Here is a 121,896-nt window from a genome sequence, read left to right as displayed (position 1 = left end):
CTGGCTCTTGTGAACTTCCCAGGACCCAACACCATTTAAAAGTCTGTTCTGGGAGGGGTTGTAGCCTCCCAGCGCCACCGCAGTGTGACCCGCTGCATGATGGCCAACGGCTCAGTCCTGCAAATCCTCCAGCACGGGCTTTTCTGCGCCGTGCGATGTGTTAGTGGGTCACTATGAAATCTGCTCGTGTTTTCCTCTCCTTTGGCTACAGGTAGATGGGGGGGGAAAAAGGTCAAACCACAATTCTGTAACACTTGCTTTATCCAGAGCAAAGATTTATTCACTGAAAAGATTCCTACATATCCAGAATTTCATTAGCATAGAGTGCACTCTTTTTTTTTTTTTTTTTTTTTTTTTCTGGTTGCATAAACTAATACAGAAACTGTTGTTAATACTAACAATTTTTAATTAATTTAATAGCAATTCTGGAAGACACTCAGTTGATAGAAAATATAAAAAAAAATTTTTTTACTGTACAAAGTTTACATCACATTTGAAAAGAAAACATGTCCATTTTCACCATATTACAGACTCCATTTACATTCACTACTGACGCGTGGCTTTTGTAGCAGCATTTACAGCCAGCTTCACATTTACAACCCGACATGGCACAGGCTCGCCTGCCCCGCGCCCTCCCGCCAGCACAGGAGGGGACGGGACGCGTGACACACAACAACGCAACCAAGCGACTCCCGCTTGGTTTGCGACACGCAGAGGGGTACGAGCTCTGCTCCCCTCACCGCTTCGTCGAGTGCTGTGTGTCTCACACCAGCTGATTAAAACAGAAATTATCCCAGAGCCAGTCATCGGCCTCTCCTCTCCGATACACTGGCTCCAGGAGGCTGGGTTTGCTTTTGAGAGCAATTTATGGGTGTTAAACGCAAAAGCAAGGTCAGGTTGAATTGGAATCCCAAATCTCGTGTCTAACGGCCGGTTTTGGAGCGTGGAGCAGCAGGGCCGTGTTCCCAGCGGGGCACTGGGGCAGTGCTCAGCTGGGACGTTCCCATTAGCGTTCGGCGCACGTTGAAGTGCAGCTCAAGGATGTGAGGTCCCAGGCCCTGCCGAAAGCAGGGGACACACAGCCCAGGGCGCGGGAGTCCGCACAGGCTGTGTGGGAACTGGACCTGAGGGCAGCCACAGGAAGGACAAAAGGTGATAGATTTTTTTGTTTGTTTTGTTGTTTTTTTTTTAAATTGTTTTAATCTGGCTGGTCATCCAGCACTGGCTGTCCTCCTCCTAGCCAGTCATCTTATCAGAAAAAAAATTGAGAATATATTGCTTGTTCAGTGTAGCTCACACTTGCAGAGCAGCGTTACTGCTGGTGCACGAGGAAACACTGTCTATGTGCGAGCTGGGCGACTGGTTCCCACACTGGGGCGTTCCGGGTGTCCCGGGTCTCGGGACCCATTCTGTGCACGGAGATGCAGGAACACCCTGTGAGGAGCCGCTGCTGCCCTCAAACACAGGGCGAGCTGAAGGGCGGCTCGGAACCCCAGGTCGCAGAGCAACGCGCCGCAGCCGGCAGCAGCCGCCGTGGGGCTGTAGGGCCAGACGCAGAGCGCCGCCGGGGGCTCGGCGTGTTGCTGGTGCAGAGCAGCACCTCCCTCCCCGCTCTGGGTCGGTGGTGCGCGGCTGTTATTTAAGCAGGGAGAACAACTTCTGCTTAAAACTGCTGACACACAAAACTATCGTGAGAGAACAGAGGCAGGTCGTCAAGACCCCCCAGTGGTGCAGGTTAAATACTCAGTAGAGCTGGAGGGGGTTTATTTGCTTTATAAAGGTGGGGAGAGGAAGGTCAGGAGAGCACCGCAATGCCACGCTTGGCTACCACCCACCCATTTTACAGCTGAGACACACTTCGAAAGTCACTCTGTCCAAATATTTATAGGAGAATATAACTGACTTGCATGTAGCTGGAGTGAAGCTCTCTGCTCAACGGAACTCAGGAAATACTTTTGCCACTTGATTTTCTACAACAGTCAGCCCCCCGTAAGTAGCCAAAGGGGGCACCTGCCCCTTTGCCAGCCCCACAGAGGACTTCAGAGCCCCTCTCCCCGTCAGCCTCATGCCAAAGCCTTGTGGTGGCAGTGAAAGGGAGGGGGGGGCGTCTGCGTGTGCGTGGGTGAATGGGAGGGATGAGGGAGCCTCTGCCAACGCTGCTGCAATTGTGGGATAATGCCTCTGTCACCTTAAATGTGCTCATCGGCCGTCTCCTTTACAACCTGCATATTACATGGATAGGGTGTGCTTTGGGTTTTTGGTCTTAAAGTTAACCTTTGAAAGGCGTCTGAGCTGTTGGGTTGGGTCGGGGCCTCTAGAGCAAGATATGACTGTCCTGGCTACAAGATTTCTGTCGTTCTTAGTTTTCCCCAAAACCACTGTTTAGTCCTAAATTTTTTCAAACAAGTAGCTTGCAAAGGGCAATGTGTCAGGCTGCAGGAGCCAGCAACGCTGCGTGTGTATGTGGGGGGGGGCATTGCCTTTGAATGTCGTGCCAAGCCCTGGGCGTCAGCCCCTATTTAATGCATTATTTAGGGATGGCTTTTTCCCTTCTCTCGTCCCTCTCGCCGTTCCCTGCCACTCTGGAAAATGTCTTTTCTTCTACAAATGAAACGGTTGAGTCGGGTTGGTCAGAGTTATATTTCCAGAAATGCTGCTCGTTTAGGGGACTAGGACTTGTGCCTAAAACTTCAAAAGAGGAATTTGGCCCCTGTGCACAGAGTTGTATCAAGTCGTGCTTTTATTTTTTTAAAGGCCAGCAAGTCTTAAGCTTCCTCCAGGATTGTATGAGGACAAGGAGCTTTCAGTGTGAGTTCTGTGTAGGAGAGCGCTCGAGTCTTTAACTGAGACCCAGCCTACGTGACTGGAAACTCTCCCAGCAGGAGCAGATTTGTACTGGTGTAACTCCAGAGCTTGGGCCAACCCCGCTGAAATAGACCTCAGCGCTCAATGGCTGGTTTGGGCAATAGATTGATTTTTACCTTAAGGAAAGAAAATTGCCCTCTGGAACTCCCCCCCCCTTGCACTGGGTGCGCTGCCGTTCTGAAACAAGCTGGTCCCACCGCTCTCGGGGAAACAACTGCTTTGCAGGCAGACGGTCGGTCTCTTTACCACAGACATGAACAGGAACTAGAAATAGTTCTTTCTTTCAGTGCTATTTGAGAATGGCTGTAGTTCAACTTGATTCACTGTTTATTATGTTTAAAAAATATAGTTCACACAAAAGTATCATGTAAACATTCTTTAAATAACTGCTGGTGCTCAGGCAGAATTCAGACTTTACAAACACCACGGGACTGGGAAGTGATGGTCATGCGGCTTTCGGCGGCGGCTGCCCCAGTTTCAGAGCTCGGAGGATTGAGTGAAGGCTTGTGATGTTTGTGTAAGGAGGCAGACAACATTCTCACAGACAATCACACACCACGCTATAGCTTTTGATTACTTGGTTCCAGGATTCCCAAGCCAAATCTTTCAAAACGCAGGACAACTTTGCTACTGTTAATGCTGAAAAGAGCAGGGAGGGAGAGGAGAAGGGAGGGGGAAAGGGTTACTTATTTTTCATTTTTCTTACAAAGCTACAGTTCTAGAAAAGGAACTACAGTGGGTTAGATTCTGATCTCATGCAACTTCAGATCACCCAGAAAAGCAGCTTAAGTAATTAAGCAGCAAACGCATGAACCTATTCATGCAAACCCCATCAGCAGAACCATACAGCACAAATCTGCTTTGTCTCACGCTGGAGAAACAGGAGCTTTTTGGAGGTCCCTAAGGTGGGCAGGAGCCCAGCGCTTGTTATCAACGGGCACTCGGTTTCCTTGAAGTAGAAGGGGAGGAAAAAATGACTTACAGAAATTCATTTTTAAGAGAAAGGGATGTTTTGATGAGCTACAGCAGATGGGTAAAAAAAACCCAACAGAACAAACGTAAACCCATTTGCTCCTCTTTATAGACTGTAGCAAGTGCATAAAGATGTCTTTTCCTTCACCCTTAAACTGTTAGCGTAGCTAGAAACATTCTCACTTCCAAGCGCATCCAACACAGACGCGCTCAGGTGCCAGCAAAGCAGCCAGCCTGCATCTGGGAGGTTCTTGGTGTGTATTCTTCTCTGTCCCTGTCCTCTCCCCTCCAAAACAAGATATTTTTTCAAAATCACGAATTGGTAAAGAATGAAAAAAGACCTTTTCTAAAAAGGCACGTGTTTGCTGTGTTACCTACAATCCTGGAAAGCCCCTAACGTTGCTGGACACTTTGCTGAACAGGGGCCGTAAACAGAAGCAAACCGTCAAATTCAAAGCACTAGCTTTGCAAGGGCGGGAGCTGAAGGCAGCTCTTGCTTCCCTGCTCTTCTACACAGCCTTGTGGCTGATCCCAGCTGGGCCACCCCGTCCGGTTCTGGATACTCCTGGCGTGATCCCGGTAGGGCGAGGGACTGCAACCTGCTCCAGGCAGGGTGAGGCCCAGCCTTTTTTCCACTCAAGAATTGCAGCAGCTTCATCCAGCCCCTGGCAAAATTGTCCCTGGCTTCAACGCTGGCTCTGGTCCCGAGGGAGAATCGGCACAATCTTGTGGGTTTGCAGAGCAAGGGGAGCATCCAGCCATCGGCCGTGCCTGTGAGAATGTACCTGTCACCTTCAGTCACAAAGCCACCGTCCAGACTAAGGATGCCAGGCATGACCTCAGACTGACGTGAGGATGCTGCACCCCTCTGCCTCCCAGGACATGCACAAGTCACACCAGTTTTGGAAAAACCCCCACCCTGCCGGGCCGGACACAGAGGGCCCGCTGGCACTTGCACTGGTTAGTTAGAGAGCAGATGACCAGAGCCTTTCCAGGGGGAGTTACAGCCTGCTGAAACGCTTCCCAAGTGAGAGATGGCCACGTTGTTAGACAGGAACTTCTCGCGGACAGGAGTTGTTATTCAAGCTAACAGCCCACACCAAGCGGAAAAAGGCAGAAAAGGAGAATTCGGATATAGTGTTGATTACGTCCATGGGTTAATTTCGTGGTTTGTTTTTGCTTTTTTAAATGGAAGGTGATTGTCCAAGTTGCTGGTTAGGATACAACACATGGAAGCATGCAAGGTGGAGCCCGTTATTGCACCAGTAGCTACAACCTACAAAGAAATATGGGAGGGAAGGGAAAAAGACACCGTGAGAGTTAGTTTTCAGTTATTTAAAGCAAGCCCTTGAGAACTACATATTATAAAGCTTAGACCAGAATAAAGCATGGGGTTAGTGCAGTGTGTCTCACAGGGTGTGAATGCCTGTGTCTGCAGTGGGGTTTGACTGGGAGCAGGTCTGTGGCCGGCCTGGCTACAGAGAGCCTCCCAGTTTGCAGGGGCTGGACAACAACTGAGCTGCCTGTGCTTTCCTTGCAGGGAGCACTGATTCAGCTGTCATGCTGATAACTAATACTGACACTTAAAGTACTTCTCCCCTATTAAATGCTTTGAGCAGAGAAGCAGTAGTAATGTATGCAAATTGACGTGAACCACTTGTGGGGGCGGAGGGGGGTGTCAGTCCGTCTACCCAGGGAAAAATAATCAGGGTAGCGACTACACCCGACATCGTTCTGCAGTTCCACAAGCTGTTCAAAAGTAACTCCCTATGGAAACACTAATCCAAAATAATCACTTGGCAAATTGCTCTGGAATTGAGCACTCTCCTGAACCGGCTGCCCAAATGGGAAGCGTTACTTCAAGTTCATGTCCAAGGAGATGTTGGAGGACAATGGAGAGCGTGACTGTCTGCCTGGGAATGCGCAGCCAGCCCGGGCTCGCTGTCTGCTCTGGGATCTCTGGGCAGGGAGCTGAAAAGATTGAATCAGCCACCAGAGTTAATGATCCGACACCAGTGGATGTTACTGTACAGAGAAACGAGGGCACGAAAGTGTTGACACACAGAACCATAGTGCTGGAGTACAGTGTGTCTCTGTAGAAAGGAAAAAATATCACCAAAGGGCACTGCTGTTTCATGCTCATTACTGGCAAAAGAACTGCTGTAACATAACACAACTTAAATACAAGGCAAGGGAGGCATTAGCTTCAAAAAAAATAGGAAGCAATGTCCCAAGTGAAGCTGGATGTCTTGAAGGAATGGGTAACGGAGAAGCACGTCCTCAAGGCAGCGGGGTACAGACCTGCCCAACACAGGCTGCGCCTGGAAACAGCCCTTGGTAGGCTTTGGCCAGACAAGGAAAAAAAATTGTTTCTCTTAAATTAGGACTGAGGGACAGATAAGCAGCAGCAATTACACGCAGGTCCATTTTTTAGCTCAGATTTTGTAGGTTTTTCTTTAAATTTTTATTTTAAAAAATCTAGACAATTGAAATCAGAAGGACCGAAGCGTAGCTGTGACAGCGCTGCTGGGGCAGTGGGTGTTCGGGGAGCAGAAAGACACCCTCCCTCCCAACGCTGGGCCACAGCCCAGAGGCGGTAATGATAATGCAAAGAACAACTGCCAAATGTAAGGCAGTTGTTGTACGCTTGTACAGTGAGTGCTGTGCAAATGTACCCGTCTAGCGCAAGGAAAAAATACCAGGCGGTTCTACTTCTCAGGGAGAAGTGAGCAGTGAGCCTTCAGTCTTTGCTGATAATAGTGTCCTTTTGTATAAAGATGAGGCCACAGTCTTGGAGCAGCATTCCGCACGTTAAAGTCGTTAGACATCGTAATGTATCAGGGATCCAGTACAAGTGTTAGGGAAATTGCACAAGAGACAAATGGTGAAATTTTCAACCAAACCCCCAAAGAAACTGCACCCACCAAAGCACAGAGTGCCGCGACAGTCACCAGAGAAGCAAACAAGCATTTGGTTAGTTGTGGTGAGGTATTGCAGGAAGATTGTGAAGGGTTATGGGAAAGAAAGGGGTAGATTAAACATCAAAAAAGGAGAAAAAAAGAGAAAATACTAGAGGTTCAGTAAATGAAAATAAACACTAAGCAAAGTACGTAGTAAGTGGGCACTGGTCGCAAATGTGTCTGATCTTCCCCCAGACTTTGAGAAAAACCACTGAGGTCACCAAAATGTACCCTTGTGCCTAGGAGAACCCTAAGTGTGTCCCTGAACCCAGGCTGGCTGTCCCCTCTGGAGCCGGCAGGGCCAGCCTGCTCGCTCAAGTCCATCGGAGCTACTGGGATAACAGCAGGCAGCGAGGGAGCTGAGATAACTGACGTGGAACTGGTCTGGGGTGGGGGTTCAGTCTTGCGGCTCCAGCAATCGTATCTGCTTTGCTTCCACTTGATCTTAATAGAAGTGGAACTGGGAACCACCCTTCCCTGAGAGCGACGGGTTACTCGTGAGAAGGGAGGCTGGAAGTTTTAGTCCTTGTGGCTTTATGCTCATCCAGTCTGAGCTGGAATGAGTTCTATATTCTGGTCTGACCTGTCATAACTGCTGACGTGGGACGTACAATCGGGTGTTTTGAGGGACCTCTTCCAGTTTTGACAGTTTACAGATGCTGGATCTTATGAGACCTTTCTTCCCCTTATGAGACCTTGCGACACAGAAGCTGACTTTGAAAGCATCACGCTCTGACAGGGATTTACAGTAACTTCTCATGATTTATCTTTCCTTGGTCCAGATCTTGACATAATTCCAACTTAGAGATTCAGCCCAAACACTGCCACTCATTGCTAGCTGTCAGTTTACTGCATCATCAGGATTTCAAAATCACTTGACACACGATTACCGCCTATTTTGGTAATTTTCCCCAGAAGTCAATTATTCTGAGTCAGGACTAGCGCTGCTGCATTTCGTTATCTGCCTGTGCAAATTGAGTGCTCTCCCGTAAAGAGGAGGAGGGGGTTGGATTTTTTCCCCCACATACTCCTTGAGGAACTTAGGACTCTATCAGAATTTGACAGTTCAGTTTCAAAGGGAAGTGGCGGCACATTCTTTGCTCCTTCCCTTCCTCAGTCAGCACCGGCCATTATAGGGGAAATTCTAACCACTTTGGGGTCAGTGTGGGCCCTTTCCAATACTGTTGGTAGATACTCTGCGAAACCAAACATAAAGCTGTATAAGTAATCTACTGAAGGAGGGAGGTGAATATGTTAAAGTAGGAAATTAACTGTCTGAAGCACACAAGCTTAATTGCATAATTTCCTAGTAACTAGAAAAGCAGAACACCGTTACTCTCCCATCAGAGGTTTGACAGCCCCCAGGAAGGCAAAATAAAGGACAGAAATGATCAGTGAGCAAATTCTGAGCAGCATAAATGTTCTGAACAGCAGCAAATACTCACTCAGCAGACTTCCAGAAATGCCCTGGGTGGGAGAGCCGACGATTCAATTTTGGCAGTTTTTCAAGCATATCCATGAGGACAGTGAAGCTAGGTCTCTCACCGAGATCGAACGACCAGCACGCTGAGAGAATTTCCTGCAAAGGGTATTTGTGGCTCATTATCTCCACTTAGTTCCCAGGTCAACTGTGCAGACCAAGCAACTGATTGAGCACCGTGATTTGTGCGAGCCCAGCCAGAGACAGTGTTTAATAGAGGTCTTGGACATTCTTATAATCAAACAGGATCCTGCAGACCAGCGGACATCCACTTCTGTAGGACAGTTATGGGCAGAGGCTTAGTATCTAACCTGGTGTCCCATTCTAATCTCTTCTCTCTCCTGCCCTTTTACTTGTATTATAACTCTAAAGGTAAATAAATCTCCTCTTTAAGCAGCTCCCTCTCTTCCTGATAAATAGCTATATGGAAGGATTCCTGCAACTGAGGTACTTACGTTGACTTCTTTCCCCAAACTAACAGTTGCAAGGACTTGTTTCACTCCTTCGCCACTTCCAATCTGCCAGATGAGTGCTTCTGCAGGCTGGTTCTTGAAAGGCCATTCTCTCGCTTGGAGCTCATACCACACAGTCCTGCAACATCAACGGACAAATCAAGCCTTTGCCTGCTCTTAAGAGAAAGATACAAAACCCTGACTCCGTTCCCATTTCTTCAGATAAGCTCTGGAAGGCGTACAAGGCTGTGCAGCAAATCCCTCCCACCACACACACCTCCTGCCCATGACTTGTGTAGTAGCTGAGAAAAAGCGTCCTAGCTAGAATCCTGAGCCTGTGAGAAGAGGCCCAGCGACTGTAACAAATCTCATTTAGTAAGCTCCCATGGTACTCTCAGGTGTTCCTCTCTTACCCAAAGGCATAGATATCTGCAGCTTTGGAGAAAGGCAGCTTGTCTTCATCTTTCCCAGGGGCCATCTCGCGAACAATTTCAGGGGCCAGGTAGCATAACCAGTCATGAGGCAGCTTCAATTCATTCTCCCTCCTGAGTTCAAAAGAAAGAAGTGGTACTGGAACACTACTGGTTCAACCAAGCAGCAGCGTATGGACCGTATCTGTGCTTCATCTGACTTGATTTACTCGCATGTTTTTGCTGACATTTGCTTTCTAATTTTCTACTCTATTAAAAACTACACATGAGCTAGCCTGACTCTCCAGCTCATTCTTGGGCTCAAAGTGTTCTTTTTTCTGCGTTCTGAGTCTTACTCTATACGTAACTTCCTAGCAATGTGCTACGGGAACAGCAGAAAGAACTCTGTTAAAAAAACAACGAAAAATAGCATACTCCAAAAACGTGTGTATGTACTAAAGCAAGCAACACTCCTCACTTGTACTGCGTAACACATCAAAATGTGTCCCTTTGTGATCATTATTTATCATTCTAGAAGTGGACCAAGCACTGAAACCTCCACTTACCTTCCTTCCTGCACCACACCCGAAATTCCAAATAATCCAAAGTCAGTGATCACAACTTTCCCATTGTCATAGAAAACATTCTTGGATTTCAGATCCTTATGTACAATCCCCTTTGCGTGAAGATAGCCCATGCCCTGGGAAATATACGTAGAGAGGTAAACTTTTTTTTATGATTTACGAGCCTCTAACTCTGGGCATGCTTTGCTTTTTAATACACATTTACTCTCATTACTCCAGCATAAATGATTAATTGTAACTGGAGAGACAGCAGCTGCCGGACTTAGGCAGGAAGGGTGCAAGGAAAGTCAGCAAGGCAGCAGATCTCGCTTAGCGCTCAGCCTCTGAATTGCTTGTCATCCTCTGCACAGGGCTGCTGGAAGGGTACTCTTAGCTGAAGCATTAAGTGGCTTTGGACTTCACAATCCTGAACAAGTCTCTATGTGGAAGAACAACTGACACGAGTTTGCTCACTAAATTCACAGGATATTTCTGCCAGAAAAGAAAACAGCAGCTTTAGAAATGCTTCTTCAGTTGAGAACTATTGAAAGCGAGCACAGAAAACGCTGTGCAAATCTGGGAGAAAATGCCACCTACTTCAGAATGCATTAACTCAGCTGCAGCTGCTAATAAAGAGAAGAGACAGGGAAGGAAACCTATCCTGCATACCTCTCTTCATTGTTCCCTTTATCTAAATTCTCCCTCCCCAGCCCCTCACTGACAAGCAAAAGCTCGGTTTCTGTCCGGATGGGCCCTTAGCTTACTGCTCGCTAAATTAGCACTTTTTTTCAGCCAACTTTGAGTATCTCCTGCTGCAACACCCTGTTGGGCTATTGAGACTCACAGAACCTCTCCAGCTGTGCCGCCTCTAAGCTCTTGCTGAGGCACTGCCCAGAAAGCACACGTCTCCGTTGGCATAACGCAGCCTTACCTTAATGATCTCCTGTGCTATCTGCCTGGTTTTGTTAATATCCAGGGATATCTTGGGGTCCCTTACAAACGAGTGAAGCGTCCTTCCTTTGCAGAAGCTACAGGAAAAGAGGAACAACAATCCTTAAAAAGATCTTTTAAAATATTGGAGGGAAATAAGAGTGTAATACTGGATGTTCAGTTGGTTTTCTTATCATTTTGGCAGAATCCCAGCCCTCTTCCACTGCTGAGAAACGCCATTTTGAAGAACTTTAAGGATGAGATTGATTTACATCTGTGTGGGTGTACGCATGTACCTATTGTTAAAGCACGCTCAAGAATATGCACCAAATGCTTATTTCTTCAGAGGCCCAGTTGTTGTTGTACTGCTCTGACATCTGAAGTCCAGGTTTGAAAACCTGAGCGCCAGCTTCTGCTGCTGGTGCTACTGGTCACTTCAGCAGGAGACTCCTTTTGGAACTGCGATTAGCAATGACTGAGCGCCCCCGTGCCGGAGCGTGAGAATGGCATGCCCTTGGCCGTACTTCAATTCAGCCTGTGTATGAACATCCCAAACAGCTGTTATTTAAGGGGCTAAATGATCCTCATCTCAACTAAATACTGAAAACAGAAGAGAGAAGAACAATAGTAATATTTTTGCCTCATCAGCAAGTGTCCCTAAAAGGAACTGAAAGGAAGAGGTAACTGTTGCATTATCAGCCTCACACATTGCTTTACTGTCACTTTGCTGAACTGGAATCCTCTGGAAGTAGATGACAGAGGAACAGCCTGTTCCAAATTTTTTTTTCCTCCTGCTTTTTGATTTTTACTATTTAAGAATTCAAAAATAAAAACTGCCAAAAATATTATATGTTCACTAAAAGGAAATATCACTAATATCCAAAACTCTGAGCAACACAGACTACATTCATGTCTGCCACCTCCTCATGCAGCGGTAGGCTTCTTTTTATATATAAAAAATATTGTCTATCTATAAATATGTGTATCTTAAAAATAATACTAAGATGCTATATCCTTACCTGGTAATGATTGCTAAATGAGGAGGGTTCATGCATGCTCCCATGAAAAGTACCACGTTCTCATGCCGCGTCTGTCTGTAGTTCATCACCTCCTTCTTAAAGAGCTTGAGATGATCCTGATTGTTCCCGTCTATCTCCAGCAGCCTGATGGCCACTTCCCCATGCCATTTTCCCTTGTAAACCTTCCCCCATCGTCCTTGGCCAATAGGATCCCCCAGTTCAATCTGTTCAAAGGGAATGTCCCATTCTTGCAGGTAGACGCTGGTCTGGCTAGGTTTGCGATAAATCATCCCTTGCAAGTGTGGCCGTCTGTTTGGCAAATCTTCCACCTCATCCTCATCATCTTCAGGTTCTGATTTATTAGTCTCTCGTTCTTCCACCTGTTCACAAAAAGAGATGGGAAACGTGCTGAGAGTCTTGTGTGAGGGGCAGAAGCAGCCTAACAAAGCAGCAAAGGCTGCTCGGAGAGAACTTTAGGGGACGTGTGCCTTTGCCTACAGCTCTAGAAATATCCCTCACAGGACAAAATAATCTCAGAAGGCTACAAAAAGGCATACTTCCGTATGTCAGTGCATGCAGGTGAAAACAGGAAAGGCTTTATCCCATATACAGTTAAATTTGTAAAACCAGCACTAACATCTAGGCATTCAGCATCTCTCAGGATCTGGCCTTCAGTGTGGGGCAAAATGCTAGAGGCCATTCTAAAAGAAAGGGTCAAGAACCTCTTTGTGCTTCAAATAAATGTGGGCGCAGGTTTTTTTTTGAGATTACTAAAATTGTCCTGTTAGAGAGAAGTGCTCCAAAAATCAAGAAATTTGATTCAAAATCCAGTAGTTTCTGCTGAAACATTGATTCTGTCTCTATTGGCTTACTCGTCCCTACAGAAACCCACTTCAGTGTTCATCCTACAAGCTGAACTACCAAAATCACAGACTCTTGTGAGCAGGTATGGAAAGGCTTTCCTCTGCAAAACATAAGGCCATGCTTACCTTTGCGGCACCTACCATGAGCTAATCTGACCTCTGGTAGTACCTACACGTACATTACTTGCGGATTTGAGGTCTGCAGAGCATTTAGACCTCATAACTCCAGCTCTTGTAATGTAAAACGGGCTGTGCCAAACAGTGTCAGACGGAAGTTTGAAAAATACAGTCTTAGCCTGATTAGAAAGAGTTAAGTGTTGTTGCAACTACGTAATTGTTTCGGCCTAGCTACAGAAACCAGGAGTTTCAGTTGAGATCTCTGCAGTACAAACAGTTCAGTGGAGCTGAGGTAAGGCGCAGCTAGCCTACACCCAGTGCCAGGGCCAAAACTTTTTCATGGCACTTTCAACATGGCATTTCTGATTGTACAAAAGGGCAAACCAGAAAACCTACCTCTGCTTCACATTCAACTCCATCTGCCTCTGGCTGTTGATGAGCACTAACAAGAGAAGACAGGTTTGCAGTGAAAACAATGTTTGCGTATCCAGCTGAGTTAGAAAAGCAGGCTGCTACATATGCCATTAGGGGAGCGGAAAGAAGCAAATAGAGAACAGATCTTGATAGCATTATAGTAGGTCAGAGAAAAATACAATTACTGCTCCACTTAACAGATAAGGACTTTCTAACCTTACTTTAGCAAATGAGGGACAAAAACTTTGAAGTGATTTTCAATGACTAAGTGGTAGGAATTGATTTGGCAGTGGCAGGGCTACATCGTTACAACGTGTTCCAGTAATGGCTACTCCCGCTCCTACCACTGCAATACGGACTGCGAGAAGTAATCCTGAGTGCTGGCGATGCAGGCTAGAATCTTTCGCGCGCCCTACTGTTCAGATCCTTAAAAAGATGTTTGCTTGCAGCTAAGCGTGCCATGCTCTTTTAATTGTAAAATTCCGTAACTTCTATTTCATTGGACCTTTCTGCTCTCGGAATGCACACATAGCCATAACAGATATTAAAGGCATGGGCTTCTTACTGTCCCATCTAAAGGAAATATCATATTCAGCTTTATAATACTGGGAATACCAGTTTCATCCTTGCTGACTAAAATTCTCCTGTGAGTTCTTAGATGATAACGTTCAGTTTTGGTCATAACAGAGCACTTTCAGACTGATCTGAAGATTATCAGGTAAACACTAGGCAAATAAAAGAATTTAAAGCGATACTTACTTAGTGTCTGCCGCTGTTTCTGGAGGCTGTGCTATTTGTGCAGGACTGGGAATTTCTGGGAAAGTAGAAACATTTATGAAACATATTTTACACTTCGATCTCTTAAAGATTGCCAGTTTTAACACTGCAATAGTGATTATTTGCTTCTTATTCAGGAATTATAAACTAAACTCAACCACAGACAATATGATTTATACTTCTATTCACTTAAAACTATGCTCATCTTTCCTAGTACTTACATGCCCGTATATTGACCGAGCCCATTCACCTACTTATCTGTAATGTCTTTCAAGGTCAGTCCTTGCCTGTGAACTGCTCACATGCCTTCGGGTTGCCTGGGGCAATCAGAAATCCTTAACTCCTCACAGATCTAGGACGTTTGAATTCATCTATACTGCAGGTCATCCGTTCCAAATGCACACAGTCTGTTCAGTGTCCACAGGAAATTTAGCTTGTGTTGCAAATCCTTCCAAAATTCAGAATAAATACCTGGCATCCTACATCATCCATTCTCGCTTTGGAAAAAACCAAGCTGTTTCTAAGGGTTCATTGAACAGTTGACTGAGAAAAGTTTGTATAGGCAAATCCACCTAAGAATAGTGTTACACCATGGTTAAATCCCACAGGCCAGAGCCTCAGTTCATAAGGGTGAGCTCAGCATTCCTGAACCGACAGTGGCCATTTATACCAGCTCGGTATATAAACCTAAACCAGCCTTTTTAAAGAGAGAACATGGCTGTGTAGTGAATCCCACAGCAGAAAGCTATTTTACAACCGAATATTCAAAGTTTCACCTTAGTACGTAGATCACATCACTACCTCATATTAGGAGAGAGAGGCCTGAATTATATACTGAGACAGGAGAAAGTTTGAATTGTTTTAGATACTTTTTTTTTAAAAAAAGCAGAATTATTGTTCTTGGGCAGCATGCAGAAGTTTACAAACGAGTTACTTTTTGGCAGCAGAAGCTGGTTAGTAGATTTAAAACAATCAACTCACCTGGGAAGATAAATTGTTGTCTATGCTGAATGTAGTAGGCAGCTTTTTTTTTTAATTTTTTTTTTTTAAAAAAAAAAAGAACAGCAAAAAAAATTACCAGGAGAAAAAAAAAACACAAACAAGTTAGAGGATCATCAGTAAGTGCCCCATACGCATTCAATGAATTAGTCCCAGCTCACTGCTGGGAAACAGATTAGTAGATTATCAGCCTGCTGGAGGGGGTGAATTTCAGCACATGCATGTCTGGAAGACTATGAGAGATGATACTTCTCAAATGAAAGCTAAGTTACCACTAAGCAAACAGTCTGGTGGGAAAACAACACGTTCAGACTTCAAGTGACATGAGCAAATTTAGAGAACCCAGGAATGCTAGAAGGCAGGCCCACGTAAAGGCTCGTGCTTCAATGTTCTCTCATGTCTTCAGCTTTTCAGAGATATACCCAGAGAAACTGAAGCTCATGAGTAAACTGCAAGCATATTTTTTAAATTTCAGTGAATTTGAGCAGTGTGTCCTAATACAAAGTAGTTGCAGTACTTGTACTAAACTGGCTCTGCTTCTGCTCCTTTGAGTAGGCTAAAAGAGCAACTTCCACTCACAGATCAAAAGCTTAATGCAAAATACAGCCAAGTTGAAGGCGAGATGTAGGAGCTATTGAGCAGCACGTGACTTCATTTCCAGATCAAAGGAATTAAGTTTATTCTCACTATGTAAATCTTTGCCCTTGTCAGAGATTCTTGCCTCTATCGACTGACCATTTGGGTTCTTAATCTGTATGTAGGGTAAATTCTTCTCTACCATAGGTGTATATCAATGGTTTAAAAATGAGTGTTGATCATTCTTATCTTTTGGGAGGGACTGGTGAAGTAATTCATTCCAGCTCTCATTTTCATGTTTTGCTCTGGCAATCAACTTACTCTTGATTTAAAGCCACTGGTGACCAAACACAGAAGGCAGCATGCATTTTATGATACAATGGAAAAAGGCAGAGGAAAGAATATAATATTATTTTTAGTCCTTTTCAAAATAGAGAAAATAGAAAGATCAAATCATTTAAGAAAGGTGTCAGCATTCCTTAATAATCTGTCTCTTGCAAAGGTATCTTGATACCACCTTAAAAATTTTAAGAACAGACCAGTTTCTTCTATCTGGTAACAAGATACACCTTCACGCCTTGTTTAAGACACAACCAAGTATTCAGAAACCCGCAACTACCTATGAAGTCTTGGTCAGCCTCTGCTCACATAGAGGCCCTTCTGATCTGGGCAGAGGTCTCCTGAAAGAGAGAAGTTTACCTGGGAAATTAAATCGTCCGTCCCTCTGGCCCATAGGAGATGGGTTTGGGGGAGGTGTTGCACTAGGAGGGTTGGAAGACTGGAAAGGTGCTGGAGAAGATGGTGTGGATGAGGTTGTAGAAGAAGGATTGCTGCTAGAGTCCAGATGATTTATTGCTGGTGGATGCTCCTGCAAAGCAAGGAAAAGTCACTCGTGAGCAAACAATAAAAAGAAAGAAAGAATTTCCCTCAGTGTTCACTACTAGCTTCCTATCACAGTATAGTTTTTCTAAGTGAGCAGGCCACTGGAACTGTGCACAACCTACGTTTTACAAGGAGAAAATGTCACACATCAAAGTCTCCTTGCAAAGCGAAAGCTGAAGGTGCCATTCTTGCTCCAGCCAGCAAGGTACTGCTACCACCTCTCCTTACTGTAGCTCCTCAGTGACTTACAGACACAGGACTCTCTTCAGTCACCATCTACCTTTTTAGTTAGTGCTTTGGGAAGAGTTCCAAACTGTGGTTCTGTTGGTCTGTCTACTGGATTATTGATATCAGAAGGGACAGACTCCGTTCTTCTTATTTTTGTTACTGAAAAACAGGTTGGAGAAGGGAGAAAAAAGCTTTATTCAGACTTTTTATTCTTGTGATACCATCAGTTACATTGAAATGCTAAGAACTGGTAGAAAATTACTTACTGGGAAGGAAGGATATTCTACAAGCAGGTGCCTCTTTAGTACATTTGTTGTGACATTTTAATCTGAAAGAGAAACATTACATGTTAAATAGCAACTTGTTCTTTCCCCAAGAGAGGAAGCCTACCCTTAATTTGTAATTCTTATGCTAATCTCAGAGAGAGTTCTGGAAGGCTCCAGGCCCCAGAGCAGCATGCATTCATATGAAGAATCCTATTATGTGTGTCATTAGGCTAATGAAAGCCATATACATATCTTAGCATCTGATTTATTTTTAATATAGTTACCTTCACTGACTCTCATCCTGTGACAGAGGAGCACTAAAATCTCAGCACTCTCGACTAACAACCCAGACAAAGAAGCAAAACCTAAAATCATTGCTGTTATTTAGGTATCCAGCTCCCACTACAAGATTTGCCCGTGATCAGGCAGGAAGCCTGTGGCAGGGAAATAAATTCAGTTCATCTATGTGTCAAGGCTGCCAACCTAAGTATAAATTGTGCCAAAGCCACTGGCCCTTTCCCAGTTCAGAAGCTGACTGAAAAAATGATGCCGCTGTTAAGAGTGCCTCACATCAAGAGATGCTTGTCACTGGCAAACTTTAATGAATCAAAGGCAAAGTTCTGAAAAAGATCATCCCTGTGTGCTCACCTGCAGTACTTACACTTCACCCCGAACATCATGCTTTTCTGACAGACTTGGCAAATCTGAGATAACCAAGACTTTGTAGAGAACCTAAGCGGAGACAAGAGGGGAAAAATGATGTTAACTGGTGCCTAAAGGGAAATTAACATTTGTAGGTAGTTACAGGCAGGCTATACTCCTTTAGCCCTTTCTGAAAAGGGCAAGAGGTGTTGTGGAAAAGACTTCTCACTTTTCTGATCAAAAGCAACTGAAAGAAGGCTGGCGCCATCTCTGCTGGCCTGTTGCTAGTTCTCCACTCTTAGAACAGGGCTGAGAGGTACTCAGAGGTGTCTCTGAGAAGGGGACAGAGTGTATGCGCACACATATCTCTAGAAGGTCCTCAAAGCTGCAGCTCAGCAAGTACAGATGGGTGGTGGTGGGAGTCTTACCCCTTTTACCAGAAAATTAAACAGATAGGTTGGTTTGGCATTAGAACTGGCCAGCCCAGTTTTGGTTTGGATTTGGTAAGGGGGGATGCAGGAAGGTACAAGGGAACTAAAAGGAAATATATGCTCTTTCCACCTAGGGAGGAAGGAGGAGCTTCTCTCATTGTAGCAGTGGAAGCATTTTAGAAAAGGCATTGTTACACATTTGGCATGCTTGCTCCTACCACCCCATCCACAACATTGCTGCTGCTGGTACGCTAGTCATTATGGAATCGTGAGTCAATTGGCTTTGTAAAAAAGGATTTCAAGTGCTGGACAGATCAGTGACGTATTAAAGAGAAATTTGGCTGAAATACATAGTTAAGGCTGAACTTGGCAAATGAGGCACCTGACCCAACTTGAAACCGATCTTAGAGTCATCACTGCTACAAATGCACCGAACAGGACGCTGTCCTGGTCTGACCCCTCAGCTCGTTTCCTTTGTGGCTTTCTGTTGCTTACCTGTGTGTTACGGCTAAGCCAAAATCTCTTCGTACCGTTTGAGGGGATCCTTGAGAGAGTTCTGATGGAGAATAAAAGGATGTTTTAAGGAAGCATTAGTCACAAGCGGTGCTTACCGGTCTAGACAGAAACAAAGCAATCACTGTCATAGATAAGGACTAGTAGCCACGGCACTGTCAGCGGCACAGCTGAGATTGGTTTGCCTTCTGCTGTAAGGCTACCAGAGACTACTCTTTTATTTGTTTTAATACGGAGGCAACGTAAGTTAAGATTGGGTGGTCGAATCATAATACTTCCTTTTTTTTGTTAAATCATTATGTTTTACGTTTAGGGATCACAGAAGTCCATCTGATTAGGTCTAGGCCATTCTTAAAGTGCAAAAGTCAGACTTTACTCTCAATTGGTTTATCACAAATACCATCACCCAGTTCTCATGCAGTGTCAGTAGACTTCAGAATACTCTTTTACACTGAAAATTATTATATCCATTTTATAGACAAGGCCAGTGTCCCAGAAGAATGGAAAGATTTATGTGAGATCACTTAGCTAGCTGATAAATACAGAAAGGGAGACCTAGACTTCAAAATGCCAGTCCACCACTCCCATGGTTGTATCACATAACTTCCTAAAAACTCTCAAATACTGGCATATTTCCCGAATTAAATCTATAGCCATATTGCAAACCTGGAGAAAACTCAAATCTGCAGGCATCAACACAGCTTCAAGGCTGGACACTGTCAATGCTTACAAAAAGCCAGTCTCTTTCTTTGACCCTAGATGGCACCAGATTCTTTTTTATCATTATTCCAGTGAATTTTTAAAGGCATCTGTGGTCTTCAGCGCTGGAACTACAATTCCTTGCTTTTCCAAGGAATATCTCTCATCTAGTGTGGCCATCCAAATGCACAGTCACCTCAATTAATCATAACACAACAGTTAAGATGGCTGTTAACATCAGTTAAGATGGCTAAATCTTAACTGAAGAGTCCTAATGAATATAACAAATTCTGGAATTGAACGGCACTTAGAAGAGCCTATGATATAGATTTTAAAAGAGACAATATGACTATACGCATAGAAGCATCAGAGATACTTGGCAATGAATATTCAAAGATACTAAATGGTTAGATACAAAGTTATTTCCAGTACCAAGAGGCACCAGTAACACCTGTCCAAAGTCACAGACAAGCAACTCCAACCCCCTTGCTTTAATCTTTTAAACACCAGTATTCATTTTCCTTGCTTTTGTCATCTGAAGAAATGCCAGGTACAAAAATGACCATGTAAACATCCTGCAGTTCTCCAGTAGGCCACGTTTCTGTTAAAGTTAACAGAAACTCTGGGATAGAAGGCCCTAGTGAGGATCTCTCTCCAGAGGCTGCACAGGGATGATCAACAGACAGTTGACAAGGAAAGGCTCTCTCTCAGCAATGAAACGAAGACAGCCCTGTAAAAATCTCTTACCGAACCTAGAGAGAGAAAAAAAATAAAAACATCGTGTTTAGACATTCACATTCATGTGACAGGATACACACTTTAATAGAGCAGAAACTCTTTCCTGCAGTGTTTGATGTCAGGTTTACAAACATCTCTGGTTTTGCACAGGCTCCTGAAGTCACTGCACAGCCAGTCTTTTCCTTCCTACAAATGGTAGTCTTTGCTGGGTAGAGCTCCAGCTCCAGTCTGTGAGTGAGGTGTACAAGAGTGCACCTGAATTTTCGCTTGCAGATGAGAAGTGTTAATTAACGGGGCCGTGCAACCCAGTCAGCTGGTGGGCGCCATGGAGGTGCCCGAGTCACACAAGGGCCACATTCTGCACTTCTGGCAGACTTCATCAAGAGGACTCGAATCACAGGAGAACCAGGTTCTTACCACTGAATTTCAAAACAAAGCTGTGCAATGCCCACAGATGCTTACTTGCTGCATTTAGAGGTTTGGCAATTTGCAGGTTTTAGTCTATATTTCATATGCACTCACAGGGTGGAAGAAGAATGTACTGCTTACCAGGCCACGCATTTATAACGAACTGTTTCATGTCAGCCAGCAATACAGTACTGCAGGATCAAAAGCACAACCCTTTGCTGTTAATGCTCACACCCCAAAATCTTAACCCCATTCTGAGCTGGACTAGTTTCCCTTATGTAAAAATGGAATTTTGGCAAAGAGGTGCTAAGTAGAACAGGCTTTTTGAACTCTTCCAGGTTAGGTACTTCGGGTAAGTAGTAATGAGCTCCCAGATAGTTAGGGGAAGTTGTAAAGATCCAGAGCCTGCTACAGAATTTGGATGTTGACCTAAGTCTCTGTAATGTTTAGGGGCTAGCCAGAGTCTTTGGAAACACATTTTTTTCTCAGTTTCAACTATTAGTCTAACATTAGATTAATACCTACCATCCTACCTACACAAAAAAAAGCATATCTCAAAGCCTGGATCAGTCCAAAAAAAGGTGTAGCCTAAGACCATTTGTCTTGTTTATGGAGCTATAGCTGTCTATACTGTAATACATATGTTTTAAAGCTCACGCTAGCAGCTAAAATACATCTTAAGATAAAAACACAAAAGAATACCAGCCACCTGAACAGCGAGGAACATTTAAGGACAGAAGAGAATTCTAGTACATGGAATTGGCTACTAGATGCTTGAGAAAAACTGGCTGGGGCCCTTTAACAGCAGCAGCCATCCCAACCTCCCCAGCAGGTGCAAGTTCAAATAAATTTCAAGTAAAGTACACTATTAACAGGCAGGTTTTGTGGTTATCTTAGAATATCCCACTGATACAGATTCTCAGACTACAGTGAAACCATGACGAGGCAACTGGACAGCAGGTCGTTCACAGTGGCAGAACTGGAGCACTGAATGCCCTTTGGTCTGAACACAGCCACCAGTGCCCATAGGGAAGGAGGAAGTGTCATGCTTACTTTATTGGAGGAACTTCATCTATCCTGTTTCCCAACTGTGATTCATGAGACTTGCTTCTTGTGAGGGTTGGAAAGTTAGGCAGCAGCTGAAAAACCTTCCGGCAAGGGGGAGGAGGAGTCCGTGGTGGCTTAAACTTATGCCGACGCTTGGCTTGAGGAGTGGTTGGTGGTGTGATGGTGATGCTGTGAGGAGTCCTTGGCGTTAACCTTCCACTGTGTGTGGGGAATGAAAAGGGGTCCAGGAGGTTTTCTGCATAGATAGAAGGTCCGTGACTCGAGGCAAGAGAATCTGAAGATGGGATTGTAGATACTGAGACAGAACGAGCCTGCTGGCTGTTGCCCTTGGGAAGGTGCAGTGCAGAGGCAGAGGGAGTCCATGTGGGTGCGGAAGAGCAGGGCGATTCGGTCGTGTTTGTAGAGCTGTTCTCTCGGCGTGCCTCAGAAAGATTCATCAGCACATCATCTTTTATCTCCCCACCTGTTCACCAACCACAGCAATGTTAGTGATGGATTAAAAAGAAAAGCCAATGCATATACACATAGTGCATCATGCTGCTTTAGACTGTAAAGTGTTTTTTTTTTCCCTGCTTTGCACCTAGCCAAGGTGCAAGCCTAGTTTCTCCTCCCCTGACACCCATCTAAGACATCAGCTAAAGGAACCTTCAAAATGAGAAAAGCAGTAACTACCCTTCTTTCCTACCTGTAGCTCTGTCTATCAAAAGCTGAAATCAGGTCCTATGTTCTAAGATGAGCTGAGTTTTAACAGATTGGGGCCCTGTTGAAGAATGTGGGTGATACATACCTACATAAAACAGGCACCCACATCCCACTGGATAGCCTATGCGGATTTAGTGCCAATCTCTTTAGACAAGTCTGTACCTCCAACCTGTCTGCTTTTAGACTGGTCTTTGGTAAAAAGAGGACAGTATTTTGTATTAGCCAACAGAACTGGTAAATACCACTTAAATTGAGAATGACCGTTAAACTGGAAATAAGGGGGATCTAGGAGCTCCTGATACTCACTTGGCCACTTTTCTCTCTCCAGCATGTAACCAGTGCTTAGAACTCACCTGACACCTGGAGTACTGGGGACTGCTGTGCAATTACAACTCAGCACAGAGTTGCCGTGTTTGTTCAGACTGTATTAGACATAGCTGCACCAGGGACAGACAGCTGGACACAAAGGAAAAACCACATCCCACTAGATCGCTGGTGGAGCCCAGCGCTGCCTGCTACAATGCCTAGTGCTGTAGTTCAGAACGAGCCGGTACAGCTTGTACACCAGTTCTGGGTATAAATGGGAAAAAAAAGGTACAAAGGCCTGCAGGCAGCAAAGCAGGAAGGCACAGATTATTGGGATAATTTCAGAGGCTTAATTCATCAGGATAACTCTGTCTTAATTTTAAGTATGTCCTTAATGACTTGAATCGAGGTGAAAAGTAAAAGCTTCAGGCCCTGATGTCCTATTGACCAGTCAGTGGCTGAAGAGAGACGATATATCTGCGTTTTAGAAGTGTCATTTCTTTATAGTAAGTGAATGCCTTGACTTCCAAACGATGGCTGGTTTTGCCACAGTATGTATGGGAAATACTTGACAGCCCAGGACGAGAAAGATTAGAAAAAAGGAAATATGAAACTGAGCTGTTCGCTGACTTTTCCATTAACTAATCTTTATGATTTGCGAATGGTATGAACTGTCATAATACCAACAGGAAACATCACCTTCCAGTGACAGATTGAAAATTGCTACAAAGAAAGATCTGATGCACGTTAGTACTAGTACGCTGTGAGAAACACTCTCCTACAAACAGATTTTATGATGCCTTTGAAAGCAGCCTGGGGAAGGCGACAGGGGAAGATAGTGAAACAGCGCTCTGGGAATCTTGAGTTTGACTCATCTTAAATAACTTGGTCAGATCCATTTGCATGCTGAAAACATGCATTTCTAATCACACAGTACCTTTCTTTCCATAATTTCAAGGTAAATCAGGGTTCTTTCTAGCTCTTGAATGTGCTATTGGAATTTGGCTAATCATTCTACCAATTCTAGCAGTCAAAGAAAGATAGCAGAACAGACAGGTTTTAGAGAGAAGTGAATCAACTGGCAAACTACAAGCTACGCAGTGATGAAGGGGTGTCTACACAGTGTCAGAGCAATGTCGTTCTCTTCCAAAGCATTGAGCTGAACGGTACTCAGGGTTCTGAACAAAGTAATGCCAATCAGAATTACACTTTCTCTCTGAGCTAGCAATATTTGGGGAGGGGATTACCTACAAGAAATCTGGTTGTATTCGTTAGGTCAAGGATACGTGTACTGAATGATGAGGATGAATTGTACATTAGACACAACTCTGAACAGAGATGGAATAAGGATATAATCGATTGCGTAGGAGAGGATATTTCTACATACATTTATTTCCATTTATTTATTTATTTGACATGCTGTCAAAACCAAATCCAATCCACAGCTCTAGATGCTGTTTGATCACCGCAACTTCATGTACATCCAAGAGCCATAACCTGATACCGATTACAGAATATACCCAAAGAAATTCTCTAGAGGTTTTTGCAGAATATCTCATATGAAAGGAAGCAGGACGGGGGCTGGATTGCCAGGAAACTACTTCCATAGAACAAGAAGGCAGTCTGTACCTGATTCAGTCACCTTCCGTAAGCAGCTCAGTGCCCCATTGAGCCTGGAGCACTCCTCATCTCTGGCACCACATCTCTTCATTGTTTCTTTCACCTTTGACTCATTCATTTCTAGTAAGGCATCTAAGGTTAGCTCCTCGGGTATTCTCTGCAGAAAAACAAGATGATACATTTTTTTTTTTAAATATACATACATAAATAAGTTTGTCACTTGTTATTCTGACGTACTTTAAATAGTGCCACTGTCTCACTGTCTGACTCATGATTTACGCATTTTGGTAGTGCATCTCTCTTAAGGGTCACCGAGTCAGTAATGCCCATGTGGCAGATCTCAGCGGGGCTCAACAGCTGCTCTCTCCTCCCTGACCATGAGAGACCAGGTGGATGCTCAAGTGTGCTCTGTATCATTAGGATGTTATGGTTGTTCTCTGGTATTTAAGTTAGGATTAGAGGTGATTGAAATAGTCTTCTCCCCTTGTGGAAAGTTTTCACTCAGTATATTTGGAAAGCTACTAAAGAAAATGTAATTTTTTCATTACAAATAGCAGTCAGAAACAAAGCAGGCCTAAAACCTAAAAAAATGTCAGATAAAGATGTTTGGCTTTTCAGTAGGGAAGTGAAAAGTAAAAACAGTGAGGAAAATGACTTCTTTTGTTAAACAAAAATAAATGTTTTGACAAAGAGATAGCAACCTCCTCCTCAAGCAATTTTTCCTTCATTAGAGAACCAGCCTTACCCATATCTTGCTTGGAAGGATATTTGTGCAGAATTCCTTGTACGTCTTAATACACCAAAGCCCCCAAAGTAATAAGGTTTAGATCAGGCAAACACAAAAGATACAAGAGACTGGAAAGCATGAAATGATCTGGTATTTCCTGACACAGAATTGAGCTGTGCTGCCTCTCTCCTCCCCCATTCAAATGTTTCCAGTGTAAGTCTGCAGCAATTGTGGTTAATAAACAAAACCAGGATATTTAGCCCAGATACCCAGGAATTTCCCTGAAAGTTTTGCCTAAACAAACCTCACTGCTGCCTACTCTCACAATGAGATCACGAATTTCACAATTTGGCCTTTTTCCTAAAGTTCCTACTCCTGGAATCAAACTATATAAAAGGGTATCAACTTTTATTTGAAGGAAAACTCAAAAGTGTGTCTCACTGTTTGGAGAAACAAAAAGCTTGAAATCCTCTAGATTCTTAAACCCCACTTCCAACTATAAATCAAATCTGAATGTTGTTGAATGTCCTTTAACAATCACATCTTTCTTACTCCAGACTCATGCCTTTGAGATCTGACGCATGACTTTTAACTGTGACAGTGCTAGAAACAGCCCCAACCTTTGGAGCTTTGTACGTGGTAACACAGAGTAATCACATAGTTTCCATTTTTAGTAACCGTTGCACAGAGCAAATAAAAAAAATAAATTAAGAAAGGGCAGAAGTCTAAGAAATGCATACTGCATCTTGTGTCACATGCCCTGAACCGGATGAACACAAAACACAGCTGACTCAAGGAGAGGCCAAGAATTTAAATGAGCAGTAAGCACAAAGCAGGTCCACAGTAGAGCCAGAGTTTAATAAAGTTTGGTTAAGTTTCTTGTTCTTCTATAATTAATATTACCAGAATAACAAAAGCACAGATATCCCACGTGACACTGGGTATTACTATTCATTTTTCTGCACACCTGCACCACCAAAATGCAGGAAGCACAAAGACTCCAGCAAAAAGGCGGTGCAAAATCTGCTCTCCTGGGATTCCTAACCTGATATTACACTCCAAAGGACAAAATACCCCTGGGGTTCCAATCACCTGAGATGAAATTGGAACGGGTTTCCACAACTCACAATATTCCAGCACGAAGCCAGTACAGGTTTGCTCACACAGTTTCCCAGCCCAGCTGGGCCAATACCAACAGAATGAAACCAAGTCTTTCTTGCAGTTAGTTATTTCCCCAGCACCCCCTGAATTCCTCTCCCCGCACTCAAGACAGGCGGTCCACAGAAGCATCTTTGTTCAGCGGCATCACAAGGGTGGTTCTGCGATGCAGGACGTCAGCTCGCAGCGACACAAGCATCTCTAAAAGGGATAGTGACCGAGGGCAAAGAGCCACGAAGCAAGTTACAGCATAGTACGGGAGAAAGTTTTTTGTGGCAGCGCGGGTGCCCCAGTGCTCTGCAGCAGGGACAGTAATGCTTCCCCACAAAGCATAAGGGAAAGCCAGTATCTCTTACAAAAGCATTTACCCTGTTTCATGCTTTTACACAGTCTTAGAGTAAGTGGGATTACAGCGATGTCATCCTTGAATTATCTTGAAACATTTCCTCACCCCCACCACTCCCCACTAAAACAACAACCCAGGTTACGCAGCCACAGCTTTCAGCAACAGTGTCATTCCCGATTCCAGTATAAACTACCAAGTCACATTACCCAGTATCACCTCACTTCTCTAGCCTTCCCAGGACAAAAATGTAACCAGTGACTTATTAGAGCTATTAGTAAGTCAATCAGTAAAGTGAAAGAGACTAAGATTTCTTCAGGAAAGCAAAGCTTTTCCACCATAGCCAGCTCCAGAGCCCAGGCTTTAAATGGCCAGCACAAGCAGCTGAGATGCAGGGCCCGCTGGGACAGGACTGGTCAGAGATCAGGTTAGGGATCACAGGAAAGTCAGTAAAGCAAATCCCAATAAAATAATTAAAAAAAACCCCAAAACCCAGAGGCTAGAAAAAAGAGCTTTCATTTTGTTAAAGATCAAACCCCTGTAACCAGGAATCCCCAGCTTTCACTTTTAATTTTCAAGCCTTCCTGGTTGCAGAGAAAAGCCTTGAAAATAATTTTTTTAAAATTACAAACCATTCCGAACTATTGAGCTTTTTAGAAGTGTTAGGGCATTTTTTCCTTAGTCTCATTCATTAGCAGGACACAATCACTATGCAGGGCTTGATCAGCCCTAAGCTGACTGCTTTCACTTCCTTACGCAAGTCTGTGCTCTACAACTCAACGCGTGGCCTGCCATGAGACGCTGTCATGGTTGACACAAGGCACGACTGAGCAGCAAAGGGCAGCCCCAGCTCTTCACTGAGAGCTTTGCTCTGCATCCCGAGCAGGATCCCATGCAGACGCAGGCCCTGAGCTTGCCCCCTTCCTGGGGCTGCACATAAGGCCAATCTACTCTTTTGCTCAATAGTTTAATTTTAGAAAGAATGGCAAGTTGTACAAAAGTATAAGTACAGAAAAGGAGATTATATTTAAACAATCCCAGTGACCTTGAGCTGGGAGAGCTCAGACTTTCTGAACCTGCTGCCAGCCCCCATGACACGCGACAAAAGAAATAAGCCTTAAAAGGGGGGGAGGGAGGGGAAGTAAGAGGCTTTCTTTAAACAGACACTCATGTGCTGCACATATGTGGTGGCTTAATATAAAACCGGTCAACCTGATCCCTGTAAGATTGGCCTGATATGATTTAGCTCTGTGTTAGCCCCCCAGACAATGTGACAATGATGAAGGTCACGAGTTCAAGATGGCTCTTAAAACAGGTTCAGTTGCTGCAGATGCTCTGGCTCAGCTGTTGGGTTGGGGGGAAGAATGTCCCCGGCGAAGCGCGCTGACAGTGTCCATCTCAGCAGAGCACGTGGGGAGCTCCCGCCCCCTCGGTGCAAGTGCAGTTCTGGGCCCTCGCAAAGAGGTTACTCCCAATCTTCAGCACTGACGGTGAAAATGTGGGTCCAACAGTCCTCTCTCTATCTGCTTACTCATGTGTGCTGTGGCTTCTAAAAAAATACAGCTTTAAAAAAATGCAGCTTAAAGGTTCACATTAGGGCCAAGCTAAGCATCATCTCCCTGGGCAGACCTTACCTGGACTATAGAATGACAAGAGAAGCTGTAAGATATTCAGATACTACTCTAATAATAAGGTCAGATTAAAAAAAAAAAAAAAAAAAAAGAGCGGGCAGGAGGAGAGAGAAGCTGCCTTCAACCTTTCAGCACCTCAAAACTGACAGTAAAATCTAAAGCTTTACTCACCACACACATTGCTCAGCAGAAGTCCTGCTAAAAAGCCCAAACCAGGAAATTACTCCTCTCTACAACAGGTAAGAAGACTTTTCAAGAAAGCCCTCCTGTTTACAAGACATACAAACTGTGCACTTCATGGTACGCATGTTTAAAAGAGAGAAAACTAAACCACAGTGTATGCAAGGAGCCATTCAAATGTTAGTCTCAATTAGTCAGGGTGAAGAGTTCACAGTAGTGTAGGACGGTCTTTAATCTTGTCTGGTGTCCAATTTAAATCCCTGAAACATGGCAAAAATGCTGGTATCTAACACAGTAGATGGGTTATTTTTGGTAAAGATTCCTCCCTCCAGATAAGCCTACGGAGCTAATGCTGCTGCTAGGGCTGCAAAATCAGTCTGACCTGCTCCTCAACCTAGTAGACATGGCTCTTCCTATAAAGCTGGACAGTTATCAAGGCCGCAGATGACTCCTCTTAAATCAATACATTCCCTCACCAATCACCCTCCCGAACAGCAGCAGATGCTAGAAGAGAAAGCCCATTACATAAGGTGCTTAAATTCCCACTGATAGCCCTAAGGAAAGCATGTAAGGATGCTCTTAAGAACATCTTGTGCCTGCTAGTTGTTATTTTGCTCTGGTTTTCTGGTGTCCAGTGAAGAAGGTACTGAAAAGTTGTTCTATTATTAAATTTCTGGAGATTTTATGGGCGTTCTGGAAAGCCCCTCACATGAAATTCCTAGCTTGCATTAAGCTGTGAGTATACAGCTTAATGTTCACATAACATCTCCCTCCTCACTGTTTCACCTCACACAACAGGCGGGTTAGAGAGGCGCTGCAGTCTCAGGGCATTCCGATTCAGTTTGCTCTTTGTGGACATGATAGCTGCTCTCACTTACTGCTTTCCTGTGGGAAGACAGAGGTAGCGGTTGCAGCGTTTCACTGCAGATCCTGAGGGGTAGTGTGACCCTCATGCCGACCTCGTGCCATGAACCATTCCCAGAGAACAAGGCTGCAAGGGGCTCCTGGACCCCCTGGCAGGGGAAGGGAAGCCTGGCAGTAGCAGAGAATATTTTCCAAGAGCTGTTTACACTGGGGAGGGGCCTTCAGCTGGAATATGGGATGGAGTTTTAGATCCAGGAAGCCTGCAGGACAGAGTTAATTTGCATACACACAATTAGCACATTGAGGATCTCTGCTATCTAGCAGTCCAGTCACAGCTTCTGCTGCCAGACTCATGGAAATGCCTAGCACACGGCCAAAGTCCTCATAGTCTGTTCATGCAGATATGGTGACAGAAAAAGATGAGAGGATACAGCTGTGGAAACCTGATAGGCTTAGGCAGGTCTGCTTCTTCTGGTTCCCCAACCAAAGTAAGGATGCACACACATAAACCCCACACTTCTCCAACAGCTGATCAGCACGATCTGCTCCAAGTTGGATCACAGTCCCTGCAAGTACAACCATCTGCCATGGTCTCATAGGATCAACCCCATGTCAGTGCCTCATCCTCTACAGACTTTCACAGGGGCAGCAGGAGACTCTGAACAGACAATTCCTACTCGAGGCACGAGCCTGTCCTGCTCTGCTCCCCAGTGTGCAAGTGCTGCCCCTGGCTCGCTCAGGAACCAGTCCCCACTGCTTACAAGACATCAGGTCTTTGGCATAAATGCTAAATGGGGAATGAGACAAGTTTCACAAGCAAACAGGAGCTACTACGAAAAACATACACACTGGGGGTCAAATACATTCCCCAAGTGGAACGGCCGTAAACTAGACCCAAGCACAGTACTGTGCCATCTGCTCCCACACAGTCTCCCTGGTGGCCAAGTCCTGCCTATAGCCAGCAACCATCAGGGCAGGATTTGCTCCTCCCTGTGCACAACAGTTACCTACTCTAAAAACAGCTTTCCAAACTTGATTGACTGGAACCCCTGCTACACGGTGAGCAAGGCCAGTTCAGACATGTTTCAGAAGATGATAAGGAGATGACTATGTTCTTAAGTTACTTTTTAAGATGGTGACAAGTTACGTGTGGGAACAAATATAATAGTGACGTTTCTGGGAAGAACAATGGTAAAGACTGGATTTGTTTCTGTGCTAAAGAAAATAAGCCAACAGAGGTTTTTCAATCTCTTTTTTTTGGTAGACATGCCCTAAGCCCAGAACCTAGTGAGTCGGAGAGAGACTTCTTCCATCAGCCTAAGAGTAGGGACAGCACTGTGTTCACATCCTCCTTCACTCCTGCTCCCCTGCCACTTCTTGACTCCAACTTTCAAGGGAAGCAGAACAGTCCAGACCAGTGTATTTTTCTAGGTCCATTTTCAGAGCAACTTTTACCCACTGGAGACCACTACATAGCTTACATGTATCTTCTATCTGTATGGTTCCTTGTCCTGCCTTTTCTAGTTTTCAGTTTAAGTATCTCTTTTCCCAGTTTCAATCCACCATATAACCATTTCCACACCGTTTTCGATATTAAACTACATGTACACAGTGTTAATCAATCTCTAGGACTCTTAGCCAAAAGCAAGCACTCCAGCATTTCCTAGAAAAATACTTAAAAAAAGAGTAACAGAACAGTATTAGCCTAGCTCCAAAGCAGAGGCTGCTCCACACTCGCCACCGTTTTCTACGATAAAAATCTGTCTGGCAACTGATTAGAGGAACAATAACAAAGAAACAGAAATAGCACAAGTTGGGGTGGGGGTTCAAAGTTTCAGTTTCCTTACCCCTCAGAATTGTGTATTCACAGAGAGCAAACAGGATCGCAAACTCAAAGCCTGTATTCACCACCTACCTCCAGGTCTGCGAGGTCCACACAGAACAGCCCCTTCACTCTACGCAGCACGACCGGCTGACTCTTATCCATGTTCACAGGAGTTTTAGCTGTTGCCCAACGCCATAAACAGTGCATTGTTATTACTATAATCTCTTCCAGAACTAAAGGATTTTACAAGCAGTCATTATTCTTGTTTTAAATATAGGTTTTCAAAGAACGAAAGGAGCCCGACAAGAAGACAGCAATTATAACAGCAAGAGCTTTCAAGCTTCACAATGTCTAGACCAAGTCACTGAGCAAAAATAGTCTTTGCTCTGGACTAGAGGAGTCAGCAGATATTCTAAATTAGAGACGGTGCTCTATTTCTGACAGGAGAGCCTGGGAGCTTCTGTGCTTCCCTGCATGGCAGCTTTATTTGGGAGAGGACTGGAGGGGAGAGAGGGGAGGGGAGGAGAGAGAGAAAAAAAGAGCGTTGTTTCTCCAGCCACTGAGCTTAAAACTGCTTGCAATTAGGCTGTTTTTCAAAGGTGTTATGTCACAGATTAGCACAATCTTGAAATACTCCCTCCAGCAACACTAGAAATGCAAAGGGAATCAGAACCATTTAAAAAAACAAAAACCAATGACCTCAGGGCTTTCTCCTGGTTTGTCCCTGAGAGGCAGTGGGTGACAGGAGAGCCTTCCTTCACCTGCACCCCCGGCGCTGGCACTGTACCTGCCGTTTCTCGGAGGCGGACAGGGAAGGGCTCTGTTGGAGCCGTCCTCCGAGACTCTACACCTTCTCCAACTCATTTCAGGGCCTAAAAGTCTCATGAAGAAAGGGCTATGTCCCTAATGTGAATACACTATTACAACATTTGTGGGGTTTTCCTTCTCTCTGTAGCACCTCTTGGAATATTAAGAAGGAAAGCCAGTATGACTATTTCAGTTTTACAGATGAGCTAACAGTATCTTAGAGATGGGAAGTCATTCCCAGCGTATCTTGTACATCAGCCGCAGAACCAGGGATGGGACTCAAGTGTTCCCATTTTCACTGTCTGACCTACTCATCCGTCTCTTTAAAGGCTCCCGAACCACTTCTCTCCCCAGTCATGTCACAGGCAGCGTGCAGAAAGCTAAGGGAAACCATTATATATTTCTTAATAACTAACCTATTAAAGCTCCTTCTGTCAGTGATTTCCATTTTGAAAGCATTCAGCCAAAATGTGGTTCATATGCTGTACGAAATCTAAGCAACAGCAGGAATGATCCCATGACACCTGTAATGTTTCTGAAAGACAGCTCATCGCAGACAAACATCTCCCCTGCACTGGCTGCTGATGGCCATGCCACAAACGCCGCCAGTGGCTGCACTGCTATTTTCTAACCGGTGAAATAACAGGGCAAAAAAACCCAACACTGCAAGAACAGAGCAACTGGTTTATTAGCCCAACTATTTCCATTTCCCCCAGATTACAGCCTGTTCCAGCATGCCTACTCAAAAGTAATTTTAATGACCCAATGGGTGTTGCAGTTCTCCTGTCCAGCTAATACACATGCTATAGAAGCTGTCTGCCGCTGCATGAAAATGGATGCAGAACTTTTAAAAAATAACCACACGTTTGGGATCACAAAGGAATTTAAATGCTTTGTACACCTCTTATATTTTAGTCCCAGAGAACAGAAGGAACATAGTTCATTACAGTGGTCATTGCTTGGGAGGGGGTAGCAAGAGAGCAGGAATAAAAATAATAAAACACCTGGAAAACGTTCTCTTCCTGCCTTAGACCAAACCCGAATTTGTTCACCCTTTTTAGTGACCACGCATATGGAAGGGCAGTCCCAACCCTGTTTGCTCCCTGAATTAGCAGGATGTGGCAGATTCGAACTGTCCGCCTCTCTCCCCCATCCTCCCCGCCTTCTCTTCAACTCTTCCCTTCCCCCAGTTCTGCAGGCATCACAAAGGATTTAAAAAAGAGCTACAAAGACATTCTTTTAGGCTCAGGCAATTCCAGTAACCTTAGAAACCAACAATAGTTGGGAGCCTGGCAGTTTGGCCACAGCAACACGCCGCTTTTCTGTTCTCCCGTTGTCGGTGCTGCACCTTTAGCTTTGCTACCCAAGACCTTGCTGGGCTGGAAGGCAATATCCAGCATCACATTCAAAATAAACAGTAGTAAATAAAAGGAACAACTCGGTCTTGAACTCATTCTATTTCACCAGAGTCTGCTCAGTTACATTAGGACCAAGCTGGAATAACTTCCATGAAAATTTGCTGAATTTTTCACTCAGGCAGATTCCTGCTGAAGTCAAAGAAAATTTTTGCTTGTGTAAGGATCAGTGGAAACTGAATGAGAACGCTGTGATCTGCCTGTAGAGCCAAAAATGGGAAAAAGAATGGAAAAAGCTTTTTCTCTTCTGTTTAGCCATCAGTGGACTGAGTTCTACGTATATTGCCATCAACGTTACACTGAACTGAACTGTCCCCGGTACAGAACAGCACGGGGAAGCTGTGCACAGTCCAGGCCCAAGGGAACAATCTGATGCCAGTGCCCTGCAGTCCTGGAGTTCCCAGCAACCACCCAAAAGCAGATGGGATTTCAGGCTCCTCTTCAAAAAAAAAAAAAAAAAAAAAGTGTCAGAGAGAGGAGCTGGGGACCTTGGTTTACCCGGCCATGTCTCATTCCAGCAGAAATGTCAGACTATTCTGTGCAGTAAAGAGGGTTCCAGTGATTTGCATGTTAAGAATTAAACTGTAAAGATCAGAAGGAGTCATGGTCTGCGAGCATGAACAGCTGATGCTGGCCACCACACTGACCACCACAGCAGTTATTCATTCCATTCTTTTACACTGATGCAATGCTCTTTGGCAGCAGTTCGAATCAGAGACTTTACTCATGAGGGGGTGTGGGTGGGTGGGTGTGTGTGTGTGTGGCAGGAGGGTGAAGCGTGTGTATAAAATGATAAAACCCTCTCCTGTTTCTGAGCAAAGACTCTCGCCCAGTCAAAAGGCACATCCAAATCCACCTGCCCATTACTGGGTTAGAGTCCACCTGATTTTGTAGTCCAAGTGCTGTGTGAGGCTACAGAGTTTCAAAACCATCAGTCTGGGATAAACTTGCAAACTCTGACCCCTTTTGCTAGTCTAAGTTTAGAGCGACGCAGAGCTATGGGCTATTTTTGGGTCTTCTCTAATTTAACATGCTTTTAGAAATAAATAGGCTGTAACAACTCGATATTTTTGTCCATTTGTGGGATATGTCAGTGCACAAAATTGTAACTCTTGGTCCTTTTTTTGGCTAGTACTGGACACAGAATATGGTATGATACAGTATGATCATCTAAAAGCTAGTAAGTGATTAAGGTATGGCATCATTCTCAGACTTAGCAAGCAGAAGGAGAGGAGGTCTTGGTGATGGAGGACCTTTGTCTCATACTGAGCAACAGATGTGAGGTGTTGCTTCAAATGCTATTATGAGAAGATCCCCACTAACTCCAGGAGGAGGACAAATGGAAGGCAGTATTTCAGCACTCCCAGTGGGTGATCACTGTTTCTGGGAGAGAGGACGCACTGTTTCCACCAAAGGCCCCTCCATGTACCCACACACTCCCACCTTGCCTCAAAGTAAGTTCAGGAAACTAAGTTAAACCCAGCAAGCAGCTGGGAACGCCTCAACAGGGTGGGAAGGTTCTGTGCTGAGGGTTGTCTTCCCCTTACCTGTACAACTTCTTTCCTCACATTGACAATGTCTAACCAGTCATGGAATCTTGGGTAGCTGTTGAGCTCTGCTGTCCTGTCATTCAGGGGCACACTCAGCTTACACTGCCGTTGTCTGTGGATGTAGTCAATCAGTTTCACCTGTTGGGATCCAGAAAGTAAAGAGTTAAGTTCCTTGGGATATTGTTGCCATCTTCCTGGGCAATGTTCGTACAGTACCTAGCCAAAGGGGACGCTGGTTTGTGAGTGGGGCTCTTTCATGATATAAAAATGACATACTCTTACAAGCTCTCAAGGAAACGCATACAGGGAAGCATTTCCCTCACACTGAGCATCTTTATTCTTCAACATTTCAGCACAAAGTACGACCCTTGCAGGACCCATCCCTGCAGGACTCTTCTCTAAACCCATATCAGCAAAAGTTTTGTGCGGAGGCTAGGTGTCGGGACAACATATGAAAGGGGGTCCAAACCATTTGAAACAATTAATTAAATTCAGTTTAAAGGCACTGCACGTGTACACGCAACTTCATTCTGGATGCTGTGTGTATTGCTCGTCTAACCTGCAAGACTATCTGCCCACTAATCCATTGCTCCCGTATGTTTGTTATGTTCTCTTACATCTGGCCTTCATTTGGGCTAAAAGATTGGTAAGGCAGGAACAGCCAAAGCACCCAGAGACTCAGGCCCATTACCTGATGGGCATTTCTATTACAAAATATCAACAATAAAACCCAACGATCTTAAAAGAACAAAAATTCAGGCAGTTGGACTAGATGACCATTGTATGTCTTCTATTCTATTCTATTCTTTCTATTCTATTCTATAGTTTTATTCCAAAGCTTTTATCACCTAGCCATCTCATGCCATATGCACTACACAGAAACCTTCACTTCAGACACAGAAAAATAAAATGGCAAGAAGGAATATTATTTGTGCCTTATGTTTGCTTATCAAAAAGAAAATATTCTCAAAAGATTTCTCAGTATGTCACACATTCCCATGGGGCAGCCTTAAGCTTCAAAACCTTCCTAACAAAACAGTGCCTCAAAGCAAGTTAGCTGATCCATGATTTATAAACTAAAACATGTTCTTAGTCAACAAATTTTTGCATTTGGGATAAGATCAGACTACAAATGAAAAAGGGAAAAACAAACATAGGTTCTTTGACCACTTATAATATCTCTCCTTTTACGTTTCTGATCAAAATATTTTTGATCTATGTATCTGAAAGATGCTATACATCACTTGTATGCACAATCTCAGTTATACATGGGAAAGAGAACTCAATCATCTCCTCCTTCCCCAAATAAAGGCATTGTCAGCTATTACAGTGAAAATAGATACCGCATTTGATCTTAACTGAATGACCCCCATATGGAGCATAATGCTTTTGGCCTGCTCATCAGCTTGGGAGAGCTACTACTAACAAATGCAAATTCTTCCTTGGCAGTATATGGGAATGACTTGATTTAGTGAAAGGGGGAAATCCTTTCTCCCTCCATCTTGTTTACTGTGTCCCAGTCCTGCAAATGTATAATTGAGGTTGATCCACATTCTCTTACACACAATGCTGTTAAATAAGCAAGGCTCTGCAGGGGATAATAACAGAACATGCACAGAAACACAGCTAACTATAAACAAGCACTGAGCAGGAGGACCTGTACTTGCACAGGGGAACTACACTCTGCTAAGTTATTACATTGTTAATACTATTCTTTAAAAATGGCTGATGAGACCACATTTCTAGCTACAGTCACAATTTCTTGGGCCTCAGGCCATCGTGGGCCTCAGTTTTTGCATATGGCGAAAGACTGGCAGTCCAAAGTAGGAAAAGCCCTGAAAGCCATCCTTGGGATGGCAACAGATTGCACCAAGATTGGACTGAAGTGACCCCACCTCCATGGGGGAGACCAGCACATCCAGCTGGATGTTTGTGGCTGCAACTGCAAAACTAAGCTACTTACAGGGAATGGCAGGGGCATACAGATCGCTTGCACTGTAGCTGCAGCTGAACTCAGTGGAAGCCAAGTGGCGGCGGCAGCCCCCAGCCAAAACTCTACACTGGATGTTTCTTGGAGGTCGGTTGCATTCTAGCAGCAGAACCACCAGTTCTGTGTAATGAAGAAAGCCAGCAGCTGTTGATAAGGCATTTCTAGCTCATGCCTTCCTGTAAGTTAGCTAAAGGTTTTGCTTTGTGAGCAATCTGACTCCTCACAACTATCAGGTGTAACAACAAGGTTTGTCTCTGCCCACATACTTCTGAATTCAGACAGCAGTGTCATGAAGTTCGAGATTTATCAAAAAGCGGGTTAATACAAACAAAAGTGATTCAAACTCTTTGTGCAATAAATACAGAAATGCAAAGCACTGCCACTGGGAGGAGAGGCAGTTGTGCAATGAAAGGACTGCCATGTCCCAGAAGACTCAGCCATCCCTTTGCATTTACACTCTGACCGCCCAGCTGACACCAGAGGAACCCTTTAACCATAACTTCCTAACGTGGCTTTGGAGCATAAGACCTAAAAGAAATTACCTTGGAAATCCCACTCAATTGTTCTCAGTCTCAGAACCTCTTTTTATAAAAAGGGGATGACAGCACTTCCTTTTTTCCACCCTTTGTCCGCTCTCTAGTCAGACCCCGTGCTGCAGAGCAGGGCAGGCCCCCACGGTCCTGCTGAGGCCAGCTGGGCCCTGAGGGGCTGGCGATGGGCTCAGCAGGGGTCTGGGCACCACCACAGCCACGTTCCTCTGCGCCAATTGGAGACAAGTCAGCTTGCTCCCTCAGCATCGTGCCATATGCTAGTGTGACTATGTGACTTTTAAACACTGCTGCAGCTTGGTCTGCCTGTACCCAGACTCTGAAACTGGCTGTCAGCTGTACTCTCCTACACAGTTGCACCTTCAGTTGTACACACACCTAAATTAAGATGTCTCCGGAGTACGCATGCTCTGTTTCTTCAGAGTTAACTCACTGCAGGCAAGGGACACGTATGATGCCATTGGCTGGCTTTGTCATGACCTTCTGCTTTCTTGCTCTCATACGTATTTTCCCATAACAGCCTAGCCAGCGAGCTCTCCCATTCACAGTCAGGTCAGAAATGAGCTTGGAGATGCTGTTCCAAGTATTCTCCTGCTAAGTGCTTGGTTTAAATTTTTTCTGCTTCTCACTGTACTTTTTCCCCACCTCATGGCTTGGCTTTATATCCTATCCATTCTGACCCAGGACAGCCAGATGGCCCACGTTAGATGCAGGGCAACTCTGCAGATGTAATTAAGTCTGTGCCCAGCTTGGGGGTAATTCCTGTATTAGGGAGAGGAGCTGGAAATACCGTCTCCTACAGTTAAAGCTATTGTTCCACAGTTTAAACTGAATGCTACCGTGGATCTTGTCTGTGACTTTTGCCTATTTGACCCAGAACTCCTTTTTTAACAGGAAAGACCTACATTCTCATCATTAGGGTCTCACTCCACTCAAGATACTTGGTTCTTATTGCCCCCAAATGTATCATGTTTGCATCCTGGCTTCTTCCCTCAAAAGACATTAGGGAGGAAGAGATTAGAATGAGAAAGAGCTGACTTTGTTGCAGATAAAGATGGGAAAAGGATAGTCAAAGCCCTGACAGGATACGCGAGGGGAGCACATTTGCCCTTCTTCTCAAAGAGGGGATCTTGGCAGTCCATGGGCTAGAAGTGAGGTTAACGAAGAACAGAGTGGGATGGAGGCCATAGGAGCAATGAAGAACTGGTATGAATAGACGGGGAATGTCCCCTAATAAGAGGTAGAAAGAAGAGGTTGCTGGAAATTTGAGGACTACTCAATAGCCCCCAATATGCCAGAAGTCAGCCTACATAAATCAAAAACAGCTTCCCAGCTGTACAACAGATATGTCATGGAAAGGGGAAGAAAGGCAGAAATCACCCAAGCCTTCTCTTTTCTGGGGGCCATTCCAAGCAAGGTTCAGTGATGATATGCACTTTGATATACAAACTGCAACCACAAAATCCAGCCAAAGGCAAACATGTTAGCTGCGCATTTGTAAGCCGCGGTATGTAGAATTCCCAGGGTACTGCGGTATGTTACTGCCTCTTCCCCCGGGTCACCTCACCCCTTCCCCATTCCTGGGCATACCTCAAGGTTGCTGAGCACCTAGGGGAAGAAGCAAGATTGTTTGCAAAGTGGTTTTGAAACTGGTACAGCCAGCTGTGACAGGCCTATGTGTAAAAGTAGCAGCTCTGCTCCTCAGCCTGATTGTAATCTCTGATGTTAGTGTAGGACCTCCTATCAGGCAAGATTTATTTTCCTGAGAGAAGGACGAGATACTAGCACACTCTCTAAAGCCAGAGCTCCATGCTTAGTTATATGTAACACTAATTATATGCAAGTGCCTTAAAAGTAGCACATGACCCCATATTAGAGCAGAGAACTGAAAGCACTGACAGTGGCAAGAAAAAGTGTGGGAATCTGTTGCAAAAACCACTGTGGAAGGCAAGATGGATTTATATTTATAAATTTATAAACTAAAAATCACAAATTAGGTAAAAGAAATTATACAAAAAATGCATGGCCCCACATTATCCTGTTACAATCTGCAGTATCATGAGGACAGCATGCTGCTTTGAGGAAGAATGTTCTTGAGGTACAGTCACTATTTTTGCATTCCCCACAAAAGTTCTCCTCACCAATTTCAATATAACACCAGAAGCATCACATTTAATGAGAATGGACCTTGGCTCCAGGGAGCTGGACTCCACTCCTAGCTCTGCCACTGACCTGCTGTCTGACCATCAGCAAATTAAATAATCTGTCTCCTCTTCCATCCTGCTTGTGGCTCTTCTGCCTGCTTGTACTGCATCAGCTCCCTGGAGCAGGTGCTGTCTTCAACTGTTCTCCTACTGCTTAAAAAAATACAGGTTCAAATATTTTCACTTGACAAGTCTCATCCATAGCATAAACTAAAAGGGTACTGCTGGAAGGTACTCTATGCAGCACAGATTTCAACGTCAATCTTTTCTTCTTCATTGGGATATAACAAAAATATAATTCTCAAAAATGGAAAAGTAGTCTGACAGCACGGATCTGAGTATCTTAGATCACCAAGTCTGGTTTTCCCATGATAACTCCTTCGCGTTTTCTCTTCAAGTCCAAATTTGTTTTGCCTAGTCCTATAAATAGTATATTTGCATTCTCTTCCCACCCTACATGCACCACGGTTCTCCCCTAGGATGAATTTCATTTTGTTATTTCCTGCCCAGACCTCTAACTAAACTACATGGTTTGGCTTTAATAGCTAAGCTGTTGCAAAACCCTTTTCTGAGAATATAATAAAACTTCTGGGTTCAGTGACGCACATAAAAACCCACAAACAACATGCAGGTCTCCAACCACAAACTAGACAGAGAGATAAAGCCAATAGTAAGTTATTCACTGCCTGCTTGCCAAACGGCACATCCTACTCATCGCAAATGGCAAACCCCCGACCAGAAGCAGCAATACTCCAACTGCCTTAAACCCACAGAGATGGGAAAGAACAAGAACAGAGACAGGATATGGAGCAGCTGGAGTAAATCGCTGTTTACAGGGTGTTAGAGCCCTCCTTCTCTCTGGCTGGTGCAGCTGATGGCCAGGACACCCAGTTCTCATTTGGCTCCAAGAGCTGCACATGTTGCAAGGTATGGTCCTGGATGCACGTTTATCTGCACCTTAGAGCACTTTTAAAATGAATATCCCTTTACAGAATATGTGAGGATCAGTCCCAAGATGCTTAAGAAAAACTGCCAACCTTGTACTTTTTTATTTATTTATACCAAATAAACAGCAAGTCTCTTGAGACAGAAGTTTGCCCATATCCATGACCTCAAGTCAACAGTTGTGAGTTTAAACAGCTATGAACAAAAAAGAAACACACGCAAGCTCTTCAGCTGCACTTCTGCAGACAAGGTGGCATCTCTAAAAGTAGTTCACTGACATCAGGGGGCAAAATTCGGGAGTCCTTGGCAAGAAAGGAGATATTACAAACATGAGTTGGAAGAATTCAGTATCCAAACTGCAGCCCAAATATTTCTGACCTCTGGGTAACTGATCAGAAATCACATTCTAACTTAATTTGTCAAAGAATGTTACTAGTTGTGGTCCCTAATCAGAGAAAATAAGTTTCATGCACTGGGGGGTCAACTGTGTCTCAGCTTCTTGTCAATTATGTTTTATTCATGTTTAGAAAAGTGTTACCTTATCCCAGAAGTCATTAAAAGGCAAACACATTAAACCTATTGCAGCTTTTTCACTTGGCCAAAACCCAATCAGTCTGAATTCAATGCAATTGATCCAAATAAACAGGAGAAAGGGGCAGAGGCTAGAAGAGTTTGTATTTTTCTTAAGTTTTCCCTAGCTTATCCTCATGCTTATATTCCACCTATCTTAGAATACCCTATAAATGCAGCAAGAATAACTATTTTCAGTTCACAAAAAATGGAAATTGAGGCACAGAATGGAAGTTATACACTAAACAACTCGGGGACAGCCAGAGGGACTCTGCTATACCAAAGTGCCAGCCAATATTCTTTCAGAATATCAACAGTTTGAGACCAAGTTTGATTCAGTTATACATTTCATAACCAAATTACATGTTTTCACATTTTCACAAAACTTATAATGTTCTGCTCGCTGATCCCTACAACTTTTCCTGATGACTTGAAACATATGCGAAGTTTAGAGGAAGGGTTTTTGCAATACCCAAGACAAACAATTGTCATTATTTAATCAACAAATCAAGCACATGTTCAAAAACAAATCATATTTCTCCTGTCCCAGGAGATGAAATCTCATGGAGTCTGGCAGCACTTAAAAAGATGATCAATATGAGCTTACACTGATACTTCCAAGCCTACAACCACTTACTGCCTTGCAACTTAACAAGCCAGTGGCTGAAGATCAAAAAGGATCAGATCAATGTATGACCCAGCTCTTACATGTGGCTAAGAGAAATGCAAATCATCTATCTTCCTTCAGACAGGAATTAATCAGGAAGGAACTCCTCTATTAACCTCCTGCCAAGAACAGGACCCAGAGGGCAAGGGTGCGCGCTCCGAAGTGCCGGAGACCAGCGGCTGCTGTGGAGACTCTGCACTGGTTGGAGCAGAACCTCACACAGTGAGGGAGGTTCTGCATTTCTGCCTCCTGAAACAGAAGACAGAACTTCTGATCTCAGAGTTTATCTGGATGGGACACTGGGGAAAGTAAGATGAGTCATTTTAAGGCATGCAGTGAAAGTGGATTCACTTCACACCTTTAGCTGACTCTTATCTATTTTCCCCAGTGCCATTACATAGACAAACCCTAAGTCAGACCAAAAATCTCTTGAGCAACCTGAGCATTGAAGAGAACATAAAAAGGTCAGAATCTAACTTGCCAAATTTGTCTCTGAAGTCACGCTGGGCAATCATGTGAGAAACTGATAAAGATCTCCACAACCATTCAGAGACCAGCAGCAATGCGAGTGCACTTCAGGACACTTTTTTCAAAGTCATCTGAGTAAAAAAAGAAAATAGGTGTAACTGAGTTGATCCATGCAAAGGAAAGACTAGTATTTCAGTTTTATAGAGCAATATGTTCTGTATGCAAGGCTGCTTTGAGGTATGAAAGCTGAGAGCTGGGGAAGAAGCTGTGATCTGATGGAGAGCTCAGAAGGCCCCTGTGCAGATGGTGGCACAATGGAACACCTCCCTAACCTTGGGGGTGCGAGGCACGCACAGCTGCTTGCCTGCAGGACAGCCCAGCAGTCAGGGGAACTGCCACATCACTTGGATCCCGGAGGAACAGGGAGGGAATACCCAGTTGCTGGAAAGTAGCAAACGCCAAAGTAGTAGAAATGCTGGTTGGTCTCTCCAGTTAGGACTGAAATGCAGCAATGCTAAGCGTGTCCAGAGCAGAACCCTCCCGGGTATGCAGTAATCACAGCAATCACGGTTTGTGATCAGAGTGCTGTTGATCCTGAACGCTTACCTGGGGCCAGAGGAGACCCAAAGAAATATAGCAGGATGAAGTACCTGACAAAAGAAGACAATAAGGCCAAAGAATCATTACATAGGAATAGTGCTGAGGTTTTCCTGTCCTGTCCCGCAGGCCGTGCACGGAGCCAGGAGCAGAGGGATGGAGGAGCACAAGACAGGGCTTCTAGTCTCAGCTCTGCCAGGGATCAGCAGACACAGGGCAAGCCACTTCATGCCTGCCTGCAAGCCCAGCTGTTCAGTCAGCCATCCTAAACAGTTCTGATTAAACTAACGGTCTGCAATACCCTTCAACCAACAACAAATCAACTGTCCCTCTCCTGTACACCATACAACCCAACACGGAGCTGCTCCTTCTGTGAACTTGCTTTAAGCAGCTGACTCATTTGAATGCCCCCTGGCTATCTGAAATGTTATCAGCATCTGATCAGAGCATCACCAAGCAGCAACTGAAGTCTCAGAAATTCTCATTTCCCCTCTCTGTTCAGAGGACTAGCTTTTTGCACATATAGGCATAAAGATACCTTAAAACAATGTGGACTGTTCCCTTTCCAGTATAAGGACAACTAAACCAATGCCTGGTTTTAACTGAGTTAAAACCAGATCTCCCTGGTGAAATGGAAAGAGTGGGTCTGTACCCTTTTAACATGACATATGCTCATTTTGGAGTGAAAACTCATCCAAACCTGTTCATAGAACATTTCGTTCAACCACATGGAAAACCATCCTTCCCATCTGTGCTTTCATTAGGAACACTCAGATGATGCAGGATTCAGCTGGAGTGTCTTATAATCTCACAAACTTCAAAGCTACCTTGGAAGCATGGAACTCAAACAGCTATCTTCATGGCAAGCACAAAAGCTGCACAGGAGGAAAATGCACAACCCAAAATAAAAAGAAAAGATGCAAAAAACATTTCAAGGAATTATTTGTATCCTAAAACATGAGGTCACTCAATTTCTCACCCACACGGTTTTGCCCTCAAAAACAACAGAACTGAATCCACTATAGGATGATATTTTGACATTATCTTCACCAGCCATATATGAGTAAGGCCAAGCCAGCAGATAAAACATTACAAAGAAATATCTGGTAGCAAATTCATTTGTTTATATGAGATGATATCTGAGAAAAGGAGCTCACATACATGTCAGACACTGACCTGCAGTCTGTGGAATTAACATTCACTTGAACGCGGCTGGCTCATTCAGCAAGGAAGCGTGCCAGAGTGAGCAGGACTCCTGTCCGAGATGTGGGGTCTGGCTTCTAGTTCTGGCTCTGCTCAAAGGGTAGCCAGAGCCCTCACTTCCTGGATCTGTGTCCTATCTGCGTCTCCATGGATTATACAAGTGCAATCAAAGGTACCAGGTATGCAGGTTACTGCTATGCTGGACCACAGCTCCCTTTGAAAAAGACAGCTTGTAGAACAGTGCCACTGCTTTGAATGCCAAAAGCAGCTTACAAACATTAACATACTGACAAGACCCCATGCAGTAGCACCTTATTAAAAATAAGAAAGTGGAAGAAGGATTAAAAATAATTTGCACAAAGTCAAGGAGCCATTCTAAAAACAGGTCACAAAAGACCTAACTTTCAGTCCTTTGATCTAACCACTAGATCGCGGCAGCACTGACTGCGATGGAGCTTCTAAAAAGCAGAGGAAACGAGAACGATGACCGGGATGGGAACAAGCACTGGGGGTACCACTGCAGGCTACACCGTGCCGCAAGGAGGGACCTGTGCCAGCTCACTTCAGCTGAGGGTCTGCGTGGAGGGCCCATGCCAGCCTTGCTTCAGCGCCTTCCACACAGAAACAACCGACAGCCCGCTGCTTCTGCAGAACCCGGGTGTCTGAGCTGACTTAGAGACTTTTAGTTTTGCTTATAAAAGAGAAGGAAATAGTTTCTCAATGCATTGCTAAACAAACCCTGCAAAATAGGACCCCCAGCACAAGCCAGCAGAAAAATATACAGGCAAGGCATGCTCTGGGGGAGGGAAAAAATGCTCCTGAAGAGAAATTAGTAAATAAAAGTATAGAGAGGTAGAGGGATAGGGAGAGATGGAACACCAGATGGATGGATTTTCCTTTGAACCTTCAGTCATGCCTGAGGCTGACACAATAGCCACTGACCAAACACTACAGTATGTTATTTCTGCTTTGTCAGATGATGCAGACAGCATCATTTCTGGGTCACTTGGAGGCCACATACCACCCCCTTTTCTCTCCCCTCCTTTCTTTTTCACAATCCCAGTGACTGAGAGCTGTAAACACTCAGTTGAGGCCTCCCCAGCTAAGAGTGGGAGGATGAAACTGCACAATCAAGTGGTTCCCTGTGCCTGATAACATGATTCCCTTCAAAGATTTCATCCTAGGGAGGCATCTGAGCCTAATGCAGCTGCAGGAATACTCCTCTGCTTAAATATCAAAGATTTCACACCCACTGCACACTGAAAATGAAAGCCCTCCCCCTTCCTTTTTAACCTGAGGACATGCAACGGCAACAGAATGACTGCGAGTGCCTTGCAGGACTGAGAACTGTACTTACCATTTGCTGAGCACAACCCTGTTGCTGCCACATCAGATCTGCAGCTCAACCTCCTCTCAGCTCAGCCCTCTCTCCAGCACCTGTCTAGCTTCTTTAACTCAGCCACGCTTCATTAGGCTTAACTGTATTTCCATATGGAGCACAGGAAGACTACTACTACTTCCTCCTGCACAGAGCAGATACTGAAGGATATCATTACTCCAAACTGGCCTACAGACCTGTTAAGGTTTCCCATCCACTCATGAAATTAATGCATGTGCCATTTTAGCAGGCTTATGGATTTACCCTGCTACAAAGAATACTTCTGCCCAAGCACAGCACAACTCCTGCTCTCACTCGTTCAATTCCTTCCCCAGGGTCCCCAGATCCTGTACCTCTTCACAGGCAGCCAAATCTCAACCAGCTCAAACAAACTGGGTGACCATCTGGAAGAGCACCACCATCGGTCTGGAACCTGGTCCTCAACAGCTAAGGCTTCACAAAGCCTAGTTCAACAGAGTCTTGGCCCTCAACCAAGGTCTTTAACAGTGAGTTAACAAGCATCTGTCAGAAATGGACGAGGCAGAGCTACTCATGCCTTTGGCAAGACAGCAAAAAGGATCTCCTGAGATCCCTGCCAGGGATTCTACATTGGCTGAGACACTGACCTGTATCGTAACAGCACTGAAAGAAATCTGGAGAGCCCCAAGAAATCAAAGACTTCCATTTCCCTGACCCAAGCAAAAGTCCTTCTTGACAGCTGGGGAAACCTAGGCTCAGATCCTTCCTCTCCCTCCTATTTCTTGCACGTCCTAAGCATCCTCCACTACAGGCCAGATGCCCCACAGACCTCAACAGCGAGTTAGGAGCTTACACACTTCGATGGTTCTGCATCTTACAGTCTTCAAGGCTCGGTTCTTGGTTTGTTAAAGCGTACACAGTGCTACCCCACTTCATGAGCTGGCGAAAAGGGAGGAGTTCATGAAGTCCTCAGATCCTAATACAACACGGGCTTCTTAAAGTATTGCAGGTAAACAATTACTTGTCCAACTTATCTGCTGTAGCCCGTAAAGTTCTACAGAGGTGAATGCAGCCCAAAGATAATACTAATACTATGCTTCTCCCTATAATTACAATCATTCAGTGTCTTGCCAAACCCATTGTATCTCTCCTCCCATAAAGAAAACAACTACCCCAAATCCCCTGCCGGTTTTACAATGACTGCAGCCAGAAAGCAGCAAGTGACAGATTACAAAAGGTTCATAATGTGGAGAGGAAACACCAGGTCATATCTTGGGGATAGGAGTTGTGTTACACAACCCATGGATCTCTCTGTAAAATTCAAAACTTAAAATGCCTTTAAAGGCAATATCCTCCATCATTTTTATGATGGCACTAATCATTCTCACACATCTCTAAAAGAACTCACAAGTATATTTGACTGTATGGTGGGGGAGGCAGGAATAAAGAAACCAACCTGTGCATGTGTAAACTTGCAGCACAAATAAAGAAGCACAGTTTACAGCAAAAAATATAAAGTCAGACATTTCCTTCAGCAAGGTCAGGAAGGGAATGACTAATTCTAGGTCCCCGTCATATTCTTGCACTTCCCTTTCCTCTTCATTGCAAGCCTCATCCTGCCAGGTACTGAGCACCCCCAGCTCCCACCAGAGATAGCGAGGGACTAAGGGGCGAGCACCTTGTGTGCTGAGCCTGGAAGTCCCCGGTGCTCTGGCTGAAGGAGCTCTGAGCTCCTTTAACGAAGCAGTTACTGCCTGGGACGCTGTCCCTAATCCCAAAGGTTTTTTTCACGTTTCTCTTCCCCTTGCGCTCCCAACCATCTCCCTTTCATCTTACACATTTCTATAATAATATAATTAATATTTCTATATATAATAAAATACATTCCCTCAGGTACTGGCTGGGGAATGAGACAGATTAGCAGCTTGTTCTCTGCAGCACTTGAACTTATTAGCAGACCAAGGGAAGGAAACAAAACACAACAAAATCAAATCCTCTGCTTGCTTGCCTCAATTATTTGAGAACTTTAAGAGTTCCACCTTCCCCTCCTCTCTCCGGCACAAACACACTTCCCCAAACTGCTGCTGGGCTGGACTTTGGGGGAGAGGTTTATGCAGAAAAAGTTTAAGTCTGTGTAGGAGCAGGTTGCAGGTCTTGGAGCTGAAGACATTTTGTCTCTGCACCCTGGGAAATCTTAGCTAAGAAATCTTATTCTGTGAAATGCTCCAAATTATTAGCTTTCCGCTAGAAAGAATGGAGCTATTTTGGCAAGGACTGGGGTCACATTTCTCTTTTCACAGACACTGCGTGAGAAAGCTGCCATGGCTCACTGCTCACATTTTGTTTTTCCAAAAATCTCTTTGGGGCTCTGTTCTACTGATTAACATTTGCCTACAGCAACCACATGGGGTTTCAACCATTATCTTAAGTACAAATATAGTATTTAGAGTGGAGATACCTGAATCCAGATTCCCACCCCACAAAAGAACATTTTTTTTCTTTGTGACTCTGAGACTTTCATCTAAACCATGTTGAGCCCGCTTAGAAAGTGAAGGAAAATATAGTTGCTGGCCTAGTAAGAGTTGTATAAGGAAAAATACACAGGAGACTGATAAGCAACAATTGGCCATACAACAGACAGTAACTGCAACAACTATTTGGCATCATACAACAGCCTGGAAAGATTTTAATCAACACTTGAAAAATGATCACACACACATACACGTACAAAGGCAACAAGCTCCGAGTTTAGCATCTTTAAACCAGATACGATAACCATTACTTTTGTGACTTTCCACAGAAACGCCACTCAGCACATCTGTCTCTGTGCCTAGAGAAAAGCAGGTGGAATTTTTTCAGTTGGAAAGTGTATTTTCACAAACAGTTTGTTAAACCCAAGACTTTTCCATGAAAGTGATTTAGGTAAATTTCTCATTGTCAAAGTGTTCTTATAGAAACAAACCAGAGTTCTCAACACATCTTTTTCTAATTAAAAAATGCATTTAAAAAGACTTCACTTCTGCATTAAATGTATAATGAAAGACAATGTGCCAGTTCAGCATCAGAATTTAAGAATTTTGCGTGTGTGTCCAAAAATTATTTTATGCAGAATTTGTGGAAAATCTGAGCCTGACTTTGGGCTCCAACTGGGGATTGGAATAAGGCCTTTGGAGCAGGAAAGTTCTCACATTTGCCATCACTTCTACCCAGACTGCCCGATCACTCCAAGATTCAGAAAACAATCCCAGAGCATCAGCCTGTAGCAACATTCTTACACAGTAATTTATACACTTGTTCCCCTTCAACCCACTCATCTAGTGAGCTTTGCAATTTTTTACATCTTCCACTTTTCATGCTATACAGTCTCCTTAGGAATCATTCTTCAAAATACTTCGTCATCACCCCTTTCACATTACATGTGCTTAGCTATATGGCTTTTGTCTTACTGCATCTCCTTGATTAGCCACTGGGGAATAAGTTCAGCAGCCTCTGGAGTTCAGGATTCGTGCTCAGTCTCTCGTTCAGATGACTGTGTCAGAGCAGGGACTCCACTGAGTGACAGCGACCAGAAACGAGAAAAAAACATGACTGCTTATGAGAAAATAAAAAGCCATTGTAACAAGCCTTTATGCTATTTTGTAATGGAAATACTCCCCTCCTAAGGAGCAGGGGAAGGACAAAGGGATTCTATGTTGTATTTTTCTGCCTGCGAACTGACAGTTCTGAGTGCTAGATACAAATTCATTCCTTAAGCTTTCAGATTTTTTTTACTGCAGCCAGCCAACTTTTCATCATTATACAAAGATCATTCCTGCTTTTTCCAGACCCCTTTCATTAACAGTATTTCATCTTGATCTTTCCAAAAGGGACAGAAATAATACTAACTTCCCTAGGATGCTTTTGAAAACTGAAATGCCACACCTGTACACTGTAAGACTCTAAATGCCACTGGTACTCTACCACACCTCCTGCTAGGTGTGACCTAAAACACTTCCTACAGCACTGCTCCAGAGTAAGTGTGCCAGAAATCCAGTAAAGGCCTACAACTGCTTGAGGGATCCAGCAGTGACGCAGATTGCTTCTTGCCTATCCCATCGGCACAAGTCGGTGCCCATGTACAGCTTTCCTAATGTTTGCTCCAGACGGTGGTTTGAAACTAGAGCACATCAGCTCTCCTTCCAAAGCTCAGCTGTTCCGTGGATCTCCACAGATACAAAACTTAGATCTGCTCGGCCATCACATGATGAGTAAACAAAATAGCAGGATTCCCTAAGCATCAGCAGCCTTTCTTTAGTATCCAGCTCCTGAATCCAAAACATCTTAAAATGAAAAGCTTTCTACCTCCATCCTTTCTTCATAGTCTTATTTATCATTTGTAAACACAAATGGAAAAGGGACTTCATAATTTCAAATAGATTGTTTACAGTATAATCTTGAAAATGCAAATAACGAGCAGCAGACTATTATTAGCTTTCCAGCTGTAACCCAATTCAAAGAATTCTGAAGTGATCTGAAACCGATTTCCCAGATTCACTGATTTCCCAGAATGCTGGATTAGGTCCTGTTTGTGTTGTCTGTTACCCTAACAGTACCATTGATATTAGAGCCTTGTGCTTGGCATTTGGTAGCTCAATAAAAGCAGTTTGGTTGCCCAAGCTGGTCCTGAGCCTACTGGTTTGTGTTCTGGAGTCCATTGCCATAGCCTGCCTGCAAAGAACCCTGCATGTTGAATCTTGTCTCTACAACATTGACACTGCCAATCGTTTTCTTCAATTGGCAAGAGAAAGGGAGAGAGGACTGTGCACAGTCACACAAAAATAGGAAGCTACTGCATTACTCACTAGCTTGAGGACTTGCCTGCTTTTCTGCCTTTTCGGTTACTCAGCAGAAGTTCTTAAAATCAGTTACTCAGTTTTTAAATGTATCTGCCAAAACCTGTTTTTGCAGGACACGCATCCACCCACTGAACTCAGCATGGCAGTTACTGCTACCCCCTTGCTTCATAGAGAAAGCGCATGGCGTTTTAAGGGAGCCTCACGCTTTACAGCGTACCACAGCAGCAGATACAGCAGTGCTGTTTTATATGGTTGAACAACTGCCTGGTCATTCCCCTATTACAAGCTGAAATCTGTAAGGGCAGGATTCCCAAAAATTCCATTACTGAGTCGCTTTTGAGGTCTGCTGTGGTAAAAAAAAAAAAAAAAAAAAGGGGGCAAATCTACCCCCACAAAGGAAGATACTATTTCCAAAAAATCCACAGTTCTTAAAAATTCAAGTTTGCCATGTATGTTAGTCACCAGTGACAAGGCTCCATGTTCTGTTCTCACGATGAGAGGAGAGTTTGCTCTGAACTACTGCTACCAGCACTATTTCCACTGAAACTTCTCAGCAAAAAGCAGTAGATTCTGTGAATGCATCTGAATATCCTTGGAGGAGAACAGGTGAGGAGCCATATAAGAGAGGGAAAGAGACAAAAACCTATTTATATAAAAGCTTTTATTTCTTTACGTAAAGATGTTTGTACCGCCAACAGTTATAAGTCCGAGAATAATTTAGCATCACACAGCTGGACAGACTTCAGTTCCTGGGAGTAGACTCTCTACTGCTGTATGCCTCTCTCATCCATCATGTACTTTTTTATACTAGCATGTATACAGCAGTAACGTGTTTCTCCACAGCAACTAAGAGGTATGCAGACATAAAAACCTTGGGCTCCACACTATAAATGGATGCTAAGTATGCAACCCATCCAGAAGCAAAAAAGTGTTGAAACAAAGTATTTTTTTTATTGACACCATACTAGATATCAAAATTCCCCACCACTCTATATTAACATTTGTTTCTAAGAGATCAGATGTTTATACAATCAGAAGATCTTTACGCTATACAATGAATGAAAACACACAAGCACATGACTGATAGACATTGGCCTTCCATGGTTTCCCAAAGAATGCTCACTTCAAGCGTATAAGCATTAATGCAGAGGTGCAGGCTTCTGTGTTGTGGATTTTTGGTATGGGTTTGGTTTGTTGGGGTTTTTTGTGTGTGTGGTTTTTTTTTCTTCTTGCAGTAAAAATGGAGGAGGGAGATGGCTGAGAAAACCACACTTTATAAAAAAAAAAATAAAATATGTCAACTATAGGAAATTGCTTAACTGGAATGTGGCAACTTGCCACATTCTCTAAAGTGTATTTTAAAACAGCTTTATTTTAACAAGCTGCTATGAGATTGCATTTTGGGATTACCAAAAAGAACAAAATACACTAAAACCCACTCTATTCAAAATGCTTTGAATCTATAAAGCAAGCTTCCTTATTTCAGATTTTAAGAGGAAAAAAGAAACATTTTGGTATGCTCTGCCATGCAATGGGGATCAGAGATTTTCAGTTTGCTCATCAATTTTAGAGAATGCTTCCGGAGCGCTATGTACAATGCACTGAGGCACAAAATATAGGAATGAAAAAAACTGTGCAAGCAAAACTGAGATTCAGCTGCCAAGTAGAAAGCAGGTCACCCACAGCTGAGTTCTAGAAAAGCCTCCTAAAACAATTCAAAAATAAAATGGAGTCAATGGATTGTATGAGTTTTCTTTATCTTTCCTCTAGGGCTGGGTATGTCATTAGCAAGTGGGAATCATACTGACTTTGCTCCCCTGGTCACCTCTCTTTCCTTCTCAGAAAACACACATGTAAACCCACACAGCTTATCTTTCCAATTCCCTTTCTTTCTGCAGTTCCACGTGTCCTCAGGCAAGCCCCTCTGCCATCTCAAAATCAGGAACATCACAGTCTCAGGCAAACTTCCATGAAGCGCACTTGACTTACAAGTGGGAAGACAACGCAAGGGAACAGAGCGCTTAGCCCATGAGGTCCCAGACATGCCTCCCATCAGGCAAGTATCTAAACCAACTCTCATGCAACATGGGGAGTAAGCGCATCTCACAGTTAGGCTACACTACAATGAACACAGAAATTCCAATTATGCCTGAGATATCCTCAGCTGAAGGATCACTTCGTCTCCAAAACACTCCTGATTTCCCAGTGTAGAAGTACTCACACCCCTAGTGTACTCACTTTACTGTTTGCAGAAGGCTAGAGATTAGTGAGATTTAACAGTCTGAGAAGTTTATTTCTATGCAATTAGGAAAGGGAGAAGAGCACTGTGGGCAGCCAATCACCCAAAAACACAGAAGGGACTTTCCTGCAGTGGATTACATGTAGAAAATCCTCTTTGAAACCCCAGGACCATCCCCCTGAAGGAGTCAGTGTTGTTGTAGTGAGAATGAAGAACTAGTTCAAGTGTGGGTTTAACATGAGATGTGGGGAAATGCTACGAAGCAGAAGAATGGTGTTGCAGAAAGGCTTTATTTATTGCCTTTTTCCTGATTTTGTTTTGAAGTTATTGAGGTGAGCTATGTGCATAAGCTGTACTGTTTCACTCTGCTACAAAATTGCTGCTCAGTTGCTGGGTTTCTTTGACTGTGTGTTGAATGAGGTTTTGTACTGGACTAGTTCTCCTTCCTTCCTACTCCCCCTGCTATTCTGCAGGGACACGACGAAGTGAGGCAACAGGAAGAGCAGGAGTCGCCTCTACAGAGACAAAGCAGGATGTGACCTCTGTTCCCTAAATAGGGCAGAAATGGTTGGATCATGATGTCCAAGCTGGTGTCTCTCTAAAGGAAAGACTATAGGACCAAAGTGAAGCTGTTAATCTTGGGTTAGAAGCTGTGACTGTAATGACATCAGTGGTGTTCTGTAAGAAGAATTTAATTAATTGTAAAGAACTTAAATTAGTGACTATTCTGATGGGACTCCTGCTAAACAAAGCTTAAACAATCTAGTACTTGATGAAGCCTCAACTCTGCTAAAATTTGGTTTTACAAAGTATTGATGCAGCTCCTACCGCCCTGGTGCTCTGCTTGCATGGGACAGTGTCTGGAAACCTGTGTGACCTGTTTGTCCAGCTCAGAGGCAACCCTTCCCCACTCGGGCTGCACTGCCCTATTAAACTTTGCCTTTGAATTTAACAACCTATGACACTGGTTTCTTTCCATGAGCTGCCTGACCCTCTGTTTCCCAGGGCAGCATACAGATTACTAGCTGGAACAAGGCAATGAGAATCAATTACCATAAAGCAGTCTCATCTCCAAGTACAGATACTGAGCTGTACAGTGTCTTTTCAGCCTCAAATTTAAAAAACTGCTGTATTAGCATGCAGCAAAGTACAGTTGAGGGAGGCTTTATTGCTAGTAGCCAAGCACCCTTACTAACTCAGTGCTCCGCTCCTGGCTATGGCTGCAATCGGATTACTGCTGTTGGGACTCTACAAACACCAAAGATGCTACTCCAATGCTAGAAGTTCATACTTTGAGGGTGGCGATTGACCTAGTTCAGCCTCTTTAATCTCCAGTCTAGGAGGCCACAGCAACAACTTCTGAACTTGCCTGCCTTCAAAGCCACGGCCTTGGGTGATCTTCTAGATAATAAGAAAAAAAACCAACACCGCAGTTAAGATTATTAGCTTGGTTAGTGGTAGCCAGGATGACTGAACTCCAGAGTAGCTACACCCACATACCATAACAGGGTTGTGACAGCAGGTGTAATTGCTCAGGCCACTAAAGTCACAATAGCCACATCTGCTAGGGGCACTGAAGTCTGACCCCCAGCCTAAGCAAGATAATCCTGCGTATGTTTTATCCAGCTATGGCCTTGCTCAGGAGTTCAAACACATACCAAGGCCAAGCTAAGAACTGTACTCAACACATCTCTAGAGACTAAAAAGGGAAGCTTTCACTGCCATTCTAGAGCTTAGTGCTCCTTGTATACCTCTTCTACTGGAAGGGTCCTTACTTGTTTTAGTATAGATGACTGTTGAACCAGCTTCTTGCAGTGCTTCAACTCTAGCTTGCTCTTCCTGTTTAGCTGAAACACTTGTGTATGAAGCTAAGTAAAACTGACCTAGAGTTTGTTTATGTTTTCAAAGGGTATATGCTCTGTGCTGGAAATGAGTACCTCTAACCAGACTGACTCTGTACTACAATAATAACTGGAAATGAACTCTGGACCATCAGCTCCCAGCCACTCTGGGTTAGATCATGTTGCATAAATAATAGCCAAGTCTGGGGGAGGGGAACACTTTCAGTGACACGGAGCAACCTGCCTTCTGCTGCAAAGACAAATACTCTTCTAGCAGCTGCACAAAGCTTCACACCAGTGATGATACATATGAAACCAAAACCACAGCAATTGGAGAAAGAGACGGGAAAAAGCTTTTGGGTTACACAGCAGCGGAAAGGAAGGGACCAGGCTATAAAGCCAGCTACTATATCGTTTCACTTGAGCTTGAACCTTGAAACTAGCAGATAACCTGTTGGGAGTTTGCTTCAGATATCCGATCCAGAGAAGCAGATAAGGCTCCATTTGTCTCATAACCATGCCATCTGTAATAGCATTCCAACGTGAAAATCTCAACTGCACTTTTATTGCACTAAATTCCTTCTTATCCCAACTTCCACATTGTCCAGTCTCCCAAATACTAAGTAACATCAGGACTACAAGCACTTTCTCTGAAATGTGTCTGCCCTAGCTACTTGCCAAGTGAGGATAGAAAAACTGTGGCTAGTAGCAATGCTCTCATGAATAGGTGGACTGCTTTCAGTTCCTTTCAACTGAGACTGCAGCATGCTCAGCTTTCACTCACAAACATTAAAAAACTCCCTCCTTAGCTTTGGTCAGTCTGGGGAACGAGGAGGGATATAAAAGCATGCTTGAGTGTAGGCAGTCCTCCCTCTTATTGCAGGGGGGAACTGTCGAGTACACAACTTCTCACCCCAATTGTTCATTCTGAGGAGCCTTTCAAAACATGCTGACACATCTAGTATATCTACACAATAAGATTGTAAATTAGTCTTTTCCTTCACAAAAGACTCATGACAAATGATGATCTCCAATGAGATACAATGACCTGCTAAATTGTCTATTGGTCTCTTGAGGGTTTCCAGGACCTCCCTAAACATCATTTCCTAGAGTCAAACATCTGCACTTACCCACTGAAAAAATGCATGGCTTGGGTAAGGGTAGAGTCACTTTCCTACATGCTTGATTCCTAAGTATACTAATAGTTCATTATCAGCCTCAGAAAAGAGTTCAAGCTCTTAAAAATGCAGAGAAAGGCCTTAAGAGTAATTGGGCTTTAAAGCATTCCTTTAATCATTTCAGTGGCAGAGATTTTAAAGATCAGTGTGATCAAATGAAATCTTTATATAAACAGTGAATATTATTTAGGTCATGGGTAGCAGTAGTTGCATGTTATGGGGGCAGGGACAAGACCATCATGCAAGAAATATATGGCCCAAAAGGAAGAAACACAAATAAGTGTTGGTTCTGGATGCTACAGAGGGGCTGAAAGAGCTGGAGCAGCAAAGCTGATATACAGAGAGGAACAAGGAATAAGACAACAGAGGAGGGTCAAGAGCAAGACACAGGCTTTGAAAGGTGAAACAGCTCTGATGGTATGCTATCATTGTCAAGGTATTATGCCAATTTACTGTGGTATTGACCCATATGTGACGAGAGAAGAGTAAGTTAGAAGCCCTTGTCACATGGCCTTGTAATCTTGGTAACAGCTCTTTGTCCTTGTGCAGCAGTGTGGAGAAACAGTAAGTTGCAACTTTTGATCCAGAAACATTGGCCTTTTAAGTGCAGGACACTATTTTTATAAATTATTAAATTTTTTTATAGGCTGGAAAGCAGCAATGGCAGAATAGCTGGAAACAGGACTCTGACAATCATTATATTCCCCTTTAAGCCCAGTTTTACATATTGTGCAAGATAGCTACATCAAATTTTGTACTTGGTTGTGCAACTACGAAGTCTGGACAATTTCTGCATCAACTTTTATAGATCAGCTGCCCAGGGTAAGTCAAGCCAGGATTTCTTTCTTTACCATGTGTATGGGAAAAATAAAATCAGGGTAAAGTCATTGGTGTGATGTCAGGTATGGCCTTCCATTCTGTATCAAATATCCTTTCTTGTTACACTCAATTGAGATTTCTGCTCCAAAATGAAGGCCCATTACTGTCCTCTGTTCTGGATCAGATCACAAAGCTTCAACGGAGCTGTACGTCTCTACCTCAGCACTATGAATCCATTAAGTGAAGCAAGATACCACCAAGAACCTGCAAAATTATTCCTTTAAATCATACACTGGAAGGAACATGACAGAAGCAGAAAGACAAACTCATCTTCAAAAGCACTTAGCAATTTTCCGACAATGAATGGAGCTTCAGTTGCATCTACAGCCTGCACACTAAGTGCTAAAAACACACCCAGGCTTACGCTCATTGTAAATAAGAAATAAGCATAATAAATACCTGGAATAAGATTCCCATAGGCGACAGTTCTGTAACACTGATTATATATCTTCAAATTGCATTTTACTTCAGAGGCTATGTAAACAACAAATGAAAGATGGTTGTTGCTGCAAACTTACAGGTATGCTTGGGTGGAGGCAGGCTGCTGTCCTCCCATGCTGAGGCTTTCTCACAAAGAATGTGAGCTGAACTGGAAAAAAAGTAACGTTGCTGAAACAAGCATCAAACATGATGAAAGAAGAAAGGATATCTTACAGCTGCTAAATTTTCACCACCTTAAGGGACAGGTGAAATAAGGCAGAGAAAGAATCCTTCCATATTCTAAAAATATCTGCTTTCTCGGTTTATTATGCTTTACTACTTAAGTGTTGGGTTTTTTTACTACCTTACCCATTCAAAAAACACTCACTATACATCAGACCAAGTGTGAAGATAGTACAACAGCACTTCTGTTTAAATAGCTGGAGCTTCAAGTGAGGGTCAAGGCCACACTGTTTAAGGTATTCAACCTTGAAAGGCACTTATAAGAGAACTGAGCCAGCAGAGACTAGAGCTAAATTCAGCTCTTACCCTAGTTTTAAACTGCTTCAACTCCTTTGTTTTCAGCACAGTCACATTCACTTTCTACCATTGTAAAGGAAAGCGGGCTCGCATAACCCGACATTCGTCTAATGTCCACTGGATAACCTCAGGGAATACAAGCGGGGTCCTAAGTTAAAGCCAGCTGTACTCTTTGCTACAGATATGTCACTTACGTGATACCTTTAGCAGACCAAGTGTTCCATCAACTGATACGGCTGTAAATAATTTACCAGCAACCCCATAACACTTGATTAAAACCTACTGAAAGAAGATCTAATTAAATTGCCTCTGAAAGAAAAACAGATAACAATATGACAACTGTGTAAAGGGCAGATGGCAAGCAGAAGCTCATCAGAACATGAGAAAATAATTTAGAAAAAGGTACCTTTATCTGTATTGAGTTGTGGTGATCTCCACCTGTCTGATGCTGGCTGTTCTGAAGGCCATTCCTGCATTCCGCCTTTGGGCATCTGAAGTGACAGCAAGAGTACTGGCTGTCTTCATCAGTGGCATTTGGGTACCCTTGGCCTAAATACCTAATCTCTTAGGCAACCAAGTTAGAAAGTGTTTACTGCATCTTTTAGGGATGAGCAGCAGACAGCAGGTGAAGTTAGGAGCTGCATAAGTCATAGAAATGGCAGTCTTTTTTATAAAGGCTCTACAGAAGACTGTTGGTAGCAATCAAGCCATTAATGAGTACAGTACTTGGTGGCCAATACTATAAAACTTTGCAAGGCCATTCGTTTTAAAGCTGTGTATCTGCTGTACTGTGAAAAATATGCTTTATGGATTAAAGAATAGTCGGAAAATACATTACAGGAACATAATAAACACCTTGCTGCAAATCATAAGTGCTTTAAAATACAGGAATGCAGCTGACAGCCTATGTTCTCCATGCCTTTCAGCCTTTGAGGAAGAAAAGAGTTCTATTTCTTACTCCACACCTAAGAGCAGACATGTATATAAATTCATCATCAGGGAGTTAAGTTTAAATCTACAGTAGCCCCAAACTTCAAACGTGTATCACTCAGTTTAAGGTTTTGCTTGGAAATACAGGCTTTTGTACTCTGTTGAATGAAGTACATGAATGAACGTGCATGCTGCTTTAACACTACTGTTTCCAGTAATGTAGACCCAAAAAATAAGGCATTTCTTTTCTATCAGCTGAATGGCAGCCCAGGGTAGAATCAAGGCTCATCTCTTAAAGATCTCCTTTTCGTGTCTGAACAAGTTTCACTGCTTAGGTCTCTCAGCTGACATTAAAAAGGAGTGGTGTTATAATCTCAATCAATACAGACTGTGGCACGTTACAGGCTATTGCAGACTGCACTACTGGTATGTCACAATACAGGGCCTAAATCCTATTCTACAGATAGGTCAAACTTGGGCAGCCAGGCAGCAGCAGACATGCTGTGGAGTTTCAGAAGAGATAAATACCCTGACCTGGAAGCCATGCTAATTTCTGGCTGGGATAAATCGACACACACCTCCAGTTTGGGTGCCTATCACTGGGAACAGTAAAACTGAGCTGACTTTTTTGAGTGACAGAACAAAGTTATGGTGAACGTAGGGATTGGGCTGAGTGCAGGAAGTTGAGTGGGAACTGCTCCAACATAATCCTCAGTACTTTTTAAAAACTTAACAGTGCAGACACCCAGAAGAATAGTTCTTGCCCATATAAGCCCACATTAAAGGATGCAATACCCAAAATAAACCATCCCTTCCTCATACAGAATTCATGCCAACCCTTGGCCACAAATGCATATTTATAGCCCAAATTGCCAGCACCTGGAAACAAGTTTATTTTGAGGATATATTGCTAACTACCTTCCCCATTCCCCAACAGCAAAGGCATAAACAACAATGGAAATGAAAACAACATTAGAAGATATTTAAAAAATAAAATAAAATTAAAAAATCAAAATTTGATAGCTATCCAACCACACCATTTCTACACAGATTTGGAAGACAGCCCTTCAAGTGGACAATAGTCATTAAGGAAAGAGATTGTTCCACTCATTCACTTGGGAGCTAGGTGCTGCACATGCAAGTGCAATGGCTGGGGCACTGTGATCCCCAAATTATCAGAGATCAAACAGGAAACACTTCCTGCTTTGGGGTCAGATCCTTAGCTAAAGCAAATAGCTCCTATTTCACATGAATCTACATGAAATCCTTACATGAAAAGGATTTGAACCCTCTTGAGTGAAAGTGTGTGTTGTGTGACAGGCATGATGGATCAACAAGGGGTGCTTTAAGTTTTAAATGCCATTGTTCTCGTTTTACAAAAAAAAAAAAAAAAAAAAGTCTTCCTGTACCCCAGCAATTGCCCGAGTGACTTGGAAAGCTCATGAGAATGGAACCATCCCTGCTGAGCCGAAGCACTACCCACTGGATCAACCTGCCTCTTTCTGCCCATCTCTCACAGCCTCAGATTTTAAGCTGCAAAGCAAAGCCGTTGCTTTGCAACCTCAGAAGACAGACAACGGTAACTCTTCCACTATTTGCAGAAATGAAGGTTCAACTTAGTCTCTGAGCTTGTCTATCAGTTGGGGTAAGAGAATCTATTGCTCAGAGACAGGCTTTCAAAGTAATTAAACGTGATTCTGGTGCAGCTACATGAGATCAAAGCAAAGCTATGCCATGTTATCCACACTGACCTCACAGGCGCTACAATCTACTTGCAGTCAGTTACATCGGGATTGGGTGCATGCCGGTTTTTGTTAAGGCGGAAATTGTTAGACCATCTCACACTTAGAAAATAAACAGGGCAAAACTCAACTCTCGGTTGTTCTCACAACTGCTGCTGTGCAGGTTAACTTGTAAAGTACCTTTCCCAGAATGCCTGTCATTTAAGGAGAGGAAGGTCATCACTTCAGAAAGTCTTATCCTCAGACAACTTGGCAACCACCTGCACAGCAGCATGGAACCCATGCTACACCCTCCCATGAACAGAAGGTGCTTTGGACTACTTAATATGCCAGTACTGCAAAAAGAGGTGGTACTAGGACTTCTTAGAGAAAAAACTCTCAAAATATTTTTTCCCAAAGAAAGCAACCTTTCTTAACTGATAAACTTCAAAATCCCTCACCCATCAGGGTGGCTCGCCAATTGTCCCTGTGTCCTCTGCCCCAAAGTTTGAGGCCAGTTAAATCCCAGAGCCACAGCTACTTGCATTAAGGGGCTGAAGGCTCAGCATTTAGAAGAACTCTTAAGAATTCCAGCAATGCAGAGACTTGCAGTGCTTGCTGATACAGTTCCCACACCACAGAGGCTTTGTCAGGAAAGCTGACAAAGACCACGCTGCTAACCCACCCTGCAAAATACAGTTTGAATGTGGCGACTTTATTCTTTGCAGTATAAAGGGGCCATGCGTGGTATGGAAGAGACCTCACACCAGGCTCCTCTTGTCAGGAATACAGGAAGGCAGAAAGGGCTGAGCCAGCCTATTTATGTAGAGGATCCATGAGGACTGATGGGGAGGGGTATGGACCAGACCATGCTTTTTCTCATGTGTTTCCCCTTTCCCACTGCACCTTGGTTTTACAGCTGCAGGAAAGATCAAGCCAGAACTGTGCAAAATTGCTGAGTCAGGCTATTGCTGTGGGGCCTCAGAGGGGCTGAACACCGCGCGTCAGCCAGAGGACAAAGCCCTGTGGTTGGCATGTTTCAGAGCTATTACTGCTCAGTTCCTGCAGGACCGGGAATGCCACCACAGAGACATCTGAGCCACCAGCACTGGTTGATGCTTCCTCTCCTCAGTCTTCCTCACCACCTGGTTCCAAACAGCTCCTAGTCGCTCCACCACATCACAAAGTTGACTATCACAGCAACAATCAAAGTAATTTCTGCATGCAACTTTCAGAAGAAATATCTTGTAGTTGTCAGCTCTGCATTCTCTTCCCTGTGCTGCCGCAAAAAACTGGGCGCATTGAAACCAGATAAGTCTCTCAACTCATGCTTCTTGGCACAAGAGTTCAAAAGGATGCTGAAAAATCTGTTAGTAAAATGCTACCGGCAGGATCTGCCCCTTCATTAAGGAACACAGCAAAGGCAGTTCAACTTGACTACAGCAAGGAGCTGCAAGGAGCACTCCAACACCATTGCGGACTTCAGTTAAGAGCAGTGCTGCATCACCACTGCATTGCTGCTGCCAGAGCACTCATTTCTCACTCAGATGAAGGGATAGATGCTACTACCTTCAGTTTGAAATCTTATGTTGTGAGGTAACCATTAACTTCAAAGCTCTTTGCCTCGGACCACAAACTAGTTATTCTTGGCAACTGATGCAATTTGAATAACACAGTAGAAAAAAAATAAGGAAAGAACACATCAGCGGAACTGGAGCATGCCTTGGCAGCAGAATAGTGTTGTAGATTTAGTTTCCATAAGAATCAAAAACTAAGTATTAGTGTCACCCTAGTAGAAGTATTCAGCTAGCTCTTCCTGTTAGCTATGCCTCCAGTTAAAGATTGGCAGATGATAACTGATAAGGCCCATTTAGTTAGATGCAAATAGGTAATTACTGCTACAGAGGTGTGTTCAACATCATTATAAAAAACTTCTTTCCCAAAAGTAGGACTGTATTTCCTACAAATGCGGTCTCAGCACAAATCCAAACAGTGTTCTGGTGCAGTAGCTAAAGACCTGGGCTTACAGCAGCTCTCCTTTCTCCCTCCAAACTTTAGTTTCCACAGACCCCACTCAACTCACTGGCCACAACTGCAAATGGCCCAGGAATTTAGGGTGCACTGAGAGATGCCCCACAGAAAGTCCATCTCATTATACCCATACGAAATGCCACCAATACAACAGCACTGAAATCAGGCCTCTAGCAGCCAGCCAGTGGTTCTACAAACACCACGCTTGACCCACAAAGCAAGACCAAACCAGTTTTAACACACATAATATCCTGGCTTAATACAAATGGGGTTGACAAGCCCTTTGATATCTACTCTGGGGTTTCTCCCAGCTTAGTTGCGTGAGCAAATGCTAAGAGTCTTTGATGTTTGTGCTCACCTTGGCGTACTTCAACAGTATGACCTCCTTCCTCTTCAAGAGTGCTTACAGACACCCTTGTGTTTCAAAGGAAAAAGGAAAAAAAAAGAAACCTTTCTTTTTCCAAAGGGAGCAGGTTGAAGGCCTATGCAAATCTCCACAAATGGATCAGTCTCCTGATAACAATACTTGTGTATTTTAGTCAGATGTTTCCTTAAAACAAGCGAGAACAGACAAGGGCATAGCTTCCAGAATTCACTAAAATGAGGAGGAAAAAACCCAAACAACTGCATCTGATCTGCACCTGCACTATGAGAGTCTGACGCTACCAGCTGGTGCTGGTCTGAGGCTCTCGGAACTGTCTGTATAGAAATTGTGGGAAAGTTAAAGTTAAAAGTCTTCGGGTTTTACTTTGTGGAAAGTTTCAAGTTTGGTCAGAAAGACAAAAGGCCCGTAAACTGAAATGTTTTTCTTGGCAGATGAAGAACAGTTTTTAAGAGGCAGACATCTAAAAAAGTCAGGAAGCTTTAAGCAACAAAACCCTACTACTTCTGCTTATTTCAGTGGAGCTATGCAACTGTATCCTAAAGCAGGATTTAGTCCTCTAACTTACTCTAAAGGTAAAAAGAAGAAAACAGTGCTCTGGAAGATGAAAATTGTTGCTAGAAGATTCTCCATGCTTTAAGGATGGGTAGGGAAACAGGAGTGCAGAAGGTCTCCTGGAGCACTGTAAGGCCGCCTAAGGGGCACTGACACACATCTTCCAGTAAGTGTACTTACCAACAGACCCATTTACCTCCCCTATCTAATATCTTTTAGTGGTGATGCCTGGCTGAAGTCCTCAATCTATAAAACATACTAATTATTTCTTCTTTCCAGTTTACTCAGCATCATTAATAACTAAAAATAAAGCCTCGCACTGGAATCTGCAAGCCTCAACAATAGCCCACACACACAGCAGCAATGAGAAGCTCAAGACTTCCTTTCTAAATTTAGATTGCTTCAAACAGAAGTGAAAGTTCTTTGATAAATCAACAAACCCATGCAGGAAAGTGCTTGCCTGCACTGTTAAACTTACTTGCAAAAGGCTTCTGAAGATTTTCAGGGACCCAGACCCAAGGCTCTTGGCTGCATTATGAAAACTGTGGCCAGTGACCTGTTTGGCAGCATCAGGTCAGACCAGATCAGAGCCTGGATCTGCTGTACCCCAGCAAGATTCCCCAGTGTCATGTTAATCGCTGCTCTGAAGTGGATCTCACACCTTCTGCTATTAGACCTCTTCCATTTGGGATAACTAATAATCATCATATCACAGGCACTCTGTAGTCCCTGATCAAAGCACAATTCCTTATTCTACTCATTAAGTGCCCTGTGATTCTTCTCTGCTTCCCCAAGATGCACACAGTACAAATTAGATTTTCTTTCTAGGCAGAAAAGGAAATGGCAGAGACCTGCCCTGTGTTCACATTAGAACACATTCCTGAAAGAAAAGACAGCTATATTTCAACTTTAAATCCAAATTTAAAAGTTCCAAAAGCAAGATGGAGGCAGTGGGTCCAATTCTGCCTGCAGAACCCTGAAAGCAGACAGGGAATGGCTAATAGGCATGAAGCAGCTTCATTGCAACCGTTCCCTGAGTTATACCAGCAAATATCCAGGAAGGTTCTGCAGAGGATATTTGTAATTCCATTTACACTGACATTAAAACCACCACCCCAAGGATAACCAGAAGAAACATGAAACTCCTTGTTTTTTCCTTTTAGAAAAATCACTGCTAAAAAAACCCCACAACAGGAAGCTGTCTCTTCCCCCTCCCCCCCATTCATTAAAGCATGGAAAGTGTATTTGAGTCACAGCCATCTAAGCACACTTTCTGCATGCACCGTCTGTTCCACCCCCTTCCCCGAATCACTTTTGGCTGACCAAAAGTGTTGCTAGTCAAGCTACAAAATTTGCAGCCCATATTTAGGTGGGGAGAGTTCTATTAAAAAGCTGGCTGCTTTTACCTGCCATTGTGGCTTGACTTTGTAGGAAACAAGTAATTTTAGGTATTTTGAACTATATCCTGAATAACACCTGTAATGGCTCAAACAGAGCTGAAGCAAATAAATATTCTGGCTTTGAGTTCTGTTTTATTTTTTTCCACACTAACACTAATATCTTTCTGCTATCATGTGCTTTGCCCACTATGCCGAACATCACAATTGCTCTGCTAGGCTAAACTTGTACACTTCTGCAGCCAGCTGCATGCTATTTCCATCTAGTACCTCTTCCCCTCCACCAATTTTTTTTTTTTTTTTTTTTGTTAAAAAAGAACCACAAAAAAGCACAAACCACGCCACTCACTTGGAAGCAAAACCACTAGCCAGCTCCTCATCTCCTGTGCACTTGCATAACCGCATTGATTTCAACAGCAATTTAAAGCATCACTGTATAGGTCATGTTGCTAGTTGAACAGTCCATAGCTCAGGTCCAATGAGAGTTGCATCTTCCGTCTACCTAAAGCCTCAAGAGCTCAGACTGAAGATACATGTGCTGCACTTAGAGAAAGATGAACAAAAGACATCTATTATCAGACTGGGCTGCAATACACACATGCCCGAAGAGATCAGGGCCTAAACGGAGGTTTGAGTTTCCACCTCAGGAACGCTCCAGAGTTCAGTTTAAACAGCTCGTTACAAAAAGCAGGTTTACAAGTAGACAGTGAGCTCAGACACAGAACCAGTGATTGTAAACGAGCCCAGGTTCAAGTGAACATTATAGCTGCACCAATGATTACTTCACAGTCCTTAGAGCGCGTACAGTGGGAGTGCAGCTGGGCTGAGACGTGCCTCTCAGATCTGCAGGTGGCACAGGAGCTCTATGCAGCTCTGGCTTAAGGCAAAGTACATATCTGACCACTTGTATACTTTGGTGGTTCTCAGTTGTCCTCCCATCTTACCAGCAATACAGAGTTTATCTAGTTTAACTTGGGACTGATCCTGCCCTACATTCTGGGGGCATGGACTACAAACCACCACCTGCCCTCACCCGAGCTATGCCAATAGGCAATAGCTGCAGTCAAAGCCAAGCCAGATTACCAAACTGTTTCTTAATCATGTCAAGCTAGTCTTTCACTAGGTTTAGACTCCCACCAAGGAGCCCACGACACTTATATGTACAACTGCTCACAAATAGGAAGAACTACCCATTTCTTTTGGAACAGGTGTGTTTCCAGACTCAAAGAGCCGCTGTTCCTCCGATTTGCTAGCCAGGGCAACGCTGTGCTGCTGGTAGTGTTGACTGTGTGGGATTATTCCACAAGAGCCAGAAACGAGCAGGGAGGGAAGTCTCTAAGAGATGTCTGAGTCAGTATCTCTGGGTAGTGTCATCTATACATCATTCTGTGCCTTTCACCACAGCAGTAATCTAGCCAATACATTCTCGAACCCCCAAAACAGTGAGAGCGCGCCAGGGTTGCTTTCATCACAATTTTCATTTTAGTAAATGAAAAAATCCCCATGGCCTGAAAACAAGGATAAAAAATTTTAGCCTTAAAGGAAAGGTGAGTGTTTATCCCTCAAGCATCTGAGAGGCTACATGGTCTATACTGCAAATATAATTTTAAGCATAACTATTCCCTAAATAATTTGGTGTGTCACATGACTTCTTTTGTTAAGTGTTCCTATTTATTAAAAAAAAAAAAAGGTGATAAATTTGTGTACCACCACGCTGACTCATAGCTGTAAATTTGTCACTCGTATGCAGCTGTAACACCAATCGGGGTTTTCCTTGTGTAAAATGCAGTTAATAGCTGCATTTGAACTTGAGTAGCACAACAAGTTCTGATCAGGTGGTATCTGCAAGCTTGGTTACATCCATGAGTTCAGCTAGATGCAGCTGAGGTTCAAGTCAGGCTACTCCACTGATTAGATCTGAACATGCAATGAACATCAGAAATCATATGCGGAGACCGAGGCTTGTCTGGCGTGACAGACTGTGGGTTCCTGTTAGTGTGTGTAGGCACGTACATACAGAGGACTCAAATCCAGGCTCTGATTAACTTCTTTATTGGAGTTCAGTTGCTGAAAAGGGTCTACAAGCTGACTCTGCATGAAGATGAGCAGGAATAATTCTGTTTTAACATGATTCAGTGACCACACAAGCAGTCTTAGAGAAACAAAGGTAGCACAAAGCCTTACTCTGATACTTCCTTTCTTGCTTCCTAATCAATGCATCATGGAATCCAACCCAAGGCAAGAAGTACAAACAGACCTTGTCAGAAAAGTGAAGAGAAGCCCTTGTTGTATCTTCATCTTGATGACAATCTACTCCTCAGAACTTGTTCTGGAAAATCCAAGTAAGTTATTTTTGTGTCAAACTTATACAGTATCAATGGTAGGAGATGAGCTAAATTCCACTATGATGTGCAAATTCTAATCATATACAGAGACGCATTGTCACAAAGAAAAGATTATGTCAACAGACTTGATAATAATATACGGTTCTCCCTCCTTCCAAGTCAAACAGAATCTCTGTTGAAGCCTATCTTATACAAACAAGCACACAAATTTAGGAAAAAAGAGAGAGTCCTACAAGAAAGAAGACACCTTCAAGAGAAGCAAATGTGTTGCACGTATGCAAACAGTAAGATGAAGTAATAGACTTTCTTCTTGTCTTACATAAGACCTGCTGGAAAAGGAAGTCTTTTCAGCTGAACAAGGCTCATAAACGTGTGGCTACAGGTTGCAGTTTGGCCTGAAAAATTCACTACTCCCACTACTTCCAATTTACCAACACACAGCCTTCCGTATTCATACCACATGCCCAACTTCCAGTCTGCAAGTTTGGATGATTACAATTCCTCTTCCTCTCCTCTTATGCCTCCCCCCATTTTCAAAGCATTTGTTTCTCCTTAGAGATTGCTTGGTAAGAGATAAGCCTTTTCTAGACAAATTGCCAAATGAATCGAGATAATGCCAAAGCAAGTTCAAACATATTTAATTCACAGATATCATTCAGCCAATATGAAAGACTGATTTGTGGAGTAGTAGTGACGCAGCACAGCTGGAGACAGGCTTTCCGATCCAGTGTTACATCTTGTGGAGGTGCTGAACAGAAGACATTCCTGACGAAGAGGTCAAAGTGATCTCTATCACAGACATAGTCCAGCCAAAAAGCAACGAGGACAGTTTTTCTTAAAGAGCAGGCAGATCTCAGCAAAGCGTGCTACCGCCCCACCCTGACACTCTCACCATAACCAGTTTGGAGGCAGCTTCCATGCCAGAAACGCTGTAGTTAGCTCTTACGATGTAAGAGCCAAGGTATAAAGAAAATACATCTGCAATCTAAATATAGTCTAGGTTTTAGTTCAGCCTGGACCTGCCTCATCTTTGCTGCAGTTAAAAGAGTGGGGGAAGGTGTCCCAGTTTATCAAACCAGCTATGCTGTTTACAGCAGAAGAGATTGAGAAACCATAGGAACCTTCCCTGCAGTAGCACATAGGACTGTATTCTCCTTCTCACCTCCAACAGACTGGCTTGAGCTGCAGTGTTAGAAGTTTCACGTGCTTCACTACAGATGTCACATCTAGTCCCGTTATCAGCTTCCTAGCCAGAGAAATGAATCCAGAAAGATACCACTTTTACAAAGAAATACAGCTAAAAATAATACATTTCTAACTTTTCAAAACCAATTTAAGAGTCATGCAAGGGATTAGCATAGGGACAGAGTTAAGGACTGTCAGAGTTGTTCCTTTCCAAGGATGCTTGGAGCAACATTGGATGCTCACCACATGGCAAGACATTTTTAGCTCTCTTAGGTATGGGTTAAAGTTACAGGTTTTTTCCATTTCAGTTTTGTACTCAACTTGAGAAGTGAGTAAACCTGCTAGGACAGAACTGAAAGCAAGCTATATACCGAAGTGTTGGTTAAAAAGAAAAACCCTCAAGTACTTATTTGACAGAACATATAAAAAATTTAAAAAAATACAAGACCTTGTGGCATCAGAGAACCTACTCTGCTAATAACCAAACTAACATAATATACTTTCCACTACAGGGAAACTCCCAGCCCTTCTAAGAAATGGCCTTCCTATATGTGAAACAGGGTCAGCTCAGGTAACACATCTACACTCAACACATTATTTGCAAGCAATTCCCATAGCCCTTTCTCCCTAGCCCCCTTTCTTTCTGTATTACAGAAAGTTCTCCCTGCACTCATTTGAGCCACCATGAGTGCTTATCTTTACCTGTCAAGGTCCCAGTTTGAAATCCTTATCTACCGTGTGCTTTTTTTTTTTTTTTGAGAAGACCTTATAAACAAGAGGAATGAGGAAGGACTTAAAGCATCTCGGTAAATTGGGAGGGACATAAGCATGCACTCAAATACCTTTAGTTAGGTTGATGTTCTTGACTTTGAAACACACACACATTACGAATCATGTGGTACACTGACAGCTATCTAAGCTGTGAACAGGCACAGAGGGAAGTGGTGCCAAAAGGACTAGGCTAGAATGTATAGCGTAAAAAATTAAATAACACAAGCATTTAGTTGAATTTGCACTGGTGTTTTAGGCTATTGATTCCATTCACATTACAACCAGTTTCAGAACTTCAGGGCTGTGCTAACCTTGGGATTAGAAATGGCAATGAGCGTGCACTACTGTCTGACCTCCACTGGTATAGAGTTCAGACAGCCACATCCACCTGACAGCATTCACCCCCATGCATGGGTGGTCTGAATGCCTGCGGTTCACTGATACAGAAGATTGTGTTCAAGGAGGTATCCCTTCACCTCCTAAGTTCACTGTTTTGACATCACAACTAGACACTACAGTACTTTCAAAGGTGTATGAGGTATATAAAAATCGTATTATGGAAGATTCTCTACCTTTTCATCCCTTTGCATACAAAAATAAATGAAATCAATAAACTGATTTTTATACTTAGTGTACTGGACTGTCTTCAAATCACACCAGTACAGTCTCACATTTGGCCTCAGGAGCTACTTCTTCAACTTCCAGAGTCAAGTTGCCACCCTTCCCAAACCAGTACGTCCTGCTTCCAGTTGGCTGCTTTTATCTATCTCATGTTTTATCATTTCCTTGCGGCTTTGCTACACAGTTTACCAGTTATACAGATGCAGCTAAGTTTTCATAATTTTTTTTTTTTCCACAAAAAAGTTTCTGTACAAGAACAGAAGACACATGTAGATTCAAATCCAAAGTACAGATGAGGCTTGCAGGCCCACCAACTATACCACTAGTAGCCAGTAATCACGACCCACACAGCCATTTGGCAACTCGTCAAAGCCACCCACAGAACCACAGCAGGCATGGGAGATCTCCAAGCTCCTAGCTTCTGGTAAAACTACTGACTCTTGAAGAGTTGCCTACAGTCTGCAGAGCTGTGCGCCACAGTCAAACCATCAGTAACACTGGCTCTCTGCAGTATCAGAACACCTGTCTCTGCTGATGCGATCTGATAGGCAAGTGCATATGACCACACATGCATTTCTGACACATTAACCAAGGCATAATAATTACACCGTGTGATGCCACAGGCAGGCCACCTGGTACTTGAGACAACACAGCAGCCCACCACCCTCTGGTACACCATGGGAAATTACAGCTTAGGGAAGTAAACACAGACCCTCATCTCCTACAGGCTGGTTCTCTGCTCTGCATCTGTAGACAAACCCACTGCAGACTGGCGCAGAGTTAAGCGCAATACTCGGGCTACGGTTGACAACATGTATTTTGGTACAGGCAACTGAACAGAGCAAAGGGCATGGAGTCTATATCCATGCCCATAGCTTCACATGTTGGCAGAGATCCAGCACTTGGTTGAATTCCCAGAGAAATCATATATTGGACCATGCATCAAAGACAATTTCTTCAGCTAAGATTTTTTCTGATCATAAATTTTATGATCATCAGTGAATGTGGCACCCATTTGTTTCAGCAGATAAATGTTTAAGAGGAATGCATGCACATGCTCGACAACGATCACTAGAAGCAGCTTTTGTTGCTTTAAGAAGAACTTGAAGATGATAGCAGGCCTTTATCCTTTGTGAATAAAGGTCTCCTGTTAGAACAGGCGCACCACCAAAATACTGATGATCATTTTCCAAAATTATGCTGATTGACATTGTTTGAGCAATAAAAACACTGTCAGTAGGGTTGCCAAAAGCCTATACAAATATTTTTTTATAAAGAATAGCCTTTTGAACGCTATTTGGAAATGGCAGAAGGAAAAAGAGCACTACAAATTTGAAAAAAACAAAACACCCCACAAAACAAAACAAACAGAAAAAAAAAAACACAAAAAAGGCAGAGGAAGAAAAAAGGAAGAACGACAGATTTCCAAGAGGTTGTGCCAAAAGCTACCTACCACCTATTGTTTCACTGTTTTTTTCCCAACCTTGATTTCTCATGTGATGGATTTTGCAGCTTATATGTTTGTTACAGTTACACTGTTGTAATGATCTTTCTTCCTAAAGGCCCAATGCTCTTGCTCCACAGCCTCCAGTATCAGACTACAGAAAAGGACCATTATTAGCCTTTACATTAAACTTCTATCAAAGAAGGGGACGGCAGGGGGGTGGCGTTTACTCTGCTTAGAGCAACATTACCTGCACACAAGGTAAAAGGAAATGTTATTTATGTATCTAAAGGTCAAACGAACTAAGCAAAAAATAAACCTACATTCCCTTTCTAAATACTTATGCAGATTCACATACAGATTCAGCTCTTCTTCGAAAGCATCACAACAGCACACGCTTTGTGCTTAAAGTGTTTCATTAAATCTTTCTGAACACCGAAACACCTCTCCAACCCGGACCGTGATGCTGTTTGTCAGCCAGACCAACGGAGTGAAAAGGAGGATCAGATTAGATCAGCGAAACTGAGCCATGGACAGAAAGCCAGGCCTGGAGCAGAGGGCAGGAACCATCACAGGCAAACACCAAAGACCCGAGGGAAAGCGTGAGTCTATACAGCCTCCCAGGACACACGATGTGGCGACCCACCTTCCGCTGGGGAGCCTCAAGCCACCTCTGGTCCCCACCTCACATCTGGTCCCCACCTCGCATCGCATCTGTCTTCATAGTGACACCGGAGCCCAGCTCCAGGCCGCAGGGCCGCGCCGCGGGGCGGGGGTCGGCGCGGCAGGGCCAACGCGCGGCTCCCCCCGCCCGTGAACCCGCCTGACAGCCCGCGGCGCCCCGCGACACCCAGGGGGCCGGCCCGGCGGCTCCCCCGCACCTGTCCTCCCCGCCCGCTCGCCGGGCGCGCCCTCACCTCTCTCGCAGCACCGCGCTCGACGGGACGGCGGAGGGCTGGGCGGGGAGCCCTGCCACGGCCGGCCCGGCTGGTGAGGGGACCGACCCCATGCTGACAGGGCTGCAGCCGGGCTGGGGGTCCTTCCCTTCCACGCACACCCGCGCAGCTCCTCCACCCAGGGGTCCCTCCCCACCACGGCGCAGGCACCCGGTGCTGAGGGAAAAGGGCGCCGGGGATGGGGGCAGGCCCCAGGGCCCCTGTGAGGGACAGGCCTCGGCCCCCAGCTGTGAGGAACAGCGCGCGGGGCTCCCCTCCGGGCCCCGCCGCGGCTGCCGAGCCCCGTACCTCCAGGGTGCGGATCTCCTGCTGGGTGAGGTCGTTGGACGCGGCGCACTTCGTGCGGAGCCCGCGCAGGTTGGAGAGCGAGATGTCGATGAGGTCCTGCAGCAGCCCGCACTGCTGCAGCGTGCTCCGCACCGCCGGCAAGCCCCGCGCCGCCGCGCTCGCCCGGGACCCCGCGCCGCTGCCGGCCGCCACCTCGCCGCCGCTCCGCTCCTTCCTCTCCAGCATGCCGGCGGCTCGCAGGGCAGCCGCTCTATCCATTCCTCGGCATCAGGGAGGCCGGGGAGGAGAGGCGACGGCGGGGGGAGCAGGAGGGAGGGAAGGCGGGCAGCCGGCGGTTCGCCCCGCCCCACCTCTCCTCCCCTCCCCGGGCAATTACCGCGCATTAACATGCACGGCGGAGAGGCACCGCGGGCGCGGCCGCACCGCGCAGGCGGCGGTTGCTCCGCCCCGCTGCCTCAGCCTCTCCCTCTCCCTCCGCCTTCCCTCAGCGCCCGCCTCAGCCTCTCTCTCAGCCTCAGCGCCCGGCTTAGCGCCTCCCTCCGCTCTCCTCAGCCCTTCAGCGCCCGCCTCCGTAGCCCTACTGCCGCCTCAGCGCCTCCCTGCGCCCGCCTCAGCCTTTCACCGCCCTCTCGGCCCGCCTCAGCCCTCCCGCAGGTATGTCGGGACTTGTAGCTCACCAGAGAGGAGCCCCCCGCGCCGCTCCACTGAAGGCAGAGGGTCAGGGGCAGTGCTGGGCCTGGCCAACGGCCCGGCACTGTGAGGGCCCGGTGGGCAGGTGCAGCCTCTTGCGGTGGGTGAGCGGTCCAGCCGGGCCCCTCACACCTCTCGGCGCTGGAAGGAGCGCTGTGGACAGCACCATGAGGTGAGCCCATCTGTGTGGCGGCAGACATTAAATGTCATGAGGACATGAAGGTCCAGAGGTTAAAAATGGTTAGAAACAACATCAAAATGGCATTGCACACTTTCAGCGCTGTCCCACAGAAGCCCCTGGTGTGTTGCCGGGTGGGGTGTTCTGCTGCAGCCGTGGCACAGCCAGAGCCGTCGGGGCTGGAGTCTGCAGTGTGGTCTGAGCAGTTATGGAGGTCACTGGTACAGGTGACGGCCATGCCATTGCACTGGCATAAACCAAGTGCTAGCTGTAAACATGTCATTTACTAAGGCCGTAGAGAGTTTTTCTAAAATAGTCTTTCCCAAATGTTCTATAAATCGATCAGGTACCTGTTTTATTTGACATAAACGTTTCCTTAGTAAAGAATAAGTGCAGGTCTAGTACAAGAAGTGGGCATTATTATAAACATCTCTAAGTGAATATAAACACTTGAGTGCAATAGTCATGTGGGTTCATTCATATCATGAGTAGGAGGGAACTTTATTATGGCCTTGTGGAACAACTGTGGTTTCAGCATTCACAATAGAAATGCTAGAAAAATGGCACAGGTAATGCATTACAGGTGCATTTTGCTGCACATCCTAACTGTCTGAGGGACTCGCACAGAACTGAGGCATCAGTGCAGGAACTACGCATCTCCCAATTATTAGAAGAATTAGGACTGCTCATCTGACGTGGGGGATCCAAAAAGGCAACTTGGTTGCATCTTGCTGACAGAAGGAGGTAGCCTCCTTAATTTGGGCTAGATTGACACCAGGTTTTAAAAACTAAACTGATATCTGAGTCACGTGTGGCAACACAGGAGAGAGTTTTATGCAAAGTAAAAGGGGGAAACCATATGAATGTAGGACATGAGGCAGTAGAGCAGGGCAAATCAGCTGACACTGAGCTGTTTTTCTCATGGTTAGATGGATACTGGTATCCACATTAGTTTGTGTGCATTTGCATCAAGTAGTGTGGCATATGCTGTTTAGTAATTTTCTTAAGAATGTGGGTCAGGTTAAGTATTTGATTGCATTGTCATTATTCACATGCTGCAAATATCATATGCACTAAGGACTTTGCTGGATTAGGATTTAATTAGTTTGCCATCTGATGAGTCCTGTGGTTTTGGGAAAGTAACTTATTTTGCTTATTACCTCCATATTTCTGACCTTGTGAAAAAGCCTTTATCTGTATCCTCTTAGGAGCACTGGAAATTTAGCATTGGAAATTTTAGTTTGTAGAACTCTGACAGTACGACACTTCAAATACAGGTGACCCTGGAAATGGGGAATATTATTAAGAGGGATATTATTCTTATAGATATTCTCTGTATACCCACCTGAGAACATCCATTTGCTAATAGTCAAGAAGCTGAGTGTATTGCATAAGAAAGCAAACTAGGAAAATTGTGGGCTGTGCATCACAAGATCCTTGGCATTCTCTGCAAGTGTTTGTGTACCGCGTTGGGAGTGCCGGCCTCATTAACTGGCTACCATAAGTGGGCAGCATTCCAGTCCCAGCTACAAGACTGCCCTCCAGGCCTGCATGGAAGAATGTGCTGACTAAACACTCCATACGCGCCATGCATTCATGTCCCTGCTCAGCATTGCACGCTGGCTCGCATCTTCGTGAGGCTGTTGTGTTCACGGGAGAAATGGGTGATCTCTGAGTGCTCTTCCCTGGAAGCAGATTACACACAAGTGAGCTGCTCGCATCCCAGCTCACTGCTTTGACTCCAATAGCAAGGCTGAAGGAAGAGGCAGAGCTGCACACGCTGAACCACAGGGGAATGATTGTCTGATGCCGAGGTGAACCCAGAGCTGTGTTAGCACAGGGCTGCAACCTTGGGTGTCCCACAGAGTTGCAGCCTGCGTCATCTGGGGTGACCACTGAACAGATGTGATGCTGAGATACCAGGAGCAGACATTTGTGAACACAGGGGTGGGGAGGGAGTATGATTTCTGTGATTTCATGGATGAGGCCAGCAGGGTTTCACAGGGAGTGTATCCCTTTTTCCAGACCCACAAAACCAGCCGTGACAGAGCATCCCCATATACTGTTCTTATCATGGGACATAGATTCTATTTAACTGTCACACACGTGTATGTTAGGGTCTTTATTTAATTCCTTAAATGTGCTGTGTTTCATATGAGGTCTGTATTGAGAATGTGTATTGGAGAATGCAGCTCAGAAGGGGAAGGAGGGGAATTATTCCAACTTCATTAGCATTTGTGCCAAGTGAGCAGTATTTCCCAGCATCTTACATCTTGTACAGACAATCTAAAATTCTACCATGTTGATCCTGTTGTGATTTTTTTTTTGTGGTCTTTGCCTTGAAAACAAAGATACAGAAAGAAATGGGAGGAAAGCATGTCGATTGGCAAGTAAATTCAGGTTGCTGTTTCACCACAAACTTTGTGTGTAATCTTGATACTTTAAGTTGTCTGGAATCACAGCTCTCTGTCTATAAGAAAAGGGGGATAAAAAGACTTTGCTTTGTGAGGCATTTTGAAAAGAGAAATACAGTGGCTGGGCAATGCTAGAAGGACCATATGAGCACACTGAATGAGCTGTTTTGCCCAGAGATTCAAGGAAGTAACATTTTTCATGCCATATATTATATATTTCTTGATGCACTTGTTAGGACTTTTTCTTGACTGTACAGCGTGTGTGTGGTAGAGATGAGAACTGCATTCTGTAGAGGAAAACAACCTTTTCTTGAATCAAGGGAACCACAAGCATATCGTGCACTTCATTGTTATGTATGTGAAGTGTGCAGTGGCCTTTTTTGCATATCGAAAAGAAACAATAGTTTTGCAAACAACAATAAAATGTGGAATGCCTAAACTGTATCAGAGAAAACTGTCAAGTCTTTGGTTAAGCCACTGACCTAAGAACTGAAAGGATTTCTCTTCCCCGCTGCCCCCCATATCTCGTGCCCCCATGGACTAAGTTCCCTGGGACAAGAATTTTCCTTTGCCAACTACCACAAAAAAGTCCTAATCTTGCTAACTGCCTGTAGGAAGTCCTGTCCTATAGACCATATCAAGGGTCTTCAGCTCAGTAACATAAGCTTGCTGGAGAAAAGCACAGACCTTTTTTATTTTTTCCTGAAGAAAGCAAGCCACTGATGCATTTCACAGGCTGCTTTTATGAAAAGCTTCTATTACCTTTTTAGCTAGCTTGACCCAATTTCATTCAGCTATCACAACACTGAATTTAGATGATGAGACTGAATTACTCTATTTGATGTGTTTAACACATAATAGAAACCTGTTTTAAGAAAATGCAGTGTTGGGATTTGACAAGCTGAAATGTTAGGTGTTTCAGATAAAAGAAGCCTTTTATTATCCGTGATTTTCCCCTCAAAAGCTTCCTCCTACACAGACAGTAAGAGCGTTCTTTCTCATTGCAGCGCCATACAATAATACACAGTCGTTCTGGCGTGCTTGTCTGCTGTGAAGTTGAGAAACTTAAGCCCTATTTTTAGACATGCTGCTGGATATTCTCTTTAGGCTGTACAGAGAAAGTGAAGATGGTGGTCATGGGACAAATCCTCACCATTTTCCCTTGTTTAAATATCTTCATTGCCTGCAACTGAGCCAAACCAGTTCATACTGGTTTAAGATTTGGCCTGCACTTTTAAGAAAATTTTTAGCGTAGGTTCCACTTCTTCCACAGACCATTTCCTGCTCAGCTGCCCGTTTGGTGAGCCTCATGCACAAATTACAGTAGAGGCCACCTTGGGCAGGCAAAACACCCACTCCTTTCTGTCTGCTTATTTTTTCCTTCTTTTGTATCACCTGTCATCAGAGAACCCAGGAATTTAATAGGACACTTCTGCTGGTTAAAATGGCAAGGTCAAAAGCAAGGGATGGAACAGCAAATCCCCAAGTTTGACAGTAGTATATACCAATGAGACATGGATAGATACAGGAAATTGAACTGTATGCTGAGACTGGAGGAAGAGATGTGAAAATTAAATATTACTATTCTTAAAACTCATTTTTTCTTGCTCCACAAATGCAGGACACAAGAAACTAGCTGTGTAGCTAAACTCAGTGTTTTCTGTAGACAGGTCAACGGAAAGGAACTTCAAAATGGAACTGAAAGGAGGATCATTGGAGTGGTGTGTTCATCTTACAAGACCTCATCTCCTGGAGTCAAATGAGTAAGCAAGAATTGCAGCTGTTACAGCAACCAAAAACTTTCTAGCTTTAAGAAAGCTTGAATATACAAATTGTGATAGTTTATAAAACAAATAAAAAAACTTAACATTTATTTTTAGAAAAATCTCATGGGTTTTGCAGGCTTGCTTTAGCATTAGCCGTGTTGCAATAATACTGCCTTTACTCTGCCATTTATCACCAGTCTCTTCTGTTTAGACTATAAACTGTTTGGGGCAGGAAGTGTCTTTTACTCTCTGCTTGCACGGCAACGCCTGAATCTCAGCTAGAAGCCTCTAAGCTCTGCTGTAATGTAAATACTAAATAATGATAGTCACAGAGGACTTAGCCCCCACCCCACTTGGAGACCTGCCAGTCTGCAGGATTTTTTCTAGCAACAAACATGCCAACAATGAAAAGTGACAAATTTTGTTGGCGAAAGACATTCATAGGTCTAACAAGGATAAGAAACACCCGCCTCTAGAAACAGAGGCTTATGTCTCTCTGAGGATAAACACACCCAAGATTGACTCATGCTGGCATAATCCCCTTGTGCAATTTGTATATTGGCATTAGATGTGTGTGAGGTGAAAAGACAAATATTTGGTTAACAAAACAACACAGGGATAATAAAAAATAATTAGGCAGCTTTACTTCTCAAAACACTGCAGCAGGTGAGCTGCTGCTCTTCCCCTCAGACAGACATACCCATCCCTGCAAGCAGAGCTTTCTCATGTTTGTTTTATCTGCAGAAAAATAACCAGTTTATTTGGTTAAATGTTATAAAAGTAATAATAATAAATAAATAAGCCCCAGTAACCCACAGTCTGGCGAGGGAGGGGGTATATACTGTAGTGGAAAAAGCAGGACCATATTCCACAAGAGAGAGCTTTGTCAAGTGTATTGCATAAGGAGATTACAGCCCTGAGTCTGAAACACGGCGGAAGGTTTTAGTTGTTTTTGCCGCTACCTCTGTCATTAGCACGTTACTGAACTGCCTCACAACAGCCCCTCTTTCATCTCTGTGAAAAAAGGCTCAAGGTCCATCATTACATTTTTCAGAGCTGTTACTCCACATGGCTATTAGCTTCATTCCCCCAAGCCCTTTCTTGTTGTTGTTTTAAATAAAGGGAAAGGAGTTGGACGGGTTAATCATCTGTTCACATTATACCCTGTGCTCTGGGATTCATTTGCTGTGACAGGCCTATAGAAAGAACATGAGTCCAGATTCTGCTGTGCACGCCCTGTGTAAGGCTTGTCCTGCACTCAATGTTTTGGCAATGTAGTTATGTTGATTAGCAAAATGAGAAAAAATTCCTCACACCCCTGTGTGCCATATTTCTGTCAGCAAAACTCTGACTCAATGCCAGTTTTGCTGGTAAAAGGGAAAACAAACACCAAACTTTTCCTGATGCAGCCTCTTCTGTGTGGAGAGAGATTTTACCACCAGTTCTCTTATTATTCTGTGGGAGGCCTCACTTCCAGTTCTGCAACCCTTCTTCCACATCTGCATGTGCAATGCCTCAGAGTTGGGGCGGCCGCATAGATTTCTCAAGCAATTCATTATGTCTCTCATCACATACCTAGCAAGAAGGCTGTCCTGGGATCAGCAGGGCCTGCTGGATGATCCACATCCCTTTCCATGGGAGGAGCAGGACCACAAAGACCACTAGGTCCAACATCCACGTTCTTCCTAAGATTCATCTGCACATCTGATGTAGCTGTGTCCCTGCATGGTGGGACCTGGGATGACTATTGCCATCTTCCACTCATGAAACACCTGTGAATTCTCTTCCCTTGAGCATTCCTGTGCACATGTCTTGTAGCGCTCAGTTATGTAGTCATCTCTGGAGAGAGCCTGGGTAGACTAACTTCTCTGTTTTAGAAGAGCTGCAAGAACCCCGCAGTAGATAAAAATGGAAGGAGCTGGCTTTCATGGCTTTCTAAAAGTTGAGACGCTGTAGAACAGGCTGGGCCAAACTATAATATGAGCCAGCAGTGTGCCCAGGTGGCCAAGAAAGCCAATGGCATCCTGGCTTGTATTAGAAATAGTGTGACCAGCAGAAGTAGGGAGGTGATTGTCCCCCTGTGCTCAGCACTGGTGAGGCCACACCTTGAGTATTGTGTCCAGTTTTGGGCACCTCAATACGAGAGAGATATCGAGGTGCTGGAGCGAGTGCAGAGGAGGGCAACGAAGCTGGTGAAGGGCCTGGAGAATAAATCTTATGAGGAGCGATTGAAGGAGCTGGGACTGTTTAGTCTGAGGAAGAGGAGGCTGAGGGGAGACCTCATCCCTCTCTACAACTACTTGAAAGGACATTGTCGAGAGATTGGTGCTGGTCTCTTCTCACAGGTAATTAGCGATAGAACAAGTGGGAATGGCTTCAAGCTGCAACAGGGTAGGTTTAGACCGGACATTAGGAAAAAATTCTTCACAGAAAGAGTGGTCAGACACTGGAATAGGCTGCCCAGGGAGGTGGTAAAGTCACCAGCCCTGAATGTGTTTAAGAGTCGTTTAGATGTGGTGTTAGGGGATGTGGTGTAGGGGAGAACTTTGTAGAGTGGGGTTGATGGTTGGACTCGATGATCCCAAGGGTCTTTTCCAACCTAAATGATTCTATGATTCTATATTAATGGAGAATCAGCCCAAATGCATCTGATTGGCATTGCCTGTTGAATTCCTTCATAGGAGGTGGAATTCTGCAAGCGACTGCCTGTGTGTTCTGGTGTTCCTCCTGGCCTCACAGCCTGCTCCTGCTGTATGAGTCAGGCTCTTAGAGACCAGGTTTATGAAAATCCTGCAGATAGTCTAAAGGAAACTTGTAACATTATTATGACTATTTAAGAACTCAAACCTGTCCCCTGCAAAAAACTGTCTCAGCTATAAGTCATTACACTGACGATAATAGAAAGGACATTTTATTCACCTATCAATCATTCTAGCTCTTCATGAGTTGAGAATTAATCTGCAAAAGGAAAGGCAAACACAGATCTTTTGTTCCTTCCGATTGAAAGTCCTTTGAAATCAGTGTCTTCCCGGTCAGTAAGTTTTGGATTAGGTCCTCATTCCGCCTTCCTTTCCGCTGTCCCTACAGTACCATGAAAATTCAGGCTGTTTCTCTTTACTTCCTTCCTCTTCATAAAATGTCTAATAATCAGCCATCTGGTGTCCAAGATGCCTTGAGTATTAGGGCATTTCCTTTATCCAGGGGAGGCTTGTGAGAAGAAAGATAAATGTGTTCATGACCCATCCCTGCTGCATGCTGATTAGGGTCTGGCATTTTTTCTTTGTTCGCAATGATTGCTGTAGTGCTAAGTTGTTTGGTGGAGAAACATATTGAAAGGGAGAATCTTAGTTTCTGGTCTAGCAGATTTCACGACGTTACTTAACTGTTCTTAATTAGAATTCTATATCACAATATAGTACTTGTAATATATGTTAAAGAATTGAAGACAATATATGTTAAAGAGTGGGATTTTGAAGGGAAGAGGCAAAGGAAGATCTATAAAAAATCTGTATGTCCTGAAGAACTGCAGCCTGGATTCATTCTCATTTTAATTCTGCTTTACAGTGGTACCCTATTTTTCAGAACTTGATAAAAAACTTAACCCCTTCCTTTCATTCTGTATGGCAAAGTAGTAGCCAGGGACCCAAACCTGCAATATAAACTGTGTGCAGAGCTCTGTTAAAGTTAGAGACAGTCCCTGGGGAACAAGGGTTCTGTGTACCATGCTGTATAAAACTGTGTCAGGTCTCAAGGTAGCCAATAGATTGAGATTCAGGTTTAAGAGGAAAATATTGAAGGGCACAGAGAAACTGTGACAGAGCATCCACTGGACGATTGCATTTTCTTAAAACAAAGCCTGGAGGGAGAGGGCAAGTCACACTAAAATAAAAACAAAAGCAGCAGGAAGAGTCTGCCATCTTAGCTCTTAAGTAGAAGGCAAGGAAAAGAACTACCCCTTTATTCTATGATGACTTGTAGGCCAAATTCTTGACATAAAGTAGGTTTGTGTCTTGATTTGTAAGCCCTTGGGAGTGGCAAATTTTGTGTTGCCTTGGCTGTGGTAGCATGAAGAGATGCCAGTAAGGTACTGTTAATATTCACAGAATGATACTCCCTTCCCGTTAGGGTGTGGACAGTCACTAGCCCTTTGTATCAGCAGTCTTCACTTGACGGTATGTTTAAAAATAGTAAAAGGTTTTGGTCGAACTGGAGTTTGTCAGGTGAAAGAGAAGTAAGAAGAGACGTCCTTAAAATACCTTTAGGCTGTTTCTGTACACCTTAGTTCTCAGCAAAGAAATATTTATAACTTTCTTTTTTTCTTTTGGAAGTCACCTTTAAGGGCACGTACTATCCAAATCACTACTTGATCTCTGCGTGCAGTTCAGACTGCGGATTATGGTAGTCATACCATATTTAAGCTATTTAGTGCGTCCATGAATTAACCATCTAATAACATACATTAGCATGAGTGCAAGAAGCAATTTTAAGTGCTTCATGGTGCTGCTTTGTCCTGTGGAACATTCTGGGGAGGCAGGACTGGTAAGATCTAGACAATCTGAAATCCTGGTCTGTAAAACTGAGATGTGCAGTGTTACGTCATAGCTCCTGGTACTGGCCCTGACTCAGACAAGATTTTTAAACGCAAGTTGTTGTGCTAAAGTCAGGCTTGGAGATGCAGTTCTGTGGCTTGCTGAATCAGAGCGTGTATATAACAAGGTGATTTAGAAATCCAGCTCTGAGCTGCTTCTCATTTTGCAGTGCTCAAGCTTTTATTCTTGAGCTGCATTCTACAACTTTGGTCTGGTGAGGGCCCACTGCAGTCCCACTACAATCTCAGTACTGCAGCCCTGTTCGTCTGCCTGCTTCCCAGCACAGAAGAGCATCACCTGCTGCTGAGGCTCATACAGATACCTGGGATGGATGGCATTGCTCTGATTTTAGAAAAGTCTCCCTAGACAGAAAGTGCTGGAAAACACAGCCTGTTTCACTACCCTATTTCTGTCAGTAGCTGCTAGTGTGGTAGGGCTCAGCTGCCCCAGTTCTGCACAAATGCACACTCTAATCTTGCTGATAATGTCTGGAGAGAGAATGGTCATGGCCAGTTCTTGTCAGCATTTGAATTCAGTCTCTTGGTTTTCTGCTAACTCTTCTTCCTCAGCTTCCATCACAATTACCGACTTTCTCAGTAACACCATCTCTGGAAATGGTTTGCACCGGAAGCAAGATAAGCAGAGCATGAATGCTAGCAGGAGCTGAGCCAATGTTTTGAAAATTCTGGCTCTCACCCCACAGCACCAAATAGGAAACCCTTTGCATTTATGTCAGACAAAAGTACAGGAAAGGACAAAGTAAACCCTTGCCACTTTCCCTCATAGTTGAGCTTAGTTTTTCCTGATCCAGCAGCTCACATGTTTCTTTATCTCTGCTCTCACTGCAAAATCAAAGCATTCAGCCAGCTAAGAAATAGTCAGCTGGCCCTGGCTACTGCCTGCTTCTGCAGTTCACAAGGTAAAAGTCCCCATTGTTTTCTGATGGGGAATATCGCCTGATGAGATGTGAGCACTTGACCACAATAAGGACAGAGGTCTCAGTGCAGGAAAGTGTTTTGATTCAGGACATTGCATAAGCTTAGAGTTAATTTTAAGTCCTTACTGAAGTGCTACAGCAGTCAATATGACACGAACATTTAAACTGAAGACAACTTAGTATCTGATTTAATCACTACGGCATAGGCTTTGCCTAAGCATACTTTCAGGTGCTGCCTTGGAAGGGAATACAAACCAGCACAGGCATAAGTATTTTGCTAAATCAGAGCTTGTTGTAGTACATTTTCTCACTCTGGATTGTCTCACAGCATTCAAGGAAGAAAGGTGGAAGAAACCCAGCTTTTGCCATTGGAAAGAACCCTGTGCACCCTAAACTGTAAGTTATTTCCATTAGAAGAGAAGAGTGAGTTATAAAAGCTAATACCAAAGACTTCATACTTCCGTAGGGCACTGATCTTTTCAGCGTGTCTGTAAGTAGCTGTCCAGTTCACAGTCTAATTCAAGCCAGGGGAGAAACTCCCCTTGACTTCAGTTAGCTCATGGTCACGTTCTGAGCAGACACCACAAGGCTAAATGACCTGCTTATCACTAAATAGAAGATGATTCACAGCTTCTGACTGAGAAGTCAGGAATTCTAACTACAGGTCCTGAAATTGATGCCACTCTATTTTCTGAGCATACTATCAGGGGAGAGGCAAATCTCTTTGAAGGCAAAAATTTGTAAAAAAAAACAGAGAAAATAATTATCTTAAGAAAATAAAGGTTTTCCATGTCTCCCATGTGGTATGACCTACAGGAGCTTGGACACCCATCTCAAGGAAAAGAGAGAGAGAACTTTTAGTCTTAGCTTGATCATCATGAAGAGGCAGTTGGACAATTGGATCTGTCTGTGCTTGGTGATGACAACCAGTTTACACAGACCTTTGCCTCTCTGGAATGCTGTCTCTTGTCATATGCACCGATAATAAACCCCCAGTGGCAGGAAGTAATACTAACACATCCTCTTTGCAAAGCTATCTAAAAAAATGGGGGAATTTTTTTCTGACTGAAGTAGAGTGACACCAGTCCTACAAAAGCCATCTGCATGCCTCCCCTGCTTCCTTCCTTGTTTTTATTCTCAACTCTTTTGATAGCCAATATATTTCCTAACATGCCACGCAAGGTTGCTAGGTTGCCAGCTTTTGCACTTTCTGGACGCTTGCATTAGACTAATACAATGTATCTGCAGCAGCCCTTCTCCTGTATAACTTACCAACACAACTGCAGTAACCCAAAGCGTAACCCTAAGCCATGAGAGGAAAGTGGCAGCATCAAATAGGTCATCTACCTGGACTAAAGAACCAGTGGGTTGGCATGGAGTCTCTCACATCTCAGGTGCTCATGTTTCCACCATTTGATGCAGTTTTCTGTTTGTTCTTTGCTCGTGTCAATTCACCTCTTCCCTATGAATAAAATCGTAGTTACAGGGAAAGAAGATAGACACTGGCACAAAGCAGCATGTTGTGTTTCTTTCCCATGGGAAAGTCCTGTTCAATAAAAATTGAAAAGGGCTTTCGAAACCAAGAGATTCGTCTTGGTAAATCTGTCTCCTCTTCAAGCCAGAATACGTTTTTATGCCCAGAAGAACTAAAGGAAATATTCTAAAACTCTATTTAGACAGTGCAATGAAAGAGCCCATAACTGTAGCTTGCGGTTTATTGGGAGTACGTGTTTCCACTACTTTGGCTTCCAGTCAGTATAATCATGATTTTGGAAACCATTTTAAGGAAGGGAATGATGACCCTGTGGTTGAGACATTGAGACTGGACCAGTCTGGTTCAGTTCCTGGCTCTTTCAGAAAGTATAGCCATGGGCAGATCATCTAATCTGTCTGCTTCCCTCATGAAGTAGAGATGATAATGTTTCCTCTGTCTGATATGTCTGTTTCAACTATATAAGCGCTTAGGATTAGAAATAACAAGGATGAAAAGGGTAGATGTGACCCACATCTGTGCTTCCCAGAATCCTTTTCAAAAGGTCAGATTTTACCCATTACAATGGGCATAATAAAAAATAATTCAATTGGTTTAGTGGCATTACTCCACATATTCATTGACCTAAATGAAGTCAGAACTTATAATACTAAATCTAAGTGCTTCATGTTGTTTCTTCTTCTTTGACGGGATTGCCGTCATAGATATTTGAAACAGAATGTCTCCAGCTCCCATCCATCCACGAGCCTCTTCTTGGTTTCATCCTCTTAGCTCTGTAGTTCTGCGCCATCTCTGAGATTTGCAAACTCCTCCAAATTCAAAAGCATGGTTCCGTAGTATTGCCTATCTTTTACCAAAACATGAAACAAAAAAGCCCCCCTCAAACCATAAACACTGTAATTTACCCTAAACTATTCACATTTAAAATAGAAAATTTGAAATATCAAAACCACAAGCATTCAAGTTTTTCCATGAAGAATAATCAGGATGTTAGACTTGTTAATAATTTTATGTAGGTGTTCAAGCTATGAAAGAACACATATGGTCCTTTTCAGTTCAGTATTTTTGTTAAAACGTGATACATCTGTAGAATTTCAGCAGTTGTTGGCTGTCCTAGATGTCTTCAAAATAGCATGTGCTGTTCCCCTATGCTGTGAGGATAGGAAATTTAGCCCAGCCAATGCTCCCTGTACTTTCTCTACATCCTGACCCCTCCAGACCCTTCAAACTGGGAACGTTTCACAGTCAGAAAGGTTGTTACCGAAATTTGCCCAGCTCCGCTTATCAGCCTTGGCCCATCTGGAAAACAGCGGAACCGGAGCTGCAAATGTCTTTCTGCCCAAATCTTCCCCTCTCTCACACGCCCCAGAGCTACACAACGGGAGAGCTGTTCAGAATATCATAGTGGAGTTTTACCTACAGCTCTGTGCTGCGCAGATAGAGCCATCTGCAAAGAATTCACGTTTCAAGACGTGCCGGTTCCAATGTGTCTGAAAATTGCAACTAGTCAGCAGGAATGGATGCAGACTGCATTGCTAAACGCTTGGGTGCACTCATATAATTGCATAATTCAATGTTGTGAACTCCTTCTTCTCAGACAATGTGTTTTAGATATTGACTGCACAGAAGGTCAGCTTGTGCTAGAAAAACAACCAGACTGCTTTGCTTAGTGCAGCAGTATAGGGAAGGCTGGGAATAGGCTATGACAGGAGACATTTAGCCTTGTTAATTGTTGTTACTGTGATGTGGTCACAGCATTTCAACCTAGCTTTTAGCAGTCCAGACTTAATGCACTTTTTTTTTATGTACAGTGATGCATAGAGGGACTAATCAAGATTGGCTTCTGATTACATTAGTCATTAGATAGACAGTTATCAGTCTAAACCACTGACTAAGTGCATGAGACATACAGGTAAGAGATGCACTGTGCAGAGACCAGGGCGCAGGGGCGCGCGAACTTCTGTTCCACATGGTGTGCTGCCTGTCCTGTGAAAATGCTGGGTAGATCAAGGCAGCCTATGTGACTCCCTAATAAAGTATTTGTTGAAAACAAGCAAATTTCATAGAAGGGTGGAGATATTAGAGATAATTAAATCCCTACCTGTTTGGGGAAGATAATCTTACGATGAAAGTGCAAAGCTGTAGCATGAACTTGTTACTTGATCAGACACCAAAGAAAAGTTCTCATCAGTGTCCTATGATTTGTTTGGAGCATACAGTTAACCACAAAAGCCAAATTCTTTTTGCTCACACAATTACTTGACACATATGAAAGGTTACGCACAGGCAGCCCAACTAATCGTATTAGGCCACACGATCGGTCAGAGGTAAACTGGAAATGAATGGCTGTCCCCTCTTCTGCTTGTTGCTTGAATGAAGTTATCCAGGCTTTTGCAGTCAGCACAAACCAACATCCCCAAACAGAGCAGCTTTGCTCCCAGAGAAGCAGTTAGGAGTTACAGAGGGGAAGAAAAAGTAAAGTTCTGCGTTATGGATTTTTATGGATGCAGTTAGAAGCATCCACAGCCTTCCCTCACTGGGAACACAAGAAAAGCAGAAAAAAAGAGTTTAATTAGGGCACAATTTATTTTTCTCTTCTGCAGGGCCTATCGCTATTCTGTGAGACAGATGAAGCAACACATTAGAAAGGCACATAAACTGTGCTGCCAGGGAAACCTGACTTTTGTTCTTGTTTTGTTGCTTCCTTTAATCCTACATAGGGCATTTGGGCTGAGAGCAGACTGGCAGAAGCTTGTGAATAATGGATAGGCATAACACTTAGCAAAGTCATCGCAATGTGCATCTGCTGCACAGAGTATTTTTATTGAACCCTTTCTTTTTAAGGTATTAAAGGTAATATACATTAAGGTATATATACAAAGGCTTCAAAGGTATATACACTGAGGCGATTACTTGCAGAGAACTCAAAAAGATACCACAACAAGAAATAAGAATACAGGAGATGCAGAAATAGTAAATACCTGCTAGGGTTTTTTTTCCCCCAAGGTATCTATTTTCTAGAATGAAGCCAGTTATAAACTTGTTAGCACAGCCTGGTTTTTTGTGGGGTTTTTTTGTTTGTTTGTTTTTTGTTTTCCTTTAGAGACATGAAAAATGCTATCTGACTTGTGTGTTATCAGGGAACACTGCCTGAGCGGTCCATGACCTCAACCTCGTCTAACACCACCCTTCTAGAAGATACATTTTCTTTACAGACTTGTTAGGAAACACAGATGCTCTGATTAATTAAGTTAAAATATTACAGACAACAGAAGACAGGCAATTATATTAGGTTTTTCCTTGATGGCAGGTGAGGTGGGGGAGATGAAGCAGTATGGGGAGAGCAGTATGGAAAAACAGACTGAAAAATAAGAGGGCATGGATGGAGCCCTGTGCACTTGCATCCATGGGGGAAAGAAAAAAAAAGCTCAGCAGATGATGAGAATTACCAGTTCAGATGCTTACAAACCGGTTGTAATTGATTATCTTCAATGCTCAATTAAACTGCGTGAATCAGGGGGGATGCTGGGAGAGTTTGTAGCTGGAGGTCAATCTGATTTATCATGGTGCTCGCTGTAAGCGCTACAAAGGTGCAAGGCAGGTTTAGTAAGTGTTGCAGTTACCTATAGACAGGGATGGAGCCTTCACAGTCAAGTGCAGTTCAAGTACTAGGGCTGCCTCTTCCAGCATGTTTTAAAGAAGCAAAATCTATAATACAGAAAAGTGAAGAAAAGAGAGGACTCATTCAAAAGAATGAGGCCCTGATGATAAAGGCTGGTTTGGAGGCAGTACGCTCTGGAGATTACAGCGTGGCATTAGGAGAGGAATGCAGTCCTGGCTTGCGTGCTGGTTGTGTGTGATCTGTAGCTTTGGGCATATCTCACAGGAATCTTGTGATCTCCTTGTAAACTGGGGCTGATAAAACTTACCCAACTGTCTCTTTCACAAGGTTTTTGAAAAGGCTGATTATTTAATTAGGTGTAATTTATCATGATGACTCCTATTTAGAGGAACTTTTCAGAGGTCCTTAATAGGCTAGGCCCTAAATTGACTTTAGACAAGTGCTGTTCAAAGCCTTGCAGGACCCAGTAAAGAAAGAAAGGAAGGAAGGAAGGAAAGCCAGTTGTCTGTCTTGAGCTGTGGGTTACTGGTAGAGCCGAAAGTGGACTGTAACTGTTTCGTCTGGTAGCCTGGGAAATGCTCTGTAAGTGTGAAGGAATATAAGGAATTGGTGACCCTGAAAATCAGGAAATAGACTGGACTGGCTCATCCGCACGTGACTGTGGGCACTCCCTTCTGATTATTACTTGGGACCATGATAGCAAAGAACAGGAATGTAGTCAGGGTATGGTGGGAGAAGGCTCTGACCTGGGCTGTCCAGGAGATGTGTGCTGGATGGTGAGAACTGCTCCCTTCCATTCCTAAGAGCTGTGAAAACATAGATGAAAACCAGTGTAGCATGGTACAACTCCGATGCAAGCTTTTTATGCACATAGGAACAATTGTTTGTAGGTCATCTCTTTATACTAGTTTTGTGATTTTAAATTATTTGGCAAAGGGGAAAAACCCCAAGTGATTGGGCATACACCAAATCCACCTGACCTGGGCTGTGGTATACATGATTCAGTTGAAAAATTCTAAGCTCTAAAAATACTGGCCATTGGCACTTTGCTAGTGTTTACCAAGTCAGCTGATTCCATGGTAGGGCAGGTAAATAAATATCAGACTGCATTTCGGAAAGCAGGGATTTGAGGAGGTGCAGTGACCTCCACACAGCTGAATCATAGGAATCAGAACCTGCTGTATGAATCCTGGATTTCTGGCTAAAACTTTCTCTCTACCTTCCAGTACTATTCCATTCTTATAACTGAAACAGAATACCTTTTATCTTTGCCAAATCCTAGACTCCCTATTTATTTACTTCAGCAGGGGAAGGGGAAGGACTCTCTTTCCGTGTATCTTGCTGTAAGCTCACAGCATCGGTGTTTTCCAGGGCTGATACAGAGTTGGATCCATTTTCATGGTGTAAGGAACCTAGTTCCCAGATTCTGTGTCACAGACATCTCTAACAGAGAAGCATTAGCTGCTTAGGAATCTGCCCAGCCTTCAACCCTCCCTGCAGGAGTGCTGGGGCCAGGCGGAATTGTTGCAGCAGAGGGATGTGCCAGTCACACATGGAAGTGAGACTTCCAAATTCAGGCTGGGAATCCCAGGGGCAGTACGGATTCCACAACCACTTGTGGAAGCAGTCGTGATCACTGTACTTTCCCACACACACAGAGCAACCTCAGAGAACTTTCATATAAAGCTGCTAGCAAAAAGAGACAACAAAAGCCTCCAGGAGACAGTCCTCTTATCTGCAGTTTGCACTCAAATAACCCCAAATGGCTGCTTATCTGTAGCAACAATGGAGCTCTTACTGATTTAAAAGTGAAAAAAAACCACCCAACCCTGAAGAGCTTATCAAGTTACTTAGGTAAATACTGTGCAGTGATGTCACAAAGGGAGTACATGATGATGAGGTCATAGGAAAAATGCAATCCTTTTCACTGGGAATGATGGATCTTATCTGCTAAACTCAGATGAAAATACGAAATATTGACATGCTTGGGATGTTTAGAGCTGAGATCTTACCTGTCTCCTGCTTGGAATTTGCAGTAAAACAGGGCTATTTAAATATGCTGGGATAAAAATGTATAAACACTTCTGTAAGAAGAGTTGCAGAATAGATGCTGGCTATCTACGAAGGCTGCTAAACATGAAGCATTGATGCTGCAGATGAGAGTAGTATTGATTTCCTGTTCCCTATGGGCTTGACCCAGTGTCTCTTGAAGTGTTGAAAAGGCTCCCAGTTGACTTGTCTCTAAACTATTGCTCTTTCCCCCAAACCAGACATGGTTCTTTAACCTATTCTCCCTGTATTCCATGAAGAGCATCCTCCAGTAAGCCAGGGAGAGGCACAGACTCACTGAATTTATCAGAAGCTAAAGAGTATGGTCACGCTTCAAACTCTTGGCTGTTTTATAGGGCCGGTTTCCCTCACACCAGCCCGAGCAAGTCCTTCTTGGGTGGATTATTTTGCTTCTTAATGCATTTGGATGCCCAGGTAAGGAGAACAGTCAGGACAATGTCCCACTGTCACTGGGACTGTGGTATGTGTTCCAAAATGCAGTGAGTGTGAGCCCCGAAACCCTTTCTACATCTCTGCAGCCTTTATGAGAGCCAGGGACAGAAGCGTGTCTGAGCTGGATGGGTTACGCGTACCTCAGTGGTCGCGTTGCGGTGGAGTGACAGCCCTTACTGTAAGCCCATCTCTGCACACCTGGACTCAGCCTCCCTAGGCACAAGGCTGGAGCTTACCCATGCGGGCTGAGGCTTCATCAGCTCTCTGAGATAAGCAGCATACTTTTAGTGCCATCCCCTGTGCCTTGAGGTGACACAACAGTGAGAAAACAGCCACCCAATAGCATTACGCAATTCTGCATTTTCTTCCAGTCCGGGAAATTACTTAAGTAAGAAATTGAGCTGGTTGGGCCAATGTGTTTATTGCTGGTGGTTTTGGCGTGCAGCCAGTACCCAGATGAACCAGGTCCCTCAGGGCTGTAAATCCCCTTCCCTCCTCCCTGGCACCGCGGCGTGGTCTGGTACCACGGGCTCCGCAGCGCCAGATGGTCCCCAGCAGCAGCAGAGTTTCATAACGGGATTGGGGGGATCCCCGTAACGCCGCCTGGATGGAACTGCCACCGGGGCGGCAGGGGTGGGCTTCGGCCCTCGCCCCCCTCCCAGTTTCCCCCGCCCGCGGCAGACAGGCGTTTGCCATGGCTGCAGCGGGGTCTCTTCCCGATGCTCTGGTGCCCTCTGCAGCCCGGTGGGGGGGTGCCCGGAGCCGGGGGGATGCCCGGCCCGGCTGGGCTGTGCTGTGCTGCGGATCTCCGCCTCCCCTGCGGGTGCGCGGGCAGCGCGGCGGGGGTCGGGGCTCCCCGACGGGAGCTGCGGACAATGGCAGGAAATGAAAAAATGTAATCCTGCCGGGACACAGCTCTTTCCATGCGACGAACTCCGCACGCTGGGGTTCCGGGGGGCGGAGGCCGCCGCCTTCGAGAAAGGGAGTCGTGCAGCCACCGAGAGTTTCCGTGTGTGTGTGTACACACGGGGTAGAGGGTGACGGTGGATGTATTTCTTTCCCGCCCCTTATATTCTGTGTTTTCTTTACCCCCTGTAAATTCTGTAAAATACAGCCTAGAGATTCCCCTCTGTGCTTTGTCTGAGCCATGTGCAGGACAGATAAAGGACCTGCTTTCTTTAAACGTACATGAATCAAGAACAGCCCTCTTGCAACCTCTGGAACAACAGCAGCATAAATAAGCTGAGAGTCAGACCTCTTCTGCTCCCTGTCCCCTTGCCCCTTGTGTCCAAGTGCTGTTTCATGCACAAGGAATACTTACAATGTGGGCAAATGCGAGCTGCTTTCCACACATCCCCCCACTCTACGTACACAAGCCTCTTGCATCATCTCTGGACCTATCGTTTATGAACCTAAATGTTCTTTTCTTCATCATGGCATGTATTTAGTAATATTTTGGCCCAAGGACCTCAGTCAGGGACTGCCTCCCCACTGTTTGAGTCACTAGGGAATATAGTTAGGGACAGATGTAGAATAAGAAAATGGTTCTTGCCCCAAAACATTTACACTGTGTGTGTGTTTATTTATAAAACAGCAGATGTATGTATAGTTTTATTTTTATATATATATATGTACATATATATATATAACAACCTCAGGAGCAAGAAACTCCAGGGTGCTTAAGAAGATGGAGTAAATCAGCAGTGCTCTTAACAGATTCACTGCATATATCATTTTCAAATGTACTTTCTTCTCAGCACTGCTTGTGAGAACAAGCAATTTCTCCTGTTGTGCGCATGATGAAATAAGATGCATTCCAGGTGATTTGGATGAGTCGTGCTGAAGGGAATGGCACCTACCCTTCCACCTACCCATTCCACCTCTAGTGATAGCTGAAATATGGAGGTAACTGTGAGGGGTGACCTCAAACCATCTCCACTACACAGTACTCACTCTCATTCATGTCCTGATGAAATATTTTTTCAGGTGGCTGTTTTAGTGGTTCGAATCTTATCACTGGACCCCCATGCTATAACGTATTCTCTGCTGGAGAACTTTGATTTCAGATCTTTCCTTTCTTTGTTTCCTGTTGTTGAAGTTGTTATTTTTTTAAACACAGCTATTCTAAAATTATTGCTAATGTCCTGCATAAGCAATATCCCACTTTCCTCAAAGGTACACTTGCCAACAGAAGTTGACTTTGATGTTCTTGGCACCGCTTTGCCTTCAGCCCCTGATGTGTAGGTCTTAGCATCTCTGGTCAGGAAAAGGAGCTCCTGGCGGTGGCTGTTGCTAAAGCACAGGTGTTGTGTGAGCTTGGAGGAAGAGGATGTTGGACCCCTTGGGCCCAGCTCAGAGCTTTGAAGTCATTTCAGGCTGGCGGCCAGCTGTAAGCTTGCTCACGACTCAGTGGGTTGATAAGAAATCTGTTTCTAGCAGGCAGATGTGTCATTCAGCAACCACAAAGGACACTTGTCTTGTGGACAGAACCCCCAGTCACTTTTGGCATCCTTCCTTTCTTTGGGGGAGTAAGGGATCTGTGGCACCCCAGAGGATCCTGTACTGTTAACACCCTCTGTGTCCAAGGTGGGGAATCCTCATGTAAAGATTCTTCCTGAAGTGAGCTCTGAACACTTTGCTCGAACGGTGCCTCTGCTGAGCCTCACTCTAAGCAAAACGTTCCTACTTCTGTCAGAAGCATGGAGACAATTAAAATGGCTCCTGCTGCTAGCTTTGATTTCACAGGAGGTAAAAATAAATAGGGGAAAACAAACAAGACACAGGAAAAGCGCTTTATGATAATAGAGCATCCTAACACAGAGACCCTAAAATCAGAGGTGTTTATGTGTGTGTGTTGAGGCAATTTCAGAGAGAGATTTGGCTCCCCATGGAAGTTATGGGCTCAGCATAACTCTGGATTTGGCCTTGTGTACACATTTAAAATTCCCTTACAATTTCTTTGAACACAGATAAGATCTAATCTTTCACCGTGACACCAAAAGTTGGCCACTGTGACCAGAAACGCTGTTGAATCCAAGCAGCAGAAAGGAAAGTAGTGATGCCAGCTTTATCGGGCTGGATTTTCCCGTGTGCTCAGCTTACCTTTTAGCACCCAAGAAAAAGACAGATTTTCTGTAGGGCTCAGCATGCGGGGCTCCATCTCTACTCCTGAGCGCGGTGGCTAAGCAGGCATTGAGCTGTGACTGCTGGAATCCTGGGGGGGCATGGAGCACATCCTTTCAGCTGGACCAAGGTCACTAGTCAGTTAAAAGCAAAATAGCACTTGGCACACTCATTGCTGGGAGGGGAACCCAGCAGCCAACAAGAGGCCAGGTATTTAATTGCAAACTAAAACTTGAGGGCAGTTTTGCCATCCAAGAACACTGACACTGCTTAGCCATGAGGAGATTTTGTGCCCTGTAATCCCACATTGATCTGGATTACTTTTTTATTTAAAGAAACTGACCTCCAGCAACCACACTAGGTCTCTCTGGCCCAGCAAGTGAGTCCTGAGCATAAGTAAAGAAGCAACAGTTATAACTCCAAAAAAAGGGCAGTGTCCAATATTGAGCCTCAATTAAAAAGCCGAGGAAAACTGGAGAGCGTTATTTTATGTAGATCTTAAAATTTTACTTGTAGATTAAGTAGTTTAACAAGTCGCTTTCATTCTGTTTCTCAATTAATAAATTAAGGGTTACCAAATAATCAGCACATTCGTTAAGAAATAAGGCATTGTTAAAATTCTGCTTTCTCATTACTAGCAGCCAGCCCTATTTCTTTTTTTTTAAAGAAAGAATACACACCTCCATAATGCAAGTATTAACCGAAGACACAGGAAACCAATGTTTAGATCACTGATGTGACACAGACTTCATGTGTGTCTTTGGGTAAGTTCCCCGGCTTCACTGTTTTTCAAACATGCTCCAGAGCTTCTCTGCCTCCCAAAGGCATCACGATGTAGAAGCAGGTGATGCTTAGATGCCTTATTAATGAGGCCATGATAGTCATACTACATGCAGAAGTAAGTAAAAGGCAAGAATATCAAAGGCACAGTAGGTGCTCAGGCACCGTTTGCCCTGACTCACAGTGCATGTCTTGCAAGTCACCCAAGGTCCCCTCCCTCTGTAAATACCACTGTCATGCATTTTCCTGAACATTTTCCCATGCCCTTGCTAATTTTAGCCTCTATACTCCACTGAAAATGTCTCTCTGGCACTCTCAGGTATTTCATGTGACTGTGTGAATTCAGGCAATGCTCAGTTAACTATCTTTGTAACAGAAACAAGTCCTAAAACCCCACTGTTAAACTTCCGGTTTAGGCTTCTTCCTAAGAATAGTCCTTGGATTGCATGTGGGCTGGGGACATGATTTCATACCTGCTATTCCTGGAACTTCTTTCCTGACCATGAGTGCCGCCCAGTTATAACCCTTCCTAAATGCACTTCCTTAAGGAGACTTCTAAAAGATAAATGATGGGTGTGATGTTGCAAGCCTGAGGTTGCTTTGTCAACAAGGAGGAGGCTCTTTGCCCCCATGTGTGAGTGTGATAGCCATTGAGCAAAGCACAGCATTATTGATACAGCTGTTCCAAGAGACCCTGCTTTCCTACCATGCCTGTTTTCCATTTGCCTCCTCACACTGCCAGTGGTTCCTGTTACTCCTTTCTTACCAGAGCTGTAATGTAGTAGCCCCATGTCTCTAAGTTTGAAAAACAGCTGTTCACATCCATGTTCCTGTATTCGGAAAAAAAATTGAAAATATGGTCCTTGTGATAAATGAGAATAATTCTTCCATTTTATGCCTCGGGGAGTTATAAGCCCACTGAAGGACTGGGTACTAACAGCAAAGATAGGCTGCTTGGGCTGTATTGGAGGGCAGTACCTCTAAGGAGCACAAGGGCTGTGGGGATGTGATCGTTCTGAACAAAACAATGGTGCTCTGCTCTCTTCTTTGACCTTCTGCCATACCGTACTGTTGGGGTGGGGTCTACCTAGTCTTTTTTTGATAGAAGTAAACATCCTTGCCCCCTGTTACTGGCCGGATTACCATTGTTTATCCCTGGAAAGTGTTTGATACTGAAATCCAAGTGATGGTATCCTTTAAAAAGCAACAAAAACATTATTCCGAGAGCAGCTGTTGGAAAGTTACCTTGAAGGTACAGGGAGGGATGGCACCTGAATATGAGATACAGTCTTGATCTACAGACCTTGCCTTTGTCACCCGAGTAAGTGAGCACCTCATACTCATCTCCTTGGTCTCATAATCTTACAGTTAGTGTTAAAGTGTTTTCACTTAAAAGCCCCATTTCCTGGAGTCACATGGTTTCATGTAAACCTCAGCTTTCAGTTTAATATCAAAAAATAAGCAAATTCTTCATGACTTCAGAAAAAAAAATAAAAGCAGCTTGCAGGTATGACTGCATGGGTCCCGGGAGGCGTCAATAAAGAACATAATTTTATTTAATTATTTTAAAGTTAGCTTCCTGTCACTTTTCAGATGTTTGAAGGCATGTATTTAACAGGTCATATATAAGGTAATGGGACAGTATTAGGACCTGAGGCTCCAAGATGTTAAGGCTACCTAAAATAGGAAGATGGTTGCAGAGATGGAAGTGGAATTCAGTTACCTGCACATACCAATCCAGCTTTCTCACAGCTGCTTTGCTGGAAGAGGAACTGTGAACTTTATAGCAGTGAAAGACATTTGCAAGAGATGGGTTGGGGATGGTGAGCAAAACAGAACATTAAGATGTTAAAGTTGCAACAAAACCTCAGTTCTTTAACAAAAATGTTACTTATATGTGACAGAGAAACGAAGTCGTTATGAATCTGGAGGCCTATAAAGTGGTAACTGATGGCTTCATTGTGTTTGGGACAATTTCAGAAAGCAACTCCTCAATACTTGCTGGAAGAGCAGTTTTTCCACTCTTCCTTGGGCTGGAAGCCAGCCTGGTCTTTCCCAGAAGTGATGAAAATAAGCAGCTTTAGCTGGAACTCTCCTGACACTTTCCAGCAAAAGGACTTTTCCAATACAGCCCCACCAAACAAAAGCATGATTGTTCACAGGCCCATAAAAAATACTGCTTGCAGATGTCAAGTAAGTGACTTTAAAAGAGGAAACCAAGTTTTGATAGATGCCAGTCTCTAGTCACCATCAGGCTGCCATCATGCTCTAGTGATTCATACACAAAGTGTATCAAGAAAGGTCTAGAAAGCTGTGCATAATGTGTGATTTCCTTCCTCTTCCTCTCCGAGGGCAGCAGTTCACATGTGGCCCAACTGACCTTTAGTCTCAGAAGGGGGGAGAGGCTAAAGAGCTGACAGAGGTGTATATTCAGGAAAAGAATGCACTGAAGTCTTATATTTATTTGGTTTTCTGGGACTGCTTGTGTTTCATGCATTGGTTCTTTCCAAATTAAAGCAGGGGAAACAAAAGAAGTCAGAGGTTTGTCTCCTGGCCTTGGCAGAATTCTCATACTCAATACTGTTGCTTACAATGTACACAAGCAGCTCACAATTTACAAGAAGCCAGGGCACTAATGGGACAGAAAATCCCACACAGCTCATTTTCTTCCTCTAAAGCTGACAAATCCTATCTGCAGCAGGATGCAAATGGCTGTTCTGATGCAGAGCAGAGCTGCTGCAGGAGTCTTACCTCCAAACCCAGGCCAAACTGCAAATCCCTGTGCAAATACACTTTTGAGGTTTTATTACCTGCTAGAGAGATACTTTCTCTACTCCGGCCTCCGTCTCTACCTTTGTGCATAAACATGGGGAGGGCACAGTGAACATCAGGGCCTTCTCCCGGGAGCCTGCAGAGGTGAGCAAGCACCCTTGCTTGGGAACCAATTCTGCATCTGACTTCCCGGTCCCCATCCAGAACTGCACTGCCTCAAATTAAACTGCACTGCCTCAAATTACAGTTAAAGACAGCCGTGGTAGAAAGGAACCACAAGGTTCTGCAACAACATTAGTGTTAACAGCCCTGGAGTTACTGAAAAGCCACTGGGATAGGAGTTGGTTGCACCCTCTTGTGCTCCCCCATAGCCCGCCCTTCCCCACATGTCCTCAGACTGCCTGGGAGACTGGAATTTTTACCTGTTCAGCTGATCTATATGAGAATCCCTTTGCTGTCAGTACAGCCTCACAATACCTTTGGAAGAAGGCCAGTATTATAACCACTGCAACTACTGAAAAGTTAAGTTTTTCTCCAGTAAGTAAGTAAAGCTTGTAGGAGTCAGGACTACAACTCCAGGATCTGGTCCCACGGCAGCTGACACCAAGCACACCAGATGGAGAATAGCAGACATTTGCTAGCACGAGGATGATGTATTTTTGGCCACATTTCTCTTGTTTGCAGGCGGTTTCTGCAGTTATAGGGCAGGTGGTACCTTGAAGCCTGACAACACAGAGTTCACCTTTTTTTCAGAACTATGAGCCAAGGAGATGTACCTGGAAGGCAGCAGCTCCCTCAGTTTCCATGGAAGAGGCTTTTACCACTTCACACCAGGTGAGCAATAGCGTGTGTCACCCAGCAGAGAGCACTGCAGACCCAGAAAGGGTTCTGCTCAAGGGGGAAGATGAATTCTCGCAATTGATCATAACAATTTTTAACTCGATTTTTTTTTTTTTTTTGGATGGGGTGGGTGTCTTCTCCTTCCTTCTTCATGCCTTTTTATCCCGGTAAATGAATACAGCAACAAGTCAAACCAATGCCAGCTTTTCAGGAGAGCTTGAACAGATCTCAGCCAAGGTGACATGTGAAAGTAAAAACTCATCAAGATGATACACACAGGGTCAGAGCTGGTTGTCGGGCTGCCAGCCCCACTCATCTGAAGCGTGAGGGTCAGCATAAAATGCTGGGCCTATCTTTAAAGAGCGTGTGACCTTAAAAATAACATGATACTGGTACCTTGGTACTTCTTGATTTTGATACAGAAATAATTGGAGATCATAGAATCATAGAATCTTCATGGTTGGAATCTCAAACATTTCTCTAGAAATATAAAAAAATTTTGCTCCTCTTGCTTTGAGATGAGAGTCAGCTCAGATCATTTTGCTCTGGAAATTGAGCTTTTAAGAGCATCAATACTTGATGTAAAATCATAAGACTAGTGTTTTGAAAGAGCAGAGAAAATCAAGCCAGCAGCAAAGCTACATCTGTGGTGAATTAAGTGAAATCTCTGGAGCAGTCCCTGTAGACTGACTTTAAAGACCTGTATTTACATTGGATATTTGTCTGAGATGCAAGATAGGCATGTGCCAAATGTGCTGTCTTACCACATCAGGGAGGAAAATTCAATTCTGAAGTTGGCCACGGTTTTCCTTGGATTCCCTTTCTGTGCCTCATTTATTTACCTACAAGAGAGGGATTACGTTTTCTGTTCACAGCTTTGTCTCTTGTCTGCTTGACTTAGAGGTTTTTTGGACTAGAGAGACTTGTTTAATAAAGGCTTGGATGCTATTGTATTGCACAAATGGAGATAATTCAAACATTTACAGATTTCCATAAACATTCTGAATGCTATTATCCTTACGTTTCTCCATATATGCTACTGACTTACAATTTGATTAAAGTATGATTTGAGATAATTGGTTACTCAAAATACTGGTTTATTTCTGAATAATGAGGAGTTAATAACATCTGATGTTGAAGCCAAGAACTATTATATATTCAAGAAAAAAACTAAACTAAAAAAACCCTCAAAACCACATTTTTTATGAATTACTAGGCAAAACTGATACTGAAAAGAGGAAACCATTCTCTACACATCACATTGCACAAAACATCCTCCCAGCTGCATATACAGATCTCTCTTGAGGGGAATCTGGGGTCTGGTGCTGGCTTAGCTTCCTTGGGCAAAGAACTCCATAGGAAAAGGGTAATTTAAGAAGTTCTGCATCCACACAGATGGACATCTTGAATTCATTTCTTTTGGAGTCCGTTGCCAAAAGAGCTCATGATCTGGCCTGTGTACCATTCTGCAGACAGTAGCAGTTTTGTTTAAATCAAGCCTTCCAGGTCTGATTATGCAGATTAGCTGCAAAGAGACCCTTCCTCGCCAATTACAAGGCTGGCTGTGCAATGAGTATTCCACTGCAGCAAGGAGTATTGAGCCACGGCAGGTCATTTTCTGGTATTTATTGGCTCAAGTCTTTATCACAAGAGAGTCACATCAGAGGATGCAACACTTGCCTTGGCTGAATGCCGTCCTGGCAGTGCTTCACCAAACACAAACCTGTAAGCAGGTCAGTCCACTTCCAGCTTCTCTAATGTCTCATGAGCCAGCGGACACAGTAAATAAACCTTATGAAGCCAAGTGGTCTTTGTACCTTCCCCTGGGACACCACAGTAAACGCCCACACAGTTGCCACCTCTCCAGAAACAAGATTATCATGCCAATTACAGCACAAGTACCGAGCTTTTCCCAGGCTCAGGAAATAAGCCTTGGTGGTCAGCTGGGCACTACCATGTTTGAATTACACACAGACACACATGGATGGCACTCATCCCCACATCAATCCATCTTATAGCACAACCAATGTATCAGACTTCCTTTTCTTTATTGCAAGTCTTTCTTCGCTATGAATATGGCTCATTAGGATTTGGTCTTTCGCTGATCAGGTTACTGTCATGATGTACTCTGGCTAGATTTTCAGTCCTGATGTGTTGGAGTGTAGTTGGGAGAGGGTTCTCTGGGCAGTAGATGAAACTCACCTATGAGAGCACTGAGATCAGAGAAATGGCATTACCAAATTGCAGGACAGATTTAGTGCTGATTTATAGCAACAACAGAAAAAATGTGCCACCCACCTAATTCTGGTTTGTTCTCCTGAGTGTGCTAATTGTAGCTGCTTCACTTGATTAATAAGACTGAATGAACAGTGTCTTTGGAATCCGTGTCAAGAAAAATCACTTGGCACATTCAAAACCTCCCTTTGATGCCAGGTGGCCTACAGCCCTTCTAGGATGTCTTGCTGTTTTGCAGACATGTTGCTGAGGGCTGTAGGCATGGGGTACTTCTCAGCTGCCCCCGTTCCTGGAGGGATCCTCATTTAGAAATGCCAATGGCCTAACAAAAACCGGAACAGCTCTCTGGACTGGGACAGTAGCAAACAGATATCTCAGTCTTGTGACATGCCACATCAGGATCAAAGTTCTTCCCAAGCTAAGTCTTCTCACTATTGTTATCTGCAGTGGACCTTGGATTATTTTTTTTTTTCTTTCCCCTGATGCAATTAAGATGAAGCAATATTTCTTTTTTAAATCTTTCTTCTGGACATGTTTCTTCTGCTGTGACCACAAGGAGCTAGTCAATAATTAATAGTACCATCAAAACATACACTAATGGCTCCTGCACAGGTGCATAGGAAGATGTGAATTTGTGAGTTTACATTGCTAATAGTAATATATTTTTTCTATATAATTTCAGTTTAAATTTTCCATCCTGGTATTTGTTCTGGTACAAGATGCTTTTTTGCAATTGATGTTATATCATTTGAAAGCAGATTAAGACAGTCTTCCCAAAGAGGTGCTTGTCTTTTGGAGCAGGAGGTAGCAGAGAAGGAATTAGCATCAGTGAAATCTCAGTGGTTTAGTTATACGGGTATAATTTGAAAGGAAACATGTTTCCACAGGTCATTGACCTGATGAGCTTTTTGGTTTGCCATGTGTACATAGCCCAGTGGGATTTATGTGGCCTAACATAATTGAAATAATAACAAAAAAGCCATAAAAAGAAGCAGAAAAAAAATCACTTGTTCTAATAGACTGGTAAATGACACCATATATAAAATTTTCTTTTATAATTGACCCTTAAAGGATATGCTTCCAGTTTAGTTGCTGAATTAGTATTTAGCCATCTACCTCTTAAACTCTGATGTTTATTAACAAAATAAAAAGGAACTGAGCACTTCTGTTGGATTGCATGGCTATTTGTTCAGTTAACCTTATCTGTAGTGAACTTCTCATCTAAGTAGTAGAAGTGCAGTCTTAGTGAGTGATGCTTTTAAATTGAATCATATCCATCAGAGCAGCTATTTCTGCCCTTATGCTTTCAAGAGACTAAGGGTGAATTCAAGGTAGGGACCAGCTGCCATGCCAGAACCACTATGTTTTTCTGCAGAGTGTACAAAATTTAGAAAGATTATCGGTGGGAGAAAGCCGCTTATAAAGATAAATGGCAGTTCAGATTTTAAAGGGACGGAAAGTAAGGAAAAGCTTCCTATGTCTGTCTTTCAGAAACACGCAGTGACAGCTTTCCTCTCCAGCTTCAAATACTCCTAAACTCCTGTCTTTGATTATAATTTCTAATATGCCTCCTTGAACACTAGTTTGTACCTTGCGATGGGACCATAGTTGTGTGTAGCATAACATAATTTATAGCAGTATAATACACATTTGTTGATGATGATGAATGGGATCCGTAGGGCACACTTGCATGACTAATACTATTCATTTCAGTGGGACTCAGGCCAGGCCTACTCTTTGCCAGTGCAGCCCTCAGTCAGAGTTTCCTTCCAAAGTAACAGTTCACCAATAATTCTCCCCTTGTACTTCACAATTTCAGAAATTTCTGAGCACCAGCAACGCAACACTACATTTTGCCTCAGCTCTCCTGCACTCTAACTTTTTCAGCATTATACAGCTCCTATGGGGCAAATAAACTCATAGCATCGGTGCCTAAATGTCATCCAAGCCTTTGTGACCTTTCTGAGATTTAAAAAAATAATAAATATGCATTTTGCCTATACCAAGTCCCTGTGATTTTTGCTGGACTGAAGATCATGTTTACAGCTTTGCCAGTTCAGAGGACAGACTGAAAAATGCATTTATTTTATGTACTTTTTTAGAAAGTGGATTTGAAACCCCACAGTCCTATAATCGTTCATTTTGAGTAGTCCCAGCTCTGAATGTAAACAGACCTGTTCTTTCCCAATTCAGTTTAGATTTTGAAACCACGCCAGCTTTGAAATATTAGTTACTGCAGGTTTTAAATAATTTGTAATGCACAAAAATGCATTCCTTTACTGGAATCTCACTTCATGTGTAATAGCAACAATTTTTTGGTTTGGTTTGGTTTTTTTTCAGAGCTTAGTTTTCATAACTTCTTGACAGGAGGAATGTTACTCAATTGGCCAGAGAGCAGATCTCCTTTTCTCTCCCGGAGATCAAAGGTAAGCAGAAAGCCATCCTTAACTGCACAGACATAAGCTAAAGTTGTGTTGTCACTTAGACACCCGAAGAAATGTGAAGTACTCTCAAATTAAATACGAAAAATTTCTTCATTTAGCGTGCAGGGGACAAATTGAGCTGTCTTTAATGTTTGTGTAGTGTGTGCAGACTAAGAAGTGAGGTCAGAGAGAGATGGGATCGTGGTTTCTGTCATGTAACCCCAGTCTAGCAATACTAAGATAAGAGCCCTTAAATAAATATATTTCTCCTTGATGCAACAAAGAACTCAGCCATCTGGAATAAAAGTAAGCATTCAGGATCTTCTATCTCATGTTAGAAATAAATAATATCTGCCCCAGAACTTCTGTCCGGAATTCAACTAGTTACACAAGGCATAACCTTGCTGATAACTAATATTGTTATAATGACTTAAACAAAGTTACTGATTACTTATCTGAAGTTTACACTGGCTTTCTTTTTGTTCTAGTGTATCAATAATTAAAGCTCTTCTGAAATAGCTTATTGCAGCTGGATTTGTGTGCTGTGTGGAGCAGTGTTTATGAAATAAAATTATCCTTTTGCAGAAGCCAGCATCACACATAAAGCCCATTTACCTTACTCAGTTGGTTCTAATCTGAAATAATTACTTGTATAAACAGTTTCTGCCTGACACCTTTACCAGATTTCCAGTGGGATCTTACATAACCTCTGTCCTTTATGAGAATATCGTAATATGTAAGGAAAAGAGGTCGTGGGATTCGTCCACCCTATTTCTAAGCTGTTCCAATGGCAGACCTCATTCAGTATTAAAAAAATAAATCACAGAAAATACTTAGCAGTGCTATTCAGTTTCTCCCGAAGTAATTCAACTAAAATGCCTTATATGAATGTAGAAAATAAATACTGTTTTCAGAGCATTTCCAGAGAAATAACTTCCCTTTTGACTGAAGGTCCAGTTTTCTCTGGGACTTGCTTCTCCCTGAAGCAGAGTTTCAGACAGCTGCTGCAGGCCAGTTCTTGTACGCAGAGCTAGTCTGTCCCCTGGGCTCCCAAGGCGGGCAGCCACTGGGGACCCAGTATGCAAACTGTCCAGGCACCTTTAGGCATTCCCGCTCCCTGCCCCTCGCCTGGAGGCCAGACAGCATGGCCTTGTGGGGACGGAGCTAGCAGGAAGCTATGTAGAACTGGATTTTCAGATGAAAATCTGCTTAGTGCCATGGTATTCGCACCATGAGAATCCAACCTAATAACTCTGATGCTTCTGTGAGAAAGAGACTTGGGCACCTAAAGCACGGACTTTTCCAGGGTGGCAGAACACAGGATTTACTTTGGAAATGAGATGAGCACAGTGTCTGAAATGCTCGCTCTTGCTTCCTCTCCGTGTTTGCCCTCGGGCACAGCTACTTGTTAAGGGCTGAGCTAGAGCAGCATCTCTCTGCCCAGCCTGCTGCAGACTCACTACACCCCCAAAGCAGAGAGCACCCGGCTCAGCACTACTCCCTCCCTGGAAGGTGAGACAGGGACTTTACTGTTAGCTCAGATATTGCCTTTTTTTTTTTTTTTCACTCCCTTTGCCTTTTTTTACCACCTTCTCCTTGTAACTGTTGAGAGCTGTTAGTTAAGAGCAGCTGGGAGGGAATTGATATCAGCCTGGAATAGGTTTAATTGCAGTCAAGCCCGGGTTCTGTCCTCCTGAGAAAACTCCTTCCCTACACTTTTAATCCTTTAGTTCCTCCCTCCCAGCCTGCTTTGGGGAAGGAGTTTCCTGGGGAATGCTCCATTTTGTGTCCTACACGAGTATGCTGCTTCTCCTCAGGTGCCTCTCTGCTGACTGTGTGCTGGTACCCAGCAATTCCCTGGACCCGGCTGCCTGCCACAGCTCCTCCACCTGTAAGTCATTTGTGGGTTTCTTGTACTTCTGGAAATGTTATAACAGCAACTTCAGTCCTCAAAGTTTGTGCTGCTTGGGCACCCAGGTCTGTCAGAAGGTGTTGCTATGAGCAAATGGAAGGGAAGATAAATATGTACTGATGAAAAATGAGCCTTTTACTGTTAGATTTGCAGAAGAGTACTAGGCATCTCTCTGCGAAGTATAACTGGTTATCACCCAAAGGTGCCTCAGTCTTGTGGTGCTACAAGGAACGCCAGCAGCTGATGCAGACAGAGCTAGGAGAAGCAGGCTGAGACTTCATGGAGGTGGTTTCCTTTTGGAAGAGCCAGGGACACAGTGTTCAGAGCTGGTGAAGGGGAGCAGCAAGGAGGTTGTTTTCTTCCTCCACTTCCATAAATCGTAGCTTTTAGTGAATGCAACCTGAAATAACCCTTCAATAAGCCTCTTCTGTAAGACTCTGCATTTAAGTCACACTTGCTAATTCCAGGACTGGAACGGTGATCTTGCAGAACTACGCCCTCGGCAAGCCTTGCTTTTAGCTCAGTTCAGGGAGGTGCTTATCAAACATGTTTCCAGCTCCCACATGCTTATGATACTTTCATGCCATTTGAGAAAGCTCTGTAAGCATCTCTTCGGTAGCACAAACCACATCTTAAAAGTTCAGCCTTGAATGCTGTGCTGACGAGCATGACAAAGTGAAAAGCATTAACTGTATGCTTTAGACAAAGAGGGACAGGTAAATATAAAATAAAGTCAGTAGCAGGCTAACCTCTACGAGTGTGCTGTTTGTTTATAGAGAAAACAAACAGGATTACAATATTTCAGTTATTTTTTTGTTTGTATCTGTGACAGCTGCAAGCTCTGGTTATAGACCAAGACTCAAGTGCAAGGTGTGATACAAACATGGGGTGGGGAAGACATCCAGAGACCATACAGCTTGAAAAGCAAAGTGTTCTAAAACAAAATTCTCTCAAAGTTGGCAACGTTTATGAAAGGAAATTTATTCTGGATCATCTTGGACTCCTGAGCACCTTTTCTTAATTTTCCTACAACTCTGTGTAGTGCCTAGCGTGACAGAGCTGTCATTCTTGCCCATGCCTCAGAGGTGCTTCTGCAGTATAAGCACAAATGAGCCAAATTTGTATTGGCTACCTCTGTCTGTCACTTTAGTGTCAGTATCACGCTTGCCTTTTTAAAAGAGTTTCTGACACAGTGATTCTCAATTATTTATTTGTGTCTTTCTGTCTTCCTTAGCTTGATATTTCTGCCCCTGTCAGGAAATTTTGCAAGGTGTTGCATCATCCCTTTTCCTGTTGGCTGTCGGTGCTGCCTGCCCCGGTGGGGCTGTGCGGGCAGTGGCTGGGTAACGCAGGCAGCATCTCAGCGACCTGCAGGACGAGCTCTGCTGCCACCACCCCCAACGCGGGTCCTGTCGACTTTGTTGACTTTCAAACCCAAAACATGCTTCAGCTGAGGATTGCAAAAGGGCTTATAGACATTAATTACACTCGCCACAGAAATACTCACCACGCAGGATATGTTTCTAGATGGCTGTGAACAGATCTAAAAGCAGTTCTGCTCAGCCCTAGCCAAACAGCACATCCACGACACAAAGGTGCTGCTTTGCCAGTTCAGTTTTTCTCTTTGTAAGGTGTTTGTAACTAGGCCAGACTATTGATAGCATGGTAACAACAGCAAAGCATACTTTAATCTGCAAACCACTTCCACCCATCGTAACAACATTCCGGAGGTGCAGTTTATTCCCATCACTCCAGACTGCATGCACAGTGGTAATGGCCCAGCAAACTTCCTGCATGCTGTTCCAAGCTTGTTGAATAATTATTTCCTTCATCAGGCAGAGCTGTTAAGTACGTACTTAAAAATCACAGCTGTCTGCATCCATCTGCTTAATCTTTGCTGATACAGAGATACTGGTGACCGCTTGCTTCTTGGTTTTGGGTCTGTGATGGGAAGGGCTACTGCAGCCTTGGGACGAACTTCCCAGCAGGGAGTACAGAACGGAGCACCCAGCGCTCCAGCTGCTCGGAGTGACTCCGCGTTTAGAGGGAGCATGTGTGTATAAATCAGGAAGCTCCCTGGCAGAAAACTTCGTGCATGGTTGCTGTTCTTCACTCATATCTGCATTCAAGTTGTGTTGAGGTGTTGGGGGGCAGGCAGAGAACTCACTGGTTCGTCTGTCAACTGGACAATATATGAGAAGCCTTGTCTTAATGATACACATATTTAGAATAAAAAAAAAAAGGGAAATACTTGCTTCAATTAGGTGCAATATTTTTATGAAAAATTTTGTGCCAAACAAGTGAGTCATTGGGTAGCATGGTGACATTATGCTGTTTCCTTGCAAGCTGTGTTTTAATTCCTGAGGAAGGTCTGTCCCGTTGGCTTTGTTGTGTGGTACTCCTTGGAAAGCGGAAAGTTGATTTATGGTGTTTGGAAACGGTGTTGGGGGAAATCTTCCTGGAAAGTAGGCCTGGATGTCTGGGCTGAGCTTTTTAGAAAAGGTCACTTGCGTGCTTGCTATTGGTGGCTGTCTCTGTTCTTTGTATATGTGCAAATAAAAAAAGTTACGCTGAAAATAGACTGAAATACCATGTTACTTCTCTCTCACTGAATCTGACCTGCAAGTGTTGCCACCTGAGAATGGTGTAGCAATAGAGACACAGAGCAGCAGGGCTACTTGTAGCCCTTTCAGGCTGGGCTGGACTCAAGAGTTCTTGTCATAGATTTTTTTCTTTGTACTTCATCTAAGAAAACAAGGACGTGATCAGAAAATACATTCGCCAGTGAGACCAGATTGTTGAAGTAGAAAAGTGCCTTTGCAGTTCCAAGGCACTGCAGGCTCTTAAAACGCTAATGGTATGCCTGAGAATGAAAGAATTTATTTCATTATATTTATTTTATTTAGTAGTTCAGCTGGTGGAAGTCAGGAAGGGATTTAGCATCGTCCGCACAAAAAGTAAAAGGGTGCATTACTTGATCAAATGGGGCTGGGTGGAATCTCCCTTCCATTTTTGACAGATAATCTGGACTTGCATATCTCCCTTCAGCCTGTGCTGTCTGCCCGTCACCCACCCAGGCAGCGGGGTAGCTGGCAATTGCGTAGGGCGGTTAATCTGTAACAGGCCACTGGCTGTGTGAAGAAAAGAATTTCGGTCTCCTGATGGCAAGTTGCAAAATCCCTACCTGCTACATCATGTGAATTTTGTACCACTTGATGTGACAAAGGGGTTTACCAAACAGTTCTCTGACAGAGCCAAGCAGTGACAGGCTCTGGGTTCAGTGTATGCAGTTTCACAGGCTGTGGCCACCATGGATGTGTTGCATTCAGAACTCCATTTCCTACATTCTGCACCCTGCAGGGGCAGGGGAACGCTTACATCGTGTATGATTCTCACCTTTGCCCATATAGAAGGTTTGAAGATCTTGCTGTAGCTCCCCACAGTAAGCTTCACCAACATTAGTGTACAGGAGTCCTGGAAAGGAAAACTATGCAGAGGCCTGCAGTAGCATTTTCCCACCAGAACCATTGCATGCGCATAGTGTTGATAAATCAGTCACCAGATGCGATGTCAGGAAACTTTTATACAAGTTTTTAATAAAAAAAATTCAACAAAAATATATATAATCAGGCATTTTATGCAATGCATACATTCTTTATATCTGCAGGTACAGATAAATAACAAGGCAAAACCAAGTATTTTGCTTATCTTTGGCCATTAACCAATAATCACCCCCGAAGAGATATTATAGGGTTAAAGAATAATAAACTGAGTCTGTAAACTTCTCTCATTACAGACAAAGTATCAGGCAATAATACAGTAGTTAGATCTTTAGAAATGTAACGAACTATTTCTTTAACACTGCCCAATACTGAAATTTAACCTGGTTTGCTGCTCTGGAACTGAAGGCCGCCTTTAGCTGAAACACAGGCACAGTTTCCTGGGTTTACATTAGACAGACTCCAGCCCTTACCTTCACCTACGTCCCTTCGCCATACATTGCTCTAAAAAGCCAAGCTGTACCTCTTCCTGAAATAAACTAGCATGAGTTCTTATCTGGGGATCAGTTTCCTGAACCCCAACCAACAGACATACATACAGAGTAGTTAAGCTTCCTTAAGTCAATATTTTTTCTAACTCAGTGTCCCAGGACAATAGCTATCCTTCCACCTTACAGCACAGATGCATCTGATGGCTCTACCAAAGCAATATATACATGATACACATTAAAAAATCATCAAAGCAGTTTTTAAAGGTACATTGATATCATATAGCAGCTTATGTCTATATATGTACATGTTTTCACAGTTACATTTTAGAAAATTGAGAACACCAGGAATACTTCTACTGTGTTTTCTATAAATACTAAAAATTTACGTGTCAGGCATACTGACAAAATAGTATTTAGGTTATCAGTTTAAATAGCTCTTGAAAACCTGTAGAGTTTTAAGCTTAAAGGCTGTAAAGTTTGAGGATTCTTTAAAGTGTTTAGCCAGTTTCAGCAGCTGGGCCACCTGCCAGTTTGACTTTTATTTTTTAAATTCAAATCTGGTAACAAAGGAACTCCACCACTTTTGATGGGACAGGCAAGCTCTTGACTTGGCTAGTGGGCATCACTCGTCGAATTGCCATGCGACATAGGTGCTGGAGACTGGAAACTTGTCGTGGAGTTGCCCAGAAGTACACACTGCCATCCTGCGTCCTGCAAAAAAAAAAAAAAGACAAAAAAACCCCAACAGAATTATCCCACCTGAATGATTTCAAGTTAGTACAAATTCCCAAATACGCACTGGTAGTTGGGGAATTTGCTCTGAGCTTCCTGTTGCTTAGTAGCTGTTCTGGACTCATTCACACTAGATGACAGTTATTCTTTTAAGCTATAGCAGCACAATTAGCAACTTGCTGATTGTCTGTGTGACAGGCCTGAGCAGATCTTCCAACAGCTACTGAGCGTACCACCTGAAACACAGTAACTGCCCTTGATTATCTAATGGTCTTTTTCCAATCCACATGTTTGTGGGTCTGTCTTTTATTTATTTTCAAAGGTAAGAAATGAGTTTATCAGCCTCTTGATTTTACTGCTATTCCAGGCATGTTTAAACAAATAGTACCAAAACCAAGCCAAAAGCATCAAGTTGCAAGTCACCGTTGAAGATTTTTACAACACTTAGCCACTGTTTTCAACCTTTTGTGTTACCTTAATATTTTTAAGAGTAAAAAACTTAAAGTGTATACTTGCCCTGCAGCTAGAACACTGCCATCAGTAGAAAAAGTACAGCAGAGCCCATTGTTCAGAGGTGCAACTTGTACAGGGTATTCTTCATCAATTCTCCAGAATCTTACCATTCTGAAAAGGGAAGAACAAAGTAGTAAGTTATCAGAGTAGATATTTAATTCTGCCTGATATTTTCTCTGAAGCTGCACAAGAAACTAGTCTGAAGCAGAGCTCGGGGAATTTTTATAAACATTTTAGTATGCATAGAAGGTGTTTCAGATGTGGCCTGAAATGCTGCTTCTTCATTCCTTATCTATACCTTGAACTGTGCTTCTTCAACCATTCTAACTCCACCGACTAAAAGAAAAGATTGCCTTCACCAGCAGAAAGCAATAACCTGAACTACAGACTTAGACAATCTCTTAAGTGTCATATATGCTAGGAAATCCCAACAATGCTTGTCTTAATTAAAAAAAACTAAACCTTTCCTGTAGATAGTTTAATACCTTGCTGTCATCTTGAGAAAACATTCTTCATATTCTTAAAATACATTTTTTTCAAAATACTATTTGCAGTGTTAACAGAAGTTGAATATGAGAGCACAGAATACTTTTATTTTTACTTTGGAATCTACTACTATACAAAATCTTATCTGCGTTATTAACTCCATTTACATTTTTCACTGTTTAAAACCCCTCTTTTTCTGTTTTCAGCTCTTACACACTTAAGTTATTCAGATCATCTACCCTGTACACAACTATTTCTACATTCAGAATGAGCATTAACATATACCAGAAAACTCATCTACTTTTATCAAGACCAGTAAAAGTCATTTCTCCCCTTCAAAAAAAAGAAAAAAAGCTGACTTAGTATTTAAAAGTTCATGTCATATGGGAAGAATTAGAGTCTAACAAACCTTTCCTCATACTTACTTATCATCAGCAAGGCTTGCAATATGTAGTCCATCGTGACTAAAAGATACTGATCTGACCCATCGGTCATTTGCACCTCCAGCAAATATTGGAGTAGGAGGGGGAAACAGATGCCTGGAGGCAGAGAGACACTCAGTGAACAGCATGAAGTTTAACAACTATGAAGAATTTCCTTCAGCCAGGACCAGCAAAGCTGAGGAAGAAAAAACGGACTGAACATTTAACCATGAAATCAGGAGTGGCAATTGAACTACTGTATCTTTTGTAGCACCGAACACTTCAGCTTTGTTGAAGATGCTTAAATTAGTACATGTTAACATATCAGTGCTTTAAATTCTTTCTCAGACAGAAGAACAATCTCCACTGCTTTGCCACTTTAGGATTTACATCAGCCACTGCTAAGATTTTTCCCAAGTCTAATTCAGTTAAATATATAAACCCATTTATCGTCAGTAGTCATCTTCACTCTAGGAGAAAGTTTCCAGATTTGACTATTTTACTTACCCAAATTCCATAAGAATAACTCCAAGATGTGGATCCCAGACATAGACTCGAGTATCATAAGATGCAGTAGCCAGTAAAGCTCCATCAGGAGAAAACTCACAAGCTACAACATCATTGTGATGTCCTTCAAGTTTCCGTATCATGGAGTATTTATCCATATCCCACAGAAAAACCTGCAATTAAATAAGCTAATGTTATAGCTCTGCTCAGAGATGCAATGAAGCATTTATTTTTTTTTTTTTAAAGTATAGCTGCTAGTCTTATTTAGGATTATATTAAAATCAGGCATTATGAATTACTACAATTAAAAATATGCTCAGTGTCATACTCAGATTAAAATCAAGTTTTTTTAAAAATAATTAAAGCAGACATGCAAGTTCTAACTCAAGTTTGTTAAATGTTATTAACAAAATAAGCCAAAATATAAGATAAAGGCAACACAATTTAACCATGTAGCTTACTGAAATTCAGGTATTACAAAACTATTTTATTAAAATATGCAGAAATAAATAGGGTTAAACTCTACAGTCCCCTCTTTTCAGTAACTACCAAAATTTTAAGAAATATACAGACAGAAAATGTAAGGTTAACATATTGTTACTCCAGTGGCATCCCTTTGAGTTTAAGATCACTTGTTTACAATTGGCTTGGATCACCAACGTCAGCCTAGGAAGAGAAACAGATACTGCAAGCAAAAAGAATTTTCACAGCCAAAAGTTACGTCTCTGGCAAAACAACAGGGAAGTCTAACCACATTATTAGAAAGAATTTATGCATTTTAAATCAAGTCAACAGTAAGAAAGACATTAATATTAAAATTTACCAGGCTAATTGCATATTGCATTATAAAAATGGATAACAGGTGATAGTATTCTGGGATTTACATGCAGTTGTACATTATATATAATCAAAATAAAGACTGTGCAGAATTACTTAATAGGAACGATCTATGTACTGCAGCATAATTTTACAGAAAATGTAACTCTAGTGTAAGGTGTTATGTCCCTAAAAGACCTCATTAGGGTCCTTGATTTTTTTCCCTGACTTGGTTTTACTGCACAGATTAAATACTGACATCTTGGATAAATTTATATGTTTGACCAAAGCAAACATAGCCTTAGTGCCTCACATACTTCCTAAAACTGAACCTTGTACAATCAGTTATGAAAGTGTGGACCAATTTCTCTAAGGAGACCCCAACATTCCATAAAATCGGAAACTAAGTTTTAGGAGTCAGTGTGTTTCACTGCTGTGAAAATTATTAAAAAAAAAAAAAAGAAAGAAAGAAAGCAGAAAGTGGACATCAACCAGCACCTGCGTACGTACAGTACACCTTGCAGTCGAATGCAAGGTTACTTCGTCCTATGGTAAAGTTCGCCCCCAGCCTGGTAGCCAGAGATGCCACTCTTTCTGCCCAGCTAACACCATTGTGCTCCTGTGTGAGTGGTGCCAGCTTAACCTCAATCACACCAATATTGCTGCCACCACCTGTGACAGGGAAAGCAAGAAGCTTATGGAAAACACACAGCCTAAAGATATCAATGTATACATCCACATCTGCTCTAGTTAAAGAAGAAACAAAACCCAGACCTCAACTATTCTCTATCAATTCTGCACTGATTTAAAATATAAAATGCATTTGAACAGTTATCCATATAAAGTGGTATGCAATAACTGAATTGTGCATTTTACTTATTGCTAGGCTTCATTAAACTACCTACAAAGTAACTAGACTGATTTCCCCTTTCTGTTTTAACCTAATTCTTCAGTGCCAAGAAAAGCAGCTTATGGCATATGTGCTTTACCTGCACTGCTTTCAGTTCTCTAGCAGGGCATTAGAATACAGATGAAAACAAAACCAGTACGCTGTTCTTCATTCTAGAGCTTTTAGATACGAGTGCCATTTGTATTGGAAAACATGTAGAAACATTTTTGTTCAGCGGAAGAAACCATGACTGGCTCAGACTTTGAAAAGTGCTTTTCATTGAGCAGGAAATAGAAAGGATAAAATCAGTAACAAAATAGTTTTATGCATTAATCTAACATTTAACACTGGAAGCTTTAGTCTTCTTTGGTTTTATACTATGAACATGTGCAGATGTGTACAACTGTTTCTCAAAGAGTGCTTACAGTTTCTTCAACTAAAAGCAGTGCAAGTTTAATTCATAAATCAGTGTCTCAATGCACCATTTGCTAGTTTAATTTCATGCACTTTTACATCATCATAAAACATTAGAAGTTCATGACACCGAGCACAAGCTTAATGTTACTTAGATTTAAAATGATTATGCACACAATTCAGAAGATTTAATGAACAAGGAACTCTGACACATACTGCTTTACTAGCTCCAACTGAACAGAGAATAGAAGAGTCTGGAGAGAATGCACAACCATATACCCAGTTCTGATGTCCTCTCAACACTTTCATCATATTTCCTAAAAAGAAAGACATTCCCATAAGAATTAAGTATTAGAAATTCAAGTTGTAAAGCTTTTCCAAATTAGTTCTTCCTTTATAAATTTTTATACTATTTTTCCAAATAACACCTTGCAGAGTCATTCTACACAGGTTATCGTGCAGGCTCTAAATCCTATGTCCCTACTCAAAAAGGTCACTTCAGACACTCTTTTAACTTAACCCAATACCAGCTTATGCCTTTAGGGTACTTGCAGATAAAGAATTTCAAGAAAGCATGCACAGTGAGTGACTAATAGAACAATTTATTTTTTTTTCTAAGAAATGCTGACCTAACTGAGTTTACAGCAATAAAAGAAGAGAGTACATGCATATTTTCCTATGTATTACAGCAGGTAAACTTAAAATGCATACCATCATCTTTCAGGTCCCACACTCTCAGTGTTTTGTCTCTGGACGCAGACACTAAAATCAGGCTGCCATCTGGGGCAAAGGTTAAATCTCTAACAACTTCAGTATGGTCCATCAGGTTAAGGAGGAGTTTTCCTGTTATGTGAAAACACCACAACTTAAAATGAAGGACTGTACTTTTATTCTCATCAAATGCTTTATGGATAAAAGTACAGAATACAAAATTACAGCACAGAAAGCAGAATTTTCTTTGTAGAAATGCTCCCTACAGTAAGAAGGATGGGTATCCTTTTAGACACTCGTGTACCAAGAAGCAATTATTTCCTGAAAAGCTAGTAAATCTATACACTAAAACCATATACCTCAAAAGTAAGGCAAGACTTGTCTTTTGATAGACATCTCTGTTCTAAGCTTAATTTTACAAGATAACGGGAAATTGCTTAGTAGTCGTTAGTTTCATTTTTTTAAAGCTGAGAAGTTCTCTCCCAATCTAGCAACTGTGCTACCAGCTAAGTTGAGACTTTTTAATTTCAGATCTTATCTTCTGAACTATTATTTACTTTAAAAAAAAAAATAAATAAAAGGTCCTCCTCAACATAATCCTTCCCGATACTCAAGAACAGAGAGCAACTTCATGTTTTGAAAGTTTCCTTTGTTTGGAAGTATTTCAAAACTACAACCAAGCGGAAGATTTTAGAGTAAAAAGCAACATACACGAAGTCAATCACATACTTAACAATTTTGCAGCAACAAGGCTTCATCTTCCATCACTTGCATCTCAAAGCATGACCTGACTCTGTTCCTTCCTCTAGCAGAATTTGAACATTTCTAGTGGCAGGAGTTCATGCTTTTTTTAGATTACTTAGTTTGTATTCAAGGTTCAGTTCCCATTTAAAATTCTGTAAGCAATTCATTCTGTGTATTAATGATGTTAACTGCTGCATAAAGTGACAATGAAGCGCCAACTTCCTCTCACATACTCTACCTGTATATACATCCCAGATCTTGATGCGCCCATTGTTTAAGCCTGTTGCAAGTAGAAGCTGGTCTTGCCCAAATTTGAAACGGTGCCATTCTATATTGACACAGCGGCTCTGCTTCTCAGGCACTGACGACCCAAAAGCAAGGCTCCAGACGATATCGCCGCAGTCTATGATATGTTCACAAGGCTTATTTTTCTGACCACTGTCACTATTCTGCCTTGGAAGTCTTGGACTGATAGAGTTTGCAACATTCTTTGTGCCATGCAACAAGCTGCAAAAGAAACAAAAATACAAAAAATAGCATAAGGTATCTTGAAAAGTAAATAGAACAAAAAGGTCTTTAAGATGTAATAAAATCTGTGAGTTGCCACAACATACGTTTCGGAGGCCCATAATAATGCATTTTTATTTTCAAATTATAGAAGCAGCTGTTTCTTTTAACTGTCAAGAGTTATTAACACCTGGAAACCTTCTCACACAATATCATACTAATACTTTTGTACATATTTTTACTTCTGTAGAGAGCAATATATTAACTTAACCCACAGTAAAAAAATATTTTTAAAGCATTTACAGAAAAACGAGTTACAAACATTTCTAAGACTTTCTGCTAAACGAGCAAGAAATTCCCTGCAATTCACTTACTTACATGTGTTAAATACTGGGAAGAGATACTCTGAGGCCAGCATATGAAAACCAATTAACTCGCCACCAGAAAAGGGGGGGGGGAGGGGGGGGGAAGGAGGCGGGATTTACTGGGAGAGGAAAAGCGACCAGCTACAAAAATGCAACTGCTGGTTACTAACTTCATTAAAATGCAACCTGCAAGCGAAAATAAAGTGTGTCTTCTGCAACTTAACTTCCATCCTAGTAAGAATGATAAGGAAAGAGGTTCGCCTTTAAGTAAATTCATAAAAGGTAAAACCAAATAGCTCTCTGACAGGAAGTTTAAAGGTTCCTTCTGCCTGGGTCTATTTCCTTTTCATTCTAACTTCCTCTTATTTTAGAGCAACTGAATCAATTAACAAATCACTCCTCCACAGCCTTTGTGAGGTTGCAATACAATTGTTTCTCTCGCTGGCCACAGAGGAAGATATAAAACAATAGCTGTTAATTTAAAGAATTCAGTTTTTCCCAAAGACATCAAAGCCTAAGAAAGCCAATGCATGCGTTTTAATCTATTCAAAGTCATCTCCTGTTTTGGAATTCTTAAGTTTCTGAGGAGAATTAAAAGCCATACGGTTTTGTCTTACAAGTTATTAAGGCACTGAGACCAGGGGACCAGCTTCACTATGCGATGTCCTTGTGACCAAGCAAAGTAAGACCCATCGGGAGCGAAGGCAACAGTCCAGTTTTCACGCCCACACTTCTTGTCAAAGGGAGAAGTTGGGGCTAAGAGTTCTCCTACAGTGCGCGATCGTGCTAAAAAGAAAACGGAGAGGAAATTCCATTAAAAAAAATAGCATATTTTAAAAGGTTACAAGGGAACCGGGCAATATGTTAGTTATTTTGGTTTTATTTCATGACATTCAAAGTAATCGGGGAAGGAGAATTATTGTCACTGTACAACCAACGAACAGACTAAGCCCCAGCACAAGGGACTGAGTCACTGAAGAGAAACAGCTTAGTGTTAAATGTCCTGGTTGTCAGTAAGTAACATCACACCTTGACACCAGAAGCAGAACTCAAATAAATTTAAAATTTACTGAAACCAGCTATTCAATTATTCTAACTATAGCTCTAGAGATATAAGTACAACTATGCTCCACCTTGACCTAATACTGCAGAGTTTCGCAAATAAGATGCCCAGTAATTTATTTTTCTTTTACCTATAAAGAGAAATGTGAGTGCACTTGCACGCTTTAATATCCCGCCCTCCTTAAAAACAATAAATTCAGCAGGCCCCAGAGGCCCCAGGCGGGCTCTGTGCGATGGGGGCAGCCCGTGTTTCCCCGCTTCCCTTCCGCCCGCCCTGCGGCCCCGGTGCCGAGCTCACAGACCCGCGGCGGGCCGAGCGCCGAACCGGCCCCGCTGAGGGACGGCGCCAACGGCGGCCGCCCGCCCGTCCCGGCCGCCGCAGGCCCGGCCGCCCCAGTCCCGCTCCCCCTCCCGGCCGCGCCCGCCGCTCACCGATGAGCTTCTCGTTGACACTCAGGGGAAAGCTGGCCATCTACGGGACCGCCCTTCGGACCGGCTCGGGACCTGCAACGGAGCGAGAGGGACCGCCGCTGGCCGGAGAGGCAGGGACTGGGACAAAATGGCGGCGGTGGCGCGGGGTGTAGCGCGGGGCGGGCGGGGGACGCGCCTTCCTCCCTCGCTCCGCCCGCCGGCCGGCGGGGCCCATCGTCTCACACGGTCCATCCTCCTGGCCTGCCCTGCCGCGCCCTCACCCTTGGCTCGGTCTCTGCCCCTCGGCCGCTCCGCTGGTCGCGTCCCGTTTTGCCCCTTCACTCACCGCGGCGGGCTGGATCGGGGCCCCCGGCCCCTCGGTGCTCCCGGGGCCTCACTGCCCCGGTACCCCCGATCGCTCGGTGCCCCCAGGGCTCCGGTCCCACCGGTCCCTCGGGGCCCCCGGTCCCTCGTCCTTCCCCCAGCGCTGGCCGGGCACCTCCCGGCTCCCCACACCGCTGCGGCTCTCCCCTTCCTGTGGAGCTCGGCCCCATCCAAACGCAGCCTTGTGTTCCTAGAGACGGTCTGGTGCGAACCCAGCCTTTGCTATAAAACAGCCTCCGGGACATGTTAAAATACACCCCGGCCCTTTTGTTTCTGGGGGAAGAGGGTACACGGTAGCGTGGTAGCCAGCCTTGGGCTGTGGTGTCGGCCCGGCAGGGTCTGCAGTTACAGCCTGTTTCGGCAGCATCTTCCAGTCCCGTCTATGCCAAAAGATGAGTTGCGTTTTAACTATATTAAGGGACGAAATCTGTAGTAACCTGGCTCCCTCAAAGCATGGGGGTTCAGAGTACAGAGGAGAACCATAGTGACTCCCTCAATATTGGAATTAAAAGACTTTTTATAGCTGCTGTTGTGGGGATGTACTGGTGAGGTGGTGTTGATAAACTGCAGAGTCCTCAAATGGGATAAGAAATCTTCTTCTGTTGCTTAAATGCCCAACCAGCAGCAGCTACCATTCCTGCCACGGTGAGCTAGATATTGTCTGTGGTGTCTTTTAGGACAGGTTGTGACATCCTTGGTGTCTGTTTGACCATGGAACTACAAGGCAACACGTAAACCAAAAAACATGCAAAAGCTTATATGGCTATGTTGCAGGATACGGCTGCGTGTAGGACGGTGACATTGCACTTGATTTCATGTTCCCTAATCAGGGTCTGGAAAACCCTTGTGAGTTTCCTGCTTTTTGATGTTTCTTTCTAAATGTGTACAGTTCAGTATCTAAATCCAGCAAGATCTGGTTTATGATAAAATTTTGAATTTACTGTTAAAGTTAATGGAGTTGTCCATAAACAACTTGGAGAAAGAGACCCTGAGGCCACCTCATTCTCTGCCTGATTTTGCATTAACATCTGTGTATTCCCCTGTCTCCTTCCTTCCTTTCCGTTTTTCTTTCTCCATTTGCCCGTTGAAGTTCTGCCCCTCTTCTAGACTAGGTGACTCTTCCTTGCTCTCTCTTTGGACTTCAGAAGAGCACGTAGCAGGATAATTAACTGCAGATAGTAACTATGATTTCATTCCAAAGCAGTGGCCTAGCTGGTAGCTGCACTGCGATGGCTGTATGGATTCGCTACTCAGCTGTAGCAACATCCAGAAATTACCCTTACATAAGCAAGGCCAGCAAAGCGTTTTTAAAATCATGTGGTGAGACAATGTCAAAGAAAGGAGCAGGAAGAAGTTTTGAATATTTTTGATGTTCCAAACACTAGCGTGGATTACTGCTGGTTTGTATAAACTCTCTTAGCACATCATAGCACTAATTCGACACAGTACTTTTTAGCAGCAAAATCCTGTTCCTGCTCTATCAATCCTCTGCTGCCTGCAGATGCAAAAGCCCTAAGCAGCTATCTTCACTTAATCCCTCAACAACTTCTTATAACAAGGCAGATTTGTAGCCAGCGAATATTGTGAAACGCTGGTTTGGAGTTACTCATGAGTTGTGAATGTTTGAGCCAGGCCATCTCATAGCTGAGATGACTCTGTAAGATTTCTCCCGAGGGTCTGAGCCTCGTGCGCAGCCAGAACAAGGCTGGGTTGTGTTTGCTTACCTTGGGGGCTACTACAGCCAGGGAGAGATAGCAGTCAAGTTACGCAGCTTTGTAGAAGTGTTATGATGTTGCTGGCTTTCTTGCTATTTTTTTTTTTAAAGCAGCAAAGTATTTGGCAAATTATTATTTCTTTAGGTCGCTTTATTTCTGCAAGTACTGGTCCAACACTTGGTGTTTCTTCCTCAGTGTGCTTTCTGCTCATTAACGTAATAGATTTGAGGGCCAGAATAGGTGATTAGCTCATTTAGTCTGGTCCTTGTCTAACAGAGGAATACAATTTAATCTAATTTAACACACCTCCAAACAGTGAGGATTTCCAGCAGTTACACTGTTGTTCAGCCTTTACAACACTGGAGTCCAAATGCCAATCTTTGAACTTCCCCGTACACGTTTTGTGTGTTATGGACACAAAGACAAATTGTGATATGTAAATTCCCGTGTTTTTCAAGCTTATTGGAAATTGTTTTTTGTCACAGGCTGTCCTGGAGACATTACTAGCACCTTCTGTTTTTGTGCCTGGCTGGAAGGGCTGGCATCTGGTATCCGAAGCCAGAGTAGGACAGGTGGAAAGCTGAGTGCCATCTACAAGCTACCAACTCAACCATTCTGGTCAGTAGAACGTACCTTTCTAAAATTCAGTCAAAACTTGAGGAAATAAAGAATCCACACTTTCCTTTCTTAGCACCCTTATGTTTATTTTCCTTGTAAGTGAACCAAAGTGGATGATTTTCTGGATGATTTTTAGCGTGCTTCGCTGGTGAGGCATCGCTGTGGAATCAAGGGTGGCACCGGGCTGCATACCCCACACAGTCATATGCTGCAAGGGCCTGCAGGGCTGCGCGAGTGACTCAAGGCTGATTTATGTGTTTTCCATTATCTTCCTTTGTGGATGCAGCTGCCAAGTCCACACAGTGCTGTTCAGCTGGGAAGCTAATAAACTCCGTGCCATCTTTCTCCATCAAGACTTCACTCACTGCAATAAGCTTTCACAAATAAAAGGACTTTTGTTGTCTTCCTGTCTTGGAAATACTTTCCAAGATCCAAGTTACAGAGCTTTTCCCCAGGCTACGGAAGCACCAGGATCTGCTTATTTCGTATTCTTGTATTCTGACCTGGTGAATCTAGTTATACCCATTTTGTTTGTTTTTTCTTCTCTGATTTTTTTAAACTGATTTGTGATTTTATGTTTCTTAATCAGCTTTGTTGAAGTTGTTTTGACTCAGTCAGTGACTAGACTGGACCAGGAAGGCCCTCTGAAATTAGCATGTATCCCAAATAAGGAACTGTGCTGCTTTTATAGAAATTGATTTCGGTGCTGTTTTCTCCTTGTGTCCTTTTGTAATACCATCTGGGGTTGTAAAATGAGCCTAGGTGTTTTCCTCATGTGTTTCCTGTCTTCTGGCTGCTTGCAGGGCTGTCAGCAGTGTGCTTGCTCTGCTTCATTTCCATTGCTACGGCTTCCTGCTGGAAGGCTTCCACCACTGAAAGGCTGTTCGTTCCGGTTTCTGATATAGATCAGCCATGAATTTAGATCACAGTTTCTGTCCAAGTTCTGCTTATTGTGCAGTTCCCCGTCCGGCTTGCGCAAGCCGTCCCACAAGGTTATTCTGCTCAGGGACCACTGAGGCTAGCGGTTTCTGTAAGTTGTGGTTGTTTGGGTTGTCCAGACAGACCTCTGGAAGTTAGATCAGCACAGTAAGTGTAAAATACATAGCAAAGTACTATAAAAGCCCATGGTGCTTTTTCAGGCCCACAAGTTATGTCCTTCTTCTTCACAGCCAAAAAGGCCAATGGAATCCTGGGCTGCATAGGGAAGAGTGTGGCCAGTAGGTCGAAGGAGGTCATTCTCCCCCTCTACCTTGCACTGGTGAGGCCACAACTGGAATACTGCGTCCAGTTTTGGGCTCCCCAGTTCAAGAGGGACAGGGAACTGCTGGAGAGAGTCCAGCGAAGGGCAACTAAGATGATGGAGGGACTGGAGCATCTCCCTTATGAGGAAAGGCTGAAAGAGCTGGGACTCTTTAGCCTGGAGAAGAGAAGGCTGAGGGGAGACCTTATTATGGCATACAAGTATCTAAAGGGTGGGTTGAAGGAGGATGGAGCCAGACTCTTTTCACTGGTTCCCAGTGACAGGACGAGGGGCAATGGGCACAAGATGGAACATAGGAAGTTCCTTTCAAATACACGGAAAAACTTCTTTACGGTGAGGGTGACAGAGCACTGGAACAGGCTGCCCAGGGAGGTTGTGGAGTCCCCTTCTCTGGAGATTTTCAAGACTCGCCTGGATGCAGTCCCGAGTAATGTGCTCTGGGCAATCCTGCTTCAGCAGGGGAGTTGGACTAGATGATCTCTAGAGGTCCCTTCCAACTCTGAAGATTCTGTGATTCTGTGATTCTTTAAAGCACTCCTGAGAGATGATAGGTAAGGCAACAATTAAGGCGAGTCACACTAAACCCAAGGTAGCTGATCCATGCAATAGTGCATGCATCTTGGTGGTCTGGCTGTCATTAAAAAATACGCTATTTATAGTCTACACTGTTAATAATTCACAAGCTCCTGTTTGTTTTGAGTAGCCTCCTTGGGACGGAGAAAGTTCAGCATGAGTCTGTGGAGGCAAAAGAGATGGTGAAAGGAAAAAGCAGAATGGCAGAAAGAAATGGGGGCAAAGAGGGTTGAAGAGAAAAAGGGATTGCAGTGAAGAGAATGGGGAGCAGCAGAGAAATTGTGTTGAGCAGAGAGAAGAGATTGGCATCAGAGTCCCACAGTGGATAAGCTGCTGTTATTGCCCCAGTGCATGCTGGAGAACTCAGCACCGACTGACTGGTGATTCTAGGGGCCTGGGAAAGCAACGAAAGCTTGAACCTCTCCCTTGAGAGGCTGAGTAGGTAGAGCCCTTACAGATATCCCTGGGAACCGCATCTTCCAGCTGCAATCTTGATGGAGGGTTACCCTATAGGTCCAGACCTGCACTGGGAGAACTGCAGTCTATCCTACGTGACTTTCCATTTGGCCTTTCCTGCAGCAGTTGTCCTTCCAGGTTCTGTCTCCGTCCTCAGCAGAGTTCAGGAGCGAGGACTGTGATGAGCTCCTACGTGGCTGTGAGAGGAAGGTGCTTTGTGCTCAGGCATGTGCCAGCCTTAGTGGTAATCTTCCTTAAGAGGAAAAAATGTAAAGAAGGATGGATTATTGACTTGTGAGAGAATGTAACAAAGGTCTGACTCTAACAAAATGATATTTTCAGAAGCACTGAGAGTTGTGTGCTTAGTGCTTACTGAATTATTATGGGAATTGGGTGAAAAAATTCCTTTTTTACTTTGGAAAGCTTTAGGCCAAAATAGGGGGTTATTGGACTTTCCAAGCAGTGCTCAAATAGCACTGAAGTTCAGCAGAAGGTGAAGGTGGTCCAAGTGACAGCCCCACAAGTTGAAGGGTTAAA

General features: G+C 43.6%; 2 protein-coding genes across 2 annotated transcripts; both read right to left on the bottom strand.

Moving 5' to 3' along the window:
* Positions 1–256: 256 nt before the first annotated feature.
* KSR1 (kinase suppressor of ras 1) lies at positions 257–71,909 on the bottom strand. Its single transcript, XM_074594758.1, has 20 exons — positions 71,508–71,909; positions 34,398–34,538; positions 23,910–24,057; positions 21,258–21,735; positions 19,806–19,810; positions 18,342–18,402; positions 17,422–17,505; positions 16,774–16,835; positions 16,560–16,666; positions 16,097–16,265; positions 14,804–14,845; positions 13,805–13,859; positions 13,028–13,073; positions 11,652–12,031; positions 10,634–10,730; positions 9,706–9,839; positions 9,143–9,274; positions 8,733–8,868; positions 8,243–8,376; positions 257–3,504 (listed from the first exon to the last, which is right to left on the bottom strand). The coding sequence occupies exons 1-20, from the start codon at positions 71,763–71,765 to the stop codon at positions 3,426–3,428; spliced, it is 2,748 nt and encodes a 915-aa protein (XP_074450859.1). The 5' UTR covers positions 71,766–71,909; the 3' UTR covers positions 257–3,425.
* Positions 71,910–107,352: 35,443 nt separating this feature from the next.
* On the bottom strand, positions 107,353–116,646 carry WSB1 (WD repeat and SOCS box containing 1). The gene is made up of 9 exons (XM_074594754.1): positions 116,374–116,646; positions 115,497–115,665; positions 114,246–114,514; positions 113,264–113,395; positions 112,769–112,869; positions 110,434–110,606; positions 109,930–110,043; positions 109,022–109,129; positions 107,353–108,484 (listed from the first exon to the last, which is right to left on the bottom strand). Exons 1-9 carry the CDS (start codon positions 116,411–116,413, stop codon positions 108,325–108,327), a joined length of 1,266 nt encoding a protein of 421 aa, XP_074450855.1. The 5' UTR covers positions 116,414–116,646; the 3' UTR covers positions 107,353–108,324.
* Positions 116,647–121,896: the final 5,250 nt, after the last annotated feature.

This window comes from Larus michahellis, chromosome 7 (genome assembly GCF_964199755.1).
Source record: "Larus michahellis chromosome 7, bLarMic1.1, whole genome shotgun sequence".
Classification (NCBI taxonomy): domain Eukaryota; kingdom Metazoa; phylum Chordata; class Aves; order Charadriiformes; family Laridae; genus Larus; species Larus michahellis.
This window is presented reverse-complemented; position numbering and strand designations above follow the sequence as displayed.

Bases quoted from the DNA above. Each gene is read 5' to 3' on its own strand.
- KSR1 (XM_074594758.1), bottom strand. From the start codon at position 71,765: ATGGATAGAGCGGCTGCCCTGCGAGCCGCCGGCATGCTGGAGAGGAAG. The intron at 13,074-13,804 runs GTAAGTATCGCT...TTCTCTTGTTAG, and splicing joins GAAACAGCGGCAGACACTAA to TGCTCATCAACAGCCAGAGG. The intron at 10,731-11,651 runs GTAAGGATATAG...CTTTTCCTGTAG, and splicing joins CATTTAGCAATCATTACCAG to CTTCTGCAAAGGAAGGACGC.
- WSB1 (XM_074594754.1), bottom strand. From the start codon at position 116,413: ATGGCCAGCTTTCCCCTGAGTGTCAACGAGAAGCTCATCG. The intron at 114,515-115,496 runs GTAAGACAAAAC...TTTCTTTTGCAG, and splicing joins TCTCAGTGCCTTAATAACTT to CTTGTTGCATGGCACAAAGA. The intron at 110,044-110,433 runs GTAAGTAAAATA...CTCTGCCTCCAG, and splicing joins GTTATTCTTATGGAATTTGG to GCATCTGTTTCCCCCTCCTA.